The 139,953-nt window shown below is 47.9% G+C and overlaps 6 protein-coding genes across 11 annotated transcripts; 3 read left to right on the top strand and 3 right to left on the bottom strand.

Annotated features, from left to right (window-relative positions):
• The first annotated feature begins 10,746 nt into the window (after positions 1-10,746).
• On the top strand, positions 10,747-15,606 carry Sfrp5 (secreted frizzled related protein 5). The gene is made up of 3 exons (XM_075975093.1): positions 10,747-11,429; positions 13,195-13,272; positions 14,656-15,606. Exons 1-3 carry the CDS (start codon positions 10,910-10,912, stop codon positions 15,000-15,002), a joined length of 945 nt encoding a protein of 314 aa, XP_075831208.1. The 5' UTR covers positions 10,747-10,909; the 3' UTR covers positions 15,003-15,606.
• A 7,205-nt stretch (positions 15,607-22,811) lies between these two features.
• On the bottom strand, positions 22,812-41,578 carry Zfyve27 (zinc finger FYVE-type containing 27). 6 transcript variants are annotated; one of them, XR_012910688.1, is made up of 14 exons: positions 41,389-41,578; positions 40,435-40,632; positions 36,791-36,861; positions 34,785-34,971; positions 32,029-32,124; positions 30,630-30,742; positions 29,497-29,636; positions 28,751-28,822; positions 27,456-27,476; positions 27,154-27,298; positions 25,258-25,304; positions 24,889-24,970; positions 23,768-24,127; positions 22,812-23,648 (listed from the first exon to the last, which is right to left on the bottom strand). XR_012910688.1 is itself a non-coding variant. In XM_075974115.1 (13 exons), exons 2-13 carry the CDS (start codon positions 40,629-40,631, stop codon positions 24,063-24,065), a joined length of 1,236 nt encoding a protein of 411 aa, XP_075830230.1. In that variant the 5' UTR covers position 40,632; positions 41,389-41,578; the 3' UTR covers positions 22,812-24,062. The 6 variants fall into 6 exon arrangements, 4 of the variants coding, with proteins under 4 accessions (XP_075830230.1, XP_075830231.1, XP_075830234.1 ...); XR_012910689.1 differs by lacking the exon at positions 27,456-27,476; XM_075974115.1 differs by having other exon boundaries at positions 22,812-24,127.
• Positions 41,579-55,328: 13,750 nt separating this feature from the next.
• On the bottom strand, positions 55,329-59,555 carry Marveld1 (MARVEL domain containing 1). The gene is made up of 2 exons (XM_075974114.1): positions 57,413-59,555; positions 55,329-56,213 (listed from the first exon to the last, which is right to left on the bottom strand). The coding sequence occupies exon 1, from the start codon at positions 59,293-59,295 to the stop codon at positions 58,774-58,776; it is 522 nt and encodes a 173-aa protein (XP_075830229.1). The 5' UTR covers positions 59,296-59,555; the 3' UTR covers positions 55,329-56,213; positions 57,413-58,773.
• Positions 59,556-77,235: 17,680 nt separating this feature from the next.
• On the top strand, positions 77,236-83,040 carry Avpi1 (arginine vasopressin induced 1). The gene is made up of 3 exons (XM_075974113.1): positions 77,236-77,419; positions 81,389-81,663; positions 82,548-83,040. Exons 2-3 carry the CDS (start codon positions 81,398-81,400, stop codon positions 82,705-82,707), a joined length of 426 nt encoding a protein of 141 aa, XP_075830228.1. The 5' UTR covers positions 77,236-77,419; positions 81,389-81,397; the 3' UTR covers positions 82,708-83,040.
• Positions 83,041-84,016: 976 nt separating this feature from the next.
• Positions 84,017-117,564, bottom strand: Pi4k2a (phosphatidylinositol 4-kinase type 2 alpha). The gene is made up of 9 exons (XM_075974112.1): positions 117,082-117,564; positions 107,773-107,973; positions 103,346-103,477; positions 102,817-102,970; positions 94,299-94,360; positions 92,539-92,638; positions 91,501-91,634; positions 91,011-91,070; positions 84,017-86,263 (listed from the first exon to the last, which is right to left on the bottom strand). Exons 1-9 carry the CDS (start codon positions 117,511-117,513, stop codon positions 86,102-86,104), a joined length of 1,437 nt encoding a protein of 478 aa, XP_075830227.1. The 5' UTR covers positions 117,514-117,564; the 3' UTR covers positions 84,017-86,101.
• A 4,439-nt stretch (positions 117,565-122,003) lies between these two features.
• Positions 122,004-133,834, top strand: Morn4 (MORN repeat containing 4). Its single transcript, XM_075974111.1, has 5 exons — positions 122,004-122,159; positions 130,677-130,774; positions 131,506-131,620; positions 132,300-132,409; positions 132,576-133,834. Exons 2-5 carry the CDS (start codon positions 130,708-130,710, stop codon positions 132,722-132,724), a joined length of 441 nt encoding a protein of 146 aa, XP_075830226.1. The 5' UTR covers positions 122,004-122,159; positions 130,677-130,707; the 3' UTR covers positions 132,725-133,834.
• Positions 133,835-139,953: the final 6,119 nt, after the last annotated feature.

Here is a 139,953-nt window from a genome sequence, read left to right as displayed (position 1 = left end):
CTGGCCTCAGCAAGAGCTGGACTCAGGATCATAGGCCGGCCATGTACCGGCTACGTGAGTTACTTCAGCACTCTGAGACTCAGTCTCCCTCCTGCTCTGTGAAGCAGGGATGGGAAGGAAGCTCTAGCTACATCTCTGTGACGCTGAATGTGTCTGTATGCGCCTATAGTCCCAGCTCCTGGGAAGGCTTTGAGCTTGGATCCAGCCTGGGCTACATAGGAAAACCCTGTCTCAGAAAGACTTATATAATAACAAATTATATAGTATCCATAAGTATACATAATTAAAAGTATTTTAAGTGGCTCTGCCAGTATTAAATAGTTACATCATACAGAGCCCAGTGCTGGGCCTCAGTAAGATTTCCATACATGACTGATATACCTGTCACCAGGCAAAGCTCTGGACTTCTTTGGAGGGGTGCCCAGGCGCCATTTTTAGTCTTTTAATTCTCTAGATCCTTCTACTGCCCCATGGAGTCCCCTCAGGGAACAGCCAGCACAGGGAGGCCCGCTCCCTCTCTTGTCTTAAAGAATATCAGCCTTTCTGTTGTGTGATACAATAACCACCAGCCATCATTAAAGAAAGAAGAGAGGACTAACACATGCTATGACATGAACAAACTTCATAGCATCAAGTTAAGAGAAAGAAGCCAGCCGGGCAAGTCACACTGACGGACATTTGTATGAAGCATAGCCAGCCAGGCAAAGCCATAGATACAGGAAGTGTCGAAGCAGCTGCCAGATCTGGGTGGGAGACAATGGGAAACTCTCAGTGGGCAGGGTTTCTTTTGAAGATGACAACAGGGTCACAACTAAGTCGAAGAGATGGCTGATGGCTGTGTATCCTGCGAGAGTCCTAGACTGGGCTGCTCGTTTTAAGATGGCTGGGGAACTAGAGAGAGGGCTCAGGGGTTGAAAGCACTGGCTGTTCTTCCAGCGCCCACGTGGTTGGCTCACAACTGTAACTCCAGTCCCAGGGGATCGAACACACACTTGATGCATAGATGCATATGTTGGCAGAACACCCCTTCACATAAAATAAAGATAAAGGTTAAAAAATTTTTAAATGGTTAGATTGTGTTAGATGATGCTTATCTCCCTAAAACACAATTACATTAAAACTCAATAGCCCCAGACACCCGTGGTTGGTGACCACCGACTTGGAGTGGCTGTAGCCCCAGACACACGTGGCTGGTGACCACTGACTTGACGTGGTAGGAGAGAATGTTTTCACCACTGCTGAGATTCCACTCACAATCTCTGGCAAACTTGATCTCCCACTAATCAATTAAAGCGATCCACCATCTCCTCAGACATGATCTCAGCAAAGCCACTCACCAGGGTGCCTTTACATTTGCCTTGAAGAGCTGAGAGACTAGCTGGGAGAGGAGACACAGCGCTCTGAAGTGGCACAGAAAGTGGCTGCTCTTACCCTGGGTCTTAGGGCACAGATGCCCTCGTCCTTTCTGCCTTCCTCAGAAAACTGTTACCAGACCCGAGGCGATCACTGGCCTCCTAGGCTGCTCTCAGCCAGCTCTTTAGGAAAGGGTGTGAAAGGGTGTGGTTTGGAAGTGCACGGGTGCTCGGTTCCTGTGTGCAGGACCTGTGGGGAAAAGAACTCATTGCCAAGTAATTTGGAACCCAAACAGAAATTCCAGGAAGCCAGAGGCTGGATGATGAGCTAAGGGGAAAGAATGCGCCTCTTCCTGACCCCAGCTGCCTCATCATTGAGCCAGGTCAGCAAGGCACCAACCTCCTTGTCTCCAGCAAACCCCAATCTGATTTCACAAGCCCTCCTTGGTGGACTGCCGAGGGACCCGTCCAGCCCTTTGAGCTTCCCTGACTTTGGCCCACTGGACTCACGGGGCGGTGAGAAAAGGACAGAATGTCAGAGCGAAAGAATCAGCGCTTTGTTCTGGACCTCGCCATCTCAGACTGCCTGGGCGAATGGGAGGAAGCTAACCTCCAGCCTCAGTGTCCTCAAATGCAAACTAGGGAGTGTTCGCAGAAGCCTCTCTGGTGCTGAGGATGGAACCAATGTCTGCAACTCCCAAACCCTTTGTTACTATGAGTCATCCTCACTAGGACCCCAATAGCTGTCTCATGGGACTCTCTCCTGAAGCAGAACCCCCCCGTAATGTCCTCACTAGTGGGAGAGACGGCTCTCCTAATGCTGACCAGGCTCAACGAGGGGCAAGAATGAGGAGCCATAGAGGGACATCCATCTGGAGCCTCCCTACTGTGCGACCACTTCACCTCTGTCTTCCCATCTTCCGCACAGGAGGAAGGTGATAACACCTCCCTGCTGTGTGCCTAGTCACTTAGATGATGGAACACTTAATGCGGGGCACACACTGTCTCCTGACCCTGTCATCCATCAGGGCACTGAGCTGGGGACTGGGCAAATAAGAGGGTTGTGAAATCACCTAAACCTCCGAAGACAAGAGACAAGGGACCAGGGCAAGGGAGAGAGGCCAGGCTCTATGAAACCTTCCACAAAGAAGAGTTCTGACTTTATCCCAAAGAAGGCCCATGAGCAGGAGGTTGGAGCGAGGCTGTGCCCAGCAGAGGAGGTGGTGCAGAGCAGAGGACCAGCCACAAGCCTTCCCGAGACAGTCATGGGCTGCAGAGCTCGGCAGTGGAGCATTTGCCTCTACAGCGCCCTGGGTTTGACCTCTGGTCCCACACATGCAATGCACACAAAACACCTCCAAGACCAGCGTTTCTCACCCTGGTCCAAGGCCCACTGTATCCCAGTACCTACGAGTGACGGGTGTTGAGTTGGGATCTCTGCAAGTGGCCCAGGGATCAGTGTATGTTCCGATCAGCTTCTCTCCACAGTGGCCACTTGTTGTGTAGCTTGAAAATAAAATCTCTCCCTTCTACGATGTGTGCCTGAATCAGCCATGTTGGAGGGCCAGAAAACCAGCAACAAACAGTTCAGAGCTGCAGGAAGTTAATCTTCACACCTGATCTGCCCACCACCTCTCTTAGAATGGAACAAAAGGTAAAGCCAGGAGTAAGAACTAGGAGCTAATACAAAGTAGCCCCAGGCCAATCCCAGCCGATCTGTCCATCAGAATCAACACGGACCTGTCAGAACAGATGCCTAGCCAATCAGAGCATCCGGAACCATCCAGCGTGCCATTCCGGCTACAAAAAAGCCCTGGGTGTCCCCCCGGGGCAGGGTTCACGGCTGGGAGGGACTTTGGGGCTCAGTGCCAGCCCTAATTATCTTGCCCCTCTCTTCTCTACTGAATTCTGCCATGCCACCTCTGTCACTTGGTGAGAAGCCCTGGGCTCTTGATCCATCTCAGCAGGAGCTCTGTCCGCATTTGGGACAGGAAACCTCCGGTCACACAGGATCTGCAGGATGTTGTCCACTAAGTTCAAAGGGGTAGCCCAGGCATCCTAATGACCACACCCCACCTCACCTCACCCAGGCAGGAGTGACCTACCCACCCAGCTGAGAAGCTTTGCCAGCTCAACCGCCATTTTGCAAGTGACCCACCAGCCCAGAGCAGCAGGGTAGAGTCCCACACGAGAGCCACAGAAGCCAGCAAGGTCAGGCCAGATACCACCCTGAACAGTTCCAGGTTCCCCAGAAAAGGGCCATTAAGAATTGGGAGTCCCTGTCAGGCCCGGCAACCCCTGCTGAGGTTTGAACTCTCGGCCACCAGCTGAGGAGTCATTCCCGGCCAGCAAAGGGGCAAGGAGCACTTCAGTTGCCCCAAGGGCAACTTTCCAGCCATTCCCAGGCTTGGACCCCAGCTCCCTTCTACCAGAGGACAATTGCTCCATTGGCTGAGCCAGCAAGAGGAGGCTCAGTGCCCCCCATTCTCCCCCTTGCTGTGGCCATGCCCAGCTCCTGCCTGCCTGCGCCCTCTCCTTAATGAGGCCATTGTCTACCCAGGATTCCCCCAGCTGGTCCCAACCCCAAACACTATTGCCCTGGGTTTGCCCTCCACAGTCCTGCCCCTAGGTCTCTCCCAGGGGTGCTGACTTCCTCTCCTGCACCCGGAGCACCAAGGGGCCCCCAGAGCCTCTGACCTGCTGTCCCTTGCAAAGCCAGCCACTTCCCCCTGCCCTGCCTCAGGGCTGCCAGCTGATTTCTGTGAGCCTGGGAAGGAGCTGTAGCCCCGACAGCATGTCATTTAGCTCCAATCACAGAAATCGCTGTTTTATTTACAGGCAAATGAGCCGTTCTGTGTCTGTGTTGATTTGGGGAGTTGTGGAGAATGTCTGGTAGCTTTCAGTCCTGCCTCCGGAGATGCTGGTGGTCAGGACAGAATCAAGAATTACTCTCAACTGCAACAGTTGAGATGTGGGGCCCCCAGCAACCCACGTCACGTGTCTGGGGCTAGAAAAGGAGACCCTGCGCTTGCGACTGTGCAGAGGTCTTGGTACCTAACACCAGAGCAGTTGTCTACAAACCTTCGGAGAAATTCTCCCCATCAGTTTTGCTGATAGAGAAACCAATGCACAGGGAATTGGGTCTTGTCCAAGTTCCCACAGCCTGGAAGCAATAGAAACAAAGCCTGGAAGGAGAGGGGTCTTAGATTCTGTGCCCACACTTGCTCCACTTCCCACAGAGGCAACTCTTAGCAGCTTTCCTCCCAACCAGGAAGTGATTCTACACCACGATCGCAAGTTCATGTATTCTTCATCAATGGCCTCCTGCCTTCTAGACAGACTGTGCACTGCTAAGATCAGGAAGCCAAACCACCTCAGCTATAGCAAGTTGGGTTTCCTTGAGGTGTCTGCTACCCTCTGGCCCACTTCTGCAAGGCAGCTTGACTCAGGATCCAACAAGATAGGACATCCTCCAGCAACTTTTCTCATACAGCCGGGAATCCACAGACCAGGAAGCCCTGGGTTTGAGTCCTGGTACTCTTTCTCAGCTGTGTGACTCCGAGGATGTTACTTATCTTCTCTGAGCTTGTTTCCTCACATAAAATAGGGCCAGGAATCCACAGACCACAAAAGAAAGCCCTGGATTTGAGTCCTGGTACTCTTTCTCAGCTGTGTGACTCTGAGAATGTTACTTATCTTCTCTGAGCTTGTTTCCTCATATAAAATGGGGATAATATCTTTCTCTCAGTGCATGCACACACATATACACATACATACACATATGCAGACAAAACACTCAAATAAAATAAAATAAATCTAAATAAAATTATTGGTTTTTGGTTTTTCGAGACAGGGTTTCTTTTGGCTGTCCTGGAACTCGCTCTGTAGACCAGGCTGGCCTTGCAGACACAGAGATCTGCTGTCTTTGTCTCCTGAGATTAAAGGTATGCACCACCACCACCAGGCTTAAACAAAATTCTTCATGAAAGGAAGCGTGAAGAGAAGCCAGGCTGAGCACAGGGGTTTGCCCAGACTCTCCACACATGAGAGGCAGACAGCCTGCACACCCCTCAACTTCCTCCACTCCACTCGGTCCCCACCTGCTGCTTCCACAGTCACCGTGAGACTCTCCTGGTCTTCCCTGTGCTTCCCAGGAGAACTAGCAGGGCTCAGGATTATTCTAGACCCCAGTCTGGAGCTTTCTGGTCCAAAGACTCCTTGGTTTAGCACTTCCTGACTGCACCCACTCAGTCAGCCATCCACACCACATTTACTGAGGGCCTACTGTGTGACTGACAGGGACCCAGAAGCAGGAGAAATGAATGATTTTGCCTTAGTGGAGCTTTCAGTGTGTGAAGGAAAGCCAGAAAGTGACCAAAAAATACAAAAACATGATGACCGGACCATCGAGGGAATGCCCATTGCAAAGTGCACCTCAGGATTCTAGAGAGCCCACCAGGAGAGATGGCCAGACTGGAGCAACACTCCAGAGGGTCTTGAACTGAATGGAGAGCCCATTGTTCCCCCTCCAGCAAGTAAAATATGGTGAGACTGAGCGGATGCAGAACGTGGTCGGGGGAGAGGAGAAGGAGGAGAGCATGTCCAGGCACTGGTCATATGCCTAGAATCCCAGCACTTGGGATGCTGAGTCAGCCCAAGCCACATGGTGAGCTCAAGAGACCAAAAGGGTGGGGGAGGCAGGGGAAAGAGGAGGCCTGGATGGATAGAAGAGAAATTTAGGAACAAAGAACAACAGAATTTGGTGCTACTCTCTCAGTGCCACTGGCATGCCAATGCTCAACCACGAACGGCTGTGTAGACGGCGCCTACTATGGGCACTGCTCTAAGCAATTTTTAAAATTAAGTCTAAAAGCTGAGTGACCCAGCATATGCCTACGATCACAGCACTTTGGAGGTAAAGACAGAAGTTTGACATTCAAGACTTTGAAGCCTACATGAGACATCTTAAAAAGTTAAAATCAACCTTCTCAGTAACACTGTAAAAATTAATATCCCCATTTTACAGATAATGAAACAGGAGGATAAAGTGATTCACCCGAAGTCAAGTGGTGTTGCTGAATCAGAACTCACTCCAGCCTCAGAGTGCCTGCTCTTCACCGAGACATTTGATTACCTCTCTGGGGAAGCTACCCCTCCAGGACCACTGGACACGGTGACCAGGGAGCCCATCTCAGGTTTCTCTGTGTCATTCTCCTGCTCCTAGCATGCCCAGGAATCACAAGCAGGTCTGCCCAAACTGTTCACCAAGACAAGGGCTGCTCTGTCGAAGGGCTTGCCTAGCTGGGATGCTCTGGATGGACGCTGGCTTTGCAGAGGACAGAGTTGAAAGCCTGGGGTGTAAGGGGACATGCGCTGAGCTGGAGTCAAAAGACCCAGTTCTGTTTTCTCTTATTGATAATGGGGGTGGAGCACAGCGGGTCCTGGCAGCACTGTTGGTTCTATTAGTCACACGGAACAGCAGCTGTACAAAGACAACACCCCAGTGGGTGATGCAGGGTTGTAAAGGCCGGAGACAGCTCTCAGTCTCATCCTGAGATTCCTGGAGGCAGGATCACCATTTCAGACTGAGGTAGAGGTAAGAGCCAGTGGCTGGCTCTTTTGCTTTTCTGACCTTCAGGTTAAACCCCAATTTCTGTGTCTGGGTTTTTATTAACCATGCTACAACAGATCTTAAACACTTTTTTCTCTGAACCCCTCTAAGCACATACATTCTCAATCCCAAACTGGGGATCGTGGCACATGCTGTAAATCCATCACTTAGGGGGTGGTGGCAGGAGGACAAAAGGTTCACGATCTTCTTTACTATGTGGCCAGTTCAAGGCCAGTCCGGCCCCTGTGAGCCTATTATCAACTGATAATATAGTCAGTTAATCAATTTAGAATCCCAAAGGGTGATTTACAGAACTTGAAGTTTAAGATAAGAAAAAATTAAATTCATTAATTCAGTTAATAAATCATTGTGTGGACTGGAGAGATGATGCTCAGGGGTTAAGACTATTCTTCCAGAGGTCCTGAGTTCAATTCCCAGCAACCATGTGGTGGCTCACAACCATCTACAGTGGGATTTATGCCCTTTTCAAATGCAGGCATACATGCAGACAGAATACTGTATGCATAATAAATAAATAAATCTTTAAAAAATAAATAAATCATTGTATGCTAACATAGGCAAACTTCATGAAGATAATCATGTTTCTTCAAATGAGAGGAAAAACCCACAATGCCCTGGGAAGAGAGGCACTATTTTAGAGTTTGTAAATCCCTTAATGTACAGGCTAATAGAGGCCAGCTGGACTCTTCTGTCTGCTTCTGCATCCAATTTGTTGCCACATGTGTTTTGGCTGAACTATATGATGAAAATTTGGCCTCACACAGAAATGTAGTTGGAAAAGGAAGCAGTGTTTTAATGGCCTTTGCAGATAATTATGGATATCTTCTTTGATAGCACCCCAAAAATGACATATGGGCTATATGTCCATTATAATAATATGTAATCTGAATGCTGTTAATAAATGTTTTATTCCATTGCCCTAAAATCCATTGATTTATCTTGTACCATAAATTGACTTTTAAATTATGTACAGTTTTGACTTTGTACACCCTCTGAAAAGGCTTGCAATTTTGAGATCTGTTGAAATAAAACATAAAAATGTAGAAAACTATAGGAGTTTATTAAAAAATATAACTAGAAGCATCTTGGGTGCAGGAATTATCTACATGGAATTTTGCTCTTTTGAACAAGTGGTCTCCTCTACCAGCTGAAGAGCATGAACCCAGACAGGCTGCATACATCCCAGGATGGACAGATGCCAAGTGTGCCAGGTGTTGGATCCAGCTGCCTAGGCCCTGGGCTCAATTCATCAAGGAGAAGTGCCACATCAGAAAGCAGCCTCGATCGCCCAGCCACAGAGCCAGGGGAAGGGCTGCCCACAGAAAGAGGCTGCCTTGAGCAGTCCAGAGCACTCCGGCTCCATCCCTTGAAAAGGGCTCCCCCTTGCTCTCATCACAGACCCATGGCAGGGAGCCTCGGGCCTCCCCACATCAGAGCCGCCAGGTAAAGTAGGCGCATGTCCCTCTTCAAGGAGGCTCCCAACCCAGCTCCACTGCCCTGTGGAACCTGAGCTGCCAGGCCCAGACAGGCTTGCTTTCTGGCCATGGGTTGGCCTTACATAACCAGCCAGAGGAACAATGCCCACCTCTGTCCAGGTCATCCATAACAGCGCCAAAAACAGCTCAGCCAAACCAGGAGGCCCAGGAGCCAACACCTTACACAGCACCTGGGAGGCCCAAGGCCGCTGTGAGTGTCCACAGCCACACCTACCCTACGGCATACAAGATGACCACAAGATGGCCAGGCCAGAGATGAGGCAGGGAGTGGATCACAGAGGGAGCTGTACCGTTCTCAGAGCTCACATCAAGTCCTGTCCAAGGCGTCTCAGGGGATGCTCAGAACAACTCAAAGGCTCGTTTCTGGGGGTGTCTGACATTCCCAGTTGCTCTGTGCTTGTGGGCGCTGCATCCTTGCCCATCACAATAACTTCAGTGGAGGTTTATCCACTTTATGGAGGATACTGAAGGTCAGAATCCCTCTTATTTGTCCCAGGTCACACGGGTAGATGGGGAGGAGGGCCAGAATTCCAAGCTGGCTTTCTAATGCAGGCACATTACTGCCCTCCACGGCTTGGCTCCGTGGTGCCCAGTCCTTCACCCTCCAAATGGTCGTCTACAGGGCCTCTCGGTGTTGCACATGCAGGGAGAAAGGGAAGGGAAGCTCCCAGCTGGCTCAACTGCCTCAACCAGCACATCAGAGGCATCGTGTCCCACCGTGGGCTCGGCCCTATCTGGCTGGTGTCTTGTTCTCACAGCTGCATCAGCTATATCCAGGACAGAGCCCTTTGCACCTCACCGATATCTGGCACATAGCAGGCGCTCTCTGTGTGTTGGGGGTACTAAGGCATGGCCCCACCTCTCTCCACAACCACTCCATGGGCAGACCGATTGGAAGCCAGGAGCCCTGGAAATATTGAGGAGCAGCGAGAAAAGGTGAGGAGAACTGAGGAGAAGCACTCCTTCCCGTAGAACCAGGCCCCCTTCTCCCAATTCTGCTTCCCCCCACCCCGCTCCACCCCATCCCACTCCCGCTATCCAAGCCCTCTTAGAGGCTCCTCCCCAGAGGGGAGGCCAGAGACCAAGGGAGACCCACAGAGTCTGCTCCCACAAGCCACCTCTCCAGTTCTTCTCACAGGAAAGCCACAGAAGACAGGACCCAGACTGACAAAAGAAAGACACCGAGTGTGGGGTTCTGGATGTCACCCTTCTGATGTCTGCTTGTCTTCCTCCACCCGTAGTGTTTCCTGCCCCAGGCTGGCCTCCAATCATCACAAACAACAGTGAAGCCCTCCCTCTTCTTTGGAGTCTAACGCTTGAATTCAAAGGCTGCCTTCTTCAGCACTGAGCTGTGCGTCCCTGGGACAATTACCTCCACTGCTCTGAACCCTCAGAATCCAGGTCTCTTGCTTGTTTCTGTGTTCTGACTCTGAAACCAGACTACCCAGATCCAAAAGCCAGCTCTAATTCTTTGCCTGCCCTCAGCTTCAGTGTCTTTATCTGTAAAGTGGTGGTGATAATGGTACCTACCCTCCTAACAGCATTACCGTGGGAATTAAATGAGCTAGTTTATGAAATGTGCCTACAGCAGTCTCCAGGCACAGTTAGCACCCACTGGATGCGAACTTTCATTAGAAAGAGGCCTTGGTAAGGTTCTGCAGTAAGCCCCGGTGTCCATGGCACTTAGTAGGAGCCCATTAAATAGAAGCCAAAATTCCCGTCACCCCACCCCCTTGACCGCCATAACTGGGTCTGCTATCCCACTAGCCTGCAAGGTGCCTGGCTCTGGGCAGAAACTCAGTGGATACTTGAAGACCTCAGGATGAAGCTCTGCCCGACTGGCCAGGAGGGTTTGGATGGTCAAAAGACTCCAGTATCAGAGAAGAGCAATGGAGGTGTTGGAGAAGCGAAACCAGAGCCGAGCAGGGAAAGGCCCAGGCGGAGAGATAAGCAGGTGAAGTGAGTGAGAAAAGGAACAGGAGAGACTGTGGCGGAGAGAGATAAGAAGGATGGAGAAGAGGCCAAGGGTGAGGAAAATGCCAAGCCCCAGGAAGAGGTACAAGGAATGGGTCTGGGCTGCGGCAGGGGAATAGTTGACCGGCCGGGGTCGCACAGTGGGGCGGGGCGGGAACCGGATAGGAACACGGAGGGAGGGATTCCAGGGTTCCTCCCAGGTCCGCCAACCCGGGGCGAGAGTGGGGTGGGGGGGACCAAAGACTGCAGATTGGCTAGGGCACAGCGAGGTCTGGGCTGGAGCCCCGAGGTGGGAGGTGCCTGGATCACTCCGGCAGCAGAGCGGAGCAGAGGCTGCCACCTACTTGGACGACCCGAACAGCGGGGACGGCTGCAGGGACCATCCCGGCCGGGGAGCACACAGGGCAACCCGGTGACGAACACCGAGCCGTCGGGGCGGGCGGCGACATCCAGCCATGAGGGTGGTGGGGGGCGCGCGGACGGCCGCCCTGGCGCTGCTGCTCGGGGCACTGCATGGGGCTCCGGCTCGAGGCCAGGAGTACGACTACTATGGCTGGCAGGCGGAGCCGCTGCACGGCCGTTCCTACTCCAAGCCACCGCAATGCCTCGACATTCCGGCCGATCTGCCACTCTGCCACACGGTGGGTTACAAGCGCATGCGGCTGCCCAACCTGCTGGAGCACGAGAGCCTAGCCGAGGTAAAGCAGCAGGCGAGCAGCTGGCTGCCGCTGCTGGCCAAGCGCTGCCACTCGGACACCCAGGTCTTCCTCTGCTCGCTCTTCGCGCCCGTCTGCCTAGACCGGCCCATCTACCCGTGCCGCTCGCTATGCGAGGCCGTGCGCGCCGGCTGCGCACCGCTCATGGAGGCCTACGGCTTCCCCTGGCCCGAGATGCTGCACTGCCACAAGTTCCCCCTGGACAACGACCTCTGCATCGCGGTACAATTCGGGCACCTGCCTGCCACCGCGCCTCCAGGTATAGCGCCGCTGCCGCCCCGCGCACCCCGATGGTCCCGCGGGCAGCAACCTGGGAACCGACAGATGCCGCTCCACAAACCCTTATTTGCACGCCCGGATAGGTGCCAAGCCCTTACACACACAGCGCGCGCACGCACACACCACATATGTCCCGTGCTCAGTAATTGTCTCAATTCTCCTTCCCACCTGAATGAACTTGAGGCTCTGGATATATCCTGGCTTGTTCTCTCCCCACTCTGACCAGTGCCTCGTGCAGCTCACAGCATGCCCACTTCCCCAAGCTGCTGAATCCCTGGGTGTCCTGGGGGCGACCCCATAAATGCTTTATTGCCTTCCTCGTCTATACAATGTTTGTGGTCGCTCGCTAGACGGTGTCTTTGACCTGAATTGCAGGCGCGCCCAGACAAGCACTTCTCCCCAACGATATGGGAACTGGGAAGAGGCGGGTGGTTAGGGAAGAGCTGAGGACCCTTCGTTTCTATGCCTGGAACTCCAACTTCTCCAGTTCCTAGTCTGGGTATCTTTGGGGTACTTAACTTTTCTGAGCCTCTTCTCCCTGACAGTAAAGCCCCAGCCCCTTGAGCTCCCAAGTCCTGCCTCCCGCCGGCACCTTGGTGCCATTGCTGCCATCGTGGCTGATTTCTGCTTGATCTCAGCTGCTCTTTCACTGTGCTGGTTCTCAAAACTGCCCCAAGGTTGGAGGCCACACCTCCTCCTTTCTCCAAGAATGCAGGTCCCCTTCCAAACTGGCCTAGGTCCCTAACACTCCACCTTGGGTGACACCCAGCAGGCAATCTTTGCCTGGGCAGCTAGCATGGCAGAGCAAGAGCTCCCATGAGACCCCATGGCTGGAACAAGCAAAGCTCCATTCCCCTTTTCCTTCTCTCTCTACTCCCCAAAAAGCAGCTGGGCCCCTCCTCACACCCCTGCACCCCATCTCTCAAAGCTTATGTTCACTGCTTAGTCCTAGAATGCTCTCTCTCCTCCTTCTCCCTCTCCATGGAGTTCTGGGAGAGGAAAGTCCCTGTGCTGGAGGCTGAAAGTCGCAGGCAAACAGGAATAGAGCCAGTCAAGCAAGAAATCCACAGTCCCCAGAAGTCCCCACAGGTTCCTTTTACGGTTTCTTTGGAGCCCAAACAAGAACAGCCCGAGAAATCAGGAATCTTAGGCTCAGGACCCGGCCTAGCCCTGTCTTGCTACACCACGGACCCTCTCTCCCTGGGAGGCTTGCTCACCTGGAGGCAGGCACAAAAGGGAACACAGAGGTCAGACGGGGGCAGGGCTGGACAATAGAAAGGCTGTAGAAAGGTGTGTGTGTGACCGACAGATGACATTCAGATGCTTCACATAAAAACGAGTCGAGTGGGCTTTCTTTGAGAAATTCTAAATTAATGCTGTTTTGCTCTGCTGACCGCCCACGTGCCTGACCTCCGCAACACATCCGCCCTGGCCATAGAGCAGGACCACAGCCATGAGCCCTAAGCTTTGCTACCTTCATTACTCATTACCTTATTCCTTCGCTGTAAGTAAGGCAGCATCCACTTCACACGCGGAGTATTAGAAGGGATAAAATTCAGAACACAGTGCATGGTCTGGCGGCCACTCTACGATCTCTAGAATTGTCGCAGCCACTCAGTCATTGCCACCACCCCATGTCTGGGTAGGAATCACAGAGCAGCTTTTGTGAGGAGGGAGGTTGTTGAAGGAGACTGTACCGCTCCGGCTGTTTGGGATTCCACCCACTCTCCTCTCTCTCTCTTCAGTGACCAAGATCTGTGCCCAGTGTGAGATGGAGGACAGTGCTGACGGCCTCATGGAACAGATGTGCTCCAGCGACTTTGGTGAGTACGGGCTCTCAGGACCACAGCCGTGACACCGCCCCAGCAGCCTGGTTCAAAGCCAACCCCCTGTTGAGAGAGCTGAGAGAGGCCTCCATGGCTGGGCTGGCCTTTTTAAGGGATGCAAGCTTAGCCAGAGATGGATGGGACCCTCACAGGACCCCGGACCCCAGGATAGGAGAGTCCCCTGTCTGCTGGAATCTCTTCTGAATACCCAGCGTTCCTCTGGCCAAGATGGGTTGTGACCAACTTTCCCCATTGCTTCATCTTGGACCCTTCCTATCCTGGGACAACCGAACTAAGCCAGTTAGGACCAAGCTCACTGTGAGCCACAGATTTCTGCATGTGATCTTTGCAAAGTTCGTTCTGTTTTGTGTCCTAGCCTCCTCATCTATAAAAATAGGAGAAAGAGCAATGATGAAATCCTGACTTAGAGAGTCTTTATGTTGGTAGCCTCTTTGGAAAGAAAATGCTATTCTAACTGCAGAGGGCAGGGCGGGGGGGGGGGGAGGAGAAGAGGTTTTAGGCCAATTCCCTTTCTGAGTGGGTGGAGTTATTCTCTGGCTTCTTGAGAGATGGAGACTAGCTGCAGGAGCGTGAAGCTGGCTAGAGGGCCCTCAGCCAGGATTCCTGACCTTAGCTGTATTGGGTCTCTGTGGCCACTTGTGAGTGACCTGGATGATGACTCAAGCCACAGGCCTGGACTTTACCTCCCTACCCTAAATATTCACTCACACTCCTACACATACCACAACAGACTTCCACACAGACACACAACATACATTCTGTGCCCACACTCCTCTCTCTCTCTCTCTCTCTCTCTGTCTTCCTCTCTCTCTCTCCCTCTCTCTTTCTCTCCCTCTCTCTCTCTCTCTCTCTCTCTCTCTCTCTCTCTCTCACACACACACACACACACACACACACACACACACACACACTCCTAGAAATCCTAGAAATCAGAACACCCCCAAAGGATAGCAGAAACCAGTAACCCTGCATCACAAAGACGTTCTCCAGATGGGCAGCTGCTACCCCGAGAGGGGACCCCATCTCTGAAGACCCTACCCCCGGCATGAGTGTTATGAACACTCTGGTTCTGAAGCTGGGTGGTCTTAATGGGATTTGGGCTCCAGAACTCAGGCAGGACACACCCTTCTCAAGCCTATGTCGCCCTACTGTCCTTTGAAGCGAAAAACCTGGCCACAATGTCCATAGAAGGCCAGCCCACAGGAGTTTCAAAAACATGGATGTAACCTCATGAGTCCTGCCGTCCAAGCCCCACACCTCAACAGGCTCCCCAAGAGTGTCCTGGTATCGACTTAGGGCTCCTGCTGTCCCCAGCAAAGGCGACACTTTCCAGACCACCCCTTGCCCTCCTTTCCACAGTGATCAAGATGCGCATTAAGGAGATCAAGATAGACAATGGGGACCGGAAGTTGATTGGAGCCCAGAAGAAGAAGAAACTGCTCAAGGCAGGTCCTTTAAAGCGCAAGGACACCAAGAAGCTGGTCCTGCACATGAAGAACGGCGCCGGCTGCCCCTGCCCACAGCTGGACAGCCTCGCCGGCAGCTTCCTGGTCATGGGCCGCAAAGTGGAGGGGCAGCTGCTGCTCGTGGCTGTCTACCGCTGGGACAAGAAGAACAAGGAAATGAAGTTTGCGGTCAAGTTCATGTTCTCCTACCCCTGTTCGCTCTACTACCCTTTTTTCTATGGGGCAGCTGAACCCCACTGAAGGACAGTCCTCCTTGCCCTAGCCAGGCAGCTGTGCCTTGCCCTCTGTCCCTGCCCACCTGGCCCCACCCCAACTCCCAGGCTAACCCAGCCCCTGGCAAAGGTGGCTTCGTGCAGCTACTACTTGCTCAGGCTCCCTCCTTGACTTAAGAGTCCTGGAATCCTGGGGTCTATTGGGGGCTCCCACTCTCAAGGGAGGGACTTTCTCTTCTGGGGGAAGCCCAGAAAGCAGGGAGAGGAGAAAAACGTGAAGGAAGGATGCAGGGCCTCCTGCAGCCTGGGGAGGAAGTTTCCAGGAAGAACAGAGGGACCTGAGGGGACGGCTTCCCCCCCACAGGCCCTTTATGTGTCACCACAGGCCTCCGCATCCTCCAGCCACACCCACTCCTCCTCTGGAGCCCTGCTGGACAGGAGTGCGGCTCAGCAGCTTCAGGCGTTGCCCCACGAGCTTGCCTCCGGCTCTCGCCTCAGCACCCCACACCTTCTGTCCCAAACCCGACAATAAATTATTGCTACTGCTGTGAGACCACTGGTTTTAGACTACAGGTTTGGTTCTTAATATTTTTTTTAAGTTTTTAATTAAATAAAATAAAATTGTTGCTTTGTATCAGGTAATTTCTTTATCCAATAGCTCTGAAGAGGCCGGGGCTAGGGAGGTTCAGATGACATTGAGCGAGGGCCCATCCTAAGCCACTGACCTCCTTGGAAAGTCTAAGAAAGGCAATGTTCCCCAAGGACACAAGGGCAAGGTCACCCTCACCTCCCAACCACTAAGTAAGGAATAGAGATGACCATCCTTTTGTCCCTAAGGAGGGGCAGAAGTGCCGAGCTTCCCAACCTGATCCCACAGTCAGAAGACAGTCCTACTCTGCAGTTCCTGGTCAGAAGGGTCTAAGAAGGCCACAGGTAACAATGTCACTTCTCTCCTGGGGTTCCCAGATACTCCTGGGCACTGGTCCTGACGTACAGGTGACGATACTTTAGATTGACACTTCTCTCTAAGCATCCCCGGGGCCAGCAGCACCTGTTACCCAGGAACTAGCTAAAAACACAGAATCTCAGAGGGCTAAAGAATGCCTGCCACTCAGAGAGAGAGTACTTGCTTGGGAATTTGGACACTTGGGCTCCACCCAAACTTGCTGTAATGGAAACTGCTTTGTTATTTTTAGAATATTACTGGGGATCAAACCCAAGAATCTGCATTTTGACACATAAACCTTAGCCCATCTACAGAGCGGTTAACAAACACTGGGCCCCATTCCCACACAATGTAAACAGGACCAAAAAAAAAAAAAAGGGCTTTGCCACCTAGTGGCATGTGGGATCTGGGAGCTATTGCCAGGACAAAGAAACCTAAGCAGGGGGGGGGGGGGGGCTGGGGTCCACACAGCAACTTTAAGGTCCAAGCTCCGGATGGGAGAACGCTTAGGTGAGCGGTCACTGTCATGCAAACAACCAGCATCTGGAAGGAGCTCACTGTGGGGTCAGTTGGGGTCCCTCAGCAGACGTGAAAAGATCAGACAGATGTCCACAGAGCAGGGAGCAGGCACCCTGAGAGCCTTTCCCACCAGAAGTAGTCGAGGCCACCTGGGGAAGGAGGACTCTGCCAGCTCTGGAAGTGTACTCCCTAGGGAAGATGTCACCTGGGGAAACGGAGGTGGCAGCATGGCCAGAAAGGCCACTGGCAGGAACTAAGGTGGGCCAGATGAAATGCCCTCCACAGGGGCGTCACTAGCAGGTGGCCTGACCGCTTGTCCATAAATCACCTCTGGGCAGTCAGGTGGCCTGTGCCCAGGCAGCAGAGGCCTAATTGCGCCTCCTCAGTGAGAGAAGGCTGCTGCCACCCACCCTGCCCAAACCCTGCCCAAACCCTGCCCAGCATGCCCAGATCCCTGAATCTGCCCCTTGTCTCCCAACCTCCTGCTCTAACCAAATATTTACAGGCACTTCTTTCGTCCACCAGGCGAGATTATTTTTCCACCAAGCACACAGGACTCTGGCCACCTCTGGCTGAAGTACAATGCTGAGCTCTGTGGTCGGAGAGGGCTCCCTCAGCCCATTCCAGGGAGCTCAGGAAGGCTCTCCCCACCACTCCAAAAAAGGGACCTGGCCCTGTGCCCCACCTATTCTGTTCTTCCCTGCATAGACTCTCTTCTGGAATGGAGAGAAATTCTCCCCAAGACCAGGGAGCTTCTGCAAGGCCCGGGCCAGTTTTCTTTACCCAGTCCTGTTGGTTGCAATGATTTTCCTCCCAGTGGACAGGATCTCACACCTGGACTCAAGGACCAGCGAAGACAAGCCTCTGATGCATGACTAGAACTAAATCCCCCAGGCACATAGGACCTCTCCACACAGTATGGATGCCACTAGTTAGTTCCCGGCCACTTAGCCCCTAAATAATCACACAGAAACTGTATTGTTTAAATCACTGCTTGGCCCATTAGCTCTAGCTTCTTATTAGCCAACCATACATATTAATTTAACCCAACTCCATTAATCTGTGAATTACCACGTGGCTGTGGCTTACCAGGAAAAGTTCCAGCGTCTGTTTCCAGCGAGGCTACATGGCTTCTCTCTGACTCCACCCTTCTTTCTGCCAGCATTCAGCTTAGTTTTCCCCGCCTAACTCTGTTCCCCTATAGCTCTGCTATAGGCCCAAAGCAGTTCCTTTATTTATCAATGGTAATCACAGCATACAGAGGGAAATCCCACATCATTGAGGCAGACAGGTGTACGTCGGGGCTGTCTAAGGCTCTAGGCATCACAACACAGTTCTCTTCCCAATTCCCATCCTCTTTCAGACAGCAAGGCATAGCGCTAAGTCAGGAGCCTCCATCCCTCGGAGCAGGAGAGCAGCAGGCAAGCAGGCCCAGCTGGTAGACTTCCATTCCCACGCCAGGCCAGAAGTCATATGACCTACTTGCAAGGGCACAGAGGAAGTCAAGTTTTCACCTGAATACACGAAGTTCTACAAAACAGGAGCCCACACATTCAGGGTGGGGGAGGGAAAGGCAGTCCAGTTCTGGCCAGGTGACAATGAGTACACGGCCTCCTCCCCAGGGTGGCAGAGTGCTGTCAGGTGTGTGACAGACGCCTGGATGTAACGCACAGATGTAGATGGTCGTTAGTGGGTATTCATATTTTTATTAACCCAACAATGCCTGCACATAATAGAAGCTCGGTAAAATTCCTAATTCTTTTTATTTATTTTTATTTCATTTTCATGGGTGCTTTGCCTGCACACATGTTTGTATGAGAGATTTGGTTCCCCTAGAACTAGGGTTACAGGTAGTTGTGAGCTACCATGTGGGTCCTGGGAGTTGAACCAGGGTCCTCTGTCAGGGAAGTCAGCTCAGCACTCCTAACCACTGAGCCATCTCTCCAGCCCCCTGATTCTTTATTCAACTGAGATACATGACTGACAAGAAGGCAGAGAAAAGCATCATTCTTACCTAAAAGCCAGAATTATGGAAACTACATTTGGAGGTTTGTTTACTATAAAAAATATACCCCCTAGGTGGCATATAAGCCAATATTGAGGAAAGATACCTACTGTCGCCAAGGTCATGGTGAGTAGCAGGCACTACTCAAAGCAGTTTTGCATTTTTAAGATGTTTTTATGTATATGGTGCTCTATCTGCATATACACCTGCACACCGGAAAAGGGCATCAGATCCCATTAGAGATGACTGTGAGCCACCATGTGGTTGCTGGAATTGAACTCTGGACCTCTGAAAGAGCTGCCAACACTCTAAACCCCACACTTCTGCATTCTAATGCAAACCCTCCAGCAGCAATTTTGAGATCAGATCTCACAAAATAGCCCCAACTGGCCCAGAACTCTACTATGTAGACTAACCTGGCCACAAACTCAGAGAGATCCACCTGCCTCTGCCCCAGGTGCTGTGATTAAAGGTGTGTGTCACCACCACCCAGCAAGTGGTAACATATTTTAGTAACAGTGACTACAGGTACTTAAGGTCCATGTTCCAGTAGCACAGCATACATGGTAGTGCTAGATTGGACCCCAAAATCCTAACCATTACCCAGGACTTTATTTTTTCAAGACAGGGTTTCTCTGTGTAGCCCTGACTGTCCTGAAGACCAGGCCGGCCTCAAACTCACAGAGATCCTCCTGCCTCTGCCTCCCAAGTGCTGAGATTAAAGGAATGGAACACCACCACTTGCTCTACCTAGGACTTCTTTTTTTTTTTTTAAATATTTATTTATTTATTATGTATACAATATTCTGTCCGTGTGTATGTCTACAGGCCAGAAGAGGGCACCAGACCTCATTACAGATGGTTGTGAGCCACCATGTGGTTGCCGGGAATTGAACTCAGGACCTTTGGAAGAGCAGGCAATGCTCTTAACCACTGAGCCATCTCTCCAGCCCCCTACCTAGGACTTCTTAAACGCTAAAGAAATGTGTGCTGCTTCCAGGCAGATATGTAAAATGGGTATATAAACCAAACATTTACTTATAAGCCATAAATCTATTTCAAAATAATCCTTTGGCATACACACACCGCTTATTAAGGATGAAAGCAAATCTGCTCACTAATGGAACAAATGTGCTTGCATTTACATGAGGAATTAAACCTTGGCTGTTTGTAGGATGAACGGCACTTTCTGAGATGGTCACTTTTGATTTTATAACCAATGCTGAGAATGCTGTTCTGCGTACACACACACAGCACAAAATGGCAGAAGTTATGTTTAAAGACATTTTGTAAATTGCTTGAAATTCTATTCTGATTTATGATCCAAACCAAAATCCACTAAACAATTTTTAAGAAACTGATGTTAGTGATTGTCTTCTTTTTAAATTGTTACTTGTGCTACGGTATATGTGGAGGCCAGAGAATTGGTGCTCTCCTTCAGCCTTGTTGAGGCAGGGTCTCTGGTTCATGCCAGGCTGCTGTGTGCTCCAGGGCAATTCTCCTCTCTCCTCCTACCTCCTGGAAGTGCTAAGATTACAGATGCACACCTGACTTTTTAACATTGGTTCCAGGGATCAAATTCAGGTGCCCAGCCTATGTGGCTAGGGCTTTGACCTGGTGAACCATCTCACCAGCCCCCAAACACTAATTTCTAAAATCAAATATTCCAACCTAATGCAATCCAAAGACATATTAATTTGATAGTCACACACCGAAGGATCAAATATTAAGTCCTTGTTTTCTGTAAACCATTATGTTCCTGTAAGAGCAGGAACTAGACGTCATTCCACGGCTGTGTGGTACAAGGGGCCGCACAGCACACAGGGCGCATGTCGTGTACTGCAGCACACAGGGCGCATGCTGTGTAGTGCAGGGCAGGACAGTGCTCCAGAGCCACCTCCATCTTCATTTACAAGTTTGATTTTGAGTTAATTTTTGGTTGCTCAGCGTCAAAAACCTTTTGCTGTTACCAAACTTTCCACAACCCCGCATGCAGTTGCAGGGCACCACATGGAGCCACAGCCTATAGTTTACAAGTCTGAGGACTAAGCCAGGTGGTGGTGGCACACATCTTTAATCCCAGCACTCAGAAGGCAGAGGCAGGGGGATCTCTGTGAGTTCAAGGCCAGCCTGGTCTACAGAGCTAGTTCCAGGACAGCCAGGGCTGTTACACAGAGACACCTTGTCTCAAAAAAGAAAACAAACCAAATAAACAAAAGAAAAAAACCTACTATTTACTACCTTCTACCTTCTATAGAGGTGGGTCTGAGATCAGTTATGGACACAAACAACTGTGACAACTGTGCAGACCAGAAGTTGCTCTGATGACACTGCCAAGGGCCTGGACAGAGGCAGAGGAGCCAGCAGGTCCCACCCACCCCGAGTCCCACCCACCCCTACTGCAATCCAGCCTCAGGTCTCCACAAAGCAAGCTCACATCCCACAACTATACTGCCTGCTGGAATCCTGGCTAAAGTTCATTCCTTGGGTAATCTCATGTGGGGGGTGTTTGCTGCTGGAATGTGTGTGGCGGGAGCCCAGTGTCCCAGCCCAGACAGCAGGCTGTGCTGGAGCCCCAAGAAGGCTTGCGGCCAAATGAACCCAGAATCCCAGCCACCAGCAGTGCCAGGGAATGGAATGTGCTGCTGGGGTGTTGCTGGCAGGAGGCGGGGTCACTGGGTGCTGGGGAAGGTAGGGGCTCCCATCACAAGGTCACCTCTGTTCTGCTAGGGACTGAAGGGCACCGGCAGTGCTTGGTGGGCAGACCCTTCCTGTTAGCGCAGTGGTTAGCTCTTTAGAGAGTGGGGACCAGAATGTGAGGGAGCCGCCCAGAATGTGACCTTTACCCACGCTTCTTGGCCAAAGCTGCTAAGAACACCTGCAGCGCAATCCCCATTCCATGTTGGGTAGGTCACTTGACCTCCCGGTGCCTCTATTTACCCATTTAAAACACCCACCAATTCGATGAACCCGTGGAGCTGTGGGACACTAAAATGAGCTACTAGCTGAGCTACTGACGAGGGACGCTGCCTGGCAAAGTGGCCCATGAACAGGGCCAACTGTGGAAACACAGACCTCTGAAACGGGAATGAAAATAGGGCTTCATTTGGCTTCAGCCCCAAAGGCTACAGAAGACCCCAAAGTCATGGCCTGTCTGTTCCAGGTCTGCCAAGATTTCCCAAAGGCGTCAACACACCAGACCACAGAAGCCTCAACTGGAGCCGAGCTGGAGCCAGGCCTGCAGCCCTGCAGGACTGTCACCTGGCTATCTGTCCCCTGCTCCTGGAAGCCCAAGATCAAACTGGCATGTGGAATGCCCTGCCAGGTGCCAGGACTGTCACCTGGTTATCTGTCCCTGCTCCTGGAAGCCCAAGATCAAATTGGCATGTGGCCAATTCCACAAAGAGCAAGCTGTCATCCGACTCTGAATTCTCTGTACCACGGGCTCAACGGTGACACTGCCACCAAATCCTGCCGAACCCTGGTGACTTTGTTCTCTAAGTGGAACTGCATTTAAAGACAGCTTCCCTCGCCTGTTCTCAATCGCACCTCCAGGAAACAGAAAGGGCAAAACCCATTTTCTCACATCTGTGACTACACCCGATAGCCAGCCTTCCTGAGCAGTGACAGTCACCTGTCAACAAGAAGGCATCAATTGTTTCAAACTACACTGGCTCTCTTTGACACTCTGCTCTGAAAAATGATTTAAAATTATCCTCTGGCTTAAAAGAGGAAGCAAAAAGATGATGACCGTAAGGACACAAGACAGAGGTACGTGCTTTGTCTGAAGTTTGTAGGTGACAGCACACAGGAGGTCTGTGGGAGGTGGGGCTGGCTTACCCCACTGTTGCTGGGCACTACCATCTTACTGTGAGGAAAACAGTGCCTACTTGGGCTTGTCACCAGCACTAACACAATGTGTGCAGTGCCCAGCACCCAGCCTAGCTCGGATCACAGGGGCAACCTGCACCTCACACCTACCTCCAAGCAACCTCTCCTGCCAGCTCTCAGCCTCCCGCAGAGCTGGCCCTTTCTGACTTTCTCAGGGGGAATTAGCTAAAACCTTTTCATTGTTTAATATTTAATATTAAATATTAAACAATGAAATATTAAAATATTGTTTAATATTTAAATTCTGGTCCCAACCTCAACCCAAGACCCTCAACTGCTCGCAGGACAAAGCCTGGCCTTTCTGTTTGCAAGGCACAGCTTTCCACTGGGCCTGGCTCCCTCACACATGCACTACCAGACAGTGTGCAAAGACACACCCCACAGCCCACCCTTGGCAAGTGAAGACCGCAAACAGCATAGGAAACCCGGGTCTCCACTCTGATGGCGACGGTCGGCACGAAGACAGGACAAAAGCAAAAGTTTGGGGCCTTTTATTGACAATTCCCCATACAGAGCTCCTTTCCACTGCTCTCCAGTATAAATAAGCACAGAGGTGACGTTCCCTCCAGGAAAGGGGTACACTTCACCAGCTTGGTCCCCACTGACAACCCCTCACTGCTGTGTATGGCTCATCAGTAAAGAGGGCTTCAGCCGGGAGTCACTCACCCCACACCCAGCTTCCACCAAGCTTAGGCCACACAAACAGTTCTCCTGCGATAGTGCAAGGCCCTGCAGAGCAGCCCTAAGGGAGAGCCGTGAGTCTACAGACGGGTCTCAGGCAGAAGCCCTCATCTTCACCCCACCCCTGGGCTGCATGCTCCCAAAAACCGTGAAATAAATAAATAAATACTTTAAAAAGACAGGGCAGCTCCAGTGGAGGGGGCCTGAGCCAGCTCATGGCTTAAAAAGAGGCACAGGGGCCCTTGGCAGATCAGAGGGAACATAAAACTGTCCATGTGACCTTACCCCACAATGGACACTGTACTTCGGAACAGCCATGGACTCTAAGAACCAGCCCATCAAGGTCCAATATCTTCCTGGACCTCAAAGGCCAAGGGCTTTCAGGATCTCTGCTCCACTCCCCTGGCCTCACACTCTATGGGACAAGGGCTAGGGAGAGGTGGCAGTGAGAGAGGAGGGATGCCCAGACCCGGAGCAGGAGTGATGTGAGGGTCCTGCAGCCATCCCAGCAGGGCTGAGACAGTATCTGTAGGCAGAGCTTCCCCATGCTGCCATCCACTTGACACTGTGGGACTTGGCCAGAACCCTCATGTACACGCTCGTCTGGGCACTTGGGAACTCCAATCCTGTCTCTAGAAAACAAGAGATCCTGAGGACAAGAGATCCTGAGGCTGTTCAAAGGGCAGAGTCAGGCCATGGTGCCCCAAGTCCTCCTCCAGGCTTAGAGGCCCAGTACTCAACAGGAACGAACCTCTTTTCCCCACTTCAGAGTCCGGATGAGAGCAGGCTATGCTCAATTCTGCCCTCTAGTGGACATTCCCTGGCCAGTCCTGAGTCATCATTACAGGAGAGCAGGGCACACAGCGCCAGGGGTTCCTCTCCCTGTGGGCCTCAGAGCATCACCAGCCCAGCTGACAGCAACAGGGGAAGGGCAGGGAGGACAGAGCTGTAGGGCTGCATTTGCCCAGCACACGCCTCAGAGGACCAGGGTTGGGAGAGTAGTGTCTGCTGCTGGCCCCAGGAGAGTGGGAGCCCAGCCTCTCTTCTCACTTGCTCAAGGTCTGATTACAGGAGGCACACACAAACACAGTCTCTCTCTGGGCTTCAGGAGCTGAAAAGAAAGAAGAACGTGGTGAGACGGTTCTTTGTACCCTTTGGGCTCAAGGCGCCAAGTACTGAATTAGCCTCCCCAGTCCTTAGACAGACCACCCACGGCCCAGCCTGCACCCTCCCTGACCCAGCTCACTCCCTGCCCTCAGACACGCTGGAGCACTGGGGCTCTGATGCCAACAGCAGCCTCTCCAGGTGTTCCGTGCATTGGAAATTCTTCTGGCATCCACAAAACACTTTTGTAAAGCTTTTTCTTTTTTTCTAAATAAAATACCAGAGGAAATTTTCCCTAAACATTTTAACGGTGGTTAAAAATCTCTGGGTGGTAAGATTACAGGATCACTTTTCTCTTCCTTTTTTCTTTATAATAATTTCCAAATTTTATAGTTAACCAGCATGTGCTACTTGTAAGATTGGAAAGAAAAAAGCTTGCCCAACACTGCAACACACCACAGGGCAGGAAGTGAAATATAATCCATTTTCAAGAACACGAATGCACATTCGTGCCACCTACATGCCAGTGGCAGACAGGCCTACCCCACCATCCTGCCCGGAACACACGAGCGTTTTTCTTCCTTCTGCTGTTCCACAGGCTTTATTTACCACAAACATATACAGCTTTTAGGACAGGAAGAGAAATCATTCTGATTTTTGTTAAAAATGTTACCAGGTGGTCTCCTCTGGAAGGAAAGAGGGCCCCAGGGGAGCTACCCTCACTCCTTTCCCAGGGCAGCCTCCCTAGCCCACTCCTACAGCCCTCACCTGTGGCCCCCATGGAGGACTTGGGCACCTTGAAGGAACAGCACCGAGAGCAGAAGCTGTTCCCACAGTTGCTGCAGCTCCGCTGTGGACAAGAAATGTTAACATGAGATGGAGCCCACCCTCAGGCACCTGACACCCCAGTATCTGCTCCCTCCTATCGTCCCATCCTGTACGACTCAAGAGGGGCCTCAGTGGAGTGGGAACGAGACAGGACCAAACAGCCAACAGAGGCTGGTAAGGGTGTGGGCCTGAAGCGGGAAGATGCACTGACCCCTGTGAGCTGAGACTTAGACTCCACTGACGGCTCTCCTGAGTCTGGTAGAAGGCCGGCCACAGCACACTGCCCCAGGCACACAGCAGCAGACTTACCCTCTTCTTCAGCACGGAGAAAGTGGCGGCACAGCCTGCACAGTTCCCTGAGAAACAAAGGGAACAGCTCAGCTATGACCCAGCCCAGAACACTCTGCCCAAACAGCTCTCAACTCTTTTGAGACACTTAGGACCCCAGCCTGGCACAACCCAGCATCTTAGCTGGGTGCAGAGAGCAAGGTCTGGATTCAGAATAAGAAAAAGTGTTCATCTCTAGGAGTAGCTTCCTTCAGGCTACCCACCCCCTCCCCCACCCCCAATCCCAGGCTTAGCAGATTGTCAAGGAGCACCTAGAGCACACAGAGACTCTCCTCCCTGCAATCTAGCCAAGCCATCAGGGACCTGACTCAGGTATCCTCAGTGAAGCCCACCAGACATGACCCTTCCAAATATTCCCTTACAAACAGCTGCACACAGCTGAGGGGCAGACAGGCCTCCAGAAATGCCCACTCCTGCTTTTAGTCATCAGAAGATTACAAGAGGAGCTTGAAACCACAGGGACCTTCCACGATGATATGGAGGGCAGAACTCTCATGCAGGAACACACACTTTCCTAAGTCACCAAGTGTAACGAAACAGAGCAGCTTCAGACAGTGGCAGAACAGCCAACAGTAGCTCAGATGGTAACTGGCAGTCAAGGGGTGGATGTAAGGAGAGATGAAAGATGGGAGAGAAGGGTTCTGGGGTCTGTTATCATCTGGCAGGGCAGCAATCAGTAGCAGAGGGCACGGTTGTGACTCGTGGATAACATGTCTGACCATAACAGTTCCAAAGCTTCTTCCCAGTCCAGCCAGGATAACCCACAGCTCTTGCTAAAAGACTCTCTGGGATCAAGGAAGGAAGACTATGGAACCAGGGAGACCATGGCAGAGAGAGACCCATGTCTGAGGCAAACATCCCTTTGTTACTTCTGGGCCCAGAGGATCTGCCTGCCCCGTCCCATCCACCTGAAAATGAGTGTGTTTATGGCCCTGGGCCTGGAGTGTCTACCAGGGCCAGAAGTTAACACAGACAAAAGGGATCCTGAGTGCCTAGGGTACTGACACACAGAAGGAAAGAGCAGGTCCAGAACACCTAATCCTGAAAAGACAATCACTAGTCAGGGGCAGGAAGGCAGACCCTAGACATCCCTCAAATTCCCGAAGATAAATCCAGGGATTTCCAACTGGAATTCACAACTCAAAGGCCATATTGGCTCTCAACCACCAGCTACTCCAGGCTCTCACCAGGACTTCATCTGGCTCTCGGGGATCCAGATCAGAGCCTGGTCCCCAAGCTGTGCTCAAAGACCCACCCTTCAAGCTCTGTCCTTGACCCACCCACAACCTCAAGAAAACAAAGACTAACCAAACTACAACGTTGGCTACAAGTGACTTCAGAAAACCCCCATACCCAGAAGAAGGCACTCTTTACTGCAGACAGCCAGGTCACAATGAGGGACACACAGGCCTAATCAGCACCGCACACGAACGACACCCAGTTACTAAGAATCTGCCTGGCCCTGTGCTCTTGCATGCATTGTCATGCCATCCACAACAACCCAACAAGAACTATCTCTTTTACAGAAGGGGAAACTGAGGCATGATTTGCCGAAGGACACTGGCTGAGCTAGTATTTGCTGTCAAGTTCTGCCACCTTGGGAATCACGGCTCTCCGCAGCCTGGGCCCACAAGTACCTTGTCTTCCTGTCAGCTAATATCACTAAGAGAGGTGGACACGAATAGACCACACTCACACATCCTTGAGACATTTGCGCATTTCCCAAGGTTCAATGGACAACTTTACAAGGGCCCACAATTCTTGGACTCTGTTCCTGTGGTCCAGGTGTTCTCCAACTCCCTAAGTCCCATCAGCCCTAGCCATACACCCCACCTTGAACCCACTCTCGGGCCATACCAAAGCTGTTGGTGGGGTATCGCTTGCGGAGCCGTTCTGTGAGTCTAGACACCTTGCTGCGCAGCACCTCGTTCTTGCTGAGGAACCCGTTGTCCTGCAGGGCCAGCTCATCCTCCGCTGGGCACGGGGTGCCCTCGTCATCCTCCTGTGGGAAGAGCTTGTTCCAGTCCTGCGCATCACTTACAATAGCCCAGGGCCTGCGTGCGGAGGCACCTAGGCATGGTGGCCCATGAAGTGCGGCACAGCTAACTCGGCAACCCCGTCCAGCCCAGCCCTGCCCCTTTCACCCTGCTCCTACTTACCAGCACCACCAGGTGGGTCTCCTGCCTCCCAGGGTGCGGGGAAGAAGAGAAAACAGAGAGAGATGGCAAGAAGGGAGGAACAGGAGAGGGCAAGGGAAGCTGTTGTGCCACCCCAAGCTCTGAGCACCGCAGTGTAAGGTGAACAGGCGGGCTCTCTGGAAGCAGGCCAGACCCAAGGAAGCTTAGAGAAGCTTGGTGTGACTCTTTTCCCACTGGTCATATACAGTTCAACAGAAAACGTGTTCTCAAAAATGTGTTCCTTACTTGGGTCATGAACAAAAATGCTCGGAATCCCTGCCATAGCTATCTCCACCCTCCCCAGACTCAAGCCTACAACCATTCCCACCCTGAGGAAACCTGTAGCATCACAGCTTCAGGACCCAGGTAAACTTCACAAGACTTGCTCTTCCAACAACAGAGACATAAACGGGAGTTTCTACTCCGAGACAAACAGTAACATAACAACAGCCAGAAGACCTCAGTAACCGGAGAGGACAGGTGCGCAGGACAACACGGAACTGCAGCATGTGACTGACATGCCTGTGTTCATCTATTGTGTGTGCCACAGCAGACATTAAGAAAATCAGAGGACCGCTTTCCAGTGCCAGTTCCCCTCTACCATGTGGGTTCTAGGGACCAAACGCAGGCCATCCAGCTTGGCAACCAGCACCTCTACCGGCTGAGGATTTTGCTAGCCCATGTGACTTGTTCAATAAGAGACAATGGCCCCTCAGCTACACTGACTGCCGCAGACTCTGAGATACTAACAAAGTTCTAATTGAAATCCGCCCTGTTTTAAACACTGGCTCAAAGAATTACTTTAAAGGTTCACAAGCCAAATAAAACACATCTTCAAACTAGCAATCTAAATCACTGTCTAAATCAAGGTTGCTGAACTTCCCCTGAACTAGCACTTGGCCATGCAACCTCTTTCTCCACCCTCCCAAAGGGACATCTGTGGAACTCAGTCTACAGAAAGGCAGAGGCACAGTGCAGGCACCTCCTCCAAACAAGCTCCCTGACATCATAACCTCAAACCCATCTCCAGCCCAGGTGATAAACACCAACCCCCAACAGTGGTTTGGATAGGCTCACAGAGCCAGCCCTGCCCTGGGCTCCTGAGATAGATGACAGGAGAAGGAAGGGCCAGTGGCTCTCTTTCAACCAGGAAATTTCTAGCTCAGGGCAAGTTCTGGCTTCCATGTGGATGTTAGGGGAAAAAAAAACAAAAAACACGGCTCTCAGCCCACCCAGCATCTGGCCTGGTCAGGAGGGACTGGGGGAAGACCACCCACCTCAATTGCATCTTTGAACTCTTCGTCTGGCTCAGCCTCCTCAGCCTCTTCCACACTGCCTGGCGTGAGGTCCTAGGAAGAAAGATTCTATGGCCAAAGGGAAGGTTGGCAACACTGGTCCCTACAGGAGAGAGCCACCTGCTGAGAGCCAAAGGCTAGGATCCAAAGCCCCTGGTCCCAGCCCAAGGAAGCTGCACAGCTGCAGGAAAGGCAACCACAGGAAAGGACATCCTGTAACCCCACAGGGCAGGGTCGTAGAACAGGACCCCACTGGACCCATAGTAGCCAGTGGTCACAGAGCCTGCCTGAGACCCAGCTCTGTTTACTAGCCAAAAGCCCTTGGCAGCCACTCTGTGCCTCAGCCTTCCCTTGTGCCACTGGAAACACTCTCATACCCGTGCTCAAGACACACCCCACGGGGCTTTAGAGCAGCACCGGACACAGACCAAGTGTTCACACCCCACGGGGCTTTAGAGCAGCACCGGACACAGACCAAGTGTTCACACCCCACGGGGCTTTAGAGCAGCACCAGACACAGACCAAGTGCTCACACCCCACGGGGCTTTAGAGCAGCACCGGACACAGACCAAGTGCTCAGAAAAGCCCAGGCAACTATTTCATTGTACTTTTTATTACTAGGCAGGAAGAAGCTCCACAGCTCCAGCCCAGAAGTCAGGCCTTACAAACAAGAGGGGGGAAAAAGACAAACAAGGGAAAGATCCTCTTGCCAATGGCCAGACACTCACCTCTGTGGGTGTCGGGGCAGGAGTGCTGTCCAGCAGAGTGCTCCGTCCCCCGGCGTCCTGCAGGGCTGAGTTCTCACAGGTGTACTCTTCCTGCTTGGGGTTCATCCGCCGCTGCAGACAAGCCCTATACTCAGACACCACTGCAGAGGGAATGAGACTAGGTCAGAGGTGACAGAAGACACAGTAAGTGGGCTGTGGTGGTGCATACCACACCTTTAATCTCAGCACTGGGGGAGGCAGAGGCAGGCGGATCTCTGTGCGATCAAGGCCAGCCTGGTCTACACAGAGAGATTCCAAGTCAGCCAGGACTACAAAGTGAGATCCTGTCTCAAAAAAAAAAGAAAAAAAAGAAAAAACAAATTTCAGAAAGAACTTTAGAGGGAATTTCCCAGAAACACAGTAAGTGGTACTCCAGGAGTGTTCTCTATCTGCACCATCCCCCTGCTACATAGAGAACTGGCCAGAGAGTCACTAGAGCAAGTGATCATAAACTAAGGACGGGTGCAGGGGACGACGATAACATGGGGGATGGGACGACAGCAATCACCCAAGCACAGGGCCTCTCCAGGCTGCCCAGCATCCAGAAGCCAGACAGTGGACTTAGGGGTCACACAGAGATATGGCAGTGACTCCAGGTGACCACAGTGCAGGAGTGGGTGGCAATTTAGGAAAAAGACCTCTCCACACCGTATCAGTAAGTAATGATGCATCTGCCTTAAAAAGGGAGAGGGAGGGCTTGAGATCTCTATCTAGCTCAGTGGTTAAGAGCACTGTCTGCTCTTCCAGAGGTCCTGAGTTCAAATCTCAGCAACCACATGGTTGCTATCTCACAACTCATCTGTCAAGAGATCTGGTGCCCTCTTCTGTCACGCAGGCATACATGCAGACAGAACACTGTATATATAATAAATACCAGGAAGAAAGAAAAGAAAAGAAGAGAGAGAGAGAGAGAGAGAGAGAGAGAGAGAGAGAGAGAGAGAGAGAAGGGAGAAGGACCTCTAATGGCAGCCACCTTAGGGAACGGTCAGCTACCCAACCCCAGCACACTCCCAGAGATACCCAGTGGGAAGCTGCCCCCTTGTGGCAAGCACACAGAAGCAGGAAGCCTAAACAGGTCCTTAGCGTGGGCTTACCTCGGAAGAATTCCACGTTTCCCAGAAAGAGCGTGCTGTTTAGAAGGGCAAGGACCCAGCAGAGGGGCAGCAGGTAGAGCATGCACACCATGCCCAGGAGAGCGCCATAGAACCTGAGGGAGAGGAAGTCCAAGATCAGAAGGGAAGGGTGGGTGCATCCAGGTGAGAAACAGTTTGGGGCACAAACTGACAAGACCTGCCCATCAAACCAGTGTGGAACTGCTGAGGAAGCACTCAGAAGTACCAACTGTTGGCTTGTCAAGTGACACCGGTAAGACCACACTGTGTCTCAAGCGGGGAGCTCACACGCTTGCAGGGTCTGGGCTAATCTAGACACAGACTTGGGCCCGAACATTCTCCCTTGGTTCTCGAGCATGACTTCAATCACCTACAGGGTGAATGCAGGTTAAACGACATCCACCTCACTGAGTCACCAGAAAAAGACAATAAGCAGACCTCTAAGCACAGGCCTGGCACAAAGTGAAACCTAGACAGACATTAGTTATAACCATTACTGATACAGGAAAACCTCAAAAACATGCATTCCATTTATACAATAAGTCATCTTTTAAGTTCATCTTTAAGACTTTTTTCAAAAAATTAAAAATGCTCACTGTAGGGCTAATAATGAAAAGAACTTACCTAAATATCTAAAAGAACACTCCCATAAATTACAATCATTAACAGTTCACATTACAAAATAATTCCAAAGACGTTGTTGCAACCACTTATGACATAATTAATGAAGAGAGAGAAATCTCATATGCAGTCTAGAGAGTAGCTCACTGGCCTAGGGCACTTTGGACTCTTGAAGAGGATCATGGTTTGGTTACCGGCACCCTTAAGATATACATGCATATACATGTAGGCAAAACATTTATATATAATACACACATATATATATACGATTAAATAAACAAATCTAAAAATAAAAAATAAATTTTTGGTTTTTCAAGACAAGGTTTCTCTGTGTAGCTTTAGGGCCTGTCCTGGAACTCACTCTATAGACCAGGCTGGCCTCGAACTCACAGAGATCCACCTGTCTCTGCCTCCCGAATGCTGGGATTAAAGGCGTGCACCACCACCGCCCAGCCAAGAAAAGAAATTTCTCATTCAATATGAAGCCAATAGGCACGAGCAGCTCCAGAAGGCAGCTACTGAACACGAGCTCAGCTGCTACGGCAGGGTGGTGGTACATCACACCGTGAGCTACCTGCCTATTATTCAAGTACTGTTACTGTGTGCCTTTTAAATGGCACCTAAACAAAAGCATATGTGCAGACCCACACCCTAGGACCACGGGTTGCTCTTCTCCTGAAGTGGGTGGGACAGAAGCCTTTACAAGATACCTGGCTTCCCGGAGTGGGAGTAGGAGGTGGAAAACAAAGAGACCACTCACTGTGAGGACACCATGGGGTTCTCCCAGTGTAGTACGCGGTAGGCTGACTCACAGGTACAGCACAGGCGGGTCAGGAAGGCTTCCAGCTGGATCAAGCTGCAGACACAGGAGCTTATATGAGTGGACAGGCCCTGCCCGCTCCCAAGTCAGCCCACCCACCTTCCAGGAGCACAGAGGCTATGAGGATGCAGAGGCGGGCTTCATGGTAGCCAGTCTGTGAACACTTGTGCTAGGAGAAGATGATCTGGCAAAGTGTTCCAACCCATTCCAAACCCCTAGGGAGCCCCTGACTGAGGTGACGTAGTTAAGGTTCCTGCTTTTGTTTTGTTTTAATCTTATTTATGACAATTGGGGGAGCACTTTGTAAAGTCTATGCTCTCCTTCACCCAAGGGCTCATTAGAGACGTGGCTGCTTCTCGGGCTGGAGCAGGGACAGTAGAAGACAGATGTGAATATCCTGGTGTGCCACATCCTAAGGAGGCACTGAAGAATGATGGGATAATGAAAGAACACAAAAACCAGCTCAAAGTGGTCCCACTGGCCAAACCCAAGACACTCCAAGATGGAAGGAAGGGAGGTAGAGATCAGATCCCGCTGAGAGACGTAAGAATCTGTGCATCCACACTGACAATAAAGGAGAAGCACACTCCCCACTGCAGAAGCCAGGAGATAAATGCAAACGAGGAGTGAGCAGAGACCCACTTCAGCCACCAGGGCACAAGCTAGTGAAGGCGGGACCCACCAGCGGTTTTCAGAGCAGCTGAGTGAAAGCTGACGAGAACCAAGATATTTCAGTCTCAACGTACCTCTCCACAGGTTACTAACAACAAGGTAAACAGTAAGCTAGAGAAGCCTTACAGGTGACCAAAGTTATTTCCTGGCATCACGTGGCTCTCATATGGAACATGACACTCCACTTGTCAGTCCTGCTCAAAATGTATACCCTGACTCTAACAAGGAGCCAGAGGTCATAAACTGAGGCACTTCAACACCACAGTAAGCTTGTGCTGTTACTGTATCAACTATGTCAAGGTCACAGGGAACTGCTCATCTCAGGTCACCAGAACACAGACACTAGGGTGAGGGCTGGGGGGCTTGGCAGGCAAAGTCTTGGATCTAGTCTTAGCACTACAGGAAAGAAAAAACCTTCAGTGTAATGCATGATTCTAAATTGGACCCTGGACCAGGAGAAACCAATATTTAAAAACTTTATCAATACAATTGGCAAAATATGATTATAAACTATGTATACTAATATATCAATATAAATATCCCAATTCCAAATTCTACTGAGAATACATAAGACAATGTCCTGATCTCAGGAAACAAATGTTGAAGTGTTTGGAGTAAACAGAGTGGAAGTTTGTAATTTCCGAATGGTTTGAGGAAAAAGCAGAGACCTAAAGCCAGTGTGACAAGCGTTAGTAACTGCTCTGTATGAATGGGATATGAACTGTTTCCATTCTTCTTGCGCCTCTTGTCAGATATTGTTTCAGTGTCAGGCATACTGGTGCACACCTTTAATCCCAGCACTTGGGCCGGGCGGTGGTGGCGCACGCCTTTAATCCCAGCACTCGGGAGGCAGAGGCAGGCGGATCTCTGTGAGTTCGAGACCAGCCTGGTCTACAGAGCTAGTTCCAGGACAGGCTCCAAAGCCACAGAGAAACCCTGTCTCGAAAAACCTGTGAGTTTGAAGCCAGCCTGGTCTACAGCTTGAGTTCCAGGCTAGTCAAGACTACATCATGAGATCATCTCAAGAAAAGAAAAAAAGAAAAAATGCATAAAATGACTTCACTTTACAAAAGTTTCATTTGTTGATTGTTTTCTCATACACCTGGACCTCACTCCTAATGACTCGGTTTCTGGACATGTTAGTTCTGTTATAACCCCTATGGATGTCAAAAGCATACATGGAGCCTGATCCAAGGAAGGAAAGGCTCAGGAAAAGCCAGCTGTCACTGAAGATAACATGGTTAATGTTCATCAGCAGTCTTAAAGCCACTTCCTCAAAGCACCAGCCATGTCATGTTAGGATGGTAATGATGACTAACACCGAACACTTCCTGGGTACCCAACACTCAAGAAATCTTCACAACCATCATCTGTGTAAGCCCAACTCCAGAGCCCACGGACGAAGGACCAGAGTGCAGAGAAGCAAGCGAGTTGTCACATGCTGCACAGAAGTGAAGCAGGCTCCAAGCCCAGCTTTTGTGTGATATTTTGATAGCATTCTGATGCTCCCAAGACTGCCAATAAAATTTGCTTTGAGTCAGAGCCAGAGCTAGCTACTAGCTGACCAAAATTAATCATACAGGTTTTGGAGGACTGAGGACAGAGAGACACAGGAAATAGTAGGGTGGGGCTTAGAGAGTGTCTCAGTCCTTTGGGATTGAGGAACAAGGAGGGGACATGTCACTAGCTGCTTCTCTGTCGTTTCTCTGATCATTCAGGTTTTCATTGATGAAGAATAGTTAAACACTTCACCCAGCAGTGGCTTGCACAGGCGGCACCTAAGCAAGAAACTTAGTGGTCCCGCTTGGGAAAAGAACACAGCTGTGAAGGCAGCTGAATCAGGAGTCTCAGTCACTAGCTAGCTAAGCCTCTGCCTTCCTCTCTAAGTGGAGGATAAAAATAGTTCTCAGCTCAGAACCGGGAGAGAGAGATTAAGCAGAATGAAGTCTGTGGCACACGGGCAGCATGAGGGTGGCAGCGGCTGGCTCACTCCCCCACATTCCTGGCCTCCTTTCAATACTCACAAGCTCTTCACCTCAGCCACAGCCTCGGGACGGGAAAGGCGAACTCTCTGTAGGTCTTCCTGCCTTATGCTGTGGTACTTCCTCCGCATCAGCTCAGACTCTGGCAGCTGTGCCCGGCACACCTCCTGAAGGTAGCCCAGTAGGGCGGGCACCGAAATCATCAAGGCACCCATGGAGTACCAGGCACCTAAGAGATCAAAAACACTGCAGGTAACACAGTAAACAAGGCCATGGAGCCTGCCTGAGGTGCCCACAAGCTTGCTTCCTCGCCTCCTCTAGGCCCTGCCCTAGAGGCCTGACCTGATCACACTGTGGGTGGAACGGCAGATCTCCCCACTCTACGGCATGCTCAGCCCAGCTTCGTTTTCCCTCATAGATCTTATCGCCCACACCACGTACTATGGATATGCTAGCTCTTCAGCGAAAGTAGGTTCGAAACTATGAGCTCCAGGTATGTGGTCACGGATAAGCTCCAGCCTTGTTTAAATTTTAAAAAATGCCTTGTGGGTTGGAGTGATGGTTTAGTGGCTAAAAATATGGGCTGCTCTGTCAGAGGACCTGGGTTTGACTTCCAGCACCCACACTGGCTCACAACCATTGGTAACTCTAGTTCCAGGAGATCCAATGCCTTCTTCTGGCCTCCACAGACACTGCATACACATACATACATAAAGGCAAAACACCCAGACACTAAAATAAAATTTTTAAAATGCCACAGTACACACTAGATGGTTCACATCTGCAGTCTGGATGCTGCAAGAAATTTTCCAAGAATGAAATTTAGCCCTCTCTACCACTGAGGCAGACTGGAACTTTCCTTTTGCTTTCAGGATAAGAAAGGGGTCTTGAATATTGAGGGACAGGGAATGAGTCAGAGACAAAATTCAAAGCAGGAACTTCTCCCTTGTAACACAATATCGCAATAGCAAACAAAGATAGCAGTGGGCTATCGTAAATGTTAGTTACACGATTTGTCATTGAAACTGACTGAATTTAGAACTGCGTTTAGTCACGCACTAACATCCTAGAAGAGTTAATCAAAGGAAAATCCAACTAAGAAAAAGAAAGTTGGGTATGATGGTGCTTACATTTGTAACCCCAGAATCTAAGAGGCTGAGGCAGGAGAATAGGTAGTTTTAGGCAAACCTGGACTACATGGTGAGTTTAAGGTAAGCCTGAGCTACACAGAGAGCGCCCGCCTCAAAAAAAGAAAAAAAGCAGTCCAAAATCAGACGATCCTGTGAACTGGGGTAACTGTCTACCCACTGACTCATATGTCCACAGGAAACAGGAAATACTGAGAGTCATGCGTGTGATGTAAGAGCACACACTTAAGGACCAGCCCCTCCAAACATTCTGCCCTGGACTCACTTCCTGAGGAGGCTGCTTGTCCTACAACTATCTGACAGTTCCAACCCTGAAGGGCCTGGGTCACAGCATACACGACAGAGTCCTCAGGAGACACTGCCACCCAGGCCTTCTGCAGTCACCGCCTAGCCACGCCTTCCTCGTACCTGCCTGTGTACCTCTCTCCGAGCTAGTGGTCGCCCGCACCACGTCAAGGCTGGTGTGCTGGGCCGGAGAAAAGGACTGCTGTGGGGAAAGTGTCTCCTCAGACCCTCCTCCTGACAACCTTACCACACATCGCGCTGACAAACGACCCCTAACAAGGTAGGAAAGCAAAATGGGAAAAAGTGGATGTATCCACAGCAGTCAAGAAGAAAGCAATACAGAAGCGGCGGTGGCTGTCGTCTGCTAGCTGCTGATCTGAGTGGCTCGCACAGGCTCTCCCTCCTCATGATGTTCAGAGATGAGGAAAATGGAGGCCCAACAGATGGGCTACATCAAGTACCCAAAGTCACACAGAGGCCCAGCCCTGAGGATCTCTCCGGAACTAGGAAAAATGAGACTGGCAAAGACGTGGTCCCTCCTACATCGCTCCAACTCAGGATTCGTCCCCCACATTCATTCACAAAGACCCCCTAGCCTCTAGGAGTAGCTCTTACCCTCGTTCAGAGTGAGGAACAAGATGTTGAGGCCCAGGCAGGTCATCAAGGAACACAAAGGCATCTGCCACCTACAACACAGAGAGTTCTGATCACAAGACGGCCGGAAAGACGCCTGGCAGCAGAGTCAGTCAGCCAAATCCATGAGGAAAGGAGGGGCACTGAGGACTGAGGAGAAAAACACATGGGCCTATCTGTAGGGGGCTAGCAGAGGAACGGAGAGGGCACACATTAACCCTGGGGTGACAAAACTAAGACCCACAGAACCTTCTTCCGAGAAGAGCTTTTCTACTGACTCCTAGAAGCCTGGCTCCACTGCTGCACCATGGTTTGTGGGGCTCTGTCCTTCACAAGGGACACTGATAAGGTTCTTCTTTCACTGTGTCCTTTATCCTTTTTCACATTTCCTAAGACCATTATCAGAACATCTTCCAGGCCACTTGCTGGACCACGAAAAAGAACAGAAAAATGAAAACCTCCTCAGCTCACCAGTCCACCGACAGGGGCAGAGAGTGGTGGTGCCATCTTTAAACCCAGCACTCAGGAGGCAGACACAGAAAATCCCTGTGAGCTCAAGGCCAGTGGTCTACACAGGGAGTTCCAGGCCAGCCAGAGCTACACAGTGAGACCTTGTCTTTAAAAAAAAAATACAGTACTCATCAACTCAGAAATTGAGAAAAAATGAATACGGACATCTTTATCCACATTATCTCTTTACTTCTACAATTTTGAGCATTTATCTGACTTTGTTTCAAATATATGTTAATTCAGGAGAAAAAGACTAGCTACTTTACTTTACTAAAACTGATGGGATGGGAATTTATCTCAGTGCAGTTATCACCTGGGAAACACATTGGTAGAACTGAAAAAGATACAGCCCCCACCACATACCACCACCAAATGACAATACAGAAGTCCCCAAAGAAAGGACAGAGAAGTGCCTGCTTTCCTTTGCTGGTGGCGCGGTGCCTCTTGGCACACTAACTTGTTAGGTCTGCAAGTCTGAGGATACGGGGAGACCAGCTCGGAGCTGGAGGGGCTGTAGTCCAGCTGTCGTCTCCTCAGCTGGCAGAGGGGTCCCTGGGCTGTGAAAGTGGCTGTCAGAGTCACTTAACTTTTTGATTCTTTTCTTAGTAAAGAGGATTTGACTGACAAGGGACCCAATCTTGGAGTTTGGCTATTGGGTCCAAAGCTACAGTAAAATTTATAGGATCGGCTGCTCTGCTTTGTGGGTCTCCCAGGACCAAACTGTCAGCAAAGACATCAGACTGAGGAGAGTAGCTCTGGAAGGAAAGGGATGTCACTACAGTGTGATGTCCTCCCTCTTCAGACAGGGCTGAGTTTCCAGATCTCTTTTTATTTTAGGCTTATTTTTTATTTTACTCTTACCATAATAGCAGCCCCCAGTGGTTCTGAGATCTGTTTAGGGTGATATGTGTTTGCCTGCATGAGAAAAGTGAAGAATAGCATTCTTTCCTCATAATCTTTATTGGAAACTAAGAGCCCCAGGCTGTGGAGTTATTTTCAATTATGTTAGGTATGACATTATTTTGATAAAATCAAATGCTTTTATTTAAAGATATAAAATAGCCAGGTGGTGGTAACAGACATCTTTAATCACAGCACTCAGAAGTCAGAGGCAGGAGGATCTCTGTGAGTTTGAGGTCAACCTGGTCTACAGAGCAAGTTTCAGGACAGCCAGAACTGCACAGAGAAACCCTGTCTCGAAAAACCAAGAAAAAGAAAAAAAGAAAAAAAAAACCTGAAGGATTCAGAATTACAGTACAAAGTCATTTATCTGCAATTTAGGATATCTTTTGGGGGTTTGTTTGTTTGTTTGTTTATTTATTTATTTTGGGGGGTATGGTTTTTGAGACAAGGTTTCCTGTAGCCCAGGCTGGCCCCAAACTTGCTATGGAGCGAAGGACGATTATTGTGGAATATTCCTTTATACTGTGTGAAGTTCTGTCACTGTTATTGGTTTAGAAAAAAGCTGAACAGCCAATAGCTAGGCATGAGGTATAGGCGGGACTTCCTGGGCAGAGAGAAGAGATGAACTGGGGGAACAAGGAACAGGATGACACGCTTACGCCAACACCAGAAGACAAGAGAGGAAACCCAGAGGTACAAGATGGAAGAGAGCTGGACGGTGGTGGCGCACGCCTTTAATCCCAGCACTCAGGAAGCAGAGGCAGGCAGATCTCTGAGAGTTCGAGGTCAGCCTGGTCTACAAGAGCTAGTTCCAGGACAGGCTCTAGAGCTACAGAGAAACCCTGTCTTGAAGAAGGAAAAAAAAGATGGAAGAGAGGTTAAAAAAAAAAAAAAGACAGAGAGAGACAAAACGACAAAACATAGATTAATATAAATGGGTTAATAAGTCATAAGAGCTAATGGGACAAGCCTAAGCTATCAGCTGGATTTTCATAATTAATATAATTAATAATGTCTCTGTGTCATTGGGGGGGGGTATGAGCTGACAGCCCAAAGAAAAAAGATGATTTTCTACTTCTCATCCTCCTGTCTCTACCTCCTAAGTGATGGGAGTACAGGCATAGGTTCAAATAAAATACTTGTAACATAAATAAACCCAGGAGTTGGAGAGCTATCACTGGTTAAGACCCAGGCTCAGTTCCTAGCACCCACGTGGCAGCTCACAACCATCTATAACTACAATTTCAGGGGCTCTGGCAGTCTCTCCCAGCCTCTGAGGGAAGCAGGCAAACACGTGGTGCACTTAAATATATACAGATAATACTTCATACGCATAAAATCTAAAAAGTAAACAAATCACTTAAGGGGGAAATAAAAGGAGAGGCTAGGCATGGCAGTGCACCCTTTAATCCCAGCACTCCAGAGAGCGTGGCAGACAGACCTCTGTGAGTTCCAAGCCTTCCAGAGATACACAGTGAGACCGTGTCCAAAAAAGCATTTTTAAAAGCAAGTTGGGAAATAGCTGTAATCCCAGTACTTGTGAGTCTGAAACAGAAAGCCTGTATGTCTGAGAGCAGCCTAAACCACATGAGTTTCAGGCCAGCCTGTACTATGTACTAAGACACTATCTCAGATAACTAAAGGAAAAGGAAGGACAACTAAAAGAGAAGGACAGAGGATGAAAAAATGAGAACCATAATATAAATAATAAATGAATGTGGTGTTCAGTTTTTTCAAAGCTATTTGCATTTGAGGTTTGTTTAAAATTGTAACTTGCTGGTGAGAAAGCCTAGCCGTTTGCTGCTAAGACAAGTCTAATTTCGAGTGGGAGAACCAGCTCCCAAAGGCTGTCCTCTGACCTGCACACAAATGCCAGACACATACAAAAGTAACAACATAAAATCAAAATACTAATATTATGTTAATATTGGGAGAGAGGGGGGAAAAACACCTAAGCCTGCTCGACACTATAATGGACCAATGTCCAGGGCTTTTCTAGCGGTCCCCGAGAGGGGCTTATCCAGCCACAAAGAATGTTGATGCAGGCCAGGCAGTCCCAGTTCCTACCTTCCCTGCATAGGGCCAGAACATGGGTAGAGATCAAACAAAGCCTCAGAACCAGTCATCAAGAGCAGAAAAGGCAGCCCAACTACTGCCTAACTGGCCAGAGAGGCAACAGTGACCAAAGGAAGAACAACTCGTAAAGTCTGTACCTTAGCAAGTATCGAACACCATCACCTGCGTCCTTCAGGGGTTCCAGGTAGATCTCCAGCCTCTTATAGGACAGAACTAGGTTGAAAAGATCAAACGCTGTCGACTTGGTGGGGGCAGGTGGACTCTCAGAGAGAACCTCAGGCATCACGCCGGGGCTCACCTCTGGCCCACTGGGGTCCCGATCTGCTGTCTGCATCCTGTAATCGTAATTGCCCACACTTACTATGCACTTCGGTCTTCAACACACTTCCCCTTGCATTACATCATGTGGTACTTGGAATTAGACCTCTGAGGCAAGAGGGACTACCCATTTCACAGAGGAGGAAACTTAGTTCCTGCTGAAGATCAGCAGGGTGAAGTGGACAATTTGGATATAAAGCCTGTTCTTCACGAGCCCCTTCAACGCTCTTTTCCCCCCATAGACCTTTCAAGAGCATAAACCAAGTTGTTGAAGGAAGACAATTGGTAATCCGAAGAGAAAAGATGTCCCATGATATCCTTCTCCCATCTTTAGCTGGTAATTCTACTCCTCCTTCAGGTGTCTGCTTCAAGAGGACTGTGCCTCTTGCTCTGGGAAGTTTCTGTCAACAACCCCAGTGTAGACTGGGAGAACCTTGGGCAGCGCTTCCAAAGGTTCATGAACTCTTCCAAGCAAAACACTTATCACACTCTTAACCCTGGTTCCTCCATTCATCACTTGGAAAGGGGCCAACCGGACTCCAAACTCCGGATAGGACAAGCCAGGAAAAAAAAGAACCCGGGGCACGCGCACCATAGGCGCCTAGGAAGGCGATCAGCATCAGCGCCTACAGAGGCCTCGACCACCTGCACCTTCGAAACCGCGCAAGGCAGGCCAAGCCAAGGTCGCTGGGCCAGCAGGTGGCGGCCCCCACCAGGTGGGAGCCCCAGCTCCAGTAAACACACGGGGGCGGGGTGTAATGGCCATCACCTACCCGGACGGCGGCCCAGAGGAGAGAGGGGCAGGGACGGCCTTGGGGACCGAAGGGCAGCAAAGCCCTGGAGCGTTCCCTCAGGTCCGCCCCACCCCACGTCACGCCACCTCCCACCGACGTTCCGAAGTCACAGGTTCCAGACAGCCGTCTGCCCCTTCCACCGCCGTCGCTTCCGGGACGCGTCTGCGGTGGCGCGCCAGTGACGTCATCGCGCCTTGGGTCGGGGCTCCTGGTTTAGCTCCTCCCACCCAAGCGCAGGTGAGCGAGCTCATTAATACTGCGCCTGCGCTGGTTTCCCTTCTCTGCTAATTTCTGGCCTGCTCACCTCAACTGCCACAGAAGAGATGAGTGACTTAATTAATCCTCCGGAACCCTAGGACCTAAAGCCTGGGGACCGGCCTAGCTCCGGAACAGTTAGAGAGACTTGCGTGGTGAAACAAGCCTGTAATCACAGTCCTCGGGGCTCTGAGGCAGAAGTATTTCTAGTGCAAGGACAGCTTTGGCTAGGGGAGCTCCTGGCTCAAAAAAGAAGGGAAAAGAGAAGGACTAAGAAAGAAAGAAAACTTGGGTAGGAGCTCCGTGAGCCTAGGAAAGGCAGAAAACACATTTTGTATGTCAGATGCCTAGCGGAGACAGAATGGCTGTGGGCAGCTGCTGTCTTCAAGATCCTGTGCAGGCCTTTCCTACCTCAGTCCTCTTCACATCTTGTGAGCCGGTTGGTATCCCTTAAAACACACATGCCATGGGTTTGCATTAACCAGCATCCAGACAGTACACTAAGCTTTTTGTGCACATTATTATCTGGCCCTCCTTCAATAGCCCCTTTGGGGTTATCACCATTTCACAGATGAGGAATTGGAGTCATGGTTAGTAGCTTCTTTAATGTCACGGCACATAAACCTCTTGGACCTGTGACTGGAGCCAGATACATCCCTGGATCCCAGTAACCCCAGCGATAGCACCGCCCACACAGTCTGCATCTACTGGCCTCATCTCCCTTTCCAAGGTGTCAATCTCAGCCAGCTGAACCCTCTCCTGATACCTGCGAGAGCCCTGGACTCCTGCCAGCTCCTCAGATTGCCTATCGCCCAGCCTGCCCCTGCTTCATCTTTCCATCTGACTCCAAACAACTCATCTTTGCAGGGGTCAGATGTCTGCAGCCTTCTCTGGCTGCCCAGCTGCCAATAACCACTCTCTCCAAACAGCCCAAAGTTATTGCATCTCCTCCAGTATCTCTTCTTCACATAGAGAGGCACGCTTGCTCCTCCAGCCAGGCCTCAGCTGTACTGGGAATCCCAACTCTTCTCACTTCCTTAAGGCCTGTTACTGTGCCATGGGCTCTGAAATCCCTCACTAACACCCCTTATCCTAGATTCAAGATCCACAGGACATTTCTCCTTTACCGCCTCTTTCCTCATCCGATTTGCGCACTCACTGTACACTCCTCAGCAACTGTCATCCTATCTTCCCGGGTCACCTGTGGTGTTCTGGCTGTTAAACCCGACGGACACTTCCGGTCTTCCTTGCAGGAGCTCTTGGACCTCTACGCTGTTCTTCCTTCGCCCAGCTTAGCATCCAGGATACCACCCCATTTGGCCTCCTACCTACAAGGTCTCCTCGGGACTTTTCTTCCTCAAATGTTATCTGTCTGCTACCTTTGCTTCTTGCCCTGCGGACTGCATTCTCTCTCACCATTAGCGGTTAGCTAATGTTTCCCAAATCCGTGTCTTCAGGAGCAACGTCACAGGGTGGAAATCAAATGAGCTAAAGTATAGAATTCCCATCATGTTCTAAGTGCACAAAACTTACGGACGGCAAGTGGCTTGGTGAGTAAGAGCACTTGCCTACAAACCTGAGGACAGAATTCAATCCCCCAGTCCCATGGTGGAGGAAGAGAATCAACTCCCATAAATTGTCCTCTGACCTCCACACATGGACCATGACACATGCACACCTGCACACACACACACACACACACACACACACATGTTTTTTAAATGTTGGTTGGGGGCAGGCACTAAGAGGTAGCTCATCAGCTAGCAACACTTGCTGCTCTTTCAGAGGACCTGGGGTTGGTTCCCAGCATTTTTATGGTGGCTCACAATCTTCTATAATTTCAGTTCCAGGGGATCCAACACCTTCTCTTGACTTCACAGGCACTGAACACATGTCGTGTACATACATACATACAGGCAAAACAAACATAAAACAAAAGTAAATAAGTCATTTTAAATGTTAGTAAGGTCTAGAGAGGTGGTGTGGCAGTGAAGAGCACTTACTGGGGAGTTCTGAAGACCAGACTTCAGATTTCAGTCCCCGTGTAATGAGCTGAGGGTCCCAAACATGCCTACATCTACAGTTATACACACAACACAACACAACAGTCATTACCCTGTTCGTTTTTATTCTAAATTCTACCAATTCAACCCCCAGTCTAGAAATCAGACAAGAATCCTTGGAAATCCAAAGTGTGTAACTCAGGTGGTAGAGTACTTGCCTAGCCCTGGGTTTGTGCACCAATCCCAGGTATGGTGGTACAGGCCTATAATCTCAGCTCTTGGGGGATGAAGGCATGAGTATCAAGAAATGGGGATCATCCTGTTACATAGCAAATTCAACACCAGCCTGGGATATATGAGACCTTGTCTAGAAGAAGAGAAAGAGGAAAAGGGAGGAGAGAAAGGAAGAGTATCGCCATTGTCTCTGGAAGTCTGGCATGCTGGAAGATCCCAGTTCCACACATAGTATTAAGCTGTCTACTGGACTCTACCTCCTTTGGATGACTCTCGTGCACGCAGCCTCGGGAGCCCCCACTTCTCCCTGTCCTGACCCAGCCCATCTCTGAGTCCCAGAGAGGCCACAGCTCCTGCTCTCACCTCGTCCCTCCTGCACACACACCTTTGCCCATTCTGCTCAGACTTGAGACATTTTCAGTGGCATGAGTGGCTCCCTGAAGCCCTAGCACATTCAACTCTTGGGTAACATCCCCCAGGGTGTCACAAGTGTCTCGTCTCCCACTGCTGTGTCTTTTCATCTATACACTTCTTATTTGGCCGCCTCTACTCTTTCCACAGCTTGGCTCATATCTCACCTTGCCCCTTCGGGAAGTCTTCCTTCACACAACCCCATCAGAGGCTTGGTTCCGTGGGCCTGACCATCCTGACACACGCAAACTCGCTGCCTGTTTGCTTGATGAACCTAGAAGGAGGCTACTGGGGAAACTGGCTGGAGTAACTTCTGCGCATCTAGCTTCTAGCACTAATGTCCCCCAAGTGATTCATGCCTGTCCGTGCCCTCCATGGCCTGGCCAGTTCTAGATGTTCACATTTCTTCCAATCTAAGACCCAGTGGTTTTGAAACTCTCAGGAATAAGCAAGTCTCACATTCCACCCTCCGTAGGCTCTCGGTTCCATAGGAGACACTAACCTGAGTCAATCATAATACAAAGCAGTGCCTTCTCCAGGATTAAAGTATTGGGCATAGAGAAAGGGCAGATGTACCTGACTCTGTCCCCAGCCAGGCATGGGAAGTAGACCTGTAATCCTAGCACCACTGGTTCTGGGTCAGCCAAGCTAAATAGCAAAATTTTGTTTCAAAAAAAAAATTTTAAGCGGTCCCTTCTTAGAGAAAAAAATTGTTTATTTCAATGATCTGGCTATCTGGAACTCTACCATCAGTAACTCAGTCCAGACACAAAACTCATTTTCTTTGCAACTTTTCCTCCTGGTCTGTTCTGAGGCTGGCAGTGTTGATTAATTTTTTATTATTATTTATCTTCTCTAGCTGCTATAAGATTGGGGAAATACAACTCCCAAACTCCTAGACATTATTTAGTACAGATTATTAGGGGATGTGAAAAGATGCTAAAGACTAAATAGGACAACAGGCACGGCCAAGAACAATGAGCAAAGTCTTGCCCCGGGGCGAGTGGTTTTATTTATTTAGTTTCAGTACTGGTAATGGAACCGAGGACCTGGCCCATGCTAGGCAAGTGCTATACATTTGCATACACCCCCAGGCCTAACTGACAGTTAATAATTTAATTCTACTTATTTGTCCCCTCCAGAGCATCATGAACCCTCAGGCTTTGACTCAAACCTCGGCACCTTGCAGATATAAACAAGAGGCTAAGAGAGAACAGAAAATGATCAAAGAGGGCACTTAATACCTTAACTTGACATTTTCAGAGGGTAGTCTTTTCATTGCTACGAAAGTATGTTTATGGCCCACATAACTGAATCATAAAACTCACTATGTATGGCCTTTAGAGGAATTGCGGGCTGACATGCTGAGCACAAACTGGAAAAGGGGAATGGCTAAGCATGCCTTCGGCCACCAGGGGGCTCCCTCGTCCACTCTTCCTGAGAGCGGGACGTTCAGAAGCACCCCTGCTCTTCAAATTCAAGTTCCTGGCCGGATCTCCCACGCCAGCCAGCCACCGTAATTCTCTCGGCGCCGTCTGAATAAGCCTTATCTTTTTCATGCCTCTCAGTAAAATTGTTCAAATTGTTTCAAAACTTAATGAGTAAGGGCTGGCAGAATGCTTGCCTGGCATACGCAAAGCTCTGGGTTCAATCCCCAGCACCATGGGAACTAGGGGAGGTGCTGCACACCTGTGATCTCAGCAAGAAGAGGCAGTAGGATAGAGAGGCTGAGGTGGAGATAGTGGCAGGAGGACCAGAAGTTCAAGGTCATTCTCAGCTACAGAGTGACTGCAAGGCCAGCCTGTGACACATGAGACCATGCCCCCTCCAGAAAAAGAAACATAATTCCTTAACCAGCAATTAACATGCATCGTCTCTCATTGTCCTACGCTTCTAGGGTTTGGAGGGGTTTATGTGGGTAGTTTGTGGGTTTTCGTGACACTTCACCCACATCTGAGGCTCCATGGAGCCCTGGTCCGAGTGAGCACTGCCCACGTAGCTGCTGACTTGGTACGCTATCACACTGTCAAGTTGGCAAAAAGTTCATGCTCCTCATCACTTGGGGCTCTCCAGAGGGTTTCACGAGCGCCTCAGTGATGCGGTGACCAACAACTCCAGAGGAAGAGAACCAGCGTGGAACAAGGCAAGAAACCACCTCCCTGTCACCAGCAGGCACTCCCGGTCATTTTTACAATGCTGTACTGGGTTTATGGGGTAGTCCCTTTTGTATGCGGAAGGGAGGTGGTGAGATGACTCAGTGGCTGACGAGGCTTGCTGCACAAGCGCTAGCCTGAGCTTGACCCCCGAAACCAATATAAAGGTGAATGAGGATACCTAACCCCCCTAAGTCACCCTTGGCATCCCCCACACGTATCATACACAAAAACAAATGTAACAATACAGCAATGAATAACATTTTTAAAGCAAAATTTTTCAAGTATGGAAGGATGATTGTACAAAATGGAGATTAGCTGAGAAGAGCGGAGTGCCTCCAGGAGGGAGTGCTGCTGGCTACCTCCCGTTACCTCTCACATCCTGCTAAATTGCTCAGCCCTTGGTGACATCCCCTCTCATGTTATCCCTCACCTCCTTTTCTATGTTTCTACCTCTAGCTGACTCCCATCGCCCAGCATATCCCCCACGGTGCCCTGAACTGCTGAGAGCCTGGACACTTGCCATCCGGGCATCTCTAGTTTGTACCAAGTATAGAGAAACTCACATACTAGTGGTCAGTGGGTGCTTAGAAGTGGATGTCTGCCTGGACTTGGTGACACTTGCCTTCCGTCTGAATACTGGTGAGGCTGAGAGGGGAGGACTGTGAGTTGGGCCAACCTGGGATACATAGACCAAGTCTATTTTTAAATACTAAGTGCCGGTAGGACAGTAGAGAAATTGGTACCCTTGTGTATTGTCACTAGGAATGTGACTGATGGAAAACAGCCCAGCAATTTCTCAAAGATTCAAAACCAGAGCTATCATGTAATCTAACAGCTCCACTTTGGGTTATATACCATACCTAAAAGGCTAGAAAGCAGGGCCTAAAAGGGTATTTGTGTGCCCCTGTCCATTTTTTCACACTAGCATTAAGTGTAAGAACCCAGGTGTCCACCAATAGGTGAGCGTATACACAAAACCAGAATTCACACACTGGGATAGTGTCCAGCCTTAAATGAGACCCTGTCTCAAGGAGGCTGTGGGGAGGGGATTCTGACACAAACTGCAACATGGATGGACCCGAGCAGCTGCCGCAGATACTGTGTGGATTCCATTCGTGTGAGGTTCTGGTTTAATTCACAGGAACAGGAAGTAGAGGGGCACGAGGGGAAATGAGTGAGGATTTCCATCCTGTGAGACAGGAAGAGTTCTGCAAATGGATGGTGCTGACAGCTGCACGGCCTTGTGCAGACTTCACACAGAAGTGGGCGCAGACGACAGCCGAGAGGGCAGACTTTGTAATCGTTTTAAGGTCTTTAGCCAAGCCTGGCCTTCAACTTGCTCTGTAGCTGAGGGTGATCCTCCTGCCTCACTCCCCAGGAGCTAAGTGCTAAGACTACAGGTGAGTGCCACCGTGTCCGGTTTGTGTGGCGCTGGGGATCTAGACAGTACCTTGTCCATGCTTGGCAAGCACTCTACCAAATGTGATACACTCTGAACCCCAACGCAAAAACAGCTTAAATGGAGCCAGGCAGGCTGGCGCACGCCTTTAATCCCAGCGCTTAGGAGGCAGACAGAGGCAGGTGGATCTCTGTGAGTTCGAGGTCAGCCTGGTCTACAGAGTAGTTCCAGGACAAGTTCCAAAGCTGCACAGAGAAATCATGTCTCTAAAAACCAAAAATTATATGTGTGTGTGTGTGTGTATGTGTGTGTGTACACATATATGTAGTTTAAATGAATACATAATGGGTAAACAAAACAAACCCTGTTCATTCACAGAAATCTTATTCATTATAAAAATAAGTGAACTACCGATACCGCCTTCATCATAAACAAACCTCAGAATGAAAACCTTAAACCGAGTGGGGCGGTTGACCTTCATGTAAACTGGAGGGGACTGAGAATCAGTATGGAAAATCATATCTGGGTGTGTCTATAAAGAAGTTTCCAGAAAGGTTTAACCAAGGAAAGAATCATCCTGACAGTGAATGATGCCATCCCATGGGCTGGTGTCCCAGACTGAATAAAAGGCAGACGGTGAGCTGAGTGCCAGCATGCATCCCTCTCTGCTTCCTATGGGATGTGAGCAGCCAGCTGCCATGTCTTCTCCCCCGTGCTGAACTACACCCTCAGTGTAGAAACTCAAATAAACCCTCGGCCCTAAGTTGCTTCTTGCCAGGGATTTGGTGATAGAATACGGGAAGTGAATAATACAGTTAGTGGGGGAGGCGGAGTCTTACAAGACTCCGTGTGTGCTCACACGTACCTGAAAACACCCAGAAGACATGATGAAGCCACAGAGACAAAGTCAATGGGTGGGGACCTGGGACCAGAGGGAAGACAGAATTATTGACAGGACATACAGTTTCTTTCGAAGGTGAAATTGACTCCATGGCTCTGTGAATATCAAAAGCTCACGAACCACACATCTTGACATGAAAATTGTTATGTGAAATTCTATGTTTTGTGAATTGTGCATCCACTCCCTTTTTTTTGTTTTGTTGCTGTTGTTGGTTGGTCTGGTTGGGATTTTTGTTGGTTGGTTGGTTGTGGCTTGTTTGTTTGTAAGACAGGATGTCTCTGTGTAACCGCCCTGGCTGTCCTGAAACTCACTCTATAAACCAGGCTGGCCTCGAACCTACAGAGATCTGCCTACCTCTGCCTCCCGAGTGCTGGGGTTAAAAGCATGCACCACCAATGCCCAGCCATCCACTCTTTTTAAATGAATGGAAAGAATAAATGTTCAGCATGTGTCCTTCTCTTTAATATTTTCATGTTTTCCTCCTGTCTTTAAACTTCTGTTTGACTAGTGTATGTTTTGGATCAACAGCTTGCTGCTGTTGCCCTTGCACAAACAGTGTTCCATAAATACATCTCTATGTTCTTGTACCTGGGAAAGAGGATCTCAAGAGTAATGAGCTTTCCAGCTGGGAGACACTGAGTTGTTGGACAAACAGCAAGGAAACCAATGTCTGAAGTTACATTCTTCCTCAGCAGCTCTTGGCAGCCATGCAAACAATCATTCATCAAATACTGGCACAGAAAAATCTCACAGTGGAGGGCATTGAAAACCTCACGAATAAACCCCACGGCTCCCCCTGGAAGAGGCAGTGAACCGTTCCCCAAAACCATTCCCCAGGGTGACTGTCAGGAGTCACTCCCTCAAGGACACTCCCTTCCAGGGAACCTGGGGGTTGTCAGGCAGAACCCGCCCATCCTGGGACTAGGAACTCATGGTTCTCAGCCCCTTTGCTAGGCTGGGACGTGTAACTTCCAAGGAAGTGGGTGGGAATGTTGAGAGCTGTTTGCAGACCGAGACATTTAAAAGTCAGAAACTCACTGCTACCTCCTTCCCGGGGTGGGCAGCTCAATGCTCAGGGAAAATATTGCAACAAGGTAACAGAAACCTACGTCCAGGGGCCATCTTAAAGTGGACCTTCTCCCCCTTCTAGAGGCAGCCCACAGTGGACAGTTATGTGAGAAAAATCTCTATCAACATTCCAGCATGGACTGGGAAGGCATTCGTGAGCCTGCCCGTAACTGAGAAGCTGTGTACAGTTGGTGGAGGCAGAGTTAAGGTTTTTGTTTTATTTTAGATTTATTTCATTTTATGTGTATGAACGTGTTTTCTGTGTGTATGTATATGTCCCATATATGTGCCTGGTGCCCACAGAGGTCTGAAGAGGGCTTCAGATCCCCTGGAACTGGAGTTACAGATAGTAGTAAGCCACCATGTGGGTAGTGAGAATTGAACTCAGGTCCTTTGCAAGAACAACAGGTGATCCAAACTGCTGAGCCACAGCTCTAACCCAGAGACTTCCGTTTTCAATGGATGGCCCTACACCCAGAAATGGATGGAGCACAAATCGGAGGTTTTAAATCAACAATCAAAGACGACGGAAAGTTGGAGTAGGTCTGGGAGGAGTTAGGTATTAATGTGATCAAAATACAGTCTATGGAATTCCCAACGAACTAATACAAATAATTAACTTTTAAAAATAAATAAGGAGTAAATAAATAAATAAGGAGGGGCAGGAGAGATGGCTTAGTGATAAGAGCACTGTGGTTGCTCTTGCAAAGGACTCAGGTTCAATTCTTAGTACTTACATGGCAGTTCACAGCCATCTGTCCTCCAGTTCCAGAAGCCCTGACTCCCTCTTCTGACCTCTGCAGGCACCAGGAACAAAGATGGTGTATAGACAGACATGCAGGCAGAACAGTCAAACATATAAAATACCAAAAAAAGTTAAAGTATATATGAATATAAATAAAATTTTGTCAAGTTCCTGAAATATTTTTGTTGTAACAGTTGGACAACAACATCCATTAATTTTCCTGAGGACTCATAGTATGTTCTTCACACAAATATAGAGGTAAATATCTCAGGATTCTTCCAAGACAAGTCCTTACTATACTGGTCTCTAATTCTCAAACTCTCAATCTCTTGATTCCCTGCCCCAACCTCCCAAGCTCCCAAGTACACTGGCCTGCATGCCTGCCTTATTACCCTGTACGTGTTTCTGGGGGGAAAGGCCACATTCTGGGTTCAGTATAGTAAAGTGCTTGCCTAGTATACACAAAGCCCCGATTCAGTCCCTAGCACAGGTGTGGTTGTGTATTCCTTTAAGAAGGGGAAGCAGAAACTGGGCATACTGGTGCACACCTTTAAACCCAGCACTTGGGAGGCAGAAGCAGGCAGATCTCTGTGGGTTTTTTTTTTTTTTTTTTTTTTTTTTTTTTAAACAGGAATCTATTGGAGCTTCTTGATAGCCACAGTTTTTCAGTTAGGCTCTGCTTGCTGGCTGTAAGCAGAGGCACAGCTCTTTTTTTTTTAAAGTATTTTTTTTAAGACTTATTTATTTGTTATGTATACAACATTCCTTCCATGTATGCTTGCATGCCAGAAGAGGGCACCAGATCTCATCACAGATGGCTGTGAGCCACCATGTGGTTGCTGGGAATTGAACTCAGGACCTCTGGAAGTATAGTCAGTGCTCTTAACCTCTGAGCCATCTCTCCAGCCCTCTCTGTGGGTTTGAGGCCAGCCTGACCTACAGAGGGAGTTCCAGGATAGCCAGGGCTCCATAATAGAGACCTTGTCTCAAAAAAAAAAAAAAAAGCAAAACAAAATAGGTATCTTTTGTAGTTGCTTATTTTCTGTGTGTTTGTATATGACTGCAGAGAGTTTGAGACCAACCTGAGCTACATTTTAAAAAATTATTTAAATTAAAAAAGGAAGCAGAGCTGGAAAGATGGCTTGGTGAGTTGGCATGATTGAAGGAGAGTCAGTTAACTGCCCGGGAGCCGCAGAAGGAGTAGGCAGGAGCATGTGAGAGGCTACAGTCAGGTTACGCCACAGGCACAGGACCTGAAGGATGCTGTGGGCTCAGGGCAGTCTTTGTACATCTATCTATCTCTCAGGCAGACAGGACCTGTTTCCAGGCAGCAGGAGAGCTGGGCTCAGCACAATGAGCTGCTTAAACCTGAAGGGAACTCTGTCACCCGGGAAGAGAAAGGTTGATGTAATCCAGATTTGTAATAGCGCCTTTCTTTACCATCTTTCCTTCCTGTCATGCTCAAGACAGAAATAAACTCAGATGGCCTCGATTTAGATAGTTTTTGTGTCATAGAACAGGCTAGAAATTACAGAGACACAAAAATCAACTCATGCAGGAGCCATGTGTACCTGGAAGTTCTAGCCTTTCCTTAGCTGGCTTTGATAGGACAGGGAAGCAAAGCCCTGGCAACCCCAACTGCCTCCCCTTTCCAGAACAGTCTATCCTTTCCTCAGACTGCACCAAGTGGGGTGAGCCCTACAGGTTTGCCTACAGCCCCATCTTGTGGAGGCATTTTCTCGCCTGAGGCTTCCTCCTCTGATAACTTGACATAAAACTAGCCCTAAGGGTGTAGCTCAGGTGGCAGAATGCAGTCACACCCTACGTTCACAAAGCGCTGGGTGCAGTCTCCAGCAGCCCGTAGCTGCTCGTGTTTGATGGGTGCCCGTAATCCCTGGCTCAGCAGGTCAAACTGCTTTCCTGTCGGGAAATTTCTTAATTTATTTTCTTAATTTTCTTAATTAGTGATTAAGGTGGGATTGCCTTGCCGGTTGTGGGCGGCGTCACCCCTAGGCTGGTGATTCTGAGTGCTATATATAAGAAGCCAGACTGAGCAAGCCATGAGGGAGCCAGTCAGGAGGCAGTTCTATTTCTGTTCTCTGCCTCAATTCCTGCCTCCTGCCTTGAGTTCCCATCCTGACCTCCCTCAGGGATGGTCGCAAAATAAACCCTTTCTTCCCCAGCTGACTTCAGTCACAGTGTTTCATCAGGGCAATACCCTAATTAATACATAAATATAATAAAATACTATATTATAAAAAAACAACAAATACGTATATAAACCATGTTAAGCAGACGTTTCTCTTTCATATCCTTGCGTCTCCCCTTTATGCCTGAAAATGGCAGCTTACTAAATCTCTCTTACACCAGCTACCCTTCCCCCAGCTAGAAAAATGGGAAAAGTGTCAGATAAAAAAGTTTAAAAACAAACAAAAAAGGAAATCCCTGGGATTTCTCAGTCTCAAAAAGCGGGGTCTTATTTCAAAGAACCCCTCATTCAACATGTTTGGTTTAATTTTAAGAAAAGCTGCCCTTAAGCCGGGCGATGGTGACACACGCCTTTAATCCCAGCACTCGGGAGGCAGAGGCAGGCGGATCTCTGTGAGTTCGAGACCAGCCTGGTCTACAGAGCTAGTTCCAGGACAGGCTCCAAAGCCACAGAGAAACCCTGTCTCGAAAAACAAAAACAACAACAACAAAAAAGCTGCCCTACCGATGCAAATAACTCCAATTAGACCAGATTAGACCAAATTAAAATGCCTGTGTTTAATAAATGCAGCGCTCTCGGGTGGGCTGAGACAGCCTGGGGGGTGGGGTGGGGAGGAGCGCCCGCAAACCCCGGAGACCACCTGTTCCTCTTCCCCAGTGCGAGCCTAAACAGCCTGTGGGAATGGTCTTGTCCCTCCGTGGGGGTGGGGTCAGCGCTTGGCAGGCTGGGAGTTGGAGTCCGGACCAACGCAACTCTCAGGCCAGGGGCTGGGGTGACACTCCCAACTTAATAATACACAACACACACATACACACACATTCACAATTTTGAAATAATAATAACGGGGAAGTGCCAGATCACAGCAGGTCTGAGCACCCACTTTCAATGATTGAGCACCTAACTTCACTTAGGTTTCAAAGCCTATCAAGGACACCAAGGGGTTAAGGGGAGCTTCTAGGCCCCTTCTTCTCAGCAGCTGCCTACCTGACCTTGTACTTGGACAAGGCTCTTCCTTCTCCAGGGCTCCATTCTCTGTATAGGGCACAGGCATCACTGCTGACCCTCAGTGAGGATTAAGTAACTCAGGTTAAAGCACCTACTTAGCCCCAGCAAGCTCATCATGCCAAGCAGGTTTCCCAGGTCCTTACGAGAATCGGTGCAACTTTTAATTGTCTAGGAAATTTAGGGGGCTGAAAAGATGGTTCAGTTCATAAAGAGCCTGGAGTGCAAGCATGAGGACCTGAATTCAGGTACCCAGCACCCAGGCTAAAGCCTGAGTGTGATAGCATACCTGTAACCCCAGCCATGACGAGATGGGTACACAGGACCCCCAGAGCTTGCTGGCCAGTTGAACTAGCCAATCAGTGGATTTCAGGTTCAGTGAGAGACTCAGCTTCAAAAAGACAAGGTGGGGGATGGAGAGATGGCTCAGAAGTAAGAGCATTTGTTATTCTTGCAAAGGGTCACACGCGCGCACACACACACACACGTTTAATTTCCAACACCTACGTAGCAGTTCACAAGCATGCACAGTTCTAATTCCAAGATGAACAAGATACACAGTCATACATGGAACAAAATATTCATACACATAAAATAAATATATCTAAAGAAAATAAAGTGGAAGTCATGTGTGGTAGCACTCAGGAGGCAGAGGCAGATGGATCACTGTGTGGGTCTACATTGCCAGTTCCAGGCCAGCCAGGGCTAACTAATGAGATTATATGTTTTGTTTTGTTTTGTTAAGTGGAGAAGCAATTACGGAAGATGAGGAGGACATCTGAAGTCAACTCTGGCCTCCACGCGCATGCTTACCCATACGTGTGTACACACAGACACACAAAGACACAGAAAGGCAGAAAGGGGTGGGTGGGCTCTGCAGCAGGTGACACTTCCCTTCACTCTGGAAATGCCAAACCAAGACAAAAGGAGAAGGGAGGCGGGAACATGCATGCCTTTCACACCAGAGGAGGGTCTCGGCTTGGAGAACACACGGCATCGGCATCCGATCCCAACTGGGCTCATAGGCTCTGACAGTGGGATCCTGTTCCCCAACAGCAGGAGGAACCCAAGAAGTTGTTCCCTTCTGCTCCAAGACTCAATATTCTGGGACATCTCCGTCAGCAGGGAACAGCTGGCCAATAACCTCCGGGGGTCAGAGCCACAGGCCAGGCACAGCAGGAACAAACCATGGCAGGGGCTCCAGGCGCCTCTGTGCCCTGGACTGATTCATCGTCTGTGTGATGGGGTTGGACCGGAACAGGACCCTACTGGCTCGACAACAGTCATTTCCAGGCTGACAGGGAGTGGCACCCATAAACAGGGGCCAGCAGAGAGCAGACAGGAGGGAGGAAACCTCCGCAGTTCCCTTCAGCACTGACAAAAAACAGAGTGTCCCTCTCTGGAGCTTGCCCTCGGGGCCCCTACTAACCACAGTGGAAACCTGTGAGCTCATTTTCCCTTCCCCTTAGAAGGCCGGTGGGTTGCTAGGGGAACCCAGCTGAAGTTACCACAGAGGACTAGGATATAAGATGCAAACAGAAGATCACACAAACCAAACTTTATTCCAGAAAGCATCCTGGGGTAACCAGGACTACACTACTGCATAAGGCACATGGCCCCTCCCTCCAGTCACCCTCCCTATACCAAAACCCACCCCTTCCTGGCTTTTGTGCATACTATTGAAAGTGTCCCCTGGGCCCACAAGAGCCCCCAGACTGCATGGTCTTGGCCTGGCCCGGGTCCTAGTGTCAGAGAGGTATGCCCAGGAGACTACTGCCAGTTTCCACGTGCTCCAGGCCACATCAGCTGGTCATTCTGTGGCATTTGAGGAAAGGCAGGTGGCCCAGCAGTCCCATCCATCCTTCTCATGCGTGGCAGACTGAGGGACCACCAAGCTGCTGGAGGCCAAGCTGAAGGCACATGAGGAAGAGCTTCTGAGCTCTGGAATGCTCCAGGCACATCTGGGTAGATGAGGCACCGCTGGCAAGGCCAAGATGTGTGCCCCTGATAAGGTCACCTGCCACAGACCCGGAGCCCTGGGGCTGAGCTCCTCAGGGAACAGGACCTGAGCTTAGTGATCTACAAAAGACAAACAGGTAAAGGATGCGAGCTGGGATTGAGACCCATTGTTTCGGGAATGGGAGATGGGCAGAATCAGTCCCAAGTGTCTAGAATCTTGTGCCCAAAATTATAATGTAGGAGAATAGGGAGTCCTCTCGCATCAGGGAAGAAATCAGCCTTCCCCACCACGGCTCTTCCACCACACAGTGTAAAGGAGAGACTTCTTGTTCTAAACCTGCCCCAGGGCAGTGGAGACTCCCAAACCTTCTGATGGCCCCGGGTAAACCAGTGTAGCCAAGTAGGCAGGGCTGTGGCAGCTTGACCACAGTGGAGACGTTGAGGCCTCAGCAACAGGAAAACCTGCAACATAATAACAAAAGTCACTGGCTAGCAAGGTGTCCCAGATGACCCAACAAAGCCCACCTCAGGCACAGACTGTTACTGTCTCTGATTGGAGGGAAAGTCACCCTCTGTGGAATGTGGCAGTTGAGCTAGCCCAAGACAATGAAGAGCATTGGAGAGGATTTCCCAGACAGGAAAAAAAAAAAAACAGCAAAATCCCCCCCCCCATTTTTATTTTGTTGTTTTGTTTCTTTAGAGGATGGGGTCTTACTATGTAACTGGGGCTGGCCTGGAAATCATTATGCAGCCCAGGCTGCCCTTGAATTCATAATTCGCCCTCCAAAACCTCCAACATGCTAGAATTACATGCCTGTGTGAGCATACCCAACCAAACTCCCATAATCCTAGTGGATACAGACTTTTCCAAGATGAAACTGTTCTGGAGATACAGGGTAGTGATGGTTGTATAATTGTGTAACTGTCTTTACTGACACCAAACCGCCCTGAAAGCTGGTGACAAGGGTAAATTTTAGGTCATGCATATTTTACCAATTTAGGAAAAAATATTTCTTATACTCAGTCACGAACCAAGGGCCTCATACATACTGTTCATTATTCTACCATCACGCCACGGCCTTAGCCCCAGAAAAAAATATTAGCCACATCAAATATGTATTGAGCCTTACTATTCATAGTGTGGAAGAAGCTAGCTGTCAGCTTCAGAGCCAGCCTCATTTACTCGTTATACCATGGACTCTGGGCTTTGATCTCACAGTACTACACAGAGAACGCATGCATTCAGGCAGCATATCCACACAGTAGGGCTACAGAAAGCGCAAGATAAAACTGAAACTCCACTCCAACCACTGCCCTCACACCAACAGCAGACAAACCCAACACCTCCACACGGAGCTTGAAATGCACAGACGAGGGCCAAGTGCGGCTCCCTGATACGTGCATCCTCCACGCGACAGGAACACCGGACTGTCTCTAACCGGCAGTGCCCTTGCTCCTTGTGCTTGTAACTAGACCTTTGTAGAGTTAGTAAAGCCAATGAATTTTTCACAACATCTAACACATGGCTACCACTGTGCTTACCACCGTCACTCTTCCTACCTGCTTTGAGTAAAATCGCTTTCATTTTTGGAAACGGAGTTGGCACCATGCTTTCTGTTCACAGGCTGATGACACTTCCCAGTTATCCAAAAATGTCTTACCTTAGAGGTGGCACCAGCTGTCCACCCCAGGTCCAGAGAGTTCTCAATGTGGTGGCAGAGCTCACCCCACCAGCTGCTCAGAGTCAGTGCTGGAATCTCTTATGAGTGATGGCCATTTTGACTGGGAAACCACCTGGACAACCTTCGCTTCATTTTTCCCCCGCGATGTGAAAGAATATTCAACAGTCCTCAGTTCTCTGGCTCCTGAAGGACATCCAGCTCTTTTGTCATTGGGTGGACCCCCAGTTAGAGAAACTCCCAGCGAAAGAGGAGTTTCCTAATTTCAGTGGGTCAAATTGTGGCAATGACCTACACAGCACAGGGCAATCTTGAGGTGAGAATGGCTCAAGCCCAGTAGTAGTAACTTAGTAAACTAAATGACCAGGTGTGGGCGTGGACCTTCGGGATTTCTGAGACCTCCTGCTGGCATTGCGAATCTTCAGGGGAAGACAGCACCATTGACAGACCCATTTGCCTTCTATTGGAGGTAGTACCTGACTGGCTCCCTAGAGAACATACTGCTTTAGAGGAAAGGGTGTGATTCTTATCTTAAAATAGCTGTTCCCAAGCGCGGGATCTGGGTCCCCAAAGGGATGGGCATCACCTTAACAATCGTTGTTGGTCACATAGGATCCCTAAAACAAACATATTTAAGGGCGGGGTGCAGCAGAAGCTGGTGAGAGAAGTTAGTACTTTTGGCCTGATCTGAATGAACCCCAAGGAAAAATGCGGGGAGACTCGCAATGTTTACTAAGGTACAGCCAGCGGGCTTTTGCTATCCACCACTCCTGTAGCTAGCCCCACCCAAAGACTTCGATGATGTAGGGCTGCGCAGGGAGAGATCCAAAATGTAACTAAAGACGTCGTTCATTCCAGCACCAGCTAAGGCCTGTCCCCAGCTCCGCTGGCAGCTGCCTGACTGTGTTCTACAGCACCCCAGGCTGGGAGAGGGGGCAGGGAAGGGATGCTCTTCCAACAGCAGGGCAGGAGGGAGGGGGCAGTGGTGCAGGCCAAAGACTGGTTCCAATTTGGGAGCCTCCCCCGGATCTACGCAGCGGCGCCTGTCCACGTCTAGCTCTAGACAAGGAATGGGGAGAGGGACTTCAAGGCTTCGCCTGAGGCAGCCCATCTGAGTGTGTGCGTCAGGGCCTCGGATAGCTGCGCTGGTCCCTGGAAGCTGATGGCTGGGTTGAGCTGCGGTGCAGCAGTCAGATTGGAACTGAACGTCGGGGATCCAGGGCGCGAGTAGTGGAAACACAGACAGGGAGAGGGTGCAGGGGCGCACCGGCACGGGGCAGCGGCAGGAAGGTCTCGGGAGGGATCCCCGCACCGATCTGGGCCGCAGTGGGGAGCGGGCGGCCTCACACCACCTCATCCTTGCCCTGGTAGCGACGGCAACAGCCATAGAGCGCCGAGAGCAGGTAGAGGCCGAGGCAGAGGCCGCCGCAGACGGAGGCCGCCAGGAAGGCATGGTAGGCGCAAGGCAGCCGGTAGTTCTTGAGGTTGCAGTAGCTGTGGCGCTGCGTCTGGTCGATCATGATGCCCGTTGCGGCGCCATAGAGAGCGGCGGCCAGCAGGTCGTGTGCCACGTTGACCACGAGCCAGCGCGAGCCCAGCACGGGCACCAGCTCCTGCTTGCCCAGCAGCGTGATGAAGTAGAGCCCCAGGGTGAGCAGCCAGAAGAGCACGGACACGAAGAGCGCGAAGTGCACCGGGCCCTGGTACTTGCTGGTGGCGATGGTGATCCAGAAGGCGGCTCCCGCCAGCAGCTGCAGCAAACGCAGCACGCCCCACGGACCGCGCAGGAAGGCCCGTTGCAGGCGCAGGGATCCGCGGGCCGAGCGCGCCTGGGGCGGTGGCTGGCGGGGGGGTGGTGGGAGCATGGCCCCCGGGCGCGGTGGCGGCGGTGGCGGTGCCCCGAGAAGCGGAATGGCTGCGCCTTGCTCGCTGGGGCGGCCCGGCCCCGAGCCCGCTGTCACCGCTGCTCCCGCTGCGGCCTGCGCGCCTCCCTCTGCTCCGGGTCCTAAGCGCTGCTTCTCCTCGCCACCCTTCTTCCCTCTCTCCTCCTCTTTCTTCTCGCTCTCTCCAGCCCTCCTACCCGCTCTTTGGCCGTCCCCTCGTCGGTCTCCACCCCTGCTCGCGCCTCTCGGCTTCCTGCCGTCGCCCTTCACCCTGGCTCCCCCCCTTTCTCCTCTGCTCCCATTCCTTCAGCCTCTAGCCAGGGCCGAAGGCCCGCACCCCTAGCCCTTGGCAGGCCTTCCCTCCTCGCCCTCCCCGGGCTGCCCGCGCTGCTGGGCCAAGTTTGCCACATCTGGAGCCACCCCAGCTCGCCCTGCCTCGCAGGCCTTGGCTAGTCTTCGTAAAGGAAACTGTCTACAAACAGCGTCCTCATAGCCTGTGTCCGAGCCCCCTTGATTAACACATCTCCTAGGAGCTGGGAGACACAAGTCTCTCCCATGGAGGCCTCCTGGCACGCCTGAGTGCCATAAGTGAGCCGGAGGCCTAAACTGACAGCTGTTCCCTCTCTGGGACACCCTCAATACCCTGGACTTGCCCACCACAAACTAGTCCTGTCCAAAGCTGAGCTCAGACTGTCTAGCTATGAAATTCTCTTGTTCAGAGTAAGGATCCGTCACTTACTGGAGGCCCGGATGCCTCACCCACAGCTCACAGAACATAGCAATGCCAAGCACTTTTGGCCATTCCTTCCTAGCCATGTTTGTGTCTTGCTTAGATTAAAAATATGCCACCTAACATGGCCAGGACATAGACCCAGGTCTAAGAGACAGCATATCCTGTGTGTTTAACTATTCACCCAGATGGCAGAGAGCCCTCTGATGCCAAGGTGTATTGGCATTACATAGCCCGTGTTCTACATGTATTCTCGGGTAAGCCGCCAACAACACAAGCAATTAGAACAGTCATTTTCTTCATTTTCCTGAAGTCTAGAGGGGTTCAGACCAGGAAAGCAGTGAGAGCTTCTCACTCCCCTCTCCCCACAGGCGCCAATCTTCGTGCTGAAACAGACCTGTTCTTAGCAGCGCTTTTCCTCGCTGAGCACAGGATGGCACTGTGCCATGTCAATGTGGCATAGATTGCATAATCTGTCCCCAACCAAGTTCCAATTTCTTGTTTTTTCCACTTCCTCCCCCCACCCTTGCCCAAACTCCGTCTCTTCTTGCAAGTTTCCCACATGAGTTCAGAAGGCCCTTTATTTCCCAAACCTTCCTTAGCTGGCAGACTGATAATTATTTGCTTGTCTCGGTCTCCATTTGAACCATTCCCCTGCAGTGGTTCTTGAGTCTGCTATGTCAAAAACCATGGTCTAGCCGATCTTACCCATCATTGCCTGAGCCTGGCATATAGAGCCCCTTAGTACATATAAATGGAGCTGACTGTGGAGTGGTTATAGGAACAGTACTGGACCTAAGCAAGCCACATTCCTACGGGACAATGCCTGCATCACACCTCCTGCTGATTCTACACTGTAGAGCTCCCCCTTCGTATCCTGTTTCTTAACTCAGTGTCCCCTGGCCTGGCACAGTGGATCCCTTTCCAGCAGCCTGGCTCTACTTTGAAGGAAAAAGGTTTGGCCTGTCACTGCCACCCCAGCCTGTATACACTACCAGGAACGCTCCAAATGCAAATGCTTACATCGTGGTGCGTAACAACCACACCAACCGTATGACAGCAGAACCCTGGAGTCAGCCCGCCACTGCTCCGCTACCCCGTGACTGCGCATGGAGGAGGGGCTGCCTAGCCCGCTGCATCTGATCACCTGTGCAGTGCAGCTGGCAGACAATGAGTGCTTAGTAAATACCAAGTGCCATTTTAGAGGCCAGGAACACAGAATATACGTGGTCCTTGCAACAGAATGTTTACTGTGTTAGGCCCTGTGGCAAGAAGTTGTATTTACTGATCCAGTTACCAACACTGTGAGATACTTGTTCTTAGCCCTGATCCACCGATAGGGACAGGCAGGCTCCTATGGTTGAAGCAGCAGACCTTGTCCTAGGAGCTGCTGAACACTCAGGAGGACCCGGGTGAAGCTGACTCCTCCTCTACAATCCAAGAATTTTTACACTTTACCCACGTTTTGTTTCACTCTTGCAGGGACCCAGAAAAGGGGTTCACCCAAAGAAACAGAGTCTGTGTCACACTGGAATCCAAACTTGCACGTGTGATCCTAATTCAGCACCTGGAGGGATGCACTCGGTGCCCTTGACTAGGGCTGAGACTCTGACTTGCTTCTAGCAGCTGAATCTGGCTGCTGGACTGCAGAGGGCATTTCTGTGAGCAGGGAGCCTATAGGACAATAGGAGGAAGAGAAGAGAATTCTTCCATCTTCTTAAAAAGGCATCTGGAGACGTGTGGGTTAGGGCGCCACCTGGTGGGCATAAACTTTCAACTTCGGGAGTCTCAACTCGGCTCCTTACATGGTAGAGTCCTTCAATAGCTTTGGAACGATATTTTTAGCCTCAGGAATCTTGAGAATATTCCAAGAGGCAGTGGAGGAGACTTTCTGGAAGAGTGTAACCATGCGTTAAAGAAAAGCTTTGATTCTGTCCAATTCAATGAATCTAGTCTAAGCACCTGGCAGATGCAAACGTGTGGTTGTGAAAGCAGGAACAAAGAGGACCCGTTCCTATTCTCAAGTGTTGGCACTCTGCTGGTTGCTAAGGGACAGCTCTGAACACAAAAGACAAGGAAAAGAGTCATAAGTAAACTACAGAAGAGAAGGGGAGAGTTTCGTAGGGGAAGTCTGGGAATTTTCAGCCACAGGTGTCATGGAGGGTAAGTAGTGTTCATCCCAGAAGGAAGGAAAGACCTTGGGAGTGGCTATCCCCAGGGGCCCCGAGCTTGCTGGCTGCCCCACCACACACACACACTGGGTATGCCTAGAATACAAGACCATGACTGCTATTTCCCCAATAATCTCTCACGGTGTGTGTTCAGCCTGCAGCTTCAAGGGATAAGGCAAAATGTTTCTCCAAAGTGGAGAGTTAGGCAAGTCCTGAGTTTGTTAATCTAGGCACTCAAGGGGTCCCCGGGCCCTTCCTGAAGCCAAGCAGTCTGATGGAGGCAGGGGCTAGGGACAACATTCCGGGCCTGGACAAGTGCTGAAGGAATTTGAATGGCAGTCTCAGCCTAACCCCTGCTCACCCCATGGGATATCAGCTAGTCAGATAGGAACCACAAGGTCCCCAGAGACTCACTGTTGTCCCTAAAATCATGCCTTAAAAAGAGGCCTGCAGGTGTTAATGGAGTCCCCCCACCCCAGGGTCTCTGATGGGGACATGCAGGCCCCCGCTGACTGCAGCTGGGAATTGCCTGGCCAAAAGGCTCAGGGAGGAGTGGGAATAGCCCCAGAGGAAGATCTGACACCACAGGGCACCAGGCAGTGCAGACTGCTTTCCACCCTTGCCTGGTTCACCTCCCACAACAGTTCTGTGAGACAGGCACTTTAAAAACTGCCCTCAGGGGGGCTGGAGAGATGGCTCAGTGGTTAAGAGGCCTGGCTGCTCTTCCAGAGGTTCTGAGTTCAATTTCCAGCAACCACATGGTGGCTCACTACTGTAATGAGATCTGGTGCCCTCTTCTGTCATGCAGGCATACATGGAGGCACAATATACAACAGAATGTTGTATACATAATATATAAATAAAATCTACATAATATATAAATAAAATCTTTAAAAAATTCAAAATGGGGATAGGAGGGTTTTGCAGATCATCCAATCACCTAGTGTGCTACAGCTCACGAGAAAGAAAACTAACTCACACATCTGGGAAAACTGAAGCACAGGAGGGTTTCACAGATTATCTAATTACCTAGTGTGCTCCGGCACACGAGAAAGAAACCTAACTCACACATCTGGTCCCCAAATGTAGGCTTTCATCACCGTGTGTATCTGGGACTTCGGCGTTAGTCTGGGAGAAGATGAAACTCTTTCCCTGTGTGGTGGGAAAGAGAAAGGCCCAAATGCCTGGAGATGGGTCAATGGAGCCAGGCAGAACTCTGAGAGGAGGCCCGTCTTGAGATCCACACTTGGGGGACCTGGTTCTGCCTGGTGTGTGTTTCTCCTGCTATGGGACCTCAGAATGGGGGTGTCGTGTGACTGCCGGTTCCATTATCTCCGTGTGGCAGGAGGACAGGGAGACTCAGAGAGGCCGAGCGAGACGTAGCAGAGCAAGGAACTCAATCTCCATCTGTGGACACTAGGAACCACTACAGCTGCCCTCAGTCTCCAGATCCACTTTAACCAGAAACTTCCCAGGAAGGCCAGCCCCACAAGAGAATGCCCTAAGACATACATACTCTGAGCACTTGGCAAAAACCAAATGTGCTCTCCTTTCTATGACCACTTGGCTCTCCAGCCTCAGGTCACCACTGGACTATCAAAAGAAGTGGAAAAGTGCCGGGTGGTGGTGGTACACACCTTTAACCCAGCACTCCGGGAGCACAGGCAGGCTGATCTCTGTGAGTTCGAGGCCAGCCTGGTCTACAAAGCAAGTTCCAGGACTGACTCCATAGTTACTTGGAAACCCTGTCTAAAGACACCACCCTGGCTCTAGTCTGTCCCCAAGAAACCTCCCTAGCCTACTCAAGTGAAATAAAACTGCTGCCCCAAAGACATCAAAGTCATGGAAGCTACCAGAGAGACATAGCCTGACCCAAGTAGTTGACTGGGTCACGGACCAAGTAAGACTACAGGGTTTTGGGAGTTGAGTCCTCCACTCTTACCTGCCTCAGCCCTTGCTAATATGGAGCTCCTGATGTAGGAGGCTCTATAAGACTCGATGCTGCCTTCTCCTGCCCCATTTCTGACCCACGGTGGTGCCCCCCAGAATCATTTTCCTGTGATTTGGGTTAGTAGCTGCTCCCATTGGGACTCATGCTCAGGTAACCAAGGAACATGTGACACAAATATGTGGGGAGTGGAAATTCTGGGAAATCAGAGGAAGCTGGAGTAGAGAGAGGAACCTTGTGCCCGGCGGGGTTCTCCAGAGAAACACTCAGGACAATGGGGAGAAAGGAGAGAGAGGGGTGGGGAGGAGAGAGAAGAGAGAGTGGGGAGGAGAAAGGAGGGGGGAGAAGAAAGGAGAGAGAGGGGTGGGGAGGAGAGAGGAGAGAGAGTGGGGAGGAGAAAGGAGGGGGGGAAAGAAAGAGAGAGAGAGAAAGAGAGAGAGAGAGAGAGAGAGAGAGAGAGAGAGAGAGAGAGGAGGGAAGGGAGAGAGGGAGGGAGAAAGAGATCACAAGAAATCAGCTCACAGGATTCCAGAGGCTGACAAGCAGTTGGCTGCTGGCGGGAGGCCTGCTGAAAGGGCACCAACATCCATTACTCCAGGAGGATCAGGCTTTTTGTGCTGGTCAGACTTGCACTGGGTTGGGGGCTGGGGATAGGGGGAGCATCTGCTCCAGTCAGCCTCCCAGTTCTCATCCTCACCCCGTCCACATCTTCACAGACAGACACATCTAGTGTCTTAGTGCATCACGTACTGGACCAGAACACTTCAAAGGGGACAGTTGATAAGGAAAAGCTTATGCCGGTTCCTGGTTCTGAAAGCTAGGAAGTCCCTGTTTGAACACCCACATCTGCTGAGGGCGACAGCTGCCTCAGCCCATAGTGGACAAACAGAAAGGTGAATGGATGCGTGGAGTGGGCAGTCTACTTTATAGCCTGTTTATAACACTCACAGGGACTGATTCAGTTCTGTGGGAGACCCCAACTGGATGAGAATGGCAATATGTCCGTTTCATAACCTGGCCACATGGTAGGATCCCACCTCTCAACATAGCCACCATAGTATAAATGTCCTCATGACAGGGGCTCCTGAGAGCTGCTTCATGTGAGGAGGGCATATGGTGATATTTTGTTTGTGCCTTAACAAATAAAGCTTTGAAGATCAGAGTGCAGAGCTAAGCCACTGGAGGCCAGGCAGTGGTGGCACACACCTTTAATCCCAGGACTCAGGAGGAAGAGACAGGAAGTGATATGACTGGGCAGAGAGAGGAATGTAAGATGGGAGGAGAGAGGCCCTCAGAGGCAATCTGAGACAGCAGTCTGAAGCAGTCAGTCTAAAGAGGCAGTCAGTCTGAGGATAGGATCGCCACTTTGGTCTGAGCATGCATAGAGGTAAAAAGTCTCTCTAGTGTCTGGCTGCTCTGCTTTTCTGATCTTTCAGCTTTCACCTCCTGATAGCTGACCCAGGGTTTTTATTTTTTTATATATTTATTTATTTTGGTTTTTCGAGACAGGGTTTCTCTGTGGTTTTGGAGCCTGTCCTGGAACTAGCTCTTGTAGACCAGGCTGGTCTCGAACTCACAGAGATCCACCTGCCTCTGCCTCCCAAGTGCTGGGATTAAAGGCGTGCGCCACCACCGCCCGGCGAAGGGGGTTTTTATTATTAAGAACAATTGGAATTTATACCACAAGGACACAGCAGGATTTGGTGCCATCTATGAAGCAGGAAACAAGTCCTCCCAGATGAGAAACTGGCTGACACCATCTTACTTAGAAGCTACAGTCTGTGATGTCTTATTGTAACAACCCAGGTGGACCAAGCCACTCAGCATGTATAAAACACCACACATATACAACAGAAAACCCTCTGAACTGCTACAGCCTGGTGCCGGCTGTGGGTCCCAGGCTATGATGGGCACCTGGGCTTTCTTCTTTGAATGCCCATCCATGCTTTACCTAACCTTGACTAGAACCTTGGCTTCCTGGAATTCTTCCCTTGCTGGCATAGCCCAGGCTTCATTTCTGGGAGGACTCACTCATCCTGTCTCCTTTGAGCTGCTGTGGTTTCTGATCAACCCTCACTATGCGGCCTGGCAGTACTGCTGGGCACCTCGGGGGATGCCCTGGTTTTGAAAAATAATTCTCTTTGCTTGGATGTGACAGACAGACAGGAATGTTGCTCCCTGTGATATCAGTCATGCTTCTGTGGCACCTCTTCTCTTGGAGTAGGGATGGGACCTATAATTGGCAACAGTAAATGGCACCCATGATGACAGTTTGTCCTGCAGGACTCTGCCTTGTGAGTAGACACACTCTAGGGACATTCCTTATTAACAGTTTGGGGAAGCTGGGGTGGCCAGGAATCATGGAACTTTCCAGAAGCCTCTGGTTGCTGGGAGTAGCCATCAGCTGGCAAGAAATCAGTTAGGGCTTAGTCTGCCCCACAGTTACAGGAAGTAGAATCAGCCAACACCTCGAATGGGATTGGAAGAGCCTGCATTGTCAAGTCTACAGTCTCCAAGAAACAATGCCACCTCCCCACCAGGGGCAGATGTGTCAGTTCCTGAGCAACGACCTCCTGGCCCAAAGAAACAGAACATAACTTTGCCCCCCCCCCCAGTTATTATTATTGTGCGTGTACAATGGGCGTGGGCACATGTGCCACAGTGTGCGTGCGGTCAGAGGACAACTGTATAACTGCGCTGTCTCTCCACCTTTAGATAGATAGATACCAGGGACCAAATTCAGCTTGTACAGCAAACCTTTTACCCATCCAACCACTTCACCAGTGGCCTGGAGTTTGTTTTTTGAAATTGCCACATAGTATAGGTGTCTATACTATGTGATACAATTACACTTTTTTGGTTTGTTTGTTTGTTTGTTTGTTTTTGAGACAGGGTCTCTACATAGCCCTGGCTGTCTTAGACCTCACTGTGTACACCAGGCTAGCATCCAACACACAGAGATCTGCCTACCTCTACCTCCCAAATGCTTGAATTAAAGGCATGTGCTACCACAGCCCAGATAATAACACATTTTTATTTACTTATTTAATGTGTATGGGTGTTTTGCCTGTGTGTATGTCTGTGCAGAATGTGCATGCAGTGCCTGCAGAATCCAGAAGAGGGCATCAGATTCCCTGGAACTGAAATTACAGATAGTTGTGAGCTGTGATATAGGTACTGGGAACCAAACCAGGGTCCCACAGAAGAACAACCAGCGCTCCTCGCCACTGAATATCTCTTCAGGCCCATAACTGCACATTTTAAAAAAGCAGCCAGAGCTAATCTAGGTAAAACCTAACTCCAAATCGTCTTATGTCTAGAGTCCATGGCTGCATATGCAAGAGACTGCTGGCCTCTCTGACAGTTACAAAAGGAACTGAGACCTGCCTATGGTCACCTCCTGTTCCTACAGCCCCAGCACTTAGCAGATGGAGGCAGGAGGAACAAGAGTTCAAGGTCATTCTAGGCAACATATCAAGTTATGGGATAGCCTGGGCTACATGAGACTTCCTCAAAACCACACACACACACACACACACACACACACACACACACACACACGGTAACTGAGAAAATGGTAAGCCTGTTTTTGTGTGTGTACACGTCTAGATGTTTGTGTATATGTACATACATGTGTATGAAGCCAGAGGATAGAGGTTGACTCTGGGTATCTTCCTCTGTCTCTCTACCTTATTTTTAAAATCATGTTTGTGGTGATTTGAATAATGACCTTCACAGGCTCATAGATTTGAACGCTTGGTCAACAGAGAGGAGCACTATTGAAAGGTAGGAGGGGTGGCCTTGTTGGAGGAAGTGTGTCACTGAGGGTGGGCTTCGAGGTGTCTTTCTCTCCTCCTGTTGCCTACAGCTCCAGCTGTGAACTCCCAGCTGCCTCTGCAGCACTATGTCTGCCTGCACGCCACCATGCTCCCCCTCGTGGTATTGGACTAAAACTCTGAAACTGTAAGCAAGCACCAATTAAAAGTTCTCTTTTATAAGAGTTTGCTGTGTTCGTGGTGTCTCTTCACGGCAGTAGAACAGTGACTAAGACAGGATCTTTTAAAAATCATTTATTTATATGTGTGTATATTTGTGGGTCTGTGCACACGTGCAGGTTTGCAAGTGTGAGCCTATGTATGCATACAGAGGCCAGAAAGGGGCATCAGGTGTTCCGGGGTACTCTCAACTGTTTTAAAGAAGCAGGCAGGGTCTTTCCCTGAACTGCCCTGGAACTCACTCATTATGTAGACCAGGCTAGTTTTTAACTCACAGATATCTTCCTGCCTCAACTCCTGCTGGGGTTGAAGGCATGTGCCACCATGCCTGGCAGGGTACTGGGATCTGAACTCTGATCATCATGATTTTGTAGTAAGTATTCTTAATCATGAAGCCTTCTCTCAACCTTATTATTTTCTTTTTATTATTTGACATTTTTTCCCCCAGCAAGTAAGTCTATGTATCCCGCAAGCTTGGCACCCTCAGAGTCAGAAGGTGTTAGATCCCTGTGGAAATGGAGTTAAAGATGGTTGTGAGCCATATGTGAGTGCTAAGAATTGAACCCAGGTCCTCTAGAAGAGAATCTAGTACTCTTAACCACTCAGCAAATCTTTCTAGCCCTCACTTATTGTTGAGACAAGGTGTCTCACTGAACCTGGAGCTCACCGGTTTGGCTAGACCGGCCGTTCAGCAACCTCAGGGATCCTCCTTGCTCTGCCTCCCGGCACCGAGACTGCAGGTGCACAGTACCACATTTGGCTGTTTTCAAATGAACTCTGAAGATTCGAACTCAGGTCCTTATGCCTATGTGGAAGCCACTTTCCTTGTCCCTAAAGTGAAAATGAAACCATAATTATCAAATTTATGCATGTTGTCTTATATCATATAGAATAAAATCATCACTTTTCATTAGAGTATTAAGTATTGCTAAGGGAAGGCCCCTTGAGGCAGTGTGAGTGAGTCTCAAGCATTTAAACACTTGGTCACCAATTGGTGGGGTGTTTTTGGAGGTAAAGGTGGTGTGTCCTTGTTGGAAGAAGCGTGTCACTGGAGACAGACTTTGAGAGTGGTCTCTACTTCTTGCCTTTGGCTCAAGATGTGAGTTCTCAGCTCCAGCCACCAGGCCTGCTGACTGCTGCCACCACTATGAACTGTTTTTCCCTCTAGAACCATAAGCTCAAACAAACCCTTGCTTCTATAAGTTGCCTTGGTCATGGTGTTTCATCACGCCAGCAGAAAATGACTAACACACCCACGATGGTGGGAAAGGCCCCCTCTGAGTCTGTGGATGACAGTTCTATCTGGAAACACGGCGGGCTAGGAAGGCATTCTCAGATTTGGAGCTGTGATGACTTCACTGTCTACTTGGCTAGACTTGGAACGACCTCCCAGGTACATGTTGTTATTTTAGGGTGTGCTACTTTTGTTTATGCTCTGGAACATTTGTTTAATGATGCAGAGATGTGTTTGATTAAATAAAATTCACCTGTGGTCAGGAGGTTGTGTCAGCAGCTAGCTGACAGGAAGTGGCAGGAGGAGCCAGGTGGAGAAGGGATTTTTAAGGAGGGGCGAAGAGAAGCCTGGGGCTTCTGGAGAGAAGCGAGTAGGAGAGGAGGTGAGCTACTTGCTATTCAGCCTCTCTGAGGAGCAGAATTCCACCTCAAACCTTGGATCTTGAGTTCTTTAGAGGAACAGAGATTTAGTTAGGTTCCCTTCATAGCTTTGAAAGAGTCGGTGCCTGAGGAAACAGAATGTCTTCAGGCTGCAGCTGGGGATTGAGAGGCAACAACAGTTTAAAAAGGAGGACAAGGGGTACACCGACACATGTCTGCAAGGGTATCTCCAGAGAAGGTAAGCAGAAGAAGGAAGATCTTCCTGAATGGAGGGAAGACCACCCCATGGGCTGTGTCCTACACTGAATAGAAAAGGGAATGACAGTTAAGCGCTGTCTTATAGTCAAGGTTACTCTTGCTGTGCTAAAACACCATGACCAAAGCAACTTGGGGAGGAAAGTTTATTTGACTTACTCTTCCGCAACACTGTTCATCTTGGAGAGGAAGCCAGGACAGGAACACAAACAGAGCAGGACCCTGGAGGCAGGAACTGACGCAGAGATCACACAGGGCTGCTGCTTACTGACTTGCTCCCTATGGCTTGCTCAGTCTTCCTTCTTATAGAACCTAGTTCTTTAATAACCCAGTTCTTTCTGGGCTGTGGTGGCGCACGCCTTTAATCAGTCACTCTAGAGGCAGAGACAAGTGGAACTTTGTGAGCTCGAGGCCAGCCTGGTCTACAGAGCTAGTTCCAGGACAGGCTCCAAAGCTACAGAGAAACCCTGTCTCAAAAAAAAAAACAAAAACAAAAAAACAAAAAACAGAACACAGTTCTTACAGAACCACCACCAGCTCGGGGATGACCCCACCTACAATGGACTAACTAGGCACTCCCCCATCAATCACTAATTTTAAATAAATGCTTTACAGGCTTGCATACAGCTACAATCCTATAGAGACATTTTTTTAAAAACTGAGGTTCCCTCCTCTCTGATGACTTTAGCTTGTGTCGAGATGACATAAAACCACCCAGCAGCTATAGTCATCTGTTTCCCGACTGCTGATGCAATGGGACCATCTGCCTTATGCTCCTCCTCCTGTCTTCCCTGCCATGGGTAAGCTGGCAGGCAAAGTGAGCCCTTACTCCTAGCTTAAGCTGCTTTTTGCTAATATGTGGTCATCGATACAAAACTACCTTTTTGTGATCCAACAGTTACAACAAATTCGCCCTATGTGGCCTGTTGGTCCTGTTGGAGAATGGTGATTTGGGGGAGTACAGCAGAGGTATTTAGTCAGCTTTGGTGGGAGGAGTCCATACTTGTAACAGTGGACAGCCTCATCTCTGGCACCACAGTTCATGACTTCAGAGCTGGAGAAAGGCTGTCTGTCACGTTGCCCGTTCTGTCCTCCGTCATGAATAGACGCTGATGGCCTTGCCAGTGCACCGACCATCACAGCTGCCTATCTGATGACAGTATTTCCTGGAGTTGATCTGATTACCAGGAAGCCACCAGTGCTTTTGATACGTTAGTTAAACTTGCATGATTTGAAGGGTGGGAAATTAACTCCACCAGCATTCAGGGACTGGATGCTTCTGAGGGGATTCAGTGCCCGCACCGCGTCACACGTTGGGCTTTCTGTGGTGACAGCCTTTTACACTTCACACCACCTATCTCAACAAAAGAGGCACAGTGCTTGGCAAGTTCGCTCTTTAATGTTAAAAACAATATTTACCATACTGAAGCATGCTACTCCAAGCCATTTGTGGAGTCTCCACCAAGGCTGCTGGTTTTGAATTTGGACCAGAAAGAGAGAAGGCTGTCTAAGAAGTTCAGGCTGTAGAAAGAACAAGCCTCTCTCTCTCACACTAGACCTCATGGGTTCCCAGATCCATCACCCTCAGTATCTGTGGTAAACAGGAATGGCTTGCCTGCCAGCCACTCCCTCTTGTTCCTGTTAGCGATGCATTTGGTGAGATATCAGATGGCAATGTGCGCAGAGGTAAACATGGGGATGGATGGGGTCGGATCATTGTGGCAATCTGCATCTCTGTTGGGACTGATTTAAGACTAAATATATGATCCACTTTCAGCTGAGGAAATGTGAGGGTATCAAATGATGGATAGAGTTGAGGAAAAATGGTCCTCATTATTTAAAATCAATGCATGAATTCTGTCAAGGGGACAAGAAGACAAGACGGGAACTAAGATGAAAGATTTGCAGAAGACATACAGGACAGCTGAAATAAAGAACTCTCAAAATCCAACGATGAAAAATAAACGCTCTGTTTAAAAAGAGAAAAAAGGCTGAAACTGCACCAAGAAGATTTAAGATGGCAAAAAAGCCTATAAAAAGACATTTAACATCCTGTGTAATTAGGGAACTGTGATTTAAAACGATGCAATGCCACGAGTACCCATTAAAGTGAGCAAGAGCCACAACTGGGTACAGCGGGGCTTTGGGGAGGCTGAGACAGGATATATATTATGTATACAATATACATACATCTCTCCAGCCCTCATAAATAGATATTTTTTTTTATTTTCGAGACAGGGTTTCTCCGTAGCTTTTGATTCCTGTCCTGGAACTAGCTCTTGTAGACCAGGCTGGCCTCGAACTCACAGAGATCCGCCTGCCTCTGCCTCCCAAGTGCTGGGATTAAAGGCGTGAGCCACCACCCCCCGGCACATAAATAGATTTTTAAAAAAAGAAAAAGAGGGCTGGAGAGATGGCTCAGAGGTTAAGAGCACTGACTGCTCTTCCAGAGGTCCTGAGTTCAATTCCCAGCAACTACATGGTGGCTCACAACCATCTGTAATGAGGTCTGGTGCCCTTTTCTGGCATACATGGAGGGTGAACACCCTGTACATAATAAATAAATAAATCTTAAGAAAGAAAGAAAGAAAGAAAGAAAGAAAGAAAGAAAGAAAGAAAGGAAGGAAGGAAGGAAGGAAGAAAGAAAGAAAGAAAGAAAGAAAGAAAGAAAGAAAGAAAGAAAGAAAAAGAGAAAGAAAGGTAAAGGCTGTATTCTGGACTGGGGTGTAGCTCAGTGGTATTCTCAAGTACAAGGCTCTATGTACAATCTCAAGTGTGGAAATGAAGTAAGGAACCCCGGAAGCTATGTTTTATATGATTCTATGTATATGATGCTCTAGAAAGAAAAATGATGGACAGTTGCCGGAGCGTAAGAAGGGATGAGCAGGCACAACAGAGGATGTTGGGAGAATGAAACTACTCTGTATGGAGTTACCATGATGGATACAGGTCGTTATACCGGTGCCAAAGCCCACTAGAGCAAACTCTGAAGTAGGTCACCCCCTTTGGATTTCAGTGTAACCTTGGTGATGACAGAAAATGTACCCTACTTCTACGGGGCTGGGGGTGGGGGAGGCAATGCAGGCATGAGTTGCAAATTGGGAATTCATTAGATTATGTGCTTAATTTGATTGTGAACTCAATATCAAACCATTTGTAGTGACACACACCTTTAATCCCAGCACTCGGGAAGCAGAGGCAGATGGATCTCTGTGAGTTTGAGGCCAGCCTGGTCTACAGAGCAAGTTTCGGGACAGCTAAGGCTGTTACACAGGGAAACCCTGTTTTTCAAAAAACAACAAAGAACCAAACCAAACCAACAACAACAAAAAATTGAACAACAACCAGAAACTTCAGTCTGTGGACATTTGAAGCTCTCAGCCTGAGTGATTCCTTTCATTGGTACAGTCACACCCATAATAAATTTCTTATCAAACATGTAATTATTTTGCAGCACTGGGGACCAAACCCCTGATGTCTTCCTGCTAAGTCACACTTTACAACTGAGCTGTATCTCCAGCCTCAATCGTTCCCATCTTAAAGACAAGAAAGCAGAGGGACTGAAAGGTCCAATCACTTGTTTAAGGAAGAATAACTAGACTTTCCTCGGGGTAAAAACAGCACCAGATTGAAGCAATTGGAGCATGAAACAAAAGGGCAAATATGTGCCCCGTACTCTCTTATGCAAACACTCTCCCAGGTCCTGAACTGACTGGAAAAAGCAGACGAAAGCCCCACAACCAAAACCAATAAAATGTAGAGTTGCCCGATACGTCCGAATGCTACCATCAGTCCTATGAAGCCACTGAGGACAGCCTGGCTGGGAACTGAAGGCTGCTGGGAAATGAGTGTCTGGTACACAATAAATCAAAGTCATAAGAACAAACAAAGGCCCGTCTTTACTTTAAATTTTCATATTTTGTTCCTCTCTGATTGTTGGCATCTGTTTTGATGTTGTCCCTAAAAAGATGCTATCTATTTTAATTGCTGAGTTTTTTCGTACTCTACTAAGTTTGCCACCCAAAGTTCTTCATTTATCTCAATGTTTATTATATTCTATTGATTATTTATGCACTGTGCATGTGTGTGTATATGTCTCCATGCTAATGTCAAGGATGCATGTGGAGGTCAAAGGACAACATCCAGGAGTCAGTTTTCTCCTTTGGGGGTCAAACTCGGGTTCTCAAGCTTGCTGGCAAGTGTCTTTACCCAACGAGCCATCACACCAGACCCATTCCTACCACCTTGATCTGGGCCCTGGATGAAACCAAGTCTTTGGCTGAATGACACTAGGGGCACTCCTCAGTGACAACCTCCTCTAAACAGGGACCCATAAAGCTATGATATGGTGGGCTACATATGAAATCCAGCACCTAGGAGGCTGAAGCAAGAGAACCTGGAATTTGAGGCCTGGCTGAGCCACAGAGACCCTGGCTCAAAACAAACAAAGAAACAGGGCCCTTTTTTGTTGTAGTTACCATTTCCTGCACCGTTCTGGTGAGGTTTCTCGTGGCCCACATGACTTGGGAGTGCCCTGTCTTCTCCTCAGAAATACTGAATCATAAAACTGTGGCACTGGAAATGGTTCCATTGTGTAGTGAGCACCAGTCCATGCCTGCGAAACTGGAGACAACGGCTGTCCTCCACCCACTTAGTCACATCTGACCCAGAAGTCACAAGTTCCTGATTCCTGCCGTGTGTACCCATCTGCTCTGGTAGCATGAGAGTTGCCAGGTCCTTTAACCATGGATGTGCTAAGAGTCTGACTCTCCTGGAGCTCAGAGTGGGTGAGAGGAGGCTGTGTCTGAAGGCCGGACTTCTGGTTTAAAAGCCTGCAGTCCCCTCCTCAGTCACAGCTGGCTGAGACTCTGCAGCAGCACTCGGAGTGGAATGAACACCGCTAATTGCTCTTGCGTGATCTTGCTCTTGAATCTCTCTCTCTACTCTCTATCTCTCTATCTCCATCTCCCCAGGACTTCAAGAAAAGCGGAGAAAGCACACTTAAGAATATTCTTTTGGCCGGGCGGTGGTGGCGCACGCCTTTAATCCCAGCACTCGGGAGGCAGAGGCAGGCGGATCTCTGTGAGTTCGAGACCAGCCTGGTCTACAGAGCTAGTTCCAGGACAGGCTCCAAAAACCACAGAGAAACCCTGTCTCGAAAAACCAAAAAAAAAAAAAAAAAGAATATTCTTTTGTTGCTTTCATGCAGAGGGACAGCGAAGATCTTATACAGACTGGGATGTGGAGGGGTAGAAACCAAATTCCCCTTCGCCTTGCAGAAAGGATCCCACAATCCCAGCTAGGACATTTTTTCAAGGTTGTTTTGTTTGTTTTCAAGGTATTAGCGTTTTGCTTGAGTTTATGTGCACCAGGTGTGTGCTTGGTACCCTCAGGGTCAGAGAAAGGCACCAGATCCTCCTGCAGATGGTTGTGAGCTGCCTTGCGGATGCTGGGATTTGAACCCAGGCCCTCTGCAAAAGCGGCCAGAACTCTTAACCACTGAGTCATCTCTCCAGCCTCCTTTATCTCCCCCCCACCTGGAACTTTGATAGAAGAGAAACTTAACTTAGAATGTCAGCTTTGAAGTGAGAAATGTCAGGAAACCTTGCTGCCACCATTTGCTGCCCCAGCATCCTTCCTGACCTTTCTGGATGAGAGCATAAACCACCCTCCAATGAAGGAAGCAAGCATTTCTCCAGAGCCACCGACAGACAAGTAAGAGTGGGGCACAAAGAGCTCAGTAGTAGAGCACTTGCCTAGCAGGCTGGCGATCAGAGGTCCAGCGCTGAAGAGGGAAAGAAAGAGTCCCATGGGTCCCCCCTGAAACTATTTCTGCCCTTTCCAACCCAACTTAAAAGATGCAACTGGTGAGACCTTCTGAAAATGCACATTTAACACCAGGAGGAAATGAGCTAACACTTGTAGAGTACTGACTGCGTTCCTGGCGCTCTATAAGAGCCGCAGAATGCCTATCGTGAGTACAAATCACGTTATTTCCCAGTTCACATACGCTCCAGGGGCAAATGCAGGCTTCCTACCATGGCTACCTGGCTACTTATTTTTCTTTTTTCGAGGCAGAGTTTCTCTGTGTAGCCTTGCCTGTTCTGGAACTCACTCTGTAGATCAGGCTGGCCTCGAACTCACAGTGCTCCTCCTGCCTCTGCCTCTGGAGTGCTGGGGTTAAAGGTGTGCACGACCAACCGGCCTTGCTATTTATAGCGAATCTCCAGGCCTCACTTCATCTCTTTGGAGAAAAGTTCTATCGTGACCGCAGGAACCTTCCTTCCCTCTACCTTTATTCTTCCCAGATCCATTCTTCCTTGTTCTAAAAACTTCAGCGCCTTCCTTTCAACACGTATGCTCCTTCTCGTGGTTTCCAGGACCTCCCAAACATGCCTCTTCCAGCTTCACATGATCATGATGGTAGTCACAGACTAAGTGGTGGTTGGGTGTTTGCCTTCATTGCTGGGCTGTTAACTACTCCAAGGCAACGGTAGTAGTTCTGTTACTGCCTAACAAGGAAACCGAACTGGGAAGGGTCGCGGTGGAAGACGTCAAAAGATTAAGGAACTTTTAAGAACTTCTTCCTTTTTTTTTTTTTTGAGATGACAGTTTAAAACACCAATAATATTTAAAACTTTAATATTCAATTTCAGGGCTCTCAGGATTATCTGATAAAGTATTTTCACTCAAAAAAAAAAAAAAAAAGAACTTCTTCCTTTAGGTAACAGGCCCAAACTTGCTCAGTTGCTACAAAATTTGAAGATCATTCTGAACATCAGGACCAGGTGGCTGCTGGGAGGAGACGTGAATTTTAGGAGTAGCAGGTTATGAATAACTTAACAGCAGAACAACGCGCCTCGTGCGCAGGACACAGCCCAGAAATAAAAGGAGGGGGGGAATCATTTGTCACGTGTACCCCGCAGGGCCTGCAGCCTCCGTCGCACCCCACGGCAGGAATGCGACCCCGCCCCGCCTGCGTGCGTGCGGGCAAAACCGAGCCAGCCCCAGTACTGACGTCAATCAAGGGGGAGCCTCCAGGCGTGGGGAGGGCTGAGGTTTGGAGGGAAAGAGAGGGCCCGAAGGACACGCCCCTCACCGATTCTCTGCCATTGATTGGACTCAAAGAATCTCCGCACTCGATTTGGAGGCGGGCACGGGAGAGGGGCGGGGCTAGACCCGCCCTTCCCCCTCCGCAGCGGCTGATTGGCCCACGGAGTCTCAGCGTTCGGTTTGGGAAGGTTGGCTCAGCTGCTCGCTGCAAGGCTGTGGCCGAGGATTGGCTGTTGAGGAGCTCAGAGCACTTTCTCCGGGGAACTGTGGCTGCGATCCAGGTGGCTCCGGCCAGGCTCCGGGCTGCGATCTGCCCGCCTCGGGCAGCCAAGGCAACCAGGTAGGTAGGCCACGGTCCGGCTCGGCTCTGCGCGGGAGCGCACGGGAGGACGGCCGTGGCTAGGAGCTCGCCAGGTCGCAAACCCTAGATCTATTTTAAGGGCCTCTTGTTGGGCTAGCGGCCACATCTGAGCCCAGGGGCCGTCTGGGCTGGGGATGGCACCCTGTACCTTCTACCAAGATCCTTTCCCAAGCTCTTGGCCAGCTTTTTGGCCCTTGCGATCACCTTCAGGGCAGCCGTGTCTGCCCTTCCGAAAAGCCGGGGAGAGGTTGGAGTGGGTGTCTTAGCTGCCGGATCCCTATTTGGGGTCTGATGGAACTGGCTATAGGTTGACACGGATCTAACTCCCCGTGGGGCTCTGCTTTAGTTACCCTCGCTCTAACTCCAGCGCTGAGGCTGGCGTGGGAATTCTGTCTGTGGCTCGGTGGCGACCTCCAAACCCCTCAGACGCAGATGGCAGGCTCTCAGAGGTTTCCGAACCTTCTGTCCCCTGTTTCTTTTGAACATCTTCTCAGCCATCTGGCAAGAATGAAAATAACACTGGTTGAGATCGTAGACACTCGGGTCAGACCACCTAGTTAGTAGCCTAAGATTACCTATCAGCCTAGGGTGTTGAGCAGGTTACTACCAGCTTTTTCACCTGGAAAATGAGTTTAACAATAGTGCCCACTAACAAGGGACGTTAGGATGCCACCTCACATGAGGACCAAAAAGTCCCCTGAAAGTGCTGTTCAGTGCTTGACACAGCAAGAGGCTCCCTTCTGTGAAGTTAGTCATAAACCATGGTTCTAAAGGGGCACAAATGACCTTGTCTCTCTTTGAAGCCCGGCTGGGTGGTTTGCAAGCCAGCGGTGATGACCATGGTTCTCTATGGTTGTTAATAACTTTCCCTTGGCGTCAGTTTTCATTCAACCAATACGCAGTGTGGAGAATGCGTAGTCTGCCAGGATGGACGCTCTCATATTTCATCTCTGTACCCAGCAAGGATTATTTTTCCCCTCACTATTTTGATTGATGAACAAAATGGAGTAAAGGAAAAATGAGACTTGTCCAGGGTCTCTGTGATCAGGGGACTGCCAGGCACTTAGGGGCTTGAATTCTTTCCAATTCCTCGATCGGCTAGTTTATTTTTCTGGGTCTGGAATAAGGGCCCGGTTTTCTTCTTCACTTCTGGGCATAGATTTGGAAAGGCAGCAGTATATGGAACACAAGGCCATCTGAATGCGGGTTTCCACTTGAGGAACAATAGACTTGGGCTGTTGTCCAGAGGTATGTCTGTACAGAGTAGCAGGCCAGGCCCACAGTGTTAACTTGAGCTATAGCCTCTAGTTGTTTTAAAGCGAGTATTGCCATAACCAAGGTTATTCAAAGGTGGCAACCTGATAGGGAGAACTGCCATCCCACCTAAATGTGCTCTGTCTCCAGGGTTACCTATGCCAACTGAGACGTGATAGGATGGAGAAATTATGGAATAGCAGTGGAACTAATGTCACATGCTACAGAGAATGCGGCCACTGTACAGCTGTGCTTCAGTGCACTGGCTGGGTGAGGCATGAGGCATGCCTTAAATCTTTAAGAGCTGTACAGTTCTTCCTTTAACGCCTGACTCAAAATAAGTTGAACTTTGTCATCTTCAACGTTCAGTATTTACTTTGGGGGGTTCATTCTCAGCCTACTGTGTCCAGCTGAAGCATTTTGTAATTAGTCCTTACTCATCAGCTCACAGGCTCATGCTTCTTCCATGGCGGCTCTAGAATGAAATCTTTTAATAGCCCCATGCTTTCGTTTTCCAGTTTTAAAAAGTACCATTGTTCAAGTATACACATGAGCTTCCTGGAGAAGGTTTTGTCCCGGAAATTCGGGGAGGAATCACTGAACACGATGAATGAGACAGGAAGTGTCTTCCGATGGTATCGTGACCCCACTTTATCATTTTCCTCATGGTTACCATCTCACGCGACTTGGAACCCTAGCTTCACTCTGTCTGAATTCCAGGGTGAGGCTCCCAGAGTGAAGGGCCTCAAAATCTGGAGGTGCCAAGGCTTCCCAAGGTTCATCGGGGGTGGTGGAGGCTGGACCCAGGGCTGTAACTCAGCTCACTGGAGGCTGGCCAGTTAAAAGCCTGTCCTCCTGCAAGGTGGGTGCTGAACTAAAGTGGCCGCCAGGCCCCAGGCCATTTCCTCCTGCTGGCAGCTGCTACTTGATGATGGGACTGCCAATCTGAAAGAGGGACATCACCCCTTCTCCTACTACCCCAGGCCAGCCTAAGAGTCTACCTAGGGCTTGGCCACTTGGTAGTGTTCTCCGACTTCTGCCAGATTCTAACACTTCCACCCACTGTAGCAAAACAGTATCTGGCCTTCAGGGAGGCTGAGGGTAGGGAAAAGGGTAACTATGAGTCGAAGCGTTTTCTGGGACCTAATTATTAGTGAGACCTGTCCACACACGCAGTTCCCAGCCAACAAGGAGCAGGCAGGCAGTGTCATCTTCCAGCACAGACCCATCCCTGTCATGGCATCACTGACTCAAGACTAGTGCAGGCCATCAGCCGCAACCTGCCCCCACAGTGGCAGGGAATCGGCCAGAGGTGATGGGGATTCCTGAGGCCTGTCAACCAGGGACAGACCCAGGGACAGAACCCTGATCCTCTGGGTCACATGCCACTCTGCACTGGGCTCGGCTGCAGTCTCGGAGTTCTTTAATGGAACCTGAAGAGCACCATTGGTTCAAGGCTGAGGATGCTGTCATTGACCCTGACACTAGTGACTGGGATAAGGGATGTCACTCCTCATGGACAACAGGTGGCTCAGGGGTTTAAACTATGGGGCCCCAGCCCTTGCTTTTCCTGAAGTGGAATCGTGATGACAGTACCCGCCTTCTAGAGTTATTCTGAGGATTGATGATGCCAAGCGCACCATTCAGTGCACAGTAAGCACCCAATCTTGCCCTTTCCCATTGGCCTGAAAGTGTGCCTTGGTCACTTAGCTTCTGCTCTCACTGCACAGATCCACCAGTTCCTGGGGTTCATTACTACACAGGTTTTAACTGGGTTCTGTAAGAGTGTTTGAGAGACAGGCTTTCTTATTCCTGTTTTCCAGGTTAAAATATAGCTTTTGTGATGTCTTCTGTGGATTTACCGTAGGTATTAAGTCTTGAAAAGGAAGTGGGCTAGGATAGAAACTGGGACAGCACAGTGTGGAAACAACTGGAATAATGTGTTGAGGTGGAGGCCGGAGCAAGGGAGTGGGTAGTCATTCTGAAAGGGTGGAGTGGTGACTCAGACTCTTCCAGAGAACAAAAGAACAGCAGGTGAGGGCGAGGGCTACACTGGAGCAGGTAGATAGCAAGTGAAAGGTTCGTCTTTATTGTCACTTCTTAAAAACAAAAACTTAAAACCTGCCGTCATGTAGTCCAGGCTGTTCTCAGACTTGATATATAGCTGAGGACTCTGTAGCTTTTCCTTTTTAACATTTATTTTTATTTCATGTGTATGAATGCATGTATATCCATGTTCCATATACATGCCTGGTGCCTGCAGAGGCTAGAATTTCCCTGGAACTGGACTTACAGTTGTGAGCGGCCATGTGGGTGCCAACAACTGAACGTGATCCTGTCCAAGAGCAGCCAGTACTCTTAACTGCTGAGCCGTCTCTCCAAGCTTGACTTTGAACTTTTGATCCTTCTGCCTCCATCTCCCAGATGCTGGGATTACAGACATGCACTACCATTTCTAGTTTATGTGGTGCTGGGGCTCAAACCCAGTGTCTCATGCATGCTATGCAAGCACTCTACCAAGTAAATGAGCTACATTCTCAGCCCCTATTCCACTCTGCCTATTTTATGGCAAATGTGTACCTACCTTTCTGTGACTGTGTTTGAATTTTCCCCTATCCATTTTATGCCCAGCTGCTGGTTGACGCCTCTGTAGGTGGCTACAGGAGTGCTTACATCTCCACCTTTTATCCTCAGAGCACCGTGATGGGGACCCCGGCCTCAGTGGTGAGCGAGCCACCTTTGTGGCAGGTTTCACCTGAGGCCCGGGGCCGCAAGCAGGCCTCTGCTAACATCTTCCAGGATGCTGAGCTGGTGCAGATCCAGGGCCTGTTCCAGCGCAGTGGGGACCAGCTGGCTGAAGAACGGGCCCAAATCATCTGGGAATGTGCAGGGGATCACCGCGTAGCTGAGGCCCTGAGGAGACTGCGCAGGAAAAGGCCCCCAAGGCAGAACCACTGCAGCCGCCTGAGGTAGGGGCCTGGGACTGAAGGAGTGAGGGAAGAGGTGGAAGGGATGCCCTCACTGTAAGGTGCTTACTGTCTGTGTTTATACTGCTATTGCATCTAAGACTTTAATTATTGTTGGAGTCACATGACCCTGTGATCCCCATGAGAAGGAAAGCCCAGTCAAAGCAGAACTACCAAATTCTGAGACTCCTGGCCAGCAGAAGGGGGAAAATTACCACTAGTAGAATGGGTAACGTTCAAAGGCAGGCCTGGTAAAGCCTGTAGGGGACTACAGAGAGGTCTCAGATGGTACTGTGGAGATGCTAAGGGGAACAAGCAGTAGACTTTCTCTGCCCATCTAGTCACTGACAGCCCAAGAATAGTGGGCCCCAGGGACCTAGGTAAACCTGGCCTTAAGCCCATCCCAAGTTTCCCTCTAGGATCCTCCCCTCATTATAAATAGCAGAGACGGAGCAGGTTCTCAGGCCTGAGATGGCAAGTTAGTGTTCACTGCTTGCCTTAACTGATGTCATTTATTCCTGCCTTCTGCCATGAATCAAAGGCAGAGGAGGTAAGGGGAGCTTTGGTGAGTGCCCGTTCCCTGATCCAGCCTACATACAGAGTTGGAGCCAGGTGGTGGTGGCACACGCCTTTAATCTCAGCACTCAGGAAGCAGAGGCAGGCGGATCTCTATGACTTCGAGGCCAGCCTGGTCTACAAGAGCTAGTTCAATTACAGGTACCAAAACTACAGAAAAACCCTGTCTCGAAAAACCAAAAAAAAAAAAAAAATACAGAGTTGGAAAGCTGCACCTTGTCATACCGTTCTTGGAGTAGTCTCTTTTTATCCTGAGCAGTGTTTTATAGTGCTCCGTGTTGACGTTGGCTTATCACACTTGTTCCCAACAGAGCACCAGAGCCTGGTTCTATAGCGGCCGACCCGCCGGACAGTGCCACTGGCACAGCGTCAAGTGAGCAGCTTGGGAACTCCCGGAGGACAAGTGCCAGAGTCCACCGAAACTGGAATAAGCCAGGTCCCACAGGTTACCTGCACCAGATCAGACACTGACCCAGTGAAGGGGTAGGGAAGGCCTCCCCAGATACTGCAGGGACTTTTGCCAAAGGGCTTATGGAGTTGCAAGAAGGTCTGAGCAGGACCCTGTCTAGGTGGTGAAAGCAGTAATAAGAATGTCGTCCTCGGTTCAGACCAGAACCAGCGTACAGCTGGGCTGCATGGCATCCCCCTGGGAGAAAAGTGCTCAGATGCAGCCTCTCACCATTCTGCCACTAACTGCCAGTTACTGTCACCATGCAGCAGCCAGCTGTCTCACACCCTTGTGCCATAGGCCAGTGCCAAGGGAAAACTTGTTTATGTGGAAAATAAAAACATTTACTTCAAGAATTCTGTGAGTCTATTACAGAAGGGGAGAATTCCAAAATAGACTTGAGCCAGGCATGAAAGGACAGGATATCCCCAGGAGATAAATCTGGGATGGATGCTTGTATTGTACTTTCTCAACCCTTAGCCCTGGAGATCCCAGTACTACAACTTCATCTTCCAGAGGTGGGAAGTTATAAGGAAAAATGGGGTCTCTGCACTTGGACACTGGGTCCTTGGTTGTTGGGAGCATCATCTCTCAGAAGGCACCATCCAGGGCCAACCATACTCAGGTTGGATGGCACAGGACTAATCAGTTGTCTTACACACTGGCACTATGGCCTGGTAACCTAGAGGTGAAGGGCTTTTCCTATTCTAAACTATGTGCTCATCAGCCTTCCCCCTCCCTGCCAACCCATACCCTCAGGGACAGTGGTGTACCTGTATGGCAAGACTGCCCTCTGCTGGCCAAGCAGAAAAGCCAACCTCTCAAAATTCACCTCTACCACTAGTGGCTCTCAACCACCATAGTGCTGCGACCCTTTAAATAGTTCATGCTGTGGTGACCCCAACCATAAAATTATTTCCGTTACTACTGTAATTGCTACTTCCATGAATCATAATGTAAATATGTTTTCTGATGGTCTTAGGCGACTCCTGTGAATGGGTCGTTTGAAAACACACACACACACACACACACACACACACATTGCAACCCATGGATTGAAAACCACTATTGTACACCTAATCCTAGAATCTGACTTTAAGGAAGAGGCCAGGGCAAATATAGAGTCCCTACCAGAGAAAATCTGTAACAAGTGTGCTTACCAAAGACAAGCATGTGTCCCATCAACAGACTCAGGTCAGGTTTTGGAATGTCTTAGGAAAGTACATGGTTTCCAGGAGTCATGTCTTTGTAACTCTATAGAAACACGCCTCTTTGCCCTTAAAATTGTATTTAGCTTGTTTTCCTTTCCCCAAAGAAAACAGGACAAAGAGATCAGAACTGGATTTGTTATTCATACATTTGCATCGATTTAAATATAATACATACAAGTCTACAGTGCATTACAACAGGGCAGCAGCTCTCACCAACCAGCTTCCACTCCTAGACATGAGGGACAAGGCTGGCAGAGGGACGGCTGTTCTGGAAGTGCCTGACACTCTGGGCTCTTGGCACTCCCAAAGTCCACGTTCAAGGCAACCTGAGTACAGGCTTCAAGCGAGAGAGGCAGGGAAGGACGCCTGCACCCTTGCCCACCAGGCCTGGCACTGGCTTCCTCTTACATTGGACCCAATTTCCTCCTGATGGCAGAGCTGATCTGGAGTAAGACAGTGCAAAAGAGCCTGGTTCTCTCCAGGCACCTCAGGCTCTCTCCAGCACCCCAGTGTGGAGTCTCGCCAACAGTCTGGTGCAAAGATGTCTGTGAAGAATGTCACATACCTGGACCCCTGCAGGCTCCTGTGATCAGGAGGCAGGAATTCTCCCAAACATAGTTCTGAGGGCAGAGTCCAAGTGGGCTGGATGGGATTGTCAGGATGGGGCAAACGACGGTGCCTTTGTCCACAGAGCATGCATATCCAGTGCTCAGAGATTCCTGTTGGCTGAGTGGCTCCTAGACTGGACTGAGCAGGGAGCAGCCTGTCCTAGCTGCTGGGAGAGCTGTGTGACTCTGCTCTGCCGCCTGGATGGTAGGAGCCAGGCAGGCCGAAAGAGACACACAGCTGTGGTCCTCACTCCCTTTCTTTGGTTTTTTCAAGCCTTCAAAACAATTTCTTTCCAAGGCTGACTGACCAATTGTAGAGTGTGAGAACCCTCAGGGATACACAGCATGGGGTGTGAACACGGCTGCCTCTCAGCCACGGGTGGCCCTCTTTTTAACTCTCTCCTGAAGCCAATTCTTTGCTTTGGTGTAGAAAGGATTCAAACACCTGGCAAGGGAGAAGACACATGGAAGCAGGAGATGCACGTTGAGCTGGGCAGGCACTGGGGGACTGTTTGAAGGCCTCTCTTCAGAAAGCTGAGGAGAAAGCAACCCAGGACACGAAGGCAGGGAGCCGTTGGGGCACTGCCAGTTAGGAGGCAGGGCACAGGTCCCGTCGCTTTCCAGGCAGCAGTAGTAACAGGAAGAACAAGGACACTGTCCTGCCACTCATGAACTGACTGACAACCTCTACGGAGAGCCTCCCAGGACCCAAACTGAACTCCTCATTAAAAGTTGGGAAAATAGTGAAAACAGAAACCAAGTAGAAACAGATGAAAACTGAGGAAGGACCCAGGAGTGAGGCTGTGCCAGGCTCCCCGTGGAACACCCCCAGCACCCAGCATGCACTTGGGCTAAATCAGTCACCTCCACGTGCTACACATCTGCTCTTCACACAACTGCCGGGGCTAGCCTTCTCACTTCAACTGCCGGGGCTAGCCTTCTCACTTCAACTGCCGGGGCTAGCACGCGGCAGCAGGGCAGAGAACAGGAAGATTATGTGCAGAGCCTCGACAGGTACAGAGCAAAAGCCTCACTGCCACAAGAAGCCAGTACCACAATGTGACAAGGGGGAGGATCGATATGGCAAAAACAGAAAGGGAAGGTGTGGCTTCTGTCTGGGCCAGCGATGGGCCTCTACACAGCTCAGTTCATGGGAGTGAACAACTGCTAGGTAGCAGAGCCTGTCTAAGCAAACTTAGGTCTAGATTAAGGGCTTCTGACGTGAGAGTATCTAATCTGGGTTTCCTATAAGCATTTAAGTTTGTTTCTGTTGTTTCCTTCTTTCTGATGCAGAATATAATAGGGAACTGGGATGTAGAAGGCTGTCAGGGAGATGGGACCTTCCCAACCTGCCATCAGATGCTGGGAGTTGCTCCTCCTCAGCCACCTGGACTCCTTGCCTGGATGCCGGCTCCCCAACACTGAAGGGTTCAGGATTACTCTTGTCCCTGACTGTGCTTCTCCCTGTGGATGGGAAAGCCCCGAGGGAGGCGGCAAGCAGAGAGGAAGGACCCTGAAAGGCTCTGCCTTGCACCAGCTTCTCTCCAGGCCTGCTCCCAGCCCGTCACCTGCAGGATTTCTTCTGCCCGCCTCTAGGGCTACCACCATGAAAAGAAGGGCTTCCGACTCTGAAAGCTCTGTGTGTAGGATTCGCTTGAAGACCGCTGATGGGAACGGGCTGTCTCAACAATCACAGGTGGCATCTGGACCAGGTGCAGGGGACTCTTATTGTCTTTTAGGGCCTGGGTCAAATTTAGGATCTGTATTGAAAAAAGCAAAATGGGTGAGAGAAAGGCCTAATATTCTAAGCCTGCCTCTGCAGAGAGCACCCTCTTTCAAGTCAAAATAAATACCAATGAAAAGCCATGGAAGTAGGCTATTACAAAAGTAGGACACGGGGCTGGAGCGGTAGCTCGGCGGCTAAGAGTATCTTGCAGAGGACTCGAGTTCAGTTCTTAGCACCCTTGTCACGTGGATCACGATGCCCTGTAACTCCAATCCTCTTCTGGACCATGAAGGCACCATACTCACAGGTACAGATACAGATACATAATTTTAAATGAAAAATTTAAAATTTGGGGGCTAGAGAGATGGCTCACATTTAAAAGGCACTAGCTGCTCTTCCATAGGACCTGGGTTCAACTCCCAGCACCCACATGGTAGCTCATAACCATCTGTTATCTCAATTCCAGGGGATCTGACACCTGCTTCTCAGTCTTTAAGGGCTCCAGTCACACAAGTGGGGTGTAAAGGGGCTGGAGAGATGGCTCAGTGATTAAGAGCATCGCCTGCTCTTCCAAAGGTCCTGAGTTCAATTCCCAGCAACCACATGGTGGCTCACAACCATCTGTAATGAGGTCTGGTGCCCTCTTCTGGCCTGCAGGCATATACACAGACAGAATATTGTATACATAATAAATAAATAAATATTTTTTTTTAAAAAAGTGGGGTGTAGATATACATACAAGCAAAACATACAATAAAATTTAAATAATTATAAGAAAATTAAGAGAAAATAGGTATATGAGTGGGCAGTGGATATAACCTCACTAGCAAATTTTTAAAACACTGTTTGCCCATAGTTCCAACTTCAGAAGGGAAGGGAAGGTTGAAAAGCTGTTTGAGGGCCAAAAATCTGAGACCCAACTGAGCAATATGGTGAGACCCTGCCTTAAAACAAATAAGCAAAGGAAAGAATAAAACCCCAAGTGAAAACAATACCTCTTTGCCCTGTAAAGTCCATAAAACAGAAAATATGATCCGAGAGGGCGAGAGTTCAAAGAAACAGGCAAAAAACAGGCTGCAAGGCTGTGAGGCTGGAGTGTGGTACACATGGGTAAGCTGAAAATAAAGCCCCCTTTGACCCTGCAAACCCCCGCCGCCCCGACTTTAAATCTGTGGTGCTGGGGACCAAACCCAGAACTTCATACACACCAGTCTTTCCTACCTCAGCCTTGCGAAGGTTGAGAGTGTCAACATGCCTGGCCCTGTTGTTTTGAAGGGTAGGTCATTGGCTGAGTGTGTGTGACTCAGCAAACTAATGACCGAGTCAGGAGGCCAGACACAGTCCTACCCTATCATTATTTATCCACAGCCCCATCAACTGATCCAAAAAGTTTCAAAACAAGTGACACCGGGTCAGATTACTTCTCTAGGTTCCTTGCAAGTTTCTTCTCCTTTGTCCTTTGTCAGACCACACTGTAGTCTGCCCCTGGGTATGCAAACTGCAATGCCTATGTTTGAACCAATGCTTCCTTTGCTTGTAATCACAGCCTGCTGCTTTTTTTCTGACAACAGTTTTTTTTTTAATTATTTATTTTCTGTGAATTGGTGTTTTACCTGTATGTTTGTCTGTGTGAGGATGCCAGATGCCCTGGAACTGGAGTAACAGACAGCCATGAGATGCCATGTGGGTGCTGGGAACTGAACCCAGGTCCACTGGAAGAGCAGTCAGTGCTCTCAACCGCCAACCCTTTCTACCCCCTCTGCTAACAGTTTTAAAATGCAAAGGCTGTTCTAAAAACATTAAGAATATAAGGTAGAAGATAACTTTTCACCTGCCATTCTCCCCTACCTTTGATAACCAGACAGGGTGTAATGGGAAGGCTGCTACCGTGTTGGCAAGGGACTGAGATGAGGAAGGGCTGGAGAAGATGATATGATATGGATGAGGTGCCACCTATATTATCCTAAGAAGCAAGCCAGTTTCATTATGTTGAGGCCTCTAATACCAGAGTCTACAATGTAGCTTTCAGGTTTCCAAAAGTTACAGCAGTCTAGCTAGACCCTTGCTTTACTTGAGAAAGACAGGATATTGGTATTCAAATTAATAAAATGGCAACTCTTAAAACTTCTTGACTACCCACGGGAGCAAATGAGCCAGCCCTGAAGGCATGAGAGCTTAACACGCCCCCCCCCCCATACACAAGCCCCCTACAGCAATAAGGAGAGAGGGCCTGTACCTCACCTAGGCCAAAGAGCAGAGTGAGCGTGGGTGGCCCAGATCTGAGGACCCGAGAGCGGGAGAACTGGCTCCACTCCTTGCTGCAGGCTGCACTGAGTGAGCTAGATGCTGGAGACCTCATTCAGGGAGTGACAATGACGGAGAGCAGGCAGGCTAACCAACCCAGCTACTGTCCAGGCCCAGAACCAAGGCTAGGAGTTAGACCACTCCAACATCTACCTCATCTATGAACTGTTGGAGCACGTGAAGGGTACAAACCTATACAGATCCAGAACTGCAGCATTTCCATGACACACAGAACAACAACAGGATATCCAAGAGGAGCCCCAGTGACTGCCCATTATCAGTGGCACAGCAGAAGTCAGAGACATTGAGACAGACCAATGACTCATAGCAAGGAACACTTGCAAGTAAAGATGAATGGTGAAGAGTCCAAGAATAAAGAATAAGAATATAGAAATGTAGACTCCAGAAATAAGAAAGTATAAAGTTGTGAGCCTAGGAGAATGAGAGCAGGCTGTCAGCAGCTTTCTCAGCAGCTTAAGGATTAACTATTAACAGTGGCTTATTTTACTTTACAACCCATAGCTCTGTCTGAAAGGCTAAAGCAGCCCTCTCTCTACAAATTTAGAGTCCCTCTGCAAACTGAGGGTCAGCTTTTAGATACTCCACCCCCCTACCCCCGCCACTCATGACTGGCAATTGATATGAGCTGAATTAACTTTTAAATGATGGGATGCACCTGACTTGTTGGTTGTGCATTTTCCCATACCCTTCCCTGCTACACAAAACTGGCAGTATGAGGGGAATATAGAGCTTTGGTAAGCACCATCAGAAAGTGCCAAAAGAAGACAATGAGCTAAATACAAACAATAGTTTAACTTAAAAAAAAAAAACCTGTTAATAGAAATTGTAAAAAAGGCAATTTGTATCTCAGTTTTACCTCGAGATTGTAAAAAATTCTTTTGTTCATGCCTAATACTTGCTCTTGTTATAAAAAGGGGAATTCAAGAAACAGCTCATTGCCACAGCGTTACAAGTCCATCTCTGGCAGTAGTCTCAGCTAGCTGATAAGCTTTTTGTGCCTCATGGAGACTTATTTTTTAATTTTTTTTTCAGGAATAAAGTTTGTTTCTGGTTTAACAGGTCTGTCCCCAATCTTTGCATGACCCCCGTGAATCCAACAAATGGACTACAGGGTAAACTGTGTTACTTACTCAGTGGGCCACACTACAATTTCTACAGGACTTTTCTCTCTCTCATTTGTTGTTTGTTTTTGGTTTTTCTTTAAAATTTTATTTTGGGGAGGTTGCAAGGGCAGAGGGTGATGCGAGGGGACAGGGAGACAAGTGGGATCAGAATGCAGGATGTAAAATCCACAAAGAATCAATAGAAGTTTAAAAAGTCTTGATTATCCCATTTCCAAGGAAAATGTGCTCAGCAAACTCAAAGGTGCTTCCTTTGGGAGTCTTTAGCTAAATGGCATGAGGAAGTAAATATATACTTATGGTGGAAAGACTGCTATATGCTTTGAAGACTAAAATTAGTAAGATAATTAAACCAAAAGCCTGCAATCCTAGCACGTGGGAAATGGAGGCAGGAGGGTCAATTGTTCATGGTCACTGTTGCTTACACGGTAACTTTAGGACCAGTCTGGGCTATACAACAACCTATCTCAAAGAAGAAAAAGATTCAGAAGCTGACTTTTCTATTTACAACGTTATAATTAGTTATTACGTGTTGAGTACTTTTACGCATCAGGCCTTACTCCAACTATTTCAAATAATGTGTGTGTGTGTGTGTGTGTGTATATATATATATAAACCCCGTGAAACAAGTATGTGACACAAAGAAAAATGAAGGGAAGAAGAGGTTTGGATCTCATAGGTAGTAAATGGGAACACCAGGCTTCACTGCTGAGCTCTCTTTAAGCCACGACTCATGACAAATCTCCCACAGTTTTGTTTTTGAGATAGGCTCTGACTCAAATTCACAGGGATCCTCCTGAGTGCTGGAACTAAGGATGTGCACCACCATGCTCAGGCCTACAGAGTTTTGACAATGCTGAGTTTCTGTAGTTCCCTCTGAAGGTGAAGTAGACGGGGAGAATAATATAGCTTGTAACTCAAAGAACAAACTTATAACCATATCGAGTACCAGCATGTTCACCATGTGCCATGCAGTGTTTCTTCTTAATGCTTACCATGAATTCTCTCATGCACAGGTCCACAAGAGAGGAAGGTACAGTTACTACCCTATTTTATAAACAAGGAAATTCAGATCCTGCTTGCATCACAGAACCTGTAATGGGTGGGGTGACCTGGCTCAGAGTCCAGTTCTCAGTCACTGAGGCTGCATTACATTTATCAATAATGCACCCAGCAACTAGTATAGGGCTAAACCTTCAGCAAGTGTGTCAGCAAACAGTGGTTTGTACCAACACTATGGAAGAGGGAGGAGATTGCAGAGATTACCTTTTCTCTCCTGTAGTTTAGGGCAGAGCCACAAATATATATGGCACACATTTGATGTCCCAGGCTTACCTGGCCCCTCATGACAGCGATCTGCTTATGGAACTGGCCCCTGTCGAAACCAGGATCTTTCTGTAGGAGAAGGGCAGAGGAGGATGATGGAACCCATGTGAATGCCTCTTAGGAACCCACTTTTCCTCCCACTTAAGTTTCTAACAGTAGTTTATTAAGTACACTGCAAGGAACCAGTGGGTTAGGAAGTAACTAGAGTATTTCCTGCCACAGAGAACCCTGAACTGCCTGCCCCCTTCAGTGCTACACCACACAGAATCTAGGTGGTACTGGAGATGGAACCCAGGGCTTTTTGTATGCTAAGTAAGCACTCTACAAACAGAGTTACATCACCCTAGCAATGCGGCTACCAGGTCTTTCAATCCTTCCAAACCAGCTCCAGTTGGTTCATAGTAATCTTGCTCAAGTGGCTAACTCAAGTTAGACAAGTGTGAAACAATAGCCTTCACTACTTGTTCAGAACTAATTATAAACGCCAGAAGGGGCTGACCTTGAAGAGTTCATATAGGTCTTCTTCCAAGTCCTTCACGAAGTTAGGGTCTGAAATCTTTGGAAGAATCAAATCTTTTATCTCCTGAGAGAACGGGACCTTCGCCTGGGGCAACCAGGCCCAGTAAAAAGGATCTGAAAAGAAAACATACTCAAAGCAAAGCACGTGCTGGAATGTCTGCCCTGGGTGTTCTATCAGGGTCTGTCAAAGAGAAAACTATTCTTCCCTGATACAGAACAGAAAACCAACAAAATCCCTCTCCAAGTGCTGCTGACCCTAAGACTGCACAACTAGTAAACACAGGACTCGAAAGTCACACCCAGAGTAGCCTAATCCCAGAGCTCTTTTCCGGGTGACACGTGATTTCCCACAAAGCATCTACTTGCTGGACTTTCAGATGACTCTGAAAACAAAGGCTGGTGCTACAAAGAGGGCTGGTGACTCCCTACTGGCATTTCTTTTCCTTTTCACAGATTTTCAATTAGAAAGGGGTATGGAGTACAACTAAGAAAAACAGGACACTGACAGCAACTTATCTGCAGAGACCCAAATGAAATAACTTATGAAAAGATGAGTTTAAAATTGCAAAACGGCCAGGCAGTGGTGGCGCACACCTTAGTCCCACACTAGGGAAGCAGAAGCAGGTGGATCTCTGTGAGTTTGAGGCCATCCAGAGCTGTTACACAAGGAAACCCTGTCTCCAAAAACAACAACAACAACAACAACAAAAAGAATGCAAAGCAGAAATGAGAAAACTCATTTATATTGACTTATTTATTATTTACTTTGCAGAATTGGGATGGAACCCAAGGGCTTTGCACATGCTACACACCCAGCCCATATGCTTCTACTCTCTCATTACCCATATACCTTCACTGGAAATAAATGGTAAAAATTCTAATAGTTTATACGATGGAACAGTTACCGTATGTTGCTGGCCATGTGTAAAAAGGCCTGAGACTACAGTATTTCATTAATTCTTAGGTCAATCCTACTACAGCAATGAACCAGAGCACAGTCCATAGCTCTTAAACTTACATGCCCTCCAGGAGTCAGGATGCTTCAGTGGGAAAGCTAGCCCATTATCTATGGCAGCCACCTTGATAACAGGCTCCTTCACCACCACCCAATCTGTGTCCTGCAGAACAAAGAGAGATTTGCTCAGGCCCTTTAAAATAGCAGCAAAAGACAGGCAGTGATGGCACACGCCTTTAATAACCCCAGCACTCTGGAGGCAGAAGCAAGAGGATCTCTATGAATTCTGGTCTACACCCTGGTCCAGGACAGCCAGGGCTATACAGAGAAACCCTGCCTCAAAAAAAAATAAAATAAAACAGCTCATCTCAGCCTCTCCTTCAGCTTACTTAGATCTAACCTCTACCAGTTTTCATACTGTTTTCCAGACATGGCATCTGCGTCATTTACAGTCTGCTCAAGGTTCTTAGGAGTTTCTCCCTCTTAGCCTTCCCGACTCCCGGAGGCAGAGGTCTTACTATGTTGCTCAGGTTGGTTGGTCTCTGTCTCCTGAGTGCTGGTGTTACAGGTGTGCACCATACACTGCTAGAGGCCTCCCTGACTCATCATGGGCCATGTACATTTATTTACCCAGAATTTGCCTGAGTCCTAAGGAGAAAAATGACAAAAAACAAAGAGAGTTGTAAATCATTCTGAGGTAAAACAGTGAGAAACTGGATAACAGAAGGAAAGAAAAATCTGTACCAGCCAGCCAAGGTCCTTTAAATGTGGACCTAGTTCAGCTATGATTTCACTGGTAAAGATGATAAATACCCACTTTCCAGAGAAAACAGAATCAAGATGACAGGTGGCTGGCTTCTACATAAGGTAGTCAGGCCTCAGTGACACATAAAAATGAAAAGGTCAGAATGAGTGGTAGTGGTGCACGCCTTTAATCCCAGCATTCCGTTCAGAAGGTAGAAGCAGGCAGAGTTCAAGGCCAGCCTGGTCTAGGGTGCAAGCTTGAAAACAGCCAGGGCTCCAGGGAAAAACTCTGTCTCAAGTAAATAAACAAGAAAAAGAGAACAAAAGGACAGGAACTGAGTAGAGACTGAGCAGACTCTGCGGCTGCACCAGGGACACTGGTGCTGTGACTTCTCCAGTGCTACCAGTGCTGTCACAGAAGCAGGAGTTGCAGCTCCAGGATCCCTGCCTCAGAACTTCCTGGTATTGAGGCTGAAGAAACAGTGCAGAGGTTAAGTGCACTGGCTGCTTTCCTAGAGGACATAGGTTTGATTCCCAGTACCCACGTGGTGGCACACAGCCATCTGTAGATCAGATGCACTTTTCTGGCTTCTGTAAGCACCAGGCACACATTAGGTACACGGTCATACATGCAAGTAAAACACTCATCCACATAAAATGAATCTTAAAAGGGAGAAAAAAAACTTAAAGGAAACAAGGCACTGACGCAGCTTTTTCTAGACTTATGTACCCCATGGCTTAAAAGGGTAGAAACCACTGGGCTAGACAATATTAGACAGGCTCATTTAATGCAATATTTTTCAGACTTTTACTATGCTCCCATGCAGGGTGAAGCTCCAAGAATAGAGTATACAGTGTGCTCCAGTCACTCCTCTTCCTGATGCCATTCCAATTAATATCACTTAGGAGGATGCTCAGTGTGCTTAAAACACACTAAAGAAACCACACCAAGTATTAACTTAAACCTATGTTTCTCTGACTCTTGTGAACTTTTGTGACCTAAATTTCTATTTTGTGTTTTTATTGTTGAATGATTACTCCTCTCCACCCTCCTCTTTGAGATACAGACCAACTCTTACCCGAGAGCTAGAACTATCCATTGGATAGTCATATTTAATCAGCCAGTTGTCGTTGCCTCGGTCTGTAAACAGAAACATAAAATAAGTATAAATAATGTATCTAATTTGAGAAATGATAGATTAAGCATTTGGGATACTTGGTCCACCTCCAACTAAGATCAACTACAAGGTGGATAAAATATTTAAAAATCCCTGGAAGGGGGGCTGGAGAGATGGCTCAGTGGTTAAGAGCATTGCCTGCTCTTCCAAAAGTCATGAGTTCAATTCCCGGCAACCACATGGTGGCTCACAACCATCTGTAACGAGGTCTGCTGTCCTCTTCTGGTCTGCAAACATACACAGATTGAATATTGTATACATAATAAATAAATATTAAAAAAAATCCCTGGAAGGCATTAGTGATTTTTAACAAGATTAAAAAATTGAGTCAAAATCCCAGTACTCAGGAGGCGAAGGCGGGAGGATCTTAAATTCAAGACCAGTCTATCTTATTTACCACAAGACTGCCTTAGAAGGAAGGAAGAGAAGGAAGGAAGGAGGGGAAAAAAGAATCTAAGAGCTGGGACCAGGAGAAAGAGACACGGGGAGGACCTGGCCCTTGTGGCTTTTTTCTCCTACTGTAGCTGCCGATTCGGGAAGAGGTGGCTAGAAGGCTGGGAAGGGGGACAGTGTGCTCACTCTTAAAAGAGAAAACTTGCAGCCCATCTTGGAAGCAAGCCAGCTCCAACATCTGAGGCTCAAGTGACCTAGGCTGCTAGTGACTTAGGTGCTGGCCCTGAATCGCCGTTATACCCCAGACAGATTTTACACCATCACCCAAAACTTTCCAATAGCTGTATAGTTTCTGATAGAAGATATCTGGCAACCAGACTAACCAAGTACACAGAGAAAAAAACGACAGAATAAAAACAGAAATGAGAACACTAGAACACAGAGCCGCCAAACAAGGGTGATATCTTATATAGACTTCTTAATGTCCAAGTAAAATATTTAATATCTTCAAGAAGGTAAAAGGAACAGCTAGGAGTGGTAATACGAGCCTAGGCAGGAAGATTAGAAGTTCAAGGTCAGCCTGGGCTAAGTAAGACTCTGTCTCAAAAATACCAGGGGGAAAAAATAAAATTAAAAGCAAGACTAAAATACCAGCAAAATTTTAAAGAGAACCAAGTAGCAATTCAAGAACCGAGAAATCACAGTCCTGGGAATTAGAACTCAGGCCACATGGGCTGGTGGAGCACATTTTTAGTCCCAGCACTTGGGTGATCTCTTCTAGTCCCAGCCTTGTCTACACAGCAAGTTCCAGGACAGTGGGGCTAGAAGGTGAGATCTTGTCTCAAAACATCAACAACAATAGGAAAAAAAAAAAGAGGAAGACAAAGGTCACTCCAGAGGCTGAGGTAGAGGCAGAAAGATCACTGGTTCACACCAACCGTAAGTCTAGGGTACACTATGAAAAGGTCACCCACGTATACACATACCCAAAACAAACAACAAAAAAATTGGTCAAGATGAAAATAACTGATAAGCCCTGCTTTCTTGGGGTCTAGACAGGGTTTCTCTGCATAGCACTGGTTCTCCTGGAATTCGCTCTGTAGACCAGGCTGGCCTTGAACTCACAGAGATCTGCCTGCCTCTGCCTTGTGTGTGCTGAGATTAAAGGGGTGTGCCACCAGCTCACAGCGGTAAACATATTTTTAAAAAATGGACACAATTACAGCTGGGCAGTGGTGGCGCACTCGGGAGGCAGAGGCAGGTGGATCTCTGTGAGTTCGAGGCCAACCTGGTTTACAAAAGCTAGTTCCAGGACGGAGAGGCACCAAAGCTACAGAGAAACCTTGCTTCGAAAACAACAACAACAACAACAAAATGGACTCAATTATGAATAAAATATTCTTGCAGGTGAGCAAAGTATCCTTGTAGCTGGGTAAAGTGTCACCAGCCTAAAATCTTGATATTAATGAGGCTTGAGGCAGGAAGATTCATGGTCAGGATGTTTCCAAAAAAAAAAAAAAAAGGAGGAAGAAATGAATGGGGGAGGAAGGTAGAAAAGGAGGCAAAGAAGAAGAGAAGAAGAGAATGAGGAACCAATAATATTGGATAATTTTACAATCTGAGGAAAAGTTAATGGTTTTACAAAGTTTCATATCTACCTAGTATTTTCCCCCTTTAGCAATTCTGAAACTTTCTGTGTTGTCTAGGATTAAACAAATAAGCAAATTTATTGTAATTTTTCTGGATTTCTTGTACTTTAAGTAGTTGTAATAGGAGCCCGGTCTGTCTGTATCAGGAAAGGAATTATAAATCAAACAGAAAGAAGGATAAAATAAGCTTGTTTCTGAATATGAACTCATATTCTTGTAGCTGTAAATATACTCTCTTCCAGTAAGAGAACATTGGAGAAATGGCAGATTCCAGCTTGAGACTAGAAGATCTTGTGCCAGAAATTAAGGAAGCGCTTATAACAGACACAAAAGTACAGGAGCACGGGCCAAATGAGGGACAATTTGAGCATCAAAATAAATATGGACAGAAAGTAAGTATATAAATAAAAATTATGTGGCTAGGTAGTGTCACCTTTAGTCCCAGGCCTCTGATAGAGAGGTAGACCTCTGTGAGTTTGAGGTCAGCCTGGTGTACAGAGTGCTAGGATAGCCACAGCTACATAAAGAGATTATCTCAACACACAAACAAGAACAAGTCTGGCCGGGCGGTGGTGGTGCACACCTTTAATCTCAGCACTCGGGAGGCAGAGGCAGGTGGATTTCTGTGGGTTTGAGACCAGCCTGGTCTACAGAGAGAGAGAGTTCTAGACTGGCTCCATAGCTACTGAGAAACCTTGTCTTGAAAAACAACAACAAAAAGAACAAGTCTGTGTCTTCATCCCACTGCTGTGACAAACAACTTGGGAAAGAAATCAGCTTTTGAAGAGTAAACATTTTGTCTGGCTCGTGGTTTCAGCCCACAGTCAGCCAACCCTGATCCCTTTGGGTCTGAGGGAAGCAGAGCACAGGGAGGATATGGCAAAGGAGGATGATGGTCAGAGGTCAAACAGAAAAAGAAGGGACCAGGACACCAAGATCCCTTACTTAAAGGGCAAGACACCAACCAGTGACCTGAACTTCTGTCCACTAGGTTCTATCTTCTACCACCTATGGAAAGAGACAGTCCCACAAGTACTGATACAGACAGTATACAACAGAGAAAATCCAAGAGGCAGTCAAGTCACCAAAATAGCATCAATAATGTGGTGCTATGTGCTTCCTGATGCTGCTCTAAGAACATAATACTGCTTCTGTGACACTCCTGCCAAAATATGTTAAGTTAATCATGAGGAAACACACACCAAGCTGAACAGCATTCTAAAACACACAAGCCAAAGAATCACTAGCCTTCCAAGTTGTATTCTTCCAAAAGGGTGATGCCATGCAGACTGAACCCGTGCTAGCCTGAAGGATGAATAAGAGAGAACAACTAGAAATAACTAGTGCACCAGAAGTCTTATGTATGGCCCACCACGGGCCTCCAACTGGATACACAGCCAAGGATTTCCCCTCACCTCTACCTTCCCAGTGCTGCAAATACAGTCCTGTGCTACATAGCGAAGATCCGGAACTTTATTTCACAGTGAAGACATAAAGAAACCAAATGAATTCAGTGTACAGATCAGATAATAGCACTCCTAAATGTGTTCAACTGTACTACTGTTATATAAAAGAATATTCTTGCATTTAGGAAATACTTAGGAATAAAGAGGCAACATATCTTTAACTTAAGATGGTTGAAGAAAAAAAAATATATGGGGTATGGTACAGGTGGGCAGCAGCAAGGCAGCTCAGCAGGTAAGGGTGCCTGCCACCTAAATTCAACTCCAGTACCCACACTCTAGAAAGTGAGAACCAACTCCTGAGACTGTCCTCTAACCTCCACACATGTGCCATGGTACACGACTCCCCCAATCCCAGAAATAAATTAATGTAATAAAAACTGTTCATGACCATTAAGGAAAACTCTCATATGGGGACAGAGATTAGTAGAGCAGACACCCTGCTACTGACCTATAAACTTTGCTCCAACCCCACAGGAATCCCAGCACTTGGGATTCAGAGGCAGTCAAATCTCTATGAGTCTGAGACCAGCTTGGTCTATACAGCAAGCTCTAGACCAGCAAAGGCTACATGGAGAGACACACTGAGTCTGAAAAAGTTTGGTTTTCAGGGTTTTTTTTTGTTTGTTTGTTTGGTTGGTTTATTTGTTTTCCAAGATGAGGTTTCTTTCTCTGTAGTCCTGGCTGTTTTGGAACTTGCCCTGGAACTTGCAGCCTATCTCTGCTGGGATTAAAGACATGTGCCATCACGCCCAGCTTTTAAAAAAAAAAATTTTTTTAACTTTGTTTCAAAATCAGGAAAGGGTCATAGCACACATATGGAGGTCTGAGGAGAACTTGCAGGAGTCAATTCTTATATTTAACACATAGGTCCTGGGAACAAACTCAGGCTATCATAGCAGCAAGTGTCTTTACCCACTGAGTCATCTTGCTGGCCCAGGAATTACTTTATTTTTTTGAGACAGCATCCTACCTCACCCATGCTAGTCTTGAATTTGCAATCTTCCTCCCTCAGCCTTCCAAGTGCTAGGATTGGAGGCTGTACCAATATACCCAGCACCACAGCAATTTTTAAATTTTATTCTTATAGGACTTCAGTTGACCTAAAATTATGACAAAATAAAATTTATTAAAAATTCAAACCTGGGGGGCTGGAGAGATGGCTCAGAGGTTAAGAGCACTGGCTGCTCTTCCAGAGGTCCTGAGTTCAATTCCCAGCAACCACAAGGTGGCTCACAACCATCTGTAATGAGATCTGGTGCCCTCTTCTGGCACGCATAGAGGCAGAAGTTGTATATATAATAAAGAAATACAAAAAAAAAAAAAATTAAACCTGAGCTAGGCAGTGGTGGCGCATGCTTTTAAACCCAGCACTCAGGAGGCAGAGGCAGGCGGATCTCTGTGAGTTCGAGGCCAGCCTGGTCTACAAGAGCTAGTTCCAGGACAGGTTCCAAAGCTACAGAGAAACCCTGTCTCGAAAAACAAAAACAAAAAATAAAAAATTCAAAACCTGGTAGTAGCAGACAACTTTAACCGCAGTGGAAGTAGGCCACTGTGAATTCAAGGCCACACAGAGAAACTTCACCCAGGAAAAATAAACAAAAAAACCTTAAACCTGAATTTTACCAAGTCTTTAGACTGAGTATCAATCTGAAAGAAACACGAGGAACGGAGTAGACTCAATCTGTCAATATGAAGATTCTACCCAGCTGCTTCAACAGATGAAAAACGCGAGGTTGGTGAGACTTTTTCATAATTAAAGGTACTATGGGATGCATTAACCAAATGTAGCATGTAGACCTTATTTAGATCACTTTAACTGATGAACTTAGGTGAGGTACAATGGTGCACACCTTTAGCCCCAGCACTCAGGAGAAGAGGCAGGCAGATCTCTGAGTTTGAGGCTCGTGAGACCCTCTTTTAAAATGAAATAAAAACTACTTTTTCCATGAGACAATTTAGGTAATAAGACACTTAAATAGTGTTTTATAAGACACTGTCCAGTAATTTTATTTAAAACATCATAGCATAGTAACTATACAGAGACAAAGATCAGCCTATTACTTGTTTATTTATTTGATTTTCTTTTTTTTTTTTTTTTTTTTTGGTTTTTCGAGACAGGGTTTCTCTGTGGTTTTGGATCCTGTCCTGGAACTAGCTCTGTAGACCAGGCTGGTCTCGAACTCACAGAGATCCGCCTGCCTCTGCCTCCCAAGTGCTGGGATTAAAGGCGTGCGCCACCACCGCCCAGCTATTTATTTGATTTTCAAAATAGGGTTTCTATGTAGCCCTAACTGTCCTGGAACTCAGTCTGTAGAACAAGCTGGCCTTGAACTCAGAGATCTGTCTGTCCCTGCCTCCCAGATTCTGGGATTCAAGGCGGGTGCCACTATGCCCAGCCTATGCCTGGTTTTCTAATTTCAGCTTTGCATACATTGTGTTCTGGCTTCCCTTTTCACTTTAATTATTCCTCAAAGGGATGGGAATCGCAGAGTCCAGTCCTGTCAGGCAAGGTCTAACAGATACATACACACACAGAACTCTCTCCTAACACTTGCTTCTCACTGTACATAAGACATTTTCCAGCATGGTCAGATAGGAAGCCACAGACTGTTAGTACAGTCTGAAAAAATAGGTAACTATCGAAGTACAGTTCCTCCTTAACCAAAAGGGTGTGTTCCAAGACTCCCAGCTGAAGCCAGGCTACCAAACTGGGGAGACTGTCTTCCTCTCCCCCTCACATACACACTTTCACTTAATGGAAATACCTTACAGCTTTCTTCGGGCTGTCCCAATTGTCAGTGTTGTATTTAGGACCTACTATTCAGCAAAATGAGCGATTCTTATGGCAACAGCTGAGGGACTAGCTAAGATCACTAAAACTGACAGACAGGTCATTCTGCAGTGCAGACATACTGGACAAAGGGATGAGTCACATCCTGGATGAGACAGCAAGAAACTTTAAGCTACTCAGAGTGGAATTTTTTTTTAGTTATATAAAACTTATGCATTATTTATTTCTGGACCTTCCCATTTAATATTTTCACATTAGTTAACCACGGATAACAGAAACAACAGAATGCAAACTATGAATTAAAAAAAAAACTATAAAATAAATAACCAAGCAACAGCAAAGAGAAAACTGGAAAGCTGGGCACAGGAGCTCATCATGCATGCAATCCAGAAATGCAGAAATAGTGCAATGAGTTCTAAAGTAGCCTGAGCTACATAGTAAGTTCCAGAAGAGCCTGGGCTACAAGGTCTTTCCACACACACAAACGCCTGCCCTTGTCTCTCCAACCCCCGCCCCCCGACTCCCCACATGGCAAAAAAAAGGAAAATAGAAAATTTGCAAAATTGCAAAACCAATGAATGAAAGAAGAAATCACAATGGCAACTAAGAAAAGCTTAAGAGACAATGGAAACAAATATACACATTACCAAAATGTGCAGGGGAGATTGGAGAGATAGCTCAGCAGTTAAGAGCACTGCCTGCTCTTCCAGAGGTCCTTAGTTCAATTCCCAGCACCCACATGGTGGCTCACAACTATCTGTAATGAGATCTGGTGCCCTCTTGAGGAAGAAGACCTGGTCAGTTATCCTCATCAACTTAACCATGAAAAAAACCAGTAAGGACAAGTTCATCAGAACCGCCATATACAAACTGTTCATGCATTCTTTAGCATTGCCAGGGCATAAGTTCCATTCATTTTCATTTCAAAATGTACAGAACATAACAGCACAATGTTTAGTGATAGATTTATAGCTTTAATTGTTTACACTGCAAAATGAGAAAACTTACAAATCAACGGCTTCACATTGTATCTTGCAGAAGTAGAAAGAAGAACAAAGCGAACCAAAAGCCACTAGACGGAAGGGTGTAACACTGGAGCAGAAGCACACTGAACAGAGGATCAACAAAAAACAGAGAAAGAATGACACCAAACGCTACTCTTTAAGACTGTCAGTTACCCGTGGTGGCACAGCTTTTAGGCACAGCACTCGGGTGCCAAATGCAGAGGATCTTGGTGAGATTGAAGCCAGTCACATAGAGACTTACAGGACAGCAGAGTCACATGGTAAAACACTGTCTCAAAAACTCAAAACACACAAACAAACATCAACAAAAGGGACAAACTATTAGCTAGATGAGATAAGACAAAAAAAAGGACTCAGAAATGAAAGCACAAATATTATCAACAATTCTATAAAAATAAGAAGAATTTAATACTAAAAATAGTTTTATGACCTAGATGATATGGAAAAAGTCCTAGACACACAAAACCTACCATGATTAAACCACAAAGAATCAGAAAATCTCCTAAGGAGATTGATTAGTAATCAAAAATTCCCTGCTACATATTGATTTGGTCAGGTCTATTGAATTCAAGTTCACCAGTATATTTAAGAGAAAAAAAATTCCAGGTGTCATGGCCCATCTAATCCCACCACTTGGCAACACAAAGGTAGGTGGATTTCTGTGAGTTCAAGGCCAGCCTGTTCTATACAGAGAGTCTGAGGACAGCCAAGGATTCGTAGAAAAACCTTGTTTTTTTAAAAAAAAAAATCCACAAAAGAAAAGCAATGATCCAAGAATCTTTTTCTAAAGGTCATAAAAAGATAATGCTGCCTTATTCAATCTCTAAAAATAACTAGGAATCAAGAATGAATGTACTTTTCAGTGTTTTGGAAAAGCCAGATAACTACCTCTAATAACCTGTAGTCTCTATATCTGGACAAAATTTAACCCAGAAAACTGGTCTGCCAGATCCTCTTTAAATAGGCATACCCATTCGAACACAGAAAATCACCATTCTCACAAGGTTCCTACAGACTCTGGTTCCGACAGACCTCCAGGCCCCCTCAATCCTCAGGAGTCTAGCACAAAGCATGGGAGCACCCCTGGCTGCTCACCAGTGTTGCGAATGATGTAGTCCAGCACCACCAACCGCTCAAACTGCAATAGTAGTTGTCGGTTGGTGTTCTCAGGGAGAGGCTCTGCTTCAAAACGTCGCAGCCAATAGTCTGCATCTTTGTAGCCTTCAACAAAGAGTTGGAATGACCCGACCTGCAATCCAATGGAAGGAACAAAATCATTTCTGTAGAGGACAAATTAAAGACCCCAGGAGAAAACCAGAGACCCACAAAGGCCCTGTGGAGTTCACATCAAAGAAAAGGAATGGGAGAGATTCATCCACCCAAGTTGAAGAAGCCTATCCGAATGGTCTAGACTCTGGAGGAATAAAATGAGGACTGTTAGTTTACATTCCCTGGAGAGCTACTTCCAACCCTGAGACCTCTGACAGAAGTGAGAAAGACAAGAGCCTCAGGGAAGGTCATTTACATGCCCAATTCAAGCCTATATATACCTGTTTCCCCCTCTTAAGTGATTATGCCACCACAGACCATCAACTTTGTTAAGTCACACAGGGACAATCTATACCTTTGGTGGTAGCCCGATGCGGTTAAACCGCTGCCCAACTTTTGGCACTTTTTCTAGTGCAAGCCGCTTGCCCCTGGACTTTACTCGGTCAATGGCACTGTAGTTGAAGGTTTCACTGGCCAGGTATACTACCTACAACAAAAAGAGAAAAGTTATTTAGGCTAGAGTTAAGTTTAAGAAAGAAGACCACCGTGGCAGAGAACAGCTAGAGGATCAGTAATACAGTTCCTCTTCATGGGAAGAGAAAGCATTTCCCAGTTATGGTTCAGGGTAGTCAACATGGCTAATTTCGAATAATAGACTGTTGATAAAATGATATATATATCACTTCTGAGTCAAGCCTCCAGAACCTCCCATAGTTCTTTCAGTTCACATTCCCTTAATCTGTGAAGCTGTAAATGAAGGGCTCTGAGATGGCAGAGCCACACCATGTAACAATCTCATACCCCTCGTGATATGAATGACTTAGGCATGGGAATACATGTCTACTGTGATCTCAGCATTTAAGAGGCAAAGGAAGTTCCACACGAGGTTGAAGCAAAAATAGTCTACATGTCAGTTCCTGTCCAGAATGAGCTAGAGTGAGACCTGGTCTCAAATGGGGAAGGGGAGGAAAGGAAATGAAAGGGAAAAGAGAACGGGAAGGCGGGAGAGGAAGGGAAAGAAGGTGAGGGAGAAAAAGAGAGGAAGAGGGGGAAGGCAACAAAGAAAAAAAAAGGGCTGGTGAGACAGCCCAGTGGGTAAGGGTTCTTGCCACCAAGCCTGACAACCTGAGTTTGGCCCGCAGAACATATAACTGTAGAGAAAGCATCAACTCCCACCAGTTGTCACCTGATTTCCATGTGTGAGTCTTGGCATATGTGCTCCCTACTACATATTTAACAAATAAACACAGAAATAAAAGAGAGGAGTGTTTTCTTAAAGCTATTTTTCTGCCAGACAGTGGTGCGCATGCCTTTAATCCCAGCACTTGGGAGGCAGAAGCAGACAGATCTCTGTGAGTTAGAGGCCAGCATGGTCTAAAGAGTGAGTTCCAGGACAGACAGATATGGTTATTACACAGAGAAACCCTGTCTAGAAAAAAAAGAAAGAAAGAAAACGCTATTTTTCCAGTTTCCACTTGGAAACCCCGCTTGTTCGAGCTGCAAAGCATCTTTCCCTGCTATCAGGTTTATCTGCAACTGCTCTTCCCAGCATAGCACTCTTCCCTGTATGAGTAATGACACTCTCACTACTTGTTCCTCACAGGAACAAGAAGCAAAACAGCCGGTGAATGAGAACCACAGCTTTACTATTTGAAGCACCTTCACAATGTGAGCTCTGTTTCCATAGTGACAGATACTCTAATCAACTGGATAGAATCCTGTCACAAGAATAGGGCAGGCAGCAAAAGGAAGAGATTCCTCTTATATTCTCCAGCAGTTGAATTTAAACTTGAAAAGTTGTCTCTTCTCAGCCTCCTGGAAGTGTTGACACTGACTCCGGAGATCCTCAGAACTCACTAATGTTCTCTAGTGAGGTAGCTGTAGGGGTATCTAATGACTGAAACAGGTACAAAAACACTGCAAGACCCCTCATCAAACAAACTTACCTTTGCCACAGACAGACACCATTACAGAAAACTGTAACTGATCAAAATGCTGACATGTGAAACATAGTCTCAACTAATACACCTAGATACATTGCACCTAAGGCTCACAGGTCTTGTGGACAAGGGGGTGGAAAGACTAAAAGAACCAGAAGAATAAGGAGCCTGCTGTTAGACTGTATTCTAGAAATGTCAGAATGAGCTAGAGTGAGACCTGGTCTCAAATGGGGAAGGGGAGGAAAGGAAATGAAAGGGAAAAGAGAACGGGAAGGCGGGAGAGGAAGGGAAAGAAGGTGAGGGAGAAAAAGAGAGGAGGAGGGGGAAGGCAACAAAGAAAAAAAAAGGGCTGGTGAGACAGCCCAGTGGGTGTGAAGTCTCACCAACATGGCTGCCTAAACATGGTGAACAAGACCACCACAGACAGTCATGCTAACATGGAAGGGGGGAAAGCAAATGAGGCCTCCACCATGGACAAAGAGCTCCTGGCAACTGGGAAATACTGAAAGCAATAGAAAATAGCCTTTCCCAGGGAAGAGCACAACAATTGGTTATCCAATACTAAATGGATAGCCCTGAAAACACATATTAACATACATACATACAGACTGAACATGTTTTATATACTTAGAAACACACACACATATACACACAAATAATTAAAGACAAAAAGGTCATGAATTTGAAAAAGAACAGAGGGTGGATAGGGAAGAGAAAATGATTATTACATAATTCTCAAAAACCTAAAAATATTTTAAAAAACACAATATGCATAGAATATTTACATTATGCTAGGCACTAGGTTATGTGTTTTATATAGATTACCTTGTTTAATCTTGATAAGCACTCTACTAAATAATAACTATGCCTAACTCTAGTTTTACAGGGAGGATGCTGAAAATACATTAAGGGATTCACTGCTTTGCCCATGGCTCACACAAACAATAAGCTACAGAGGCCAGTGCCTTGATCTCAGCACTCAGGAAGCTGAAGTGGGAAGATCACAAGTTTAAGGCCAGCCTGGGCTACATAACAAGATTATCTCCAATAAGAGAAAAAGTTGCTGAGTAGAATTCAAACTCAAGCTTCCGACCCTTAGGCACTGCACCCTGGAAGCACCAGTAGAGCAAACCAGGAAACAGTTGTGGCTCTGTGCTATTTGCCTAGCAAAGAGAGGAAATTATAGAACACTGAGGAGGAAATATGGAAAGGGTTCCAGAGTCTAGGATGGTCTTGATCTAAGAGGATTTCAGGTGAGGGACCAGATTCTGAAGCAATAATGATCACACAAGATGTTCTTAAACTAGTATCAGTAAATTCCCTAAAGTCATATGAAATCAAGTATGTATCAAGCACTGTTTCAAAGAGGAAAGAGTTGGGAAAGGTCCCAACTCTTTATAAGAGTCTCAACTAACAACACACACAAAGGATGTGTCAATCCACACCATGAGAATTTGTCTAGAACTGGTTCTTTCCTTCTCCTTCCTCCTCTCCCCTCCACCCTCCCTTTTCCTGCCTTCCTTGTGTGTTGTGAACTGAACCCTGGGCCTTGCATATGCTGAGTTAGGTGTTCTAGCACTGAGCTAACACACCCAGTCCAGGACCTCTATTCTGATATACTCAGATGAGCCCCAGGATTCTACAGCATGAAGGTGAGGGAGGGAAATTCCATGGTAGTACTCTGCAGGGAGTTGAGACAGACATTTCACTCTAACCCTAAGCCCAACCAAATTCTCTTTACCAAACCTTGCATAAGGCAGGCATAGTGAAACACTCTACAGACTAGGGTACTTGGGAGGTGGATCACAAGAGGATACTGTGCTTAGAACTCATTTGGACGACATGACAAGACCTTGTCCCCTAAAAAGAAAGGGGGGGGGTGGCGCACGCCTTTAATCCCAGCACTCGGGAGGCAGAGGCAGGCGGATCTCTGTGAGTTCGAGACCAGCCTGGTCTACAGAGCTAGTTCCAGGACAGGCTCCAAAGCCACAGAGAAACCCTGTCTCGAAAAACCAAAAAAAAAAAAAAAAGAAAAAGAAAAAAGAAAGGGGGGGGGCGGCTGGAGAGATAGCTCAGTGGTTAAAAGCATTGCTTGCTCTTCCAAAGGTCCTGAGTTCAATTCCCGGCAACCATATGGTGGCTCACAACCATCTGTAATGAGGTCTGGTGCCCTTTTCTGGCCTGTAGACACACACACAGACAGAATATTGTATACATAATAAATAAATAAATATTTTTAAAAATAAAATAAAAATAAAGAAAGAGGGACCGCAGACATGGCTCGGTGGTTAAAAGCATTTGCTGCTCTTACAGGAGTAGAGTTCAGTTCCTAGCACCCATATGAGGAGACTCAGAACCACCTGTAATTCCAGTTCCAGAGAATCTAATGCCTTCTGGCCTTTGTTGGCACCTGCACACAGGAGCACAATACACACATACTGATATACACACAAAGAATTTTCTTACTAAAAAAAAAAAAAGAAGAAGAAAAGAGAGAGAAGGAAGGAAAGAAAAAAAACTGAGAAACTGTGCACCTAAATCTTGTTCCAGAAGTCTTTGTGAATGAGCAGTAAAAGTACCTAGCTTGTGATTGCCTGGATACAAAGACCAAGGAAGCCCATAAATATATATAAGGCACCTGTGAGATTTCTAAGATTGTATATATTATGTATATGTGTCCTTCAAGAGGATCAAATTGTAAGCCCATTCCTCCCACTCAACCCCAAAAGACTGAGTATTCCAGATTTAAACAAAACCTCCCTAGACCCACTGTTCCATTAAGAGATCAGGGCTCAGCACACCTTTAGCAAAGCTCTAAAGATCCAAAAAATGGGTCACTGACCTTTGTACGGGGTACAATGTTGAGTTCCAGTTTTTGGTCCACCAAGCTAGCCCCTGCCTCTGAGAGATAACCCTGGTTGAGGACAAGGCAGTCACGGCCAAAGCAGCAAGGACAACACAACTTCTGTAGCCACTTGGTCCATTTAGGATTAAGTTGCCCGTATGGCTCTTCATTCTTGGGTTTGAAGACAGCAACGATCTTCTACGTAGCCAAAAGAAAAAGAAGACAGAGAAGGTGACTTGGAAGCCTGGAGTACCTGAGAAGTAGATCCCATACTTAGCATTTATAAGGCCTTTGACTCAGTGGAGACAGGCTACTAGAGAGAGCTATGGCCAAAAGCAGCAGACACCCCATTCTTCTTGCTCACTTCTTTGTTTTCCCCATCTCTAACCTCTAATGCAACTGTGCTTCAAAGTAAATTGCGTTTGTATGTTCAAAACCCAGAAACCAACTTGGTAATACATTTCTTTTTTTTTTTTTTGTGACAGGATTTCTCTGTGCAACAGTCCTGGCTATACTGGAACTTGCTTTGTACACCAGGCTGGCCTTAAATTCAAAGAGATCCGCCTGCTACCTCTGCCTCCCGAGTACTGGGATTAAAGACACACATCACCACCCGGCTTGCTAACACATCTTGATAGGCAACAATCCTATGTTAATACAGCATGGCTTTGTCCTCTCTAAAAGGATATAACTCACTATATATCAATGGCCCCAAATTAATCCTTTCCCCCAAAATGAAACATTAACTTATAATTGATTATATATTTTTTGTAAGAACCTCTCCCATTTATCCCATTAACAGTTTTCTTTATTATAGTATGTCACAAACTTAGTACCATCGAACTCCAACTTCCAGGGTGTGTGTATGTGTATATACTGTCATTGATATCAATTACATAAAAAACTCAGAGATGGAGAGATAGCTCAACAGTTAAGAGTGCTTGCTTTGCAACTATGAGGATCAGAACTTAGGTCCTGGCACCCAAGTAGCAAGTTGAGCATCCCTGCAAATGCCTCTAACATCAGTTCCAAAATGGGTGGAAGCAGCATATTGCTTGCTGGACTTGCTGGCTTTCAGTCTAGCGATAGATAGATAGATAGATAGATAGATAGATAGATAGATAGATAGATGGATGAAGGGACGTGAAGCATTACGGAATGAGGTTAAGAAAATTGTTAGCAGTGACTCATTTCCTCTATCATACTTATATTAACAAAACTGAAAAAAAGTTTAAGATACACAATCTAATGACAAGACAACCAAAGAGGAAACAAAAAATATAACAGGAAAAAGAATGTAGTTAGAATTGGGGTTCTCAAATTCTGATAGGCAAGGGTTTAAGAGAAAAGAACCCACAATTCATTTTCTCTATCCTAAAGTAATTGAATCTGTTTTTTCTGGCTTTATTTCTAGAGTCAGGTTCTTACTGTGTATCCCTGGCTGGCTTGGAACTCAGCTGTACAGACCTTCTGACCTCCTCTACCTCTCAAGTGCTGGGATTAAAGGTGTGCTACACCACGTCTAGACTCTGAATGCTTTCTTTCACTGAACCTTAGGCCCTCTGGACTTATTTACCTTATTCCTTCCAGAACCCAAACTGGTGATTCTAAGGAAGAAAAGCAGATATGCTAACCAAGAGATTCGTCTCATTACTCTTTTCCTTCCTTCTTTCCTTAACTCACAGCCAACCTCAGTTAGAGTAGGTGACAGCAGACAACACGTACCCATCTCCTCCATTAGTTGAGTTCCAGTGAACTTACTCATCCCATCTCTAACAAGAACTAGTTAAGTCTTGAAGTCAGACCTTTAATAATCTCCTTGCAAGGATTTGAAAAGGCAAGAGAAACCCAGAACTCTCTTTTTTCTTCCAAAAAGAATAAGTTTATTCTTAAAGTCAAACTCATTTATTGGTAAAAGTAAAATACAAACCATATTATAAGTATTTGTAATTACTTTTTATTTAAAGACACAGTCTCACTATGTAGCCCTAGCTGGCCTATAACTTATTATATAGACCAGACTAGTTGAACTCACAGGTATCTGTCTGCCTCTGCCTCTGCCTCCCCAGGGATGAAACCACACCCCAGCAAGGAATTACTTTCTTATCCAGAGGGGCCCGCCAGTCTCTGTGCTCATCCTGAACACAGTCTCTGGAAAGCAGAGCAGCAGCCACAGGCTCTCAGCTGTGAACAGGGCTGCTGAGACTGCTGAAACAACTCCTCACCAGTGTAGCTCGCAGCGTGCAGCCTCCAGTGAGGGGGGGTGGAGATATTCCAGGTACCAGGGAGGGCTGAGAAGTACCGGGAATAAATTAAATTCTTCCACTTAAAGAAAGCAGAACTTGAAGGCCAAGCTGCAGACAAGTGTCATTTATGTACTGACCTGTCAGGCTCCTCAATTTCCTCCCACTATGAGGAGAGCATGAATTGGCTCTTCAAAAGAATAAAAAAGTATGGTTACCTCAGTCACACAGGGGCTTCACTGGAGAACACTGTCTGGATTAAATAACTGAGGGAATGACAGGAGGAAGGAGGAAGAATGGAAAGCTGGAAGGACATTCAGAGAGAGAGCGAGAGACTAGGGCTAAGAATAGACCTCAGTGCAACTCAGTTCTGCTAGAATTTGATCAGGACCTAGTTTGTGTATGCATGTGGTAGTTTCCTCAACAGACACAAAACAGCCTCTGCCCTAATTTCCAAAGACATGATGACTGCATGTAGTGAACTATGTCACTGACAAATCAAGAATACTCTCAAAAGCACTCAAATTTAAATCCAGTATTTAGTTAAGAAAGAAAACGACTGGCTTTCCTCATCCTTTTTTCTCCCTAGATAGCCAATTCCTCTGTTAGACCCCGAATGTATCAGTTTGGTGCTGATTTTAAAAGCATTTTTTCTTAATGGCCACTTACTAAACTCCCTGTTTGATGAAGAATAATGCACAGAAACCTGAAATAGTAGTGGTCTGTGAATAAAAACAGAACTGCACCAAGAACTGTGGTACGTTGGGTGCCAAATGTAGCAAGAATAATAAAAACCCAGAGACAGAATTGGGGTTCAACCCGAAACCCAGAGCAGCCAAGCAACTAGGGAAGTATCACCTCTACCAAGGCTGAGTGACTATAGACTAAGCAGTAAGAGCCTCTCTCCCCTCCCATTTTATATTCCCTCTAGCACTGGGATTAAAGGCATGTGACTTCCTAGAACTGGAATTAAAGGTTTAGACCACCACTACCAGGATTTGTTTCTGCATTGATCTTGTGGAACCCAGGGTGGCCTTGAACTCACAGAGGTCAGCTTGTCTCCGAAATCCTGGGATTATAGGTATATGTCACCATTGCCTGACCTCTAGTGGCTTTAGTTTTGCTTTTGGTCTTCAGATAAGATTTATTTATCAAAATACAAATAATATACCACTACAAAGAACCAAAAAACTTCTTTCTAGTTGGTGTCGGAACTCACAACCAATTCCTGGAACCTAAGTTTCAGGCTAACTAACCAGCAGTGACAAGCGTAAGGATGTGATAAAGTGATCGCTGAAAAGGCAAAGGGTCACATATTTGTAGCCCCAACTACCCACCAAAAAGACTGAAGATCACTGGAGCCCTGGGGTACAAGGCCAGCCTGGGAAACAATGCTGAGGACAACTCCCCCCACCCCAATAAACAAAACAATCCAGGTGTGGTGGTGCTACATAGTAACCAAAGTTTTATAAAAATAACCATTTTCAAAAGTTTTTGCAAAACTATGTAATATCTGAATTGACAGACCACTGACTTTTCATACCTTCCTTGGTTTTCAGGGTTTCAGTATCTCACATCATGTGATTTCTTCACATCTCTGCTCTACACACAAAGGGAAATGAGACTAAGAGCAGATAAACAAAGCCTAAAGTTACTATAAACATAATCATTCCTGAGCCCTCAAGAGAAAATTTCAGTGAGCCCTGGGCCATGCTCTAAGAATGACTGTGCACTGCAAACTATTTTACTCATAACTTGGGAATGCGATAGATCCTTGTACCAGACGGCAGATAAAGCTTAAAATCTCATGACCTACATCCATATGGGAAAGAGAGCATTCATTATATCATTTAAGTGTTTTGCTCCTTAAGATTTGGTGATGGCTATCGATATGGTTCTTAACCAAGTGGAGGGATGGGAGAATTCTTTCGGATGGATGTCGGCAGAGAACTTGAGGAAGCCAGTCCTATCCTACCACACTGGTTCTGGGAACTGGATTCAGGCCCTCAGGCTTCGTCGTCAGCACCTTCACTGAGTCCTCTGACTATCCCAATTTCACACACATAACATTTTCTCATGAAAATGACATCTTTTGCTGTTTTTCAAATATTCATATGTTGAATGTGTTTCTTCTGCACATACAAATAAGAAAGCCTTTGTAAAAATGCTATTTTTAGAGGCATATGCACACATACACTAAGTAAACAGACTTAAAAAAATAACATAGGCAGGGCATGGAGGTGTATACCTTCAATCCCAACATTCAGGAGGCAGAGGTGGTCAATCACTGTTGAGTTCCAGGCCAACCAGGCCTATACAGTAAGCCCCTACTTTAAAAAATAAATAAATAAATAAATAGATTAAAAACAAGATGGAATGGTGATGAAGACCTTTAATCCCTGCAAGGCAGAGGCAGATGGATCTCTGAGTTAAAGGTCAGCCTGGGTCAAAAAATTCTAGGTCTGGCAGGGCTACATAGTGGGATCCTGTCTCCAAAAATCAATCAATCAAAGAAATGAAATGCATATATATGTATAAAAGTATATATAATTTACATACATATATATTTTTTTAAGTTGAAAATAACTGATATGATATAAAGTTCCTAGATGGATATCCCTGCAGACACTGCAATTGGTAATTTTATGCAAAGACTAAAGAGCATTAGTTAATGAATTGCTATTCTCAGTGGTTATGAGAATATCATATCAAAATTATACTACTTCTGCCTTACACAACACCATGTATCCAAGAAAGCCTACTATAGAGGTCAATGGGCATAAAACTGTGAAAGAGGACAAAACAAAGCCAGTCATGAAGGAACACACCTGTAACCCTAGGAACTCAGGAGGTGCAGGCAGGAGAATCAAGAGTACAGAGTCATTCTCGGCTAAATAGCTAGACTGAGGTTAGCCTGGGCTACCTGAGACCATTTAAAAAGAGAAACAAAAACAAAAGAGCAAAATGAAGAAAACTCTTGACTATGTACCTGCTAAGTACTAGGAACTACCTACCTGGGGCTTTCATGTGTGATATCTCACTTTACCCCATCCCCCAGAGACAGGGTCTTACTTTACTATGTAGGCCTGGCTGGCCTGAAACGCAATATATAAATCAGGCTGATCTGAGATTCACAGAGCTCCGCCTGCCTCTGCCTCCTAAGGGTTGGGATTATAGGCCTGCACCACCATGCCTGGCTTATTCATCTTCTTTAACAAGTTAGGCCATGCCGGGCGGTGGTGGCGCACGCCTCTAATCCCAGCACTCAGGAGGCAGAGGCAGGTGGATCTCTGGGAGTTCGAGGCCAGCCTGGTCTACAAGAGCTAGTTCTGGGACGGGCACCAAAGCTACAGAGAAACCCTGTCTCGAAAAACAAAAAAACAAAAAAACAAAAAAAAAAAACAAACAAGTTAGGCCATAGAGGAGTAATGCTGAGGAGATACCTCTGCAGCTGAGTGAACATGAGCTCTGAAGACCAAGGATGTAAAGTGAGGAAGGGTAATGTGAGCACACATCACCATGACAACTTCTAATCTAGCATTTTCCATTTTACTGTTCCAGGTCCTAACTTGATCATCCTGTGGCAGAAACTACCATAAACTGGGAAGTGGAATCAAGGCTGTCATAGAGAAGAATCTCTCAGAACAAGCTAGAGTCCTTGCTGCTCTTCTGGAGCGCCTGAGCACAATTTCCAGCACCCACATCAGGTGGCTCTCACCTGCCTGCAGCCCTGGTTCTGGGGCAACCAACACCCACTTCTGATCTCCCTGGGAACCCACACAAGTGGCATACTAACATGCAGACACACTCATATATAAAATAAATTAAAATTAAAATAGGCTGGGCATGGTGCTGTACACCTTTAATTCTAGACATAACGAGGCTGGGTCAACATAGTGAGTTCCAAGCCAGCCAGGGTTACATCGTGAGATCTTGTCTCAAAAACAAACAACAAAAAATTAATTTTAAAATATTAAAAAAGATATTTCAGATTGTTCCAAAAGTAGTTATTGCACACACTACTGGTCCTCCTCTTTCCCCTTCTGCCTAACATAAGACATCTAATTTATCTTGTAGGCAAGATAAAGACTACAACTCCCAGAAACTAACTACTACAACTATGTCCTTGACAATAGGATGTAGGCAGAGAAATCTGGTGCAACTTCTAGGAAGGGCCCAAAAGGGTGGAGACACATTCTTTCTCTCCCTTCTTCCAATGGCTGACAAACAAGTAAACTTGAGTAGCCATTTTAGAAGATGCAGTGTAGGCCACATGCTAAGTACAGCTCTGAATATGGTTCTGAGAAGCTTAAAGACTTACTTTACATTTAAGATAAATATACCTTTTTTTGCCATTACTATTTTAAAATAACTATCACACATAGGCAAGTCCAATACTAACCAACAGCAAAGCTAAAATGAGAAACCATAAATTCAGATGCCTGACTTCCAGGAGTCAGACCTCGGGAGCCAAGAAACCTGCCTTACTAGGGAAGGGATCTTGTGCAAATCAATGTCACCTGTGGAGATAAGACAGTACCAACTTCTAAGGTGGTTATGGGGAATGTGTTAGCATTTATAAAGCATTTTAAAACAGTGCTAGCATAAGGGTAAGCACTATTTAAGCATTAATTAAATAAATACGGGCAGTGGTGGCGCATGCCTTTAATCCCAGCACTGGGAGGCAGAGGCAGGCGGATCTCTGGGAGTTCGAGGCCAGCCTGGTCTACAAGAGCTAGTTCCGGGACAGGCACCAAAGCTACAGAGAAACCCTGTCTCGAAAAACCAAAATAAATAAATAAACAAACAAACAAACAAATAAATGCCTTTGGTGCTGATTCTAAGGTGAAAATACCAACTACAGTGTGTCTGTGGACCAGTCTATCCTCCCCCACAAGCATTTAGGAAGTGGCCCCCTATCCTAAACCACATTTTCAATGGGAGCAGAGCAATCATACATCTGTGTGTAGATTTTTACCTCTAACAGAGAATAGTGGCCAGGAAATTAAGAGACTAGGCTCCTGAACACCATCAAAAACAATACAACAGGAACAAAAGCCCCCGGCCTATGGTCTGGCCTCCGCGTATGTACTGAGGTGACCCAAGTGACAGATCCCACCTATCAAAGTATTAGATCATTTCCCAGCTGATCTGACATACTACTTCTTTTTTTTAATGGTTTTTCAAGACAGGGTTTCTCTGTGTAAGAGTCCTGGCTGTCCTAAACTCACTCTAAAGACTAGCAGAACTCAGAGATCCACCTGCTTCTGCTAGGATTAAATGTGTGTGCCACCGTCACCCAGCACTGACATAAGTCTAAATGAGAAAAAAAATCTTACTATGGCTATGAAAAGATCTAGCAACATGCTAACTTTAACCACCTGCCTCCAAACACAACCAACACCTTAGCGCATTCTGTGTCGTACTCTCGCCTGTCCGTCCCCCTCAAAAAAGGGAAAACCTTGCTGACTTGTTTTGTTGCGCTGGGAGCTGAATCATGGACCTGCATATTCTCAAAGCTTTCTCCAGTCCAGTTTATACAAACACAGTGGACAGAATTGCTCTCACATTTTGGTAATCTTAGGGACAACTCTGGGTGAATAGATTAGTCAATGAACTCTGTCAAGAGCTGCAATTACAGCCCTTCCTGGCCACTTAGACACACAACAGCATGCTACCCATCTAAAGAGACCACATGGAGAGATGGATCAAAAGCTAAGAGGGCTGGCTGCTCTTCTAGAGGACCCAGGGGTCAGTCCTCAGCACCCACAAGACAGCTGACAACTATCTACAACTCCAGTTCTAGGGGATCCAACACCCCCTTGGCCTGTCCCAACATCAGGCATGCGCATGGTACACAGACACATAAATGCAGGCAAAGTTTTAGTACACATAAAGTTCCAAATTTTAAAAGAAAACTTTAAAAATTCACACAAAAAAATACAAGGGACCAGCTTCATAATGGTGACACATGCCTTTAATCCCAGCACTTGGGAGACAGAGGCAGGCAGAACTCTGAGCTCAGGTCCAGCCTGGTCTACAGAATGAGTTCCAGACCAGCCAAAGTGACACAGAGAAACCCTGTCTTGGGGGGGCGGGGGGTACAAGGGAATTTTGAGGTAATTTTAACACCCATTATTTTAATACATACAATAGTACATTTTAAAAATAAACCATTTTGGCACATTTGAAAATGTCAACAGGTAAGACCAGACATTTCTTGACCTACTAGCCCTTTAATAGCTCTGGTCTGATCTGTGTCCAAATTTTTAAATTCTTATTAAGTTCTCAAAAGGATAAAGTCACTTCTCAACTGCCCTGGTCATCTCATGCCCCATGTTACCCTATTTCCACACCCCCAGTACACAAGCAGGGGACAAAATTAAGGTCAGCAAAACTCTGCCATAGCTAAGCAAACTGCTGATGAGTTTGGAAGAAATTAAAGGGCAGGAGACAGTCTCCTGTAGTTAAAGCTCCGCGTTCTAAACCGAGGAACCATAAGCAACGATGCGAACCTTTTCCCAGAGTGAGCAATAACCAGGACAGATGGCACTGATGAGCCCACCCACGCTGTCACCAAAGACTTAATAAGAAACTTGGGATCCCGACACAGACAACCCCACAACACAGAGGTTGGAATTAAATCCTCAGAGCCCGTGATGGGTCAACTGACCCACAGAACATGGAAGCACTGCTTTGGGCCAACGTAGGAAAAATAAAATGGGAACGAGAAAAAGCCTAAGGCCCCGAATCTGGAGGCAATGGCCGAATGTTTGTCCCAGCAGTTTGAATCTAAAGGACCGACTGGAAAGTAGGCTAGGTCAGCACTTCTCTGCCCGGAATCTGGTCAGTTTCCTCTTTTCACTTTCCGCTCAAGCTTCCCCATCAAAAAGGTTCTGATTGATTTCTTCATCCTGAGAGGTTTCCCCATATCTAGTCCTCAGAAGCATCCCCCATACGGCCGGAGAGCGCTGACGCTGAAGTTTCTCTTCGGCACCCTTTCGATTTCCCTTCTCTCGGTCGCGGGGCGCCGTCCCCCCCACGCCCGCGCCCCCACGCTCACCCCCTGAGAGTCCTTGACGAAGTAGCTTCCGCTGGAGCCCTGGTAGATGCGCTCGGGATAGATGCAGCACTCGATGGCCACCTCGGCCTGCCGCACCACCACCTCGAACTCGGGGTCCTCCGGGAAGTCGTTCCGCTCGCGGTGGGTCTGAACAGAGTGCGCCGCCGCAGCCGCCTGGGCGGCCAGGGCCTGGGCCTGCGCAGCCACCGTGTGGTTCTGGCCCTGCGCCGCCGCGCCCCGGGCCCGGTCCAGCAGAGGCTGCCGCTCCCGGTCGTGGCCGGGCGAGCACGGAGGAGACGGGCCGGAGCCGGCCGCCGCCACGCGGACCGCGCCCCCGGGTACCTGCGGAAAATGAGCTCCCGAGCCCGACGGGAAAGTGTACTCTGGAGGTTGGGCCCGCTCGGGGGACACTAGCGGGCTCGTCTCGTCCATCCCTCAGGCCGCCGGCTCGGGGACCCGGCGCGCTCCACACCAGCGAGCTCGCGGCCACGACCAATCCGCGGCACTCCCCACCTCCCGCCTGGCCAACCAGGGCGCGGTGCCGCCGTAGCCCCGCCCCCAGCCTGCCCTGTTTACTTGGCGACGCGTAGGCACGGCCCCTCGCGCTCAAACAGGGGCCAATCAGAACCTGCGCCTACGCAATCACGGCCTCCACAGCTTTCGCGTCACCTTCTGTGAAGACTGCGCATGTTCCACGAGACGAACTCGGGTCAGGCACGCCTTCTGCCCTTAGCCCCGCCCCAACTTCCAATTGGCAGCCAGGTTGTCGGACGCTTTCCTAATAGCTCCTTTCTTAGTCACTTGTTAATTGAGTGCCAACGATGAACTGGCTGTGAAATTGCAAAATGCCATTTTTGTGTCAATAAGCACAAAGAATTGAGAAGACAACAATGAAGGTGCCCCACTCACCCCATGCTATCTCATAACTTTAAAATCCCAGCCCTCTTGCAATTTACAAAGTGTCTGAGCCAATGATTCAACGCTTTATCTGATCATTGAGGAAAGCTTTGGTTCCTTGAAACTAAAAAGCTCATGACTTTATTCACATCAATGTCTAGACACAGTTGGTGTTCGTTTTCATTAGTAAAAGGAAGAAGAAAATAATTCCTCTGTTCTCACTCTAGATAAACACCATCGGGAGACAGCCACAGATAAATAGTTCATAGACTTGAAATTATGTTGGCGAGTGAGTGAAAACTGTATCCAGAGCCTGTACTAACAGCCAGCTCCTAAAGGAAGAAACTGGATCACTGACGGGAGAAGAAAGAAAGGAAAGAAACACCGTACTCGTAATGCATTGTCAAAAGAAAAAGGAAGAAGGCTAAAGCTTAATTAGGACAGCCTGCTTTGCTGGGGGGGAAGGGGGGGAGCAGCAGAGGGCATATGAAGGATAGATACCAAGAGCTTGGAAGGAGGGCAGGGGTGTGTGGTGGAGCAAACTCCACATCAAACACCTCTATTGTAGAAAATTATTTTAAGGTGTGTTACTTTTGTTTATGCTGCATTTGTTTAACCCTGTGAAGCTGTGATTCTTTGCCTGTCTAAAACCATGTGATGAGCTAATAAAGAACTGAATGGCCGATAGTGAGGCAGGAGCAAGGGAAGGTGGGGGGCCGGCAGGCAGAGAGTATAAATGGAAGGAGACACAAGGAAAAAGAGGAGCAAAGGAACAGGAAGAGAACAGGAGAGGAGGATGCTAGGGGCCAGCCACCCAGCCAACAAGCCACGGAGTAAGAAGGAAAGTAAGATACACAGAAGTAAGAAAGATAAAAGCCCAGAGGGAAAAGGTAGACGGTTAATTTAAGAAAAGAAAAGCTGGCCAGGCGGTGGTGGCGCACACCTTTAATCCCAGCACTCGGGAGGCAGAGGCAGGCAGATCTCTGTGAGTTCGAAGCCAGCCTGGTCTAGAAGAGCTAGTTCCAGGACAGGAACCAAGGAAAGCTATGGGGAGATGGCTCAGCAGTTAAGAGCATTGCCTGCTCTTCCAGAGGTCCTGAGTTCAATTCCCAGTAGCCATTATATGGTGGCTCACAACCATCTGTAATGAGGTCTGGTGCCCTCTTTTGGCCTTCAGGCATACACGCAGAAAGAATATTGTATACACAATAAGTAAATAAATAAATATTTTTTTTAAAAAAAGCTATGGAGAAACCCTGTCTCGAAAATCACAAAAGAAAAAGAAAAGAAAAGCTGTCTAGAAACAAACAAAGCTAAGGCCACACACTTATAACTAAAAATAAGCCTCCGTGTGTTATTTATTTGGGATCTCACACAACAGTGCACATCAAATCCACTCCAAACCCAGACACTGAGTGGAGAATGGATGCTGCAGGGGATGGATCAACAGTTAAGAGCACTTGCCGCTCTTGAAGAGGAATGGAATCAGTTCCCAGCACTCACATCACCTATAACCCCAGCTCCAGGAATCTGACACACACACATATGCACACACACGCACACATGATAATTAAAGTGTAGAATTACTACTTAGAAACATGGGCCTGGATATCAGGAACATTTGAGCTTAAACTCTGTTCTCTAAACGATTAGAAATTTTTAAGAAGGTAATTTTTAAAACTCCTCATCCATAAAATGGGAATAATTGCCATTACCTCACTTGATTTAAGAAAAGACTCTATAAGTAACATGTCTAACGTTGTACTCAGGACCTAAATAGCCCTCCACAGATGTTCCCCTTTCGTTGCTGCTGGGATTATTGTTAGCATTATTTTTGTTTTTCTTCTCAAAGCCACCAGCAGGTAGAACAAAGAGTTTTCACAGAAAATGACCAACCACATAATCCCCAATATTTTATGATCATGCAGTAATATTTTATTTAATTTTGTGTGTATGTATTGTGTATGTCACGTGTGGAGGTCAGAGGACAGTAACTAGTTCTCACCTTCTATTATGTGAGTTCCAGATTTCAAACTCAGGTTGTCAGACTTGGTGGCAAGTATCTACCCGCTGAACCATCTCACCTTGCACCCATAATCCTACTTTCTTGAGTCAAATTATTGCTCCAACTCACCAGAAGTACTGAATTGAAAGAACTATTGTTTGGTTCTATGTGTGGGAATATCTTGAACTTATTTTTTTTCAAGTGAATCCCTCTAGGCCTGAGAGAATAGCTCAGTAGTAGATTGTTCGATTACCATATAGAAGACCCCATGTCCAACCCCCAGCACAACAACAACAACAACAACAACAAAGAACAAGACTGAGCAAAGATCTACATAGAGTTCCATTGGCCCTTCAGTCATAACCAATGCAGTGACATCTGCTTCCTGTGTCCTCAGAACCATGGAAATGATGTGTGGTATCCTCCATCTCATTGAGCTTATGGACTTAAAATTATGGGCAAGAAAAGTTCTCTGTGGTATTCTGAGTTTTCTCTGTAGAAGTCTTCTGAGGCTTTATTTCTTATCTCCCTCTTAGATCTTGATTACCCTTTTACTTAAGCATGTCAGAGCCTGTCCTAATACACGTGGAGAGCTAGCACCTACCCAGTGGTAAGTGTGTACTGGGTATTGCTTTAGATGTTTTACATGGATGGACTCATTTAACTGCCATTATAACTCCCATGATGTTAGATGCTGCGTCCTAAGGAGACAAAGGTTTGCCTGTACCTAACAAGCCATCTTGCTGATCAAAGAAACTACATTGTTGTAAGCTTCCTGTAATTTACAGGCCCTTCCAGGATTTGGCCTCATACTATGTACGATTTTATCTAATTTCTTCACGTTTTCAAACATAAATTCTAACAAGTTCCCTTTCCTTTCACTCCTTTTCTCAGTGATTGCAGTTTAATCTACAACTGTAGCTCAGGTTAGTTTATATTACCAAGTGAGTTAGTGCTATATGGAATCTATTGGTCTAACCTCAGTTTACAGGCTAGAGAACTTAATAAGTGACTCAAAAACATACACTATTAGTAGCAGAGATAGAATTTGAATGCAGAATCCAAATCTTTTGAACACAGAACCCAAATCTTTTTTAAAATATTCTTTTTTAATTATTTATTTTATTTTTATGTGCATTGGTGTTTTGCCTGCATGTATGTCTGTGTGAGGGTTTAGGATCCCTTAAAACTGGAGTTACAGTTGTGAGCTGTCATGTGGGTGGTGGACCTCTGGAAGAGCAGCCAGTGCTCTTAACCACTGGGCCATCTCCCCAGTCCAGACTCCAAATCTTTTAAAAATATCTTCCAACAACCACCCCTTTTTCATTGTGTTCTCATACGAGTCCTGGCGTTATTATTGTCATCATTATCATTTTTTATAACCTGTGGATGAAGAAATCCCAATCCAAAAAGCAATCTGAAGCAATTTGCTTTGTCTTGTAATATGTAATTAGTCCCACTACAGCAGCTGTCCAAAGCTCGGCAGAACTTGACAGCATGCTGCACGCACACAGTTCAGTAAACAAACCTGCCTTCACGGATATTTGGGCACCGTATCTGGGAATACTTGCTCCAATAATGGCAATATATTTAAATACAAAGGATATGGGACGTAAGTCCTTGTACATGCAGAAGTGCAGCACCTTGCCAATATAAAGCTGAGCTTCTAAAGCTGGATGTAGGTTCTCTCTTTATACTTAGCGGTGGAGCTGTTTATGAATATAAAGATCAGAACCTCTTGAACTGGTGGCCACTTTGGACACACGTTCGACCTTATTTGGGATTAAAGCTTCTGCCTGGAAGTCTCCGGAGAGATGAAACTTGGGTCATCCTTTTCTCTTGGTCTTATCATGCCGGGACATAAGGTTCAGCCCCACCCCTCTTTCAGATTTTTGGCCCAGGCTCCCAAAACACTCGGCCCCTCACAAAGATGGCACGGAAGAAGACTGAACCAATGGGGAATGGCGTTGCTGGTGGTTGCCTAGGTAACAGCCAATGAACAGCGGGAATTGTGCCCAGTGCGGCCGTCAGGGATGGCGGCGTCCAGTGGGACCGAGGCGAGTGGTGGTGGCGGAGGGGAAGGTGTCAGTGGCCAGCCGAGAGGAGCAAAGATCCTGACCGCTGGAGCCCCGCGTCGCATCGGATTGTGACGGCGTCCCCAAGAGGCCAGGCTCAGGTTGGCTCACGGGGCGGGTGGGAGGAGAACGGGGGGGGGGGGGGTCACAAAGTGGGGACTGAGGCTTTAAACATGTGACCCGGGCTGGGAAGCGCGCCTCTGTCCGGGCTGTACTGACCAGAAGGTGGCTGCGCGTGGGGTCCCAAACCTGGGTTTGGGGTTTCGATCCTGAGATCGTAGCCCCGGAGAACACAGGGCACCGGTTTTGGAGAGGGGTGTGCCGGGCTGTTTCTGGAGGGAATGCCCCAGACCTGTGAGAGCTGAAGAGCCTGTGGGGTGGGAACCGACCCCAAAAAGTCTGGAACCGGACTGAAATGGAAAAAAAAAAAAAAAACAAAACCGAAAATGCAGCGGGAGACTGGGTTGCCTTGTGAAGGTCTAGGGCTTTGTTTGATCTGGGGCGCGTCTGTGCCACAGGTAGGAAAACGACCCACATACAGAGGCCTGGGGAATGGGTTGTTTCAGTTACTTGCTGGATGTTATCTCAGCAATCCAGCATCCACGAACTGCTTAGGGACCAAACAGAATAACTTTGCTGTATTAGAGCCCGGCCCAGGCATCCTCCTTACCCTTGACACAGAATAGTGTTCTGACACTATTAGTCCCGAGAGCCCATCACTCCCCATCATCTTTTTAAAAACCTTTTTGGTACCAGTGTACTCTTCTCACTTTCTTGACTCTAACTATTCCACATTCTTTCTGCATAAGACCTGTTTACATTAACAATGCCATTGCTTACTTCCCAGATTGAAGGGAAATTAGAATTATAAATTTAAAAAACCTAATTATTTCTTTTCCATTTAAATCAGTATTCCTAATTTCCTAATCTTTGTTCATCACAGCTTCCTTTCTTCTTAAGGTTCTAAAAACCCATGGTTGCTTTCTTTATAATAACTAAAAGAATTGCTGGAGGCTGGAGAGATGGCTCAGCAGTTAAGAGCACTGGCTGTTCTTCCAAAAGACCCAGGTTCAAATCCCAGCACCCACATGGCAGCTCACAACTGTCTGTAACTCCAGTTCCAGGGGATCTGATACCTTCACACCAATGCACATAAAATAAAGTTAAATAAATAATAATAATAAAGAATTGCTGTTAGTTTGTTTTAAAACTTTTTTTTAGACAGGGTTTCTCTGTCTAGCTTTGGAGCCTGTCCTGCCTGACACAAGCTCTGTAGACCAGGCTGGCCTTAAAACTCAGAGATTCACCTGCCTATGTCTCTCTGAGTGCTGGGACTAGAGGCATGTGCCACCACTGCCCAGCTGTTTTAAAACTTAGCCAGGCAGTGGTGGTGCACGCCTTTAATACCAGCACTTGGGAGGCAGAGGCAGGTAGATCTCTGTGCGTTAGAGGCCAGCCTGGTATACAAGAGCTAGTTCCATGACAGGCTCTAAAACTACAGTGAAACCCTGTCTTGAAAAAACAAAAACTTCTTAATTTAAGCTGGACGTGGTGGAGCCTGCCAGCACTCAGGAGGCAGAGGCTGGTGGCTATCTCTTGAGTTCAAGGTCAGCCTTGACTACACAGAGAGATCCTCTTTCAAAAAACAAACAAGCAAACAAAACTTCTTAATTTAGACAAAAGTTACTGTGAATACATAAATGTTCTTTAGTAAGCTTGGTTTTTTTTAAAAAGAGAGAGAGAGAGAAAGGAATGAGAGGCTGGAGAGATGACTCAGCAGGGATGAGTGTTTACAGCTCTTGCAAGAGAGCCGAGATTCAGTCTCCAGCACCCTCATGGTGGCTCACAGCCACCTGTAACTGCAGTTCCAGGGGTTATAAAGCCCTCTTTTGGCCTCCATATGGTCATGCAGGTTCACACATAGACACATATTTAAAGCACTTTGACAAAAGAAATGAAAGCAGCTTCTCATCACTGTCTTAGAGTTCTGTCTGGAAATGTCTGTGGAAGAAAAAAATAATACAGCAAAGGCTATGCTCTGTTTTTTTGCAAAGTAATAGTGTTGGACCCTAGCATCCAATCACCGAGGAAGAGGAGTCGCTCCAAGAGACCATCTCTCATATCACAGCTGATCTAAAAGTATGAGGATTTTATAAATTCTGTCATGACAGGGTCTTCCAGCAGTCGGAAGGCTAGAAGACCCTCAATGTCTGGTACAGGCTATTTTTAAAGGGAAAAACCACAGAAGGAAGGGGTGTCTGGGGGTTGTTCTTTAACTATTATGATTGGCTTATTCAAAAAGACTATTACCAATAATTGGCTGGAGAGTGGTTGCCAGATCAGATGAGGTAAAGGGAAACTTCTGAGGGTCACTTTGCCCCTTCCCAGGGACTAAGTCAAAACATCAGTAACTGAGTCAACACCTAAGGGTTATCATGCCCCTATTCAGGGAGATGGAAAGTTCCCAACATCTCAGTACATGCCGTTACGTCCTTGGTTCCCAGGGGAGAAGGGGAAGTAAAGTGTTGTCAGAAATGGCTTCAGAATTGTCTTAAAGTTCCTCAATAGGATAGTGGATTCCAGAGACAGATTAGTAATTTTAGGTTATGTTTGGCCTGCTCTTTTGCAGCTCGTCTGTCATGAGTGTGTGTAGGAATGTGAACCGTCTTGGTTTGTGAGTGGATTCCCTGTGCGTATCTACAATTAGGGCATCTACTCCCTTCCAAAGATATGACAAGTAATGTAAACACTGACTTGTGTTCCTTATTTTTCATCTTCATTGAGTACTGGATACACTTAATTAAACTAGATTTGTCTCAATAACTATGGGTAATCATGGTTACTGGTGACATTCCCTCTTGGTTTTGTGGCTGTCCAGCTGACTTTTAATTATCATGGATAGTTACAAAACTCCCAAGTAAAAATTCAAACACTGTTCCAAGGAGTGATAGTAACAACTATTTGGACACATGTAGCCGTTTCTAGCCAAATGTATTCAGCTGTAGCCTGAGACCCATGAGTTCTACACATGTTCCTTTTAATTAGCACTTCTGATGTGCTTCTTGAGACTGGACATGGTTTGGAGGAACAACTTCTGAACTTATGGAAATGGATCAAATATACTTTTGAAAAACAGCACAGAATGGACAGAGGCATCTGGCAGATGGTGTGCAGTTTGCTATCACTCAACAACAAATTCACCCCACACTTGGCAGCTTAGAACTACCCTGTGCTACTCCCAGATCCTGTGGGCCAGGGATCTGGGCCTGACATCATGGAGATGGCTTCTCTTTATTCTGTAGTTTCTCAGATGAGATAGGATTCAGTGTCTGGGAGCTGGAATCATTTGACATCTGCTTCACCGATGCCTGGTGCCTGCCTGAGCTGAGCTGATTGAAAAATGAGAATGCCAACCAGAGCAGCAGCACATGACCAGCACATGACCTATAACTGGCCTGGCTTCCTCATTGCTTGGGAACCTCTGTTGCAGGAGGTCCTTCCGCTCCTCCAGCCTATAGCCACTGAGATACCAGCCCGTTGGGGCGTGGTCTCTCTCCCTTTAAAAAAGCGGCCACTTCCCTCTCCTCTCTCTCTTCACTTCCTGCTCCATTGGCGACTAGACTCCCTTCCTGGTTGTGCAGAGGGCTGTTGTCTGGGACGGTGATCTGTAAGTTTTTTCCCCTTTAAATAAATATCACCATATTAATCATAATTCCAAACTGGTGTGGCATTGTTTGCGACTTACGCCTACAAACCTCCAGATAGCATATATTTTTTTAAGTAACATTTTTATTATGTATTTTCTTATTTGTTTCTGTGTACAGGCCATGGTATGCTTGTGGAAGTCAGAGGACGACTTGCTGGATTCAGTTCTCTCCTTCCATGTGGGTTCAGGGATCAAACTCAGGATGTCATCTTGGGGGCAGGCACCTTGATCTGCTGAGCCATCTCACTGTCTCCTGTCAGGTGTTCTTAGGTAGTGGCCCAGGGTTCAAGATACACATCCAGCAATGAGCGGAATGAACATTTATGATGAATATAACGTCCATGATGCTGTATTTAAAGCAGTCCAAGTCAGATCAAATTTAGGGAGACGCTGCAAACGTCTTTAGAAAATGAAAATGCAGTCTGTAACTCCAGTTCCAAGGGACATAAACCCCTCTTTTGGCCTCCATGGGTTCCTGTGTACATGTAGAATACATACACTTATGCTGGTTCATACACATATACATAAATTTAAAGCCCTTTTAAGAAGTGCTTTACCACATTTGGCAATAAAAATAAATTTTCAGGAGCTAGACAGATGGCTTAGCAGTTAAGAGCACTGGCTGCTCTTCCAGAGGTCTGGAGTTCAATTTCCACAAACCACATGGTGACTTATAGCCATCATCCATAATGGGATCCAAGGTCTCTTCTGTCCTGTAGGCAAATTATATATATATATCAATAGATAGATAGGATCTTTTAAAAATAAAATCTCAAATTTTATCACCTTTCTTAAAATATTTAAGATATTGGTCCAAGAGCTAGTAGCATAACAAAAAAAAAAAAAGAGAGATTTGCAACTTAAGATCATGGCTAGTACTTTGTTCATAGATAATCCTTGTTGTGTGAAAAAGCTCTTTGGACTCTTTTGGGGGGGGGCACCACCCAGCTCCTAAATAAATCACACACAGGCATATTCTTAGTTATGAATATCTGTCCTTAGCTGGGTTTGTTTCCGGCCAGCTTTTCTTATATTATCCAGACTACCTTTTTTTCTCTATTTCTGTACTTCCTTCTCCATGGCTTGCTGGGTAGCTGGGTGGCTGGCCCCTGATGTCTTCCTCTCCTTGTTTTCTTCTCGTTCTCTTGCTCCCAAATTTCTCCTTTTATTTATACTCTCTGCCTGCTAGTCCCGCCTATCCTTGTTACTGCCTCACTATTGGCTGTTTAGCCCTTTATTAGGACCATCAGGTGTTTTAGACAGGCAAAGAATCACAGCTTCACACGTAATCAAATGCAGCATAAACAAAAGTAATGCACCTGAGCCAGGTGGTGGTGGCGCACTCCTTTAATCCCAGCACTCGGGAGGCAGAGGCAGGAGGATCTCTGTGAGTTCTAGACCAGCCTGGTCTACAAGAGCTAGTTCCAGGACAGGCTCCAAAGCCACAGGGAAACCCTGTCTCGAAAAACCAAAAAAAAAAAAAACCCAACAACAACAAAAACACACCTGAAAAATAAATACTATCCAACAAATCCTCAAATTTTTTTTACCCTTTCTGGATCCCTGTGGAACAAGGTGAGATACCACCACTCTGGAAGTTCCATGTATCTTTTAGGAAAAGTAAGTAGACACAAAAGTATTGTCGCTCTGGAGCCCTGTGTACCCATCCTTAAACCTCTCTGCAGTAATTCACCAAAGTTCAAGTGATGAGGGATTGGTTAACTAGTGCTAAACACCTTAAGATCTAGGTCTAGTGACAGATTTTATCATTACAGTACAGTTACAAAATCTAGTCAAAGATACAGTTAGTTTTTCAGCCAAGCTTGGTAGTAACTGTCATATACCCAGTATTCAGGAGGCAGAGGCAGGAGGATCTCTCTGAATGCAAAGCCAGCCTGGTCTACATAGCAAGTTCCAGGCTATCCAAGACTTCATTAAAAGACCCTGTCTCAGAATACCAAATACCCTCTCTCTCTCCCTCTTTTCTCTTTCTCCCATACACACATACACAGCTCTTCAGATTCAGGTGGGTGGGTTTTGAAGAGTTATGTTGCAATTTGCGGGTTTTGTTTGGTTTTGTTTGTGACAAGTTCACCTACGTTGCCATGGCAAGCCTGCTCCCCCAGAAAGCTGGGACAGAAGATGTGACACTTGCCCAGCATGTTTACAGCTGTGCCGTCCTTTGACTGTGACTGCCATTAACTCATTTAGTTCTAGAAAGAGCTACTGATGACCTACAGCTATCAGAATACCTTAGCTCTCCTGTAAAGAGTTTTCTCTTGACATTCTTATGGAACACTTCTCTTCCTCTCATTAATGTTGTATTTGCTGAGATGCTGCTCTGACCTCTACCCAAGCCTGCTCTGATACTGGACGGAAGATAAGAGTTTCGGTTTCTGTGCGACTTGAAAGGACACTGGTCCCTGGCACCAGGCCCACAAGCATTTAAGGGTCCTCTCCAGTTCTGTGCACTAGATCCAGTCCCTATGTTCCGAAGAAGAAGCGCACTTGTCCTGCTGGCATCAGGCACATGTCTGCGAGCGAGACTGCGCATTGACTGTTCCTATGGAGACCATGCAGTCACAGTGTTCAGTGTCTCCCTGTGGTGCAGTCAGATTCCACAGGCTTTCAGGTGCGAACTCAAGATGTACTTACTAAAAGTGGAGGTTCCCGAGCGCTAGTCCCCAACGCTATTGGTATGGCTTCTTTTCTATGATATATTCACCCTAGCATGCTTTCTGCTCTCATCATATACATGCCCGCCATCACCCATTCATATGAATATGTCAGTGTTTACTGGGTGATAACACACACTTTGAAAACACAGTGACCTGAAACAGCTATCATCATATACATGCCCGCCATCACCCATTCATATGAATATGTCAGTTTTTACTGGGTGATAACACACACTTTAAAAACACAGTGACCTGAAACAGCTATTATTTCTTTGCCCAGTGAAACTGTGAGTCATTGCCATGGGGCCAGGCTCCTAGGGCAGCCCTTTCAGTCCTGCTGAGTTCACCTTTCTGTGGTCAGCCAGGACAATGGCTCCCCATGGCCTGTTCTCATCTAGACTGTGCGCTGGAAGCAGAGCAGGTCTTACAGCACAAGGGCAAGGCTGGGGCTTCTCAAGCCTCTGCATTTATAGGTCTCTATTATTATCTTTCCTAACACTCCATTAGCCAAGTAATGCACGCAGCTAGCCAGACTAAGGCAAGTCTGTCTCTTGGTAGGAGGACATTCATCCCTTCCCGCAGGCTCCTCTGACTGGACTCTGCTGCTCCAACCCCTCCTCTGGTCACAGTCATCCTTGTTTCACAAGTCCACCCCCACCCCCGCTGCCAGACTCTTTCTTTCCGTAACTTAGCTGCTATAGTTTCCAGGGAGTGCCATGAACTGGTCTGACCTAAAAGCTCAGCATAAAGAAGGAAGTCATCATGGAGGGCCATGTGCTTGTTCCTACTTAGCCAGCAACAACATTTTTATTAAATGTCTTTTAGATTTCTTTGTGTGTATGTTTAAATATTTGTCTGTGGGTACGTATATGCACCATGTGCTTGCCCGGTACCTACGGAAGTCAGAAGGTGGTTTTGAATCCCCTGGAAATGAAATTTGGATGATTGTAAAATAGCACGTGAGGCTGGGAATGAAACCTGGGTCCTCTGCAAGAGCAACAAGTGCTCTTAGCTACTGGGCCATCTCCCCAGCACCAAAACCTTTAACCATTCTGTGCTTTTGTTTCTTCTTCTGTATTATAAAGGAGTTTGTGTTACATCTTTGAGGTTCTTTAAAAACTCAAGATAACTAGGCAGTGGTGGTGCTCACCTTTAATTCCAGCACTCAGGAGACAGAGGCTGGTGGATCTCTCTGAGTTTAAGGCCAGCCTGCTCTACAGAGAGAGTTCCAGGATAGGCAGAGCTATACCGAGAAACCCTATATTGAGGAACAAACAAACAAACCTTAAGGTGTCGGTGTATCTATTGCTCCCTAAATAAGCTGTCGTTTCCAGTCAGACCAGCTCCTTGTTACCTCTGTCTGTTGCTCTTTTCTTTCTTTACTGCTTATTTTTCTTTTATCCTTTTTCCTATTGATGTAGGATTCTCCTCTGTATGCTGTGAATACCATTGGTTATAAAGAAACTGTCTTAGGCCTGTGATAGGGCAGAGTAGAGCTAGGCGGGGCAAACTAAACTGAATGCTGGAAGAAAGGAGGCGAGTCAGGGAGAAGCCATGGAGCCACTGGAGACAGATGCACCGGAACCTTGCCGGCAGGCCACAAGCCTCGTGGTAAAATATAAAAGAATGGAAATGGGTTAAATTAAGATGTAAAAGCTAGCCAATAAGAAGTTAGAGCTAATAGGCCAAGCCATGTTTTAATTAATATAGTTTCTGTGTGGTTATTTCAGGAGTCTGAGCGGCCGGGAAATGAACAAGCGGCCTCCTACCACACCTATTTATTTATTTATTTTGAGATGTTTCATGTAGCTAAGGATGGCTTTGAACACATGATCCCCTGCCTCTGCTTCCCAAGCGCTGGGATTACAGCCATGGTTCTGGTGAGGGCTGCTCACCCCTGTACTTGCTGATATGTGCCGTCTGAGTTGATGGAATTACATTGTCTCTGGGATAGTTTGGTGTTTCACCAACCATGTTATAACTTCACTGAGGGGAGAGACTCTGTTTTATACATCCAAGCTCGTGGTAGACATCAAGAAAATATTTGCAGATTGAGCTTCTCTTTCCATCCCAGGTCACAGGAAGCAGGCTGAAAACTTAGAAAAGCAGGGGTGAGGTGGCAGTGGGTGTCGAGGAGGGCGTTTCGCTAAGTACACCTGAGATAGGATGCCCTTACCAGAGCTCAGCCTCAGGCCCTCTACCCTGGGTGACACTGGCTTCTCTGTTTCTTACAGGTGTCATCCTTTCCTCCCTTCAGCAACCACCATGACGCTGACGAAAGGTTCCTTTACGTACTCCAGTGGGGAGGAATACCGTGGCGAGTGGAAGGAGGGTGAGCAGGGTCTCAGGGCAGCCTTCTTCACGGATCTTCATTCCTCGCTGCAGGACACAGCTCCACATCGTACCTGCCCTTTATTTCAGGGCTTAATGAAGGAATGGGAAATGAGTTCCGTCTTCCCACTCTGGATCGATAGTGCTTTAACACAGTCTGTCGTCTTACGTGTGTTTAACACAGTCTCTTGTCTTATGTGGGGAGAGCAAATGAATTCGTTTGGGTGTAAATTAGAGTTTAGGATTCACTGCACTGACTTCTTCGCCATGAGTCTTCAGAAGTTAAGGAAGATCTGGAAATGAGAGAAGACACTCAAGAGCAAGTGGCACTCCTTGCTTTGAGTTTCCTCGGGCAGCTTTTTACACTTGGAAGTGATCTATTCTTAGGGATAGCAAAATTCTTTGGAACTGTGAACTATTCTAGAAACTATACCAGAAGCAGTTTAATGGCTCAGTTTGGAAACTCAGCCTGGACACTTTAGAGCTCACAGGTTTGGTTCTAGCAAGCCACGAAACTGCCCAAGGAGATGGGCTTTTCACGCCCATAGAGGCCAAGAGCAGTTCATACTGAGGCCAGGCCTGTGCCCAAGGAGACCAGGCTTTACACACTCACAGAGGCGAAGGGCAGTTTTTTGTAAGAAAGGCTATGGAGGGTATAGGCTGCTAAGCCAGTAAGAAGGGACCCTGAAGCTGCCCCATTCCAACCTGGTCCCTGTCCTTCTCTTTGCTCAGGCCGGAGACATGGTTTTGGTCAACTGATGTTTGCAGATGGTGGCACCTACCTGGGTCACTTTGAGAATGGGCTCTTTAATGGCTTTGGGGTACTGACCTTCTCAGATGGCTCAAGGTAAGAATGAGCTCGGTCCTTTCTCAGGCTGTGATAAAAATGTGGGGCACTGGAGAGCGTCTGTTCAGCCCTGAGCTTGCACAGGCAAGAAAACAGGCAAGGGGTGGGCAGTTCTCTTATTGATGACTTTGATTTTTTATTTAATTTTTACTTATTTGTAAAAGGTGCACCACACCACATGTGAAGGTCAGAGGAGTCTGTTTTCCGCTTCCACCATGTGGGCCCCCAGGATTTAACACAAGTCATCAGGCCTGGAGACAGGTTTATTTTGCCTTCTAAGCCATCTTGCCAGCCCTTATTATTTTAAAATAGATGCAAAAGTCAGGCATGGTGGCATATATCTGTAATCCTAGGACTAGAAAGGCAGAGGCCAACCTGGGCTACATAGCAACACTTCATCTCTAAACAAAACAAATACATTAAATAGATGTGAAATTGGAAACGGCAGAGAGGTGAGTGACTTTCTGCTTTATCTCTGTTCACTTAGACTCTTTCCCTGGAGCTAAGTCTCTCCACCTATGCCTTCTGAGCCCTCTGCTGCTGGGGAATGGTGTGGTGGCACAGGCAGAGCTCTGGGATGGGCGGAGTGAGCTTTGCTCTGCGCCTTGACTCACACCCGCCCGCAACTGCTTGCCTCGGTTACCCCGAACGGCTAACTACCATCTTGGTGTCTCTGCAGGTATGAGGGGGAGTTTGCCCAGGGCAAGTTTAATGGCGTCGGAGTTTTCATTCGCTATGACAACATGACCTTTGAGGGGGAATTTAAAAATGGCAGAGTAGATGGTTTTGGTAAGTTTCACCTCAGTGGGATGGTAATTTAGTGTAACATGGATGGAAGCACTCCTCCGTAATCCAGCAACCTGTCGAGCCCGCGTGTCACTTCCCTCTCCTTCAGCCTCTATACGTGGAGCTGACCTGAAACGTTAATGCTGTCTCCTTCTCTCTGTCCTCAAAGGCTTGCTGACTTTCCCTGACGGCTCCCACGGAATACCCCGCAACGAAGGTCTGTTCGAGAACAACACGCTACTGCGGCGTGAGAAGTGCTCTGCCGTGGTTCAGCGGGCACAGAGCGCCTCCAAGTCAGCCAGGAACCTCACGGCCTGATGGAGCTTTGGGCACATTTGGGAACATCCCTTGTGCGCATGTGGCGGCGAGGCGAACAAACGAACCTGCTATGAGATGGAATTGACTGTGGTGGCTGTGGTGCCACCGCCCGTGAGTGCTCTGTCGCAGGAGTTCAGTCGCAGAAAGCGCGAAGGATTTGGGCCCGGAGACCCTGTAGCAGTTCTGCCCTTCCCTGACCTGTGCTCAAGAATGGGGCGCCTCTCTTCCTTGCTGTTACTCCGTTTCTAGCACCTTGGTACCCAGTGCTGTGGCCTTCTGTGTGCTGTCAAACCACACAGAATCTCTTCATTCCACCTACCCTTACAGCAGATGATCCTGGCTCCGACTTAGGGCCAGTCCTGTGTGCCGCCATGGAGAAATCAGGAAAAAGAGGGTGACTTAGACCACACTGGTTCTGTGAAGCCTAGAACAGAGCTTTCCTGTGTGTCACCCCTCATGCACCGCACTGGAGGCCTGGCTCCAGGCTGGTCTCTGTGTCTTCTATTCCCCTTCAATGTAAGAGCGTGGCTTTCTTCTCCCTCAACTTTACAGTTAACTGTCTTCCCTACCTGACTTACAGCAGATAGCCCAGTCCCCATCTGTGCCTCTCTCTCCCTTAGATGTCAGACAGGATCCCCTCATAGAATAGCCAAATAAGAAACTAGTGTAAGAATAGCTATGACCTGTATCCATTATCAATCCAGGGCAAGGGGCAGACCTATCTAGGCCTCCTATGAATGACCTGAATCCCAGGGAAGGCTTGAACTGACAGTTCCTTCCCAGCGCATCAGTGGATCAGACTCACAGCCCCTTGGGTGTCAGAAGTCCTGGATCCATCCTAGTGTGAACTGACTGGCATTGGCACCTCCGTTTCACTCATAACTATTCAAGCAAGAATCTTGGCCCTCGGGCCTGGGACAGATCTTGCTGCCAAAACCATCCCAAGGTCTCCAGTTAGCGTAGGTCCCAGCCCTAGCCCAGCTCCCATCCTCAAGTCTCCCTCAACAGCGGACTGTGGTGGGAATCATAGCTGTGTGCCTCTATTTATTCCCTGAACTGTACTGTAGAACAGTGTTTATAGGAATAAACCAGCCACCACAACTGCCTGCACTTCATGTTCATGACTTTCTGGACTTGGGCTCATGGGTTTGCTGTTTGTGGGAACTAAACAGAGAGGTGCTTGGAGCTAACACTGAACACTTTGCTGCATAACATCACCTGTTTCTCAGAACCCCTGTGCTGAGCTGGCAAGAGGCCAGGCAGAGTGTTTGCGTGCAAACACGAGGACCTGAGTTCGATCCTCAGCCCCTGTGTGAAAATGTGGGCGTGGTCATGCATGCTTCTACTCCCAGGTCTAGGGATTCAAAGAAAGTATCTCTGGGGCTGACTGTCCAGCCAGCCTAGCCTAGTTAGCAGGCCCAGGTACCAAAATGGACAGCTTCTGAGGAACACAGGAGGTTGACCTATGGCTATACACACACACTTCTGTGGGGTAGAAGACACGAGTTTTTTAAACCAACAGGGTCAAGTTGTTCAGGCTAGTAAATGGCAGGGCTGGGTGGGGTTTCTCCGTCCTGTTCCTTCTGGTCTCACCTCCCTTCCACTGGATTGAGCATCAGTATATATAAGCCCCAAGACCAGTTATTGCCAGGCCTGCTGGGTGACCTCAAACAAGTCAACTGCTACCCACGTTTCCCTTTTCTGCACCCAGTAGTAAAACACTCCTATCATGCTTACTAGTTTATTTACAGTTCTTACCTCAGTCTCCCCCACAGCTCTGGGAGAAAGGTGTTTTACAGCTGAGAATGCGGGAAATCAGGGGCTACCTCAGGCTCCACAGACACCAACAGGTCCCCCAGCGTAAACCCAGGGCTGTTGAAGCTCGGAGTCTGAGCTCTCAGCTTTCTAGGCTGCCTCTCTCAGCCTAGATTTTCCCCATCAGCCCTAAACCTATTCTGTAAGCCCCACTGCTCTGGGAGGTGACTGTAAAAGAAGCCCAGGAGCCAGCTTGTGAAAGGGTGAGGACCTGGTTTTGAGTCCCCAGCACTCACATAAGAAGCCAGCTGTAGCCGGGTGGTGGTGGCGCACGCCTTTAATCCCAGCACTGGGTCCCTGGGTCCCTGGGTCCCTGGGTCCCTGTGTTGTTGCCATGGTAATCCTGCTCAGTACGAGAGGAACCTCAGGTTCAGACATTTGGTGTATGTACTTGGCTGAGGAGCCAATGGGGCGAATCTACCATCTGTGGGATTATGACTGAACGCCTCTAAGTCAGAATCCCGCCCAGGCGGAACGATACGGCAGCTCTGCGGGAGCCTCGGTTGGTGCCGGATAGCCGGGTCCCGGTCCGTTTCCGCCGGCGGTCCGTCCGGCTCGGTCGCCTTGGTCCCTGGGTCCCTCGGTCGCCTGGGTCCCTGGGTCCCTCGGTCGCCTGGGTCCTTGGGTCGCCTGGGTCCCTAGGTCTCTGGGTTCCTGGGTCGCCTGGGTCCTTGGGTCGCCTGGGTCCCTGGGTCGCCTGGGTCCCTGGGTCGCCTGAGTCCCTGGGTCCCTCGGTCGCCTGGGTCCCTGGGTCCCTCTGTCGCCTGGGTCCCTGGGTCCCTGGGTTTCTGGGTCCCTCGGTCGCCATAACCATGCATGAGGGGAGATCACTGGTACCTGTGACATCATAACCATGCATGAGAGGAGATCACTTTTACCTGTGACATCATAACCATGCATGAGGGGAGATCGCTGGTACCTGTGACATCATAACCATGCATGAGGGGAGATCATTGGTACCTGTGACATCATAACCATGCATGAGGGGAGATCGCTGGTACCTGTGACATCATAACCATGCATGAGGGGAGATCATTGGTACCTGTGACATCATAACCATGCATGAGGGATGATCACAGGTACCTGTGACATCATTGCCTTTTTAATTTTGCTCTATGAGTGGGAAATCTCAGGGAGCGAAACTTCTGCAGCAGGTGTTGGGAGCCATGGCTGTTCTTGAGCAAGAGGGTTAGATGTGAGGTGCATTGTGGGACAACCAGAAGCTGGTGCCAGAGGCCCAGGTAGGGTTAGGCAAATGCCAGAGTAGAGGGCACGCATGCAGAAGGAGGGAAACAGCAGGTCCTACATGCCAGATCCAAGGCGTGCTTCCAGGAACGGCTATCTTGCCTGCAGCTGGGTCCAGGTGCTTGTGGGTGTTTGCTGGATGGCTGATCAGAGCAGGCCAGACAGCAGAAGGACCTGAGAAGCAGACCCTAGCTTGGGTAGCAGCAGTGAGCCACATGGGTCAGAGAAGCCACAGAGAAGTTACCGCAGGAATCTGCAGGCATCAGTTACTCAGCCACTTAGCTGGCAGGACTGAGCCACACAGGGGTAGGAGGGCTAGAAATTACCAAGTCCCTACTGAGGATCAGCCAACCCAAACCTTGCTCAGCTTTCAGGCAGTTAAAGTACATGAGACCACGCCCAGAGTGGGCCAGTATCCTAAAGGCTATTGTCTGGGGGAGTTCCCGCAACACAGGGACTGCTGGGACCAACAAGTCTGAGAGCTGGGATTCTGACACACAAGGCGGCAGTCACTATGCAGTTCAGAGGTTGGGGACAGAGCAGCTTGTTAGCTAGAAGAATCTAATCATTCATAAAAGAAATATCTTTTTTTTTGTTTGTTTTTCGAGACAGGGTTTCTCTGTGGTTTTGGAGCCTGTCCTGGAACTAGCTCTTGTAGATCAGGCTGGTCTCGAACTCACAGAGATCCGCCTGCCTCTGCCTCCCGAGTGCTGGGATTAAAGGCGTGCGCCACCACCGCCCGGCTAAAAGAAATATCTTTGAGTGAAACTAATTCATGGGAAAACCCAGAGCATTTTAGTTGCTGAAACAAAATACCAAAGTGGGTGGAGGAAAAGCCATGCACAGTTCTACAATAAAGTGAAATGTGTCCTTGCACATCTGAGAGCTCACAATGGAACAATATGTATTTTAGCCAACCTAAGCTTCAGGCGACCTGTGGTTAACACTAAGGGGACTCTGTATAAAGAGAAATTTGAGCAAGGTGAGTTTCAGATCTTCTGTGCTCTTTATTTGGACAATGGCACTGTGTAGGGAGTGGGCATCTGTTTTGGAGGTGTCTCGTCCCAGAACCAGTTCTTAGGATTCAGGATATTGGCAAAGTCACACCCCTTACTGAAGCGAGGGTTTGGGGCCAAGTTACTGTTGAGGAGAGGGCACGAGAGGCCAAGTCCACAGGAGCCAGAAGCTCTTGACATTGCTCTCCTAGTTGGGACACACAGGGTGCAATCTACCACCCCAGCAATGAAAGTGTGAAAGACTTTCTTCCAAGGAGCTGCCCAAGCCCAGGGCCAGGGTTATGAGTTATGCAGGTACCTAACTGCATAGCGCACCCCAAATGCAGATACCCACAAGTACAGCAGGTCTCAAGTGTGACGTGAACTGTTTGTAAATGGTTGGGGCATGGAGATTCATTCTGTGATTCTGCGAGTGATAGAAGCGCTCTACAAAGCCTCATTTGCAGACTCCACCCAAAGTTCCACTGTGCCAGGCAGCATTTCCCAGGAGAGTCGTAGGCTGCTGTGTTCATTCTTTTCTGCACCAACCCCAAGAGGAGCAGGAATGGGGACATTTTTCATATTTTTCTTTTTTTCTCCTTCTTGTAGGACTGAGATTAAACTCAGGGCCTTGTGCATGTGAGACAAATGCTCTGTCACAGAGTTGTACTCAAATCAGTTTTCTGTTTAAATATCAAACATCTGTAGCTTATCAGGCTACCTCCCTTGACTATGGTGCAAATGGCCAATAAGAAACCTGTTTAGCATCTCAGACAAGAATAAGCCCTAAACACCAGGATGGGAAGTATATGTGTCTGAGAAAGTCAGCATCAACCTTTGTGGGTCCATTAGCTATAACCTCTGTCAAACTTTAAGCTAAGTAAGAAAACACAGAGGATTTGGATTGGAATTTGGGTACACTCTAACCTAGCTCTCTTGGTGTATTAGTGGTGGAGGAGGGTCATATTTCTATCTGTTGCTTTCATTGGTTAATTAATAAAGAAAACTGCCTAGGCCCATTTGATAGGCCAACCCTTAGATGGGTGGAGTAAACAGAACAGAATGCTGGGAGAAAAAAGCCGAGTCAGCCAGTCCCCATTATTCTCTCACTCCAGACAGACGCAGGTTAAGATCTTTCCTGGTAAGCCAGCTCGTGGTGCTACACAGCATATTAGAAATGGGTTAATCAAAGATGTGAGAATTAGCCAATAAGAGGCTAAAACTAATGGGCCAGGCAGTGTTTAAAAGAATACAATTTCCGTGCAATTATTTCAGGGCATAAACTAGCCATGCGGGCGGCTGGGTGCAGGGGATGCAGCCCTGCCGCTCGTATCGCAACATATTAGTCCAGTGTTCTTTGCTATACTGAAATATTCAGTCAGGCTGCTCTATTTAACCGACAGATTTAGAGGCTAAAAGGCCAAGGTCAGGCAGCCTCATATATGGGCCTTTGGAGAGACTGTTGGCAGGTGGCATTATGGCAGGTGTATGACATGGAGGGGAAGAGATCACACCATAAGACAGCAAGCCAGACAGTGATTGGGGTCCCATGAGAACTATCTTAATCCCTCCCAAAGGCAGCACCCTCCATGATCAAGTGCCACCTCACATACCACATTGTCAAGGACCAGGTTGTCAATAACGACCCCTGGGGGGAACTTTCAAACCATAGCTCAACCACAAGTCAGTTTCTCTGTCATCTGCCTCAGGCTCCCTAATACGAAGCCTCCTCTATTTTGAAATGAGAATAAAACTTCTCTCACCACATTGCTATGATAAAAAGATAATAGACATAAAATAGTTTGGAAATTGTAGTTGTTAGAGTACAGTGCCACTGGTCCTCTATCATGTTTGTTCTTCCTTTCCATAGTACAGTTCTTTATGATTTATTTTTATTTTCTGACTATGTGTGTTTGGCAGCATATGTGTCTGTGCATTGAGTGTGTCTGATGTCCATGGAAATGAGAAGTGGACATTAGATCTGGACTAGTGGATGTGAGCTCCCATGTGGATTCTGAGAACTGAAGCTGGGTCTTCGGCAAGAGCAGCAGTGCCCTTCACCACGGAACCATTTCCCTAGCGCCATGGTAGTTCTTTTCTTAGCAAGATGTAAGGGTTTTCCCTGTGATTCAACTGCCTACATGCAATTTAGCTGTTCCACATTGACTATATTTCCTAAATGACTTTTAACATCAACTAGTCATGATTCTAAAATATGAGGAATAACAAACTGTCGTGTCCTGGAGTATAATGTTATAGAAGTAGCTGTAGTGACAGCTTCCTCATGGCTGGATTCACGAGAGTCCAGCAGGGAAATTTCTGCCCTCACTCACCTTTCTGAAATGCAAGTTGGACCTACACTGGGTCACAGTAAAAGAAAGAGTTAAGAATCCTGGTCACAGCCGGGCGATGGTGGCGCACGCCTTTAATCCCAGCACTCGGGAGGCAGAGGGAGGCGGATCTCTGTGAGTTCGAGACCAGCCTGGTCTACAGAGCTAGTTCCAGGACAGGCTCCAAAGCCACAGAGAAACCCTGTCTCGAAAAAACCAAAAAAAAAAAAAAAAAAGAATCCTGGTCACGTATTAGAGCCATTCCTTTTGACAATCTTTTAACATTACAGTAGAATGCTTTAAAGGTAATGTCAAGCTCTCTTCCGGTCGCAGGCGCTTCGGGAGCCGCCGATTACCGTCCAGCCATGGCCAAGTCCAAGAACCACACCACACACAACCAGTCCCGGAAATGGCACAGAAACGGCATCAAGAAACCCCGGTCACAAAGATACGAATCTCTCAAGGGGGTTGACCCCAAGTTCCTGAGGAACATGCACTTTGCCAAGAAGCACAACAAGAAAGGCCTGAAGAAGATGCAGGCAAATAATGCAAAGGCCATGAGCGCACGTGCGGAGGCCATCAAGGCCCTGGGGAAGCCCCAGGTGGTGAAGCCCAAGGTGCCAAAGGGCCCCACCCGCAAACTCACCCGTCTGGCTTTAATTGCTCACCCCAAGCTTGGGAAGCAGATTAGAAGCTACACGGCCAGGGGTCATAGGCTCCAAAAAACAAAGCCCAAGGTTCAAGCCAAGGCAGAGGCCTCAGCTGCAGCTCAGGCTCCCAAAGGTGCCCAGGCCCCTGTGAAGGCCCCATAAAAAAGGTCGCAGTCTGCCAGTGTGAAGACAGA

Source organism: Microtus pennsylvanicus, chromosome 5 (assembly GCF_037038515.1).
Source record: "Microtus pennsylvanicus isolate mMicPen1 chromosome 5, mMicPen1.hap1, whole genome shotgun sequence".
NCBI classification, from domain to species: domain Eukaryota; kingdom Metazoa; phylum Chordata; class Mammalia; order Rodentia; family Cricetidae; genus Microtus; species Microtus pennsylvanicus.
The sequence above is the reverse complement of the archived record's forward strand: the minus strand, read 5'-3'. Positions and strand labels throughout refer to the sequence as shown.

Bases quoted from the DNA above. Each gene is read 5' to 3' on its own strand.
- Morn4 (XM_075974111.1), top strand. From the start codon at position 130,708: ATGACGCTGACGAAAGGTTCCTTTACGTACTCCAGTGGGGAGGAATAC. The intron at 131,621-132,299 runs GTAAGAATGAGC...GTGTCTCTGCAG, and splicing joins ACCTTCTCAGATGGCTCAAG to GTATGAGGGGGAGTTTGCCC. The intron at 132,410-132,575 runs GTAAGTTTCACC...CTGTCCTCAAAG, and splicing joins TGGCAGAGTAGATGGTTTTG to GCTTGCTGACTTTCCCTGAC.
- Sfrp5 (XM_075975093.1), top strand. From the start codon at position 10,910: ATGAGGGTGGTGGGGGGCGCGCGGACGGCCGCCCTGGCGCTGCTGCTC. The intron at 11,430-13,194 runs GTATAGCGCCGC...CTCTCTCTTCAG, and splicing joins GCCTGCCACCGCGCCTCCAG to TGACCAAGATCTGTGCCCAG. The intron at 13,273-14,655 runs GTGAGTACGGGC...TCCTTTCCACAG, and splicing joins GATGTGCTCCAGCGACTTTG to TGATCAAGATGCGCATTAAG.
- Marveld1 (XM_075974114.1), bottom strand. From the start codon at position 59,295: ATGCTCCCACCACCCCCCCGCCAGCCACCGCCCCAGGCGCGCTCGGCC.
- Avpi1 (XM_075974113.1), top strand. From the start codon at position 81,398: ATGGGGACCCCGGCCTCAGTGGTGAGCGAGCCACCTTTGTGGCAGGTT. The intron at 81,664-82,547 runs GTAGGGGCCTGG...TGTTCCCAACAG, and splicing joins AACCACTGCAGCCGCCTGAG to AGCACCAGAGCCTGGTTCTA.
- Pi4k2a (XM_075974112.1), bottom strand. From the start codon at position 117,513: ATGGACGAGACGAGCCCGCTAGTGTCCCCCGAGCGGGCCCAACCTCCA. The intron at 94,361-102,816 runs GTGAGCAGCCAG...TTCTGTTTACAG, and splicing joins CTACATCATTCGCAACACTG to ACCGAGGCAACGACAACTGG. The intron at 91,071-91,500 runs GTCAGCCCCTTC...CTTCTCCTACAG, and splicing joins ACCTATATGAACTCTTCAAG to AAAGATCCTGGTTTCGACAG.
- Zfyve27 (XM_075974115.1), bottom strand. From the start codon at position 40,631: ATGCAGACAGCAGATCGGGACCCCAGTGGGCCAGAGGTGAGCCCCGGC. The intron at 36,862-40,434 runs GTACAGACTTTA...TCTGTGTTGTAG, and splicing joins GGTGTTCGATACTTGCTAAG to GTGGCAGATGCCTTTGTGTT. The intron at 29,637-30,629 runs GTAAGCCCACGC...TTCCCTCTGCAG, and splicing joins AAACGTGGAATTCTTCCGAG to TGGTGTCTGAGTATAGGGCT.